At 46.6% G+C, this 143,749-nt stretch overlaps 4 protein-coding genes and 1 pseudogene across 9 annotated transcripts; 2 read left to right on the top strand and 3 right to left on the bottom strand.

The window, feature by feature from the left end:
- Positions 1 to 39,529: 39,529 nt before the first annotated feature.
- Positions 39,530 to 77,523, bottom strand: LOC121270522 (gastrula zinc finger protein XlCGF8.2DB-like). 4 transcript variants are annotated; one of them, XR_005941557.1, is made up of 3 exons: positions 77,400 to 77,523; positions 50,670 to 52,741; positions 39,530 to 40,539 (listed from the first exon to the last, which is right to left on the bottom strand). XR_005941557.1 is itself a non-coding variant. In XM_041175888.1 (2 exons), exon 2 carries the CDS (start codon positions 52,394 to 52,396, stop codon positions 51,638 to 51,640), a length of 759 nt encoding a protein of 252 aa, XP_041031822.1. In that variant the 5' UTR covers positions 52,397 to 52,741; positions 77,400 to 77,523; the 3' UTR covers positions 50,633 to 51,637. The 4 variants fall into 4 exon arrangements, 2 of the variants coding, with proteins under 2 accessions (XP_041031822.1, XP_041031823.1); XM_041175888.1 differs by lacking the exon at positions 39,530 to 40,539 and having other exon boundaries at positions 50,633 to 52,741; XM_041175889.1 differs by lacking the exon at positions 39,530 to 40,539 and having other exon boundaries at positions 50,633 to 52,741; positions 77,449 to 77,515.
- On the top strand, positions 58,334 to 58,505 carry LOC121270649 (annotated as a pseudogene).
- LOC121270538 (zinc finger protein 84-like) lies at positions 62,130 to 93,181 on the bottom strand. Its single transcript, XM_041175904.1, has 4 exons — positions 92,650 to 93,181; positions 89,718 to 90,524; positions 89,430 to 89,633; positions 62,130 to 64,230 (listed from the first exon to the last, which is right to left on the bottom strand). The coding sequence occupies exons 2-4, from the start codon at positions 90,437 to 90,439 to the stop codon at positions 63,561 to 63,563; spliced, it is 1,596 nt and encodes a 531-aa protein (XP_041031838.1). The 5' UTR covers positions 90,440 to 90,524; positions 92,650 to 93,181; the 3' UTR covers positions 62,130 to 63,560.
- Positions 93,182 to 93,563: 382 nt separating this feature from the next.
- LOC121270502 (zinc finger protein 3-like) lies at positions 93,564 to 102,225 on the top strand. 3 transcript variants are annotated; one of them, XM_041175836.1, is made up of 2 exons: positions 93,564 to 93,873; positions 99,843 to 102,225. In XM_041175836.1, the coding sequence occupies exon 2, from the start codon at positions 99,952 to 99,954 to the stop codon at positions 101,083 to 101,085; it is 1,134 nt and encodes a 377-aa protein (XP_041031770.1). In that variant the 5' UTR covers positions 93,564 to 93,873; positions 99,843 to 99,951; the 3' UTR covers positions 101,086 to 102,225. The 3 variants fall into 3 exon arrangements, with proteins under 3 accessions (XP_041031770.1, XP_041031769.1, XP_041031771.1); XM_041175835.1 differs by having other exon boundaries at positions 93,564 to 93,884; XM_041175837.1 differs by lacking the exon at positions 93,564 to 93,873 and adding an exon at positions 96,641 to 96,653.
- A 5,655-nt stretch (positions 102,226 to 107,880) lies between these two features.
- Positions 107,881 to 123,684, bottom strand: LOC121270537 (zinc finger protein 271-like). Its single transcript, XM_041175903.1, has 3 exons — positions 123,548 to 123,684; positions 115,416 to 116,422; positions 107,881 to 109,826 (listed from the first exon to the last, which is right to left on the bottom strand). Exons 2-3 carry the CDS (start codon positions 116,309 to 116,311, stop codon positions 109,229 to 109,231), a joined length of 1,494 nt encoding a protein of 497 aa, XP_041031837.1. The 5' UTR covers positions 116,312 to 116,422; positions 123,548 to 123,684; the 3' UTR covers positions 107,881 to 109,228.
- Positions 123,685 to 143,749: the final 20,065 nt, after the last annotated feature.

The following is a 143,749-nucleotide window of genomic DNA, read 5'->3' as shown; positions in this document are numbered from 1 at the left end:
ATCCCCACTTCTGACCCCACGATGGAAGGAAGGTCATTGATCAAGCAGCTGAAGATGGTTGGGTTGAGGACACTACACCGAAGAACTCCTGCAGTGATGTCCTGGAACTGAGATGACTGACCTCCAACTACCACAACCATCTTCCTTTGTCCTTTGAATGACTGCAATCAGCAGAGTTTTCCCTTGGATCCCCATAGACTCCATCTGCGGCAGGCAGTTTGGTGACGATGAGGGCAAGCATCTTTTTCTTTCTTGGATTCCTGGCTGCCTGTCGCATTCACAGTCTGGTTGGTATGTCCTTGAGGGCTCGGCCAGCTCATTCTGTGGTGGTGCTGATGAGCCACGCTTGGTGATGGGCATTGAAATCCACTAAGCCCACACTCTGCCCTCCGCCACCAAACCCGCCCCCTCCTACCACCCACACACACCCTTCTTCTCCCCCCATCCTTAACCACCGCCCATTCATAACAGTGTCGGTAGGAGGGACCATTAAATATATCGAAACTTTTTAAACTCCCTGGATTTTTTGCACCTTTATCTCATTCCCTTATTTGATTGCCCATAGCATGCACTCAGTGGTATATTAGCCCCATTGTCGTTCCTTAATAACAACCAAATAGATTCTGTCTTTGAACACTGAAAATTTTGGAATACTCGATGGTATAAGAATAAAGGCATATCTGGGTGTACAGCAGCTGAGGAGTTGAGAATATTTCAGCCTGGGCCAGGGGCTGCTGAGGTGGGACTGTGTAATTCAATGTGGGACATGGAGTCAGGTTTAGCAGGGAAGCCCTGTCTGGGACAGGGGCTGGTACGTATTTTTTATTCAATCATGGAATGTTGGCTTAGTTGGCTGGTCCAGCATTTATTACCAATCCCCAGTTGCCCATGTGAAGATGGTAGTGAGCTGCCTTCTTTAACCGCTGGGGTCCATGTGGTGTACGTACACTCACAGTGCTGTTAGGGATGGAGTTCCAACATTTTGACCCAGAAACAGTGAGCCGGTGGCCAATATATTCCCAAGTCAGGATGGTGAGTGACTTGGGGGGGGGGGGGGGGGGGGGGGGGGGGGGGGGGGAACGTCCAGGCGGTGGTGTCCCCATCTATCTGCTGCCCTTGACCTTCTAGATGGCAGTGGTCATGGGCTTGGAAGGTGCTGTTAAAAGAGCTTTGGTGAATTCGTGCATTGCAACTTATAGATGGTAAACACTGCTGCTACTGTGAGTCAGTGGTGGAGGGAGTGAATGTTTGTGCATGTGGTGCAAATAAAGAAAGCTGCTTTTTCATGGTTGGTGTCGAGCTTCTTGAGTGCTGTGGGAGCTGCACTCATCCAGACAAGTGGGAAGCGTTCCATCACACTCCTGACTTGTGCCTTGTAGATGGTGGACAGGCTTTGGTGAGTCAGGACGTGATTAACTCGTCGTACTATTCCTCGACCTGAACACAACCATTTTCCTTTGTGCTGGTTTGACTCCAACCAGAGTTTTCCCCCTAATTCCTATTGGCTCCAGTTCAGCTAGGACTCCTTGATGCCACACTCAAGACAAATGCTGCCTTGATGTTATGGACAGTCAATCTCACCTCTGTGTTGTGATGTCCAATCTAGGAGAGGGACCATGAGCTGGAGCAGTTTGATACAGTTAGGGACTGTGTCCAAATGTGTGGTCAGGGGATCTGGATTAACCCAGGATTGGGACCAGGTGGGGTCAGTCTGTTCCTTTTGAGTTTAGTTTAGTCCCTGAAATTCAGGTGCGAAGTGAACTTGATGCCAAAGAATTTCTGCATCTAGCCAGAGTCAGCATCTCTAGAGATGAAAGACATTGCGGGGAAATGTCAAACCATGTAGCTGACAGGAAATGTGGGATGCATCTGTCGAAATGGGGTGGGAGAGGAATCGCTTCCCGTGTGGGGAGACACATTGTCCACTTTTCCCATAATCTGTGGACTCCATGCTGGAAGAACGGTCGCTTCATATATCTGTAGACCATGCACTTCATATCCCAGGGATGTGGGCCTGATCTGTGAGGAGTGCAGCAGCTGGCAGATGCTGTGATATTCCATGCTCTGTTTGTCTTCCCAGCTTGTTGCCCATGTTGGGAGGATCACTATGAGCGGAAGTTTGTGACACCCCCCCCCCCCCCCCCATGACGTGTCGAAGATTTCCAAGTTTGACCGGGAAACTGAATCCTTTCCCATAGTCCACTCGTTAGCACTGTTTCTCCCCGGAGTGACTGCATTTGTGCACTGACAAGCCAACTGTTTGGCTGAAGCCTCGACGCCAACAACACTCGATTATGGTCACTCCTCTCTGTGCATCCTCCTTCCAAATTGAAAGGCCGATGATTTCTAGTTCCTGATATGTTGCGCACCTTCATTAGATCTTGAAATGGAATTTGTGTTGAGCATTTGAAACGGAGTTTACAAATGTCATCAGTTTGGAACCAACCTAACATTTCAGGGCGGACAATTCCTGTTCCTATGGAACATTTTTTTTTCTCTCTCTTATTCCTCCAAACGTACAAATCTCCAAACCCACACTCTCCCTCATTCCTGTGCTGAAATCAATCGCCATCACATCACATTAATCATGCTTTCCTCGCTCCCAAGCTGCATCACCCTACCCGGTGTCCAAACATTCTCTCCTCCCCATCCATCCTCAAAAAGGCCATCGAACGAGCTTCAGTTACAGACACAGGCAGACAATGAGCCTTCCTTAATCATAATTTGTTGATCTTGACTGGGTTCAGCTCCACCCTCTCTGGTTCTCTCTCTCTCTCTCTCTCTCTCTCGCTCTCTCTTGCTCCTGGAACTGGAGTCGTTAGCTCTGACTGGGTTCAGTTCTGCACTCAGTTGCTCCCCTCCCTCTCATCCCCTGAGGGTGCCGATCCTAGCTGGGTTAAGTTTGTGATGACTGGCGCTTTAAGATCAGTGCAACTGGGTATTGAACACGTGATCTATTCAACCAGTGTTGTGGCTGGCACGGATGAATCAATTCTTTGGAGGAGTCCCCGACGGAAAAATGGCTGTTTGAGAGGCTGTATACATGCGGCCATGGAATCTCTCATGGAAATAAAAATAGTTTTTGTTTTGACTAGGAAGCTTCCCAGAGCATGCTTCTACAAAGCTCTGCACTCTCTACTTTCTTTCTCCCTCCTCTCCTGAAGCTGCAGACTCGGGCATGATTCAGTTCTTCACTCCTTCATTCCGTTATCCTCCTCCTTTGAAGGTGCTCATTCTGGCTGTGTTCTGTTCTGCAGATACTTCATAAGAAAAGTAAAACGAGAAAAAGGTGTTGAAATGTTCCAACTGACCCTTTGAATCTTCTCGGCATTCCAGAAAATCATAGATTTGCGGCTACCCCAACTCCCCTTTCCACAGGAACCGAATATCCCTCACTCCCTTTGTACCCAAAAATTCTGTTGTCTCTGTTTTGAACATGACGGCTCCCAGCCATAGAGAATTCCAGGGTTTCACAATAGCGTTCGTGAAGGTAATTCTCCTCAAATTCGCCCTAAGTGGCCTAGCCGTTTTCCCGAGTCTGTTCTCGTAGTTCTAGATTTCCTAGCCTGGAGAAAAATCTACCTTCCTAACATCTACCCATGGTAGATGGTGGACAGACGTTGGAGTGAAATGTGATGAACTAATCGCCGCAGATTACCCGGCCTCTGATCTGATCTTGTAGCCAAGCTCTTTATATAGCTGCTCCAGTACACTTTCTGGTCACGGGTGAGCCAGGATGTTGATTGTGGGGGATTCAGCGATCGCAATGCAATTTAACATCCAGGACAGGATGGTCAGATTCTCTCTTTGTTGGAGATGGCCATTGCCAGACAATTGTGTAGTGTCAATGTTACTCGCCAAAAACCAGCTCAAATCTGAATGTTGCCCAGATCTTGCTGCATCTGGACCAACACTGCTTCAGTAGCTGATCGGTCGTGAGTGACACTGGAAATTGTGCAAACATCAAACGAATGTCCCCACTTCCGACCTTGTGATGCAGGGAAGGGCGTTGATGAAGCAGCTGAAGATGACTGAGCCGAGGACGCTACCCTGACGGACTCCTGCAGCAATGCTTTGGAACTGAGATGATTGGACACCAACTATTTCAACAGTCTTCCTTTGTGCTATGTGCCACAATGAAAGATTTGAGTAGAAGAAGAGAAGAAATAGGAGCATGATTAGGTCATTCGGACCCTCAAGCCATTCAATTCGACTTTTATTCTTTCAATCAGACTTCATTTCAGAGCGTTAACCTGGCGTCTGGATTACTGGATCCGTGACACCGCTGCAGCAGTGGGTTTATTACGGTAGGCTCAGTTTAGGATGGTTACAGTGTTGTTTGACTGTGTTGTGTGCTGTCTAAAAAAAAAAGGGTCCAGCCTGAAAATAAACTGGTCTCATAATTCCTATCTGATGGAAAACACACAAAAAAACGTGTCTTTGGAACTCTCCCTGAAAAGGCGATGGAAGCAGAGACGTTGAACATGTTTAAGGCAGAGGTGGATGGATCCCTGGTGAGCAAGCGGGTAATAGGTTATCGTCGGTATGTGGGATGCAGATTTCAGATTACTGTCAGGTTAGCAGTGATCTCATTGAATGACAGAGCAGGCTCGATGTTCTGAATGTCCTATTCCTGCTCCTTGTTCACGTGCTCATTAGAATGAGAAGCTCAATTCTGCTCAGACAGACCAGTACCTAGTAGAATAAAATGTTAGGGACAGGCAGTACCACTGAGTAAGTACATGCATTTCTTGTATTAACTCCAGTGGTAACAAGCAGTGAGCACCCCTCCCTTTTCCGTAGCATGCAGCCTTGTCAACTCTCTGCACCCATACTTTGAATCTCGAGCCATATCAATGCTCGACTATTTCCCATAGGCCTCAGTTCAAAACGTTTGTAAGGCGCTCAGGCCACATACATACATTTGTCGCTCATTTACTCAAGGTATGTGCACAACTTCTGAGGTTGCGGTAGGGCAGCTGAGACCCTTCGCATCCTGTGCAGCATGAGAACTCCAGAATGTTTCACGGGCCCTGTCAAACACTCCTGCAGACAGTTTTCCCAGCCTCCCTGGTTGCAACTCAGCGTTTATAAAGCTGAGGAGCGGCTGGAGTCCTGGCTCGGCTTGCAAGGAGGCTGAACGAATTCAACAACGTCGACAAAGGCAGCCGCAGAGAGTTCAGATGAACAGAAAGCCGACGGGAGGAAGAAGAGACAAGAAGTGCAGGAATGCTCCGGGAAGACAGCATTCATAATCTGAATTTCCAGAGGGAGTGAGAGGACATCCACAGTGGAACAACTGACTGCATGGGTTGCGGGTGACTGGGAGGAACAGCAAACAGTAGAAAGGCAGTAGACATGGGAAGTTGAATATTCAGTGGGCAGTGGCAAGGTTTCGCCGCAACTGAAAACTGAATCCCACATGAATGATGGAATCATTGAATGACGCAGCATTGGAAGAGATCTTTCAGCATATCGAGCCTCGTTGGCCCAATTCAATATCTTTCCCATCGAGCAAACTTTTTCCGCACAGCCCTGCATTTTCCCCCTTTTCACCACACGTGACAATGAACTTATCAGAGTTATTACTTAATCTGCTTTCAGCACTTGATTAAGCAATGCCTTCCAATCACAGTGAAGAACGTGTTTTTAAGTCGCCACTGATTTCTTTCCATGTTAAATCACCTCCCATCTGTGTTCTCTGGTTAATGACCCTTGTGCCATTGGAGAAATAAATCTCCATATTCACACTAACCTTAACCTTCTTGATTAATCCTACCCTAAATTTTCTCCAAGGAGAGGAATTCTAGTTCCTTAAGTCTCTCCAGTGCTTGAAACCCCGCATCAGAGGGAACATCCTCGTAAATCTCCTCAGCAAGCTCTTGAAGGTCATGTCATCCTTCACAAACTGTAGTACCAGGAATTTCACAATATCGTCCCGTTGGGACCTAAGGAGTGTTTCTCAGCTTGTCTGAAAGCTCCAACAATTGCACACGCATATCCTTAAGGCCCTGTGTTTCTGCAGCTCATTTAAAATCACCCCATTTTTTTTCGTTTTTCCTCATCTCATCCTTCCTACTAAAATGCGTCTTCACATTTCTCTGTTCAGTTTCATGCGCCACATATCAAGTCATTTCCTTTCAATGTCCTCTCTGAAATCTTACCTCCTCCTCACTGCTTATTACATTCTCTGGGTTTCTAGTCATCTACAACTTCAAAACGAAACGTTTGAATACCCAAGTCCAGATTATTGATATTTTTTTTTAAAAATGATCTCCTAACACAGACTGCTGGGGGACACCGGTGTAGTTCTCTCCGGACCGAAGACCATCGATTCACCAGTACTCTCTGCTTTATGGTTTTTCGTATCCAAGATGCCACTGCCCATTTATTTTTCCTTACAAACTTGTGATGCTGTACTTCATCAAAAGCCTATTGAAATATTGTACACATGTGGGAACCGCTTTCTACCTCAGCATTCTCAATTAGTTCTTGAAAGAACTAAATCTTGTTACTCAAATACAACTTTAACAAATCATTGCTGACTGTCAATTATTTACTCATACCTCTTTTCCAAGTGCAACTAATTTTGCCTCTGATCATGATCTCTGAAAGTTTCCCAGGAAGGGACATATGCTGACTGCCCTGTAGTTGTTCTCTTCACCTCTCTCCATTTTCTTGAGCCATGGTGTAACCTTTGCAAAGCTCCAGTCCTCTTTCATGGCTCACACTTCAAATGACGATTCGAAGATTGTGCTCAGAGCTTCCATAAACTCGAATCTTACTTCCCTCAGTATACCATAAAATTCATCCAATTTAGACCAAGTGACTTATCCACCTTCGGCACCTCAACTGTTTTAGGGTGTCATTACAATTTCCTTGTACCAATTTCTCTACGACATCCTCCATTACCACAATATTGGCAGCTTCACCTTCATTATTGAAGACAATGGCAAATGGTGCTAGAATTATGAGGTTGATAACATTGTTGAGTTTTGGGTCTCAGTCTTCATATTTTAAGTGAAAAATGAAGGGGATCGTGTGACCTGTTCTCAAGTCTGCCTGAAAGTAATCACACGGGTGATTTGACTTTTTAGTGTTCCAAGGCAGCTTCAGATTATTTCACTGAGGCGAATGTGCAAGGTATTAAGGCTTGGAGGCAATGGAAGCAGTCAGTCTACTAACAGCTGGGACTTGGAATCTCCAAAGTCCCAAACGAAATGTTCAGAATTCCGGGTTGTAAACATCGGTGCTTTAACCTGTCCATTTAGTTCAGATCGTTGATATAGATTGTGAATTGCAGTGGCCCAAACACTGTTCCTTGCGATACCCCACTATGTTGCGTGCCAACATGAAAATGACACATTTATCCCGACTGTAAGATAAAAGCAAAATACCGCAGATGCTGAAAATCTGAAGCAAAAACAGTAAATGCTGGGGAAAACGCAGCAGGTCTAACATCATCTGTGCAAACGTTAACTCTGCCTTTCTCTCCACAGGTGCTGTTACTCATGCTGGGTTTTTCCAGCACTTCCTGTTTTTGTTTCATTTAGTCCTAATCTCTGTTCTCTATCCTATAGGCAGTTCACAGTCCGTGACAACAAATTCCCCCCAATACCTTATGCTCTAATTTGATTGTAACGGACCATGGAGCAGATCATCTGATTTCTCTCTCGCTGTGATTAATCGTGCATGATTCGCCGTGCTAGGCTTTCTGCTGTTACTCAGCCGATTCTTTCCAGGCAGGTACGAAAAGTAAACAATGGTCCCTGGAATACGTCAGAAATCAAAGCCATGCTTAAGATAGAAACTTGATGTCGGCCAAAAATGCCATCTCGGTAAGCTACAGCCCTAAGATGAGTGCAGCTCCCACAACACTCAAGAATCTTGACACCATCCAGGACATACAGCCTGCGTGATGGGCCCTCCAGTCAACCACAATAAACATTCATTCCCTCCACTACCGACTCACGGTGCCAGCAATGTGTACCACCTGCAAGATGTACCGCAGCAACTCATCAATGCTCCTTCGACAGCACCTTCCACACTCATGACCACTACCATCCAGAAGGACAAGGGTAGCAGATAGATGGGAACACCACCACCTGCAATCTGCCCTCCAAGTCACTCACCATCCTGAGTTGGAAAGATATCGCCGTTCCTTTACTGTCACTGGGTCAAAATCCTGGAACTCCCTTCCTGACAACACTGTGGGTGTACCTACACCACAGGGAATGCAGCGGTTCATGGAGGCAGCTCACCACCACCTTCTCAAGGGCAATTAGAGATTGGGCAATAAACGCTGGTCTGGCTAGGAACGCCCACGTCCCATGAATGAATACATAAAAATAAATCATGCTTGTGTGCCGTAACTATTTTATGCTTCTATTCTATTAAATGTATTTTTTTCAGGGGATAATCTGTAAGTAGAATAATGAATGTTAAACTTGAGCTCTAATTCGATTTAAGTCATGACTGGAGGTCTATGAGACAAAGGTACAAGCTGATTAAAGCTAACTTCAAAACTGATGTCAATCAGAATGCCGAATCATTAGAATGACTTTCCAGTAGGGATACGGAAGCGAAATCTTTAAATTTTACAGGAGAAAGTTGCGATTACGAAGGCAGGGTGAATGGGAAGGATATAATTCCTCGCTGTCTGAATTCTGCCTCATTGAAATCAGCCTTGCCATTGCTAAACCCGGAAGCAGTGCGATGGAATTATTTCCCAAGGTCGTGCTCCGTGACTACAAAACATGGTTCACTGGTGAGAAGCGTCATCGGGTGGTCAAATGAGCTATTCAAATAAAAGCTCGTTCTTTTACACAGAATGTAATTTATTGCTCCATTCACATATTATACTTTGATGATATAACATCATATAATAAGTGTATTTATAAACAGCAGTAGTTTCAATCCGGTTGGCCCTGTACAAGTAAATGCTGGCCTGAGCTCACCCATTCAATGTTGATGGTTTTCACCGCACCACACAGACCGGGTTCGCCCCGTTGTCACTTATAGCCCAGAGCTTCTGTATCTTAAGGGAACTGAAGAGAGGAACTGACTCATTGGGTGTGGTTGTGATTGTCTCTCCGCTTCCACATCAGCAACTGGTAATAATAAATTATTCCCCACAGCAGTCACAGTGCAGAGCAATCCTCTCAATGCAATAGGCTTGTGATTGACACAGAATGAGGTGAAGCTATTTAACTGAAGCTGTCCTACTTTCTGTCTTTGTCACTGGGTTTGAAGTAATTCACCTTCAAGCTGATGGGGGAATTAAACATTCAAAGTTATAGCTCAGGCGAAGAGATTGACGACCACATTCTGATGTTTCAGTTTCTTTTAGGGCTTCTCAGCCAGAAGTAGTTCCCAAAGCAAGCAGCTGTTAACGTTAAATAATCTGGGAAATAAACTGGAATAAACATTTGTTAAATATCACAGTGCTGCATTTTATTGCTTTAGAAAAGTGCATACCATATTTCGGAGCTAAACCAATGCTAACATTAATCAACAAGCACGGAGGAATAAATCAGTCAATTTTATTGATAGGAAACGCCTTGAACAATAGGGCAATGCCTTGACCAATCAGGGCCCAGCTGCCTGGTTTGAGTTTCAATCAATGCTTGGCTAATTGGTTAATTAACCGTCAGTTACCATCAGTAGTGCATTCTTCGTGGTAACACCACTTGCCAACCAATCTGCACTCTCTTCACATACAGTAAAAATTGGTGTCCTCCCCCCCCCTTATATTGGTATTCTCGCGAGTGTCTTAATAAATGCAATGTGAAAAGCTTCGACATGTCGCTTACTTCAGATATTTATTGAATTCTGCTGTGGTGGGTTTTGAACCCAGTCCCCAGGCCTTATACACCAGGTTACTGGATTAGCAGTCCAGTGACAATACCACTATGCCACTGCCTCATGTCACTTATTTCAGCAATACTCAAGTTCTGTGCTACCAAACGTCTATAAATCAAATCCTTGGGATTAAATCGTGCAGCCTAGCCACAGACCAACAATCCAAATGTTTTTCGGCTGGAGTACTTGAATTATCGTGCTGCAGGGTCACAATCTATTGAGACGCTACAGATGGCCGGTATGAGGCCGATGCTCATTTCCGGGCCAGTAACTTGCATTCTACGTGCTGAACCCTGCTTTGAAACAAACTAACACGTCTGTCCTGCTGAAAGTTAGATACTAAATTAGTGCTTCTCCACCGGCGCACAGGTCAAACCACAGAGTTAAGCTCTTGATGTTAGTTTATTGGCTAAATTATCTTCAGCTGAATTGATCAGCGTAAAAATCTACATCAGCGATTGGCATTTTTAGGTGAAGCAATACTTATGAGTAATTTCTTAGTTCTGATTTCTGCAGACATAAAAGCAGAAGCCATTATGTAAATTGGGGGCGAGCCCTCCCCATATTGAGCAGCTTGAACACCTGCAAATAAAATCGATATATCTGTTCGGCTTTGCAAATTGGAGCGGGCTGACGGAGATGAACAACAAACAGGAAACTGAAAGGTGCAATTTAATGATATGAAATACCTCCAATAAGGTCGATTTGGTTAACAAGGGCAAAATCGACGACATTTACAAAGACTGAGGAAGTGGCTTGAGGAATGTTGTGATACAAAACAGTGGATACGTTAGGGGACAAGGACAACACACTTGGGGATTCATACAGGCAAATCTTTAAAGTGACAGGACAAGCGGAGAAGACTGTTCGCAAAGCAAACCAGGTCTATAGTGTTATCGATAGAGCCAGCGAGTACAACACAGGAAAGTTGTGCTAAATCTTTCTACCTCAGTGAGTGTGCATCAGCTGGTGCATTGTGTTCAGTTACTGACAGCACGTTTTATAAAGGATGCCAAGGCCTTGAAGGTGATGTCAACGAGATGTGGCAGGGATGAGGGATTTCACTCCTGTACAGAGAACAGAGAAGTTGTGATTGTCTTTTCTTTGAAAAACGAAGTTAATGGTAGGTTTAATAGAGCTGTTAAAACGATTAGAGTTGTTGATGAGTTAGAAAGCAATGAACAGTTTCCAATGACAAGACGGACAGAAAAGAGAGGACACAGCTTTAAGATAAATGGCAAAGATACAGAGATGGAGAAGAGAATTTTTTTTGTATACGGTGAGTTGTTATGATTTAGCAAGAGCTACTTGAAAGTGAGGAGCGAGCAGATTCAACAGCAACGGTGAAAAGGGAATTGGATTAAAAAGAAATATCTACAGGCCTCCTAGGGAAACAGTAGGCAAGTGGGACCAATTGGATACCTCCTAGAGAGAGCTGGCAAGGGCGTGACGGGCAGATGGTATTTGCTATTCTTTGAGCCAATCAATGTGAAAAAGCTAGAAAACCGTGTGAATGGGGTTGATACTAATACATCCAGATTGCCTTCCTCGCATTTTACTGCATTGGCCTAAGGGATGAATTGGAGCAGCAGTCATTGCTTTTGAGAGTAGAGTGAATGTTATTAATTTGCAAATCAACGCTGAGGAATGTTGGAATACGGGCTGCTGAGCTGAGGCAGTGAAGTTCGGTCTGGGTGAGTGACCGGTGAGGAGGAGAGGCAGTACCCTAACTTGAGTTATAGGGGCCGGTGAGGTCGAGGAGTGTGTGGGGAGTCAGTGACAGGGGCAGGTGAGCTGGGGCAGTGTGTGTCAGACCGGGAACAGGGATCACTGAAGAGACATAGTCTTGTTCTGCCTGGGGCAATGGCCGAAGCTGGCTGAGGGGATCTGGTTCAATCTGAGATCGGGATCGGGTAACTGTGTACCTGCTTCAGTCTGAGACAGTGTCAAGTTAGCAAGGGAGGGTGGGCGGGGGTTTGGATCGGTGGGGGGTTGGGGGGGGGGGGGGAAGGAGAGGGATCCCGAAATTCTGGTGGGAACTGAAGATGCTCTTTAATTATTTCTGAAGCAAGCCGGAGTCAGTATAGTCAGAGATGAAAGCTATTGTGGGGAAAATGTAAATCCACACATCTGACGGTGTCAGTGGGGTGGATCTGTGGGACTGGCCCTTCCCCTGTGGACTGGCCTCTTGCCAAATTTTCCAGGGCTGTAGGTGGGAAGTGGGATGCTTCACATGTCGGAACACAGGGACGTCCAGGGGGTGGTGTTTTGGTATTGTCACCGTGACTGACAATCCGGAGACCCAGGGCAAGGCTCTGGGGGCCCAGGTTCTCCGATGGTGGGATTTGAAAAACTCCAGACCCACAATAATGTGAACAAGGGCAATTAGGGGTGGGCAATAAGTGCTGGGCCTGGCCAGCGATGCCCACACCCCATGAAATGAATAAATACAAATACGGCTCCAGATGTGGTGACTGTGTGTTTGATAAGAGTCAATGTCTGACTTTCCAGGTTCTCACACATAATGGGAGAATTCAGAATCAACCCCATTCAGAATCCTCGACTAGAATGGTCGGAACAGTTTGTGTTCCCGCTGCAGTCCCTCCACCAATTGGGCACAGTTTGTGATGTCCTTGTGGGGTGCAGTACATTGTGTCTGGTCCTGCACTGCCCCAGGGAGGGCAGATTTCCTGATGTGGTGCAGTGCAGTGCAATTTGCTCATTTCCTTATGTTGCTCTGTGCCAGGGAGGGAAAGCATGGTGTCCCTGCGGGGTGCAATATGTTTAGTGTCTGATCCTGAACTGTCCCAGGGTAGGGCAATTCATTTAAATAAAATAAAAGCAAAATATTGCGGATGCTGGAAATCTGAAACAAAAGAACAAAATGTTGGGAAAAACTCAGCAGGTCTAACAGCACCTGTGGAAAGAAAAACAGAGTTTAATGTTTCGAGTCCGGGTGACTCTTCTTCAGAACTAAAGAGAAGTGAAAATGTGCTGAAATCTACACTATAAGGGGTTGGAGCCGGAGAAGCTGGATAGAAGGCCAGCGATAGGTGGGGGCAAAGGAGTGATTGCAAAAGATGTCATGAACACCGGAGAAATGGGTTGTTAATGATAGTGGTACTGGCTAAAGGAGGTGCTGATGGTGGCATTAAGGTCAGAAAGCAGAATGTGATAATAGTCAGAGAAGGGTAAGCACTCTGGAAAGAACAACATGAACACGTGACAGATGGCCCTTGTGAGGGTGGGGTGGGGGGAAAAAAGATTGAAAATAGGATAAACGGTGAGGATTCATGACGTCCCTGTGTGTTAGAGGCAGGCTGGGGGGTGTAGGAGCCGGTGGGCATTGTGCTCAGTCCCTGACGCTGAGTTGCAACTGGTTGGAGGGATATATTGATATCCGTGATGGGGAGGAAGTTTGCTTGCTCGACCGTCAAAGTAGATACCGAGGATGCCACGAACACTGAGTTTAAAGGAGAAACACCGCTACCTGCTGGACACAGATGGTACTACACTGCTAGCTCACTAACACGGTATCCAAACAAATGCCTCATATAATATCCTATATTCATCTGCAATGCAAGTATAAGTCTCTTAATAGTATCAGAAATGAACTTCAACTGTTAGAGTGAACTTTGTTCAGTTCTGGATGGGACTTACAGCAGCAATAGCAGCAGAATCCAACCCCTGCAGTCACTTGGTGTCCCAGCAGGTGGGGTGACTGAGTGAATCCCATCCCACACTCAGGGCAGCTGAAGAGGGCGAACTCGCCCAGATAAGCATGAGAAATGAGGGAATTCCTGGTCGGGACATTGAATTGGTTCCTCTGCTGTTCCATCATGTTACTGGACTGACAGAATCCCTTCCCACACACGGAGCAGCTCCATACCATTTTCCCACTGCCAAGGCAATGGTGACTCAGGAGGATGGATGAACCCTTGGCCCCTTTCCGAGACCTGAGGAAATAAGGACATAGAAACAGGAGCAGGAGAAGGACAAACCTGTCCAGCCTGTTCCCACATTCAATGTGATCCCAACAATAGCAAAAAATGCTGGAAAAACTCAGGAGGCCTAACAACATCTGTGGAGAGAAAGACAGAGTTAATGCTTCGAGTCTGTATGACTTCTTCAGAGCCATGCAGCCTCGAAACATTAACCCTGTATTTCTCTCCACAGATGCTGTCAGGCCTGCTGAGTTTTCCCAGCATTTTTTTGTTTTTGTTTCAGATTTCCAGCATCTGCAGTATTTTGCCTTTATTTCAATGTGATCACGCCTGATATTGGGCTTTAGCTCCACTTTCCCGCCAGTTCCCCATAGCCGTTGACTCCTTGGGCGATCTAAAATCTGTATATCTCAGCTTAAAATGCATATTATTCTGGCGTATCCACAACCCACTGCGTCGAGAATTTCAAACATTCGCAACCCTTTGGGGGAAGAATTTTCTCCTCATCTCAGACCTGAATGATTAGCCCCTCATCCTGAAACTGCGTCCCCTTGTTCTGGATTCCCCAGCCTGTGGAAACAAAGCCTCAGTGTGAATCCACCACATAATCTTGAACATTTCAATGAGATTAAATCCCAATCCTCTAATCTCCAGAGAACATAGGCCCAATTCACTCAGAGCCCCATCATGGAGCAACTATCTGGTCACAGGGACCAATCTGGTGAACCTTCATTGTATGGCCCCCAATGCCAGTAAATATGGAGATGGAAACTGCACACATTATTCCTGATGCAATCTCACCAAAGCACCAAACAATTGTAGCAAGACTTTTTTTATTCCTGTACTCTAGTCTCCTCGCTATAAAGGGCAAGATTCGTTAATTTCCTAATTGCTTGCTGTATCTGCGCACTGACTTTTTGTGTTCCTTTACGAGTTCACACAACTCTGTCTAAACGTCGACTTTTACGAGTTTCACGTTTTTTAAAAATATTCTGTTTCTTTTTCCCTGGTTTTACGATCAAAGAGAATAACATCAGAATCCCCCTCATTGTATTTCAGCTGCCACCTTGTTGCCAATTCACTTACGCACTGGTTTTAGATTCCTGACTCATTTATGCTCATTCTAGTTTTCCATTTTATCATGTTTTTGGCGGCCTTTTGCTCGTTTCTTAAACAACCCCAATCCTCAGACTTGCATTGTAACCTCAAAAGCCCCTTCTTTTAATCGAATGCTATTTTAACCTCCTTACTAGGCCACAGATGGAACTTTCTTGCTGAGATTTTGTCTTTGTGTTGAACGCTTTGAATAGTTTCTTTAAATATTTCCCACTGTTTATTTACCAACATATCCTTGAGCTTATTTACTTAATTCAATCTTAGCCAGTTCTCTACTCATATTTATGTAATTGGCTCTATTTAAGTTTAAGAATCGTTCTTGTGATTGTCCAGTGTAGTTTCCACACTTGGTGGGTATTTCAGTTAAATTATGATCACTATTTTCCAATGAATCTTTTACTATCACATTACTAATTAAGCCTGTCGCATTGCACAAAGCTAGATCTAAAGTAACTTCATCCCTAGTTGTTTCCACAACATGTTGCTCGAGCAACCGGTCAGGAAAGCATTCTACAAACTGATCTGCCGCATCATCTTTACAATTTGGTTTCTCCAGCCGACTTGAAGATGGATAACCTCTCCAGTGCAACAGCAATGGTGATTCTTTTTTAATTCATTCATGGGATGTGGGCATCGCTGGGTAGGCCAGCATTTATTGCCAATCTCGAATCTCTCTTGCTCAGAGGGCATTTAAGAGCCAACCACATCGCTGTGGGTCTGGAATCACAATGTCGGCCAGGCTAAGTAAGAATGGCAGATTTCCTTCCCTAACGAACCATGCGGGTTTTTACAACAAATTGGCAATGGTTTCATGGCCATCATTAGATTTTCACTGAATTCAAATTTCAACATCCGCTGTGGTGGGATTGGAAACCGGGCTCCCAGACTATTACATTGAGTCTCTAGGATAATATACCATCGCCTCCCCTTAACACATTAACTGGAGTTCTGGCATTTCTGAATTTACAGACCCACTGTTCGTTTGAAGCGTCGTCAGAGGCAACACCCTGTTGCAATTTCTCCCCGCTGTGCTTTCGCCAGCCACATTCAAAGGCTGGTGATATCCACGTGCTGATGGACTGAATGCGTCTTTCGGACCTTGAAATGATTTTTGGTTTGAGATCCTCATCCATCAACAATCCCTTTCTAATAACCTTCAAATTGGGTTCGCCAAACTCACCACTGTAAGTACAGGATAGAAATTAAAAGAAAACATGTGGAATATTCCACCCTTCCTCGTTTCCCCAAGGCTGAAATACCCCGTCCCACATATTCCCCAACCTCCTCCTTGCAAACGAATCACATGCTACTAAACATTGTTCCTTCCCTCAAAATTTCCACATCTCACTTTTTGGCAACAGGCCACAGCGCATCGTGGAAGTACAATCTTGGGGCTTTTGGCTCTGTCCTCAAGGTATCCTACTTAGCTCAGTGGGAGTGTCATACAACCTGGTGAAACTTGCCCTTGCCACCCAGATCGTGCAGAGACCACCCGCATCAATGTTTTGAAATACAGGCGCACTTGGGAGAGGCAGATGCACGGTTGGGGGGGGTGGGGGGGTGGGGGGGCGAAGACCTGTCCCTCCTCATGTTCGCTTATCCGCCACCTGCCACAAGCACAATCTGAAGGATGGGTCCCTCAGTCGGGCAGCTCTGTTACTGGTGATACTAACCAGCCGCTCTTGGTGCTGGACGTTAATGTTCCTCAGCTCAGCATAGTCAAGGCTTTTACTCTCCTCAAGGCTTTCTCCGTGTGGTTTCGGCATGCAAAGTGTGTGTTCATCAGCTGAGGGAGAGCGAGCAGTTGGCGGGATGTTTCCTTGCCCATGTTCAGCCAGCGAAGCCCTGGCCAGTCATGGGATGCACCGCCAAAGGGTAAAAACTGTCAGGGGTCATTATCCGCTAACTGCAACCCATCCATCAGGTAGGCCTGTATTAATATAGGAACTGGAGCTGGCGGAACAGCGCCTCATCTTCCGATTAAGCACTTTACAGCCTGCCAGACCTAACACTGAACTTCAACAACTTCAGGCCATGAACTGTCTCCTCCATCCTCACACCCTTTAATCCCCTTTTTTCAATATTCATTTTCATTTTTTACATTTTTTAGCCGCTTATTTTTTTATTTGTTTTCATTTTTATTCATTGTTTTAACCCCAACTTTTATCCTATTTTCAATCCTTTTTTTCCACCACCGCCCCCCTCACCCCCACCCCACCGGCACAAGAGCCACCCGTCACTTGCTCATGTTGTTCTTTCCAGAGTGCTTACCCTTGTCTGGCTAATATCACATTCTACTCTCTGATCCTAATGCCACCATCAGCACCTCCTCTAACCAGTATCACTATTGTTAACACCCCTTTGTCCTTTAGTTCATGACATCTTTGGCAATCTCTCCTTTGCCCCCCTATCATTGGCCTTCTATCCAACTTCACCTGCTCCACCCCCTTAAACAGTATAAATTTCATCACATTTTTACTTCCCTTTAGCTCTGAAGAAGTCATACGGACTCGAAATGTTAATTTTTTTTTTCTCTGCAGATGCTGTTAGACCTGCTGAATTTTTCCAGCATTTTCTGTTTTTGTTTGAGGCCTGTATTGATGGTGAGCAAGTGTCTTCCCAGGGCATCGGTGGAAGATTTGGGGATCTTAGAAGATAGGTGCAATTCTGGGAGCATGACTACATTGCTGAGCAAGCCTGTGAAGCAACCTTCCCAACTCTGGTGCCACTCCCCGGTGGTTAGTGTGGATAGGTTTGCAGTATAAGCTGGGTGGGCTGTGCCTTTGTTGCCCCTGCATTCTGTTGCCTAGCTCGCAGGCCCATTGGTCCATCTGGCTTCAATCCTTTGTCCATTTCTGGCTGTTCGCTATAACTGGCTGGATTGTAGTTAAGGGTCATTGACATGGGATTGGAGTCAAACAAAAGCCAGATGGGGATGGGGGGGGGGGGTGGGGGGGGGGTGGGGGGGGGGGGGTGGGGGGGGGGGGGTGGGGGGGGTGGGGGGGGGGTGGGTGGGGGGGGGGGGTGGTAGGATAGCAGGTCCCTCCCTCAAAGAATTTAACTTTGTTTTGAACGTTTTGGCATCTATTTTTTTTTGAAGCGAAAGTAAAATTGACTGAACGCCCTTGTTTGTTCAGTGACTGTTGCTAACAGTAATGGTGATGTAACCCAATCTATCAGTTCAGCAACTGCATCTACTGTGAATGATGATGTCTCCCAACATGTTTGTTCAACGAGTGTAACAAACATTAATGATGATGCTTCTACTTGTGTCTCTCAGGGCCAGGCATCAGCTGTAATAAAAGATCCCTTGGACGTCAGACAGGGCAAATGTGGAATCCTAAACAGACGTCCCCACTTCCCACAGAACATGCATGCGCCACCCAGAGGTCTGGTTTATGCCATTTACTACACCTCCCTTGCAGCTGTTGCTGTCCCAGGTATAGTATTGCTGCAGCTTATTCATTAACTAATTGAATTGATGTAGCTTTTTATTTTTAAGGGGAGCTGGGACATTAGGTTCTGGTTAGATGGCTTCCCAAACATTGTGTTCTTAACTGAGATCCTCAGCCCAGGAAGTTTTTATTGGCCTTGGTCGGTCGGTGCAAGGGGTGAGCAGAACAGATTCACTTGGATGATTCCAAGCCTTCGAGGTTTAAGTTATAAGAACGTGCTTCATAAGTGTTTTTTCTTTTGTGTGTTCCTGGGGTACAGAAGATTTGAGAGATGTTTAAGTTGATTAAAGAGCTAAGGGTAGACAAGCAGACTATTATTCCTGTTTTCGTGGGCGAGTCCAGAAGAAAGGGGAAGCGCTTTGGCATTACAGTCGGCCATTCAGTGCTTCAGGTAAAAGATAGGGAAGATCTGGAATTGCCCCCACCCCTGGTCCCAAAAAAAAATGGATGAGGCTAAAGTAATGATAATTGTCAGAACACACACAGATACATTTTTTTAATATGGGTAAGCCCATTAAGGGAGGTAGAATTGAGGCGAGGTAATGAATGTTAAACACATATTAGTCACGTTGTATCAGAGGGACGGTGGTGTTGTGGTACTGTCACTAGATTAGTGTTCTAGTGACTGTGGTTCGAATCCCACAATGAGTTTAATAAAGTAAGTGGCCTGATAATAACTGATGCTGATTGTTATCAAAACCCTGTCAAGCTCACTTTGGGGAAGAAAATCTACTGGCCTACATATGACTACAGACTGTGGTTGCTTATCCGTTAATAAGCATGGCTTGGGTAGAATTGCCCTTTTGTTTTAAGCTGGTGTTATGTTTTGGATTTTTTTTTTGCCACTGGATTTAATAACGAATTCAATGAGTTGCTTTGGTTCCAAGATTATAGCACTCCTGAATGAATTTCTCAAATGCCTCAATCCCTGAAGGTTTTGATGAAATAATTCTTCAGTCCGCAATGGGTGAAGCAAATTAAGTGATGAAATTGCGATTGGTTTTAAGGAATGAGCTGCCTGAATGTAAGCTTTCACTCCATGATCATTCTTGCCAATGAAGTAAGCGACCAGATTCATTAATGGTCCATTTTCCAGATACACCTGATGCAACATCCCGATTCCAGCTGTTCATTTCATCTCTCACTGTTCCTCTCATCCAATTGGGTTATCTCTCGCCTCGTTTCCCATGCATGCCTGGCTTCTGAACTGCAAGCTTCCATCCCAAGTGCTCTTTCAGTTTCTGGCAATGGAGTCTGTCCTTAATGTATCCAATACTCATTCGTTCCTCCAATCTCGGTCAACATGCCTTTGGACTCTTCATGAAAATCCCAGGCCGTCCCTTTCCTTCCACATCACCCTGCTCACGTTGACTCAATCAGCCATTTGGGGATCCAAAGGAAGTCCAGAAGTTTACCTCCCCCAGTCTGTTCCATGCGTCCGTCCTTCGGTGATCCTGAATGCCCTTCGACTCGCCCTTCTATTTAATTCCATGTTTACATTTGGTGTTGTATGATCCCAGTTCAGTTAGTAGAAACCTAGCCTCTTGCACATATTAATTGTATGCTCCGTATCAAGAGCTCAGACCACAATACAGGTTGACTAGCAAGGTTTGATGGTGTAGTGCATTGCGAGACTTGTGGTTCCCTGTGAGGTGTGAAACCAATATCTCAGTCAGAATACAAGAATATAGAAATGGGAGCTGGAGTAGGCTTTTAGCCCTTTGAGCCTGTTCTTCCATTCAATAAGACCATAACTGATCTTCTACTTCAACTCAACCTTCTTGCATTATCCCCACAATCCCTTAACTGCCTTCATACACAGAAGTCTACCAACCTTTGTCTTGAATATACTCAACAACTGAGACTGAGGCATAGCACCTTGGGGCAGTGAACCCCAAATGTTCACAATGCTGCGATCGAATAAATGCTTCCTCGTTGTGGTCCTATATGGCTGATTCCTATTCCGAGACTGTGACCCTGTGCCCTCTTTTCTTCAACTAGTAGGGACATTTTCTCATCATCTGCTCTGTCAAGCACCTAAGTAGTTTAGTGTCCTTCAAAGAGATCACCTCCTGGGACCAATCTACTGAATCTTTGTGGCAGTCATTCCAGGGCAAATATGAAATTTCGTGGGTAAAGAGGGTAAAATTGCACACAATACTCGTGATGTGGCCTCATAAATGCCCTGAACAATGCTCCTTTACTTGTATATTCCAAATCCCTTTGGATCAAAAGCTAACAAACCATTAGCCTTCCTAATTGTTTGTTACACCTCTACGTTAAAATATTGTGATTCATGTACGAGGACACCGGGTCCTTCTGGCTGTAAACAATTTCCATTCTCTCGCTTTTCAAAAGTATTCTGGTTTATTTTTCCACCAAGTTGAATGACTCACACTTCTTACCTTGTGTTCCATCTGTCATGTTCCTGCACCTTCACTAACCTATCAGTCTCTTTCACCTCTTTGCGTCCTCTTCAGTGCATACTTTCCCATTTCACTTTGTATCATCAGCCAACTTGCATACATTGCAAGCAAGCCCCTCATCTTGGAGATTGACATAGATTGCAAGTAGCTTAAGTCCAAGTACTGATTATTGTGGTACATGATTAGTACAGCCTGCTCTCTGTTTTCTACTCATTAATTAATTCTCAGTTCATGCTAATATATTGCCCTTAATCCCATAAACCCTAATTTTACTGTAATAAAGCCACATATTGATTTTTTAAAATTCCAAATACGCCACATCCACTAGTTCCCCCTCATCTTTCATACTAGTTACAAATTCAAATCTCTTAACAGAATTGCCAGATGCAATTTCCCTTTTATAAATCTGTATTCATTCTGCTTAATCATAATATAATTTGCTAAGTGCCCTGTTACTAGGTCCCTAAGAATAGATTGTAGCATTTTGCCAACTGCTGATGTTAGGCTAACAGGCTTATGGTTCACCGTTCTCTATCTTCTTTCTTAAGTAATGGTTATGTTTGCTACCTTCCAGTGCTCGTTTTGGAAGCTATGGATTTCTGGAAGCTTCAAATAAATGCATCCACTATCTCAGTAGCTACCTTTTTTGAAGTACTAGGATGCAGATTGTTGGGGAACTTTTCACCATTTTGTTCCACTAATCTATAAAGTACTATTTATTTATTTATATCCACTGATCTATCAATTAGAACCATGGAAAAATTACAGCACAGAAGAAGGCCATTCGACCCATCTTGTCCATGTCAGCCCGAGGACACCCAGGTGCCCTTTCTAATCCCACCTTCCTGCACCTGACCCATAGCCCTGCAGCTCACAGCACTTAAGGTGCAGATCCAGGTACATTTTAAAAGAGTTTAAAGTTTCTGCCTCTACCACCAATTTGGACAGCGAATTCCAGACACCCACTACCCTCTGCGTAAAAATGTTCTTCCCCATGTCCCCCTACACCTTCTGCCACTTATCTTGAATCTATGTCCCCGCTTCTAGAATTCTCCATCAAGGGAAACAATTTTATCCTGTCCACTCTATCTATTCCCCTCATAATTTTGTACACCTCAATCAAGTCACCTCTCAGCCTTCTTTGCTCAAAGCAAAATAACCCCAACCTGTTCAAACTCTTCTCGTGGCTACACTTTTCTAACCCAGGCAACATCTTGTAAACCTCCTCTGTGCTCTCTCCAGTGCTATTACGTCCTTTCCTCAGCATCTCTAAACCTTGGATCATCTTTAACTTTAGGAATGATTTTCGTGCCTTGAAGATGGAAACAAAGTTAAGCCATTTGAATAACAAACAGTTCATCATTGAATTGGACTAATGAAGATCTGCTGCACAGGTCAATATTATTTTTCAACAGTTCCTGGACTGGTTAATGGTCTCATTGCTCTTTGTGCTGCTTGGCTTATTCAGACAGGCTTCTGGGTCTGTCAATGTGAAGCTGCTCTGATCTGTTGAGAAACATGTCTGGGTGGGGAGAGGTCACAGCAAAGCAAAACCTCACAATCTTTGTTTTATTGGTGCAATATTCGCTTTGTGTTTGTTTTGAGCATTATTTCATTTGTTACTTTGCTCTTTGAATGATTTTGTTTTATTGTGTTAGATTGGGATACATTTACCATTCATCTAATTTAGTCATCCTTGCACAATCAATATCTATTAACATATTTTAAACTTCAGCAATTATTCAATGGCTAGTGTTTCCCTCTGATTTAAAATTCTGCTTCACTTATCCCAGGGTTCCAGCCTGCCTCACATTCATCTTGAATGATTGTATCAGCTCCCATCACTTTAAGTATCAAAACTGTAAAATTTTCCCAGAATTCTGGTCAATATGCTACTGCTCTTTGGTATGTATTCTGTAACTATTCATCTTTCTTTCTCCTGCTCTCTTATAGTTAATTTAGTGACAATTGTGATCCTGACCCGAGGAAGATGCGGTCTCTCCAGGTGTATTACTCGGTACCTCGTGTTCATGGCAGTGACGGATCTCCTGGTCATTTTCACCGCCGTGATATTAAACCGAATTCCTGGTATTTATTTTCCAGGTAGTTTCCTGTCCATCACTCCAGTATGTAGCGTCAGTATTGCACTGACTTATGCAGCTAGAGTCAGCTCTGTCTGGTTAACAGTAACTTTCACCTTTGATAGATTTGTGGCCATTTGTTGCCAGAAGCTGAAAACAAGATACTGCACTGAGAAAACAGCGGCTGTTGTCATAGGTTTGGTCTGTGCACTGGGCTGTTTAACCAATGTCCCTTGGTACTTTATACACAAGCCCATCTACATGGTTGACAATGTGCCCTGGTATTGCAGGCTTAATTATATCCGTTATACTTCTCCTGTCTGGACAGCTTTTGATTGGTTCGATCATCTTTTAACCCCTTGCCTCCCATTCCTTCTGATTCTATTGCTTAATGCACTGACTGTGAGACACATTCTCATGGTCAGTGGAGCCCGCAGGAGACTGAGAGCCCACAGCAATGGAGAGAAGCAGAACGACCCAGAAATGGAAAGCCGGAGGAAGTCCATTGTCTTACTGTTCGCCATCTCGGGCAGTTTCATCCTTTTGTGGATGACGTATGTTATACAGTTCTTATATGAGCGAGTTACAGATGATTATGAAGTCAAAGGCTTCAGTGACCCCAAATTTATTTTCATAGAATGCTCAAATATGCTCCAGCTGCTGAGTTGCTGCACAAACACATTTATTTATGCAGTAACTCAGTGTAAATTCAGGGCTCAGTTAAAGGCATCGGTGCAATATCCCCTGCATGCAATATGTAAACTGGTTAAATAATGACAAGAATGAATTAAAGCCATAACTCTGTCTCACATGAATCACCCTACCGTCTTGTACATTCAGGAAACAATGTATTTAGCTCAGTTGTGCTTTGTATAATGTGAACTAGACCCATTTCTCCACTTTGTAACAGGATCACAGAATGGTTTACGGTGCAGAAGGAGGTCATTTGGCCCATCATGTCGGCGCCGGCTCTCCAATTGAGCGTTATGAGTCAGTGCCACTCTCCTGCCTATTCCCCGTAACAACAAAAAAATCTCCATGGGTATGATGGTAAAGGTAAGATCTCAATATTAGAAGGAGACACATACTGTTGTGAACCTGCCGATGCCAGTCAATCAAACATCCCAATTCACTGACTGTTGACCTTCCTGTACCAGTGACGTAGGCAATTGAATGCAATGAGAGGTGATCTTGCACCAGAGATACAAACATCCCAATTTACTGACAGCCGATCTTCTTGTACAGGGTGGAGGGTGGGGCCGAGGTGGGGGGTGTGGTGGGGGCAAAAACATCTCAACTTACTGACAAGTGACCTTCCTGTACCAGAAACCCAAGTTACTGAGACAAAAAGAGAAAATGCAGGAAAAACTCAGCAGGTTTGTGGAGAGAGAAAGAGAATTGACGCTTCGAGCCTGTGTATGACTTCTTCAGAGCTCTGAAGAAGAGTCCTACGGACTTGAAACACTCACTCTGTGTCTCTCCGAACAGATGCAGTTGGGCCTCCTGAGCTTTTCCAGCATTGTCTGTCTTCGTTTCAGATTTCCAGCATCCGTGGGATTTTGCTTTGATCCCAATTCACTGACTGTTCACCTTACAGTACAAACATCCCCATTTACCCTTCTTGTACCAGGGGAGAAAAAAAATCCCAATTGTCTGACAGCTAGCTTCCTTGCATCAGAGGCAAATATAACCCAATTTAGTGGCAGGTGATCTTCCATTTACAGAGTGACAAATATCCCAATTTCTTGGCTCCTTGTAGTTGTGATCTCGCCAGTGCCCTGTCAACTGTTCTGCCCAGAAGCTCGTCGTGTGGTGTCCCTGATGCCTTACCCCCAGGCCTCCAACATATCCCGGACACTTGATCCAACCTGGTGCCTGGTTGTATCGCCTGCTTGGTACTTTAAAAGCTATCTTTCCAGCCCTTTGTCACGTGATGCCTCCAGCACCTCATCATGTGTCCCCCCCACCCTCTTCAGTGCAAGGTCCTGTGGTCTCCCCATTTCCAATTCATGTGCTCCCTCGCTACTTTTAGATTTCCCCAGGAACTCCCTCTTGCCACCTCTTGCAGGCACTGCAACAGTGACCTCGGGATCTGCCAGTTACAGAGGAAGGGAAAGCCTCAGAGGGCATTGGAAAGTTATAAAGCAAAAGTCGACCCCCACCCCACCCCACCCCACCAAGTCACACAAAGCAATTGCAGATCAGGTGGCCAAAGCAGTTGGTTTTAAGGAGTGGCTTCAATCAGCAGAGGGATAGAGAGCTTCCAGAGCGTCAGGCCGAGGCAGCAGAAGGGCAGGGCCACCTGTGGAGGATCAATTAAAATCAGGGATGCTCAAGAGGCCAGAATGAGATGAGCCCGGCTGCCTCTGAGGGTTGGGCGACCGATTGCAGGGAAAGGGCGGCGCCGGGGCTTGGAAGGGTGTGAAAACGAAGGTGAGAAGTTTGAAAACATGGCATTTGCTTATCCAGGAGCCACTGCAGCTCAGCGAGCAGAGTAGGGATAAGGGAATGGGAATCCTGTGAGTTAAAACGTGGGTAGGAGATTTTTGTATGACTTAAAGTTTGCAGAGTGGGGGATGTGGGAGGTTGGCTGGCAGTGCATAAGGATAGTCAATTCTAGAGATGTAAGAGGAATGAGTGAGGCTTTCAGACGCAGATGCGCTGAAACAGGAGTGAAGTCCGGCGATGTGACTTGAGGTGGAAATGGGTAGTATTAGTGATGCCCTGGACATTTGGTTGGAAGTTCACCTGAGGGTCAAGCATAACACCACGATTGCATATAGTGTGATTCAACCTGAGACAGGAAGGGGATAGGGATGCAGTCAGTATTTAGGAAATGGAATTTGTAGTGGTGATGGAAGACGATGGCATTGGTCTTTCCAATCTTCAATTAGAGGAAATTTCTACTCATCCAGCTTTGGATGTAGAACAGGCAGATTGATGACTGAGCAACAGTGAAATCATCAAGGGAGGGTGGTTGTAATGGTCAGAGATACCAACATCAGAATTAGGAGCATGAGGGGGCCATTCAGCCCCTCAAATCTTCTCCACCATTCAATAAGATCATGGCTGATCTGATTGTAATCTCAACTCCACATTCCCACCTACTCACAATAACCTTTGACTCCTTTGCTGGTCAACAATCGATCTACCTCTACCCTTAAAAATACTCAATGACCCTGCCTGCTCCATTCTCCAGTGAAGAGAGTTCCAAAGACTCACAACCACCTGAGAGAGAGAGAAATTCTCCCCATCTCCATCCTAAACAAAACACTCCTTGTTGTTAAACTGTATCCTCTAGCTCTAACCTTCATCACACAGGGTTAAACAACCTTTCAGCATCCATCCTATCAGGTCCCCTTAGGATCTTATATGTTTTAATAAAAATCACCTCTCATTCTTTTACACTCTAAAGGATAAGGGCCCAACCTGTGCACATTTGCCGCAAAAGATAACCTACCATCGCCCCTTGGAGGCCCAGGCTGCATCCTTTGGGGACACAGGTAACTGTGGGAGTGGGAAGGGAAGACATTGCAAGCAAAAGTCTGGCTATGATTAGATAGAGAACATTGGGACCAAGGGAGAGCAGCCCCAACCAGCTAGACAACAGTGGAGAGGCGTTGGAGGAGTTACTCTGTCTAAGGCTGCAGACAGGATGAGATGGACAAGGAAGGAATGGTTAAAAGCAAAAAACTGTGGATGCTGGAAATCCGAAACAAAACAAAAATGTGTGGAAAAACTCAGCAGGTCTGACAGCATTTGCAGAGAGGAACACAGTTAACATTTTGAGTCTGTATGACGCTTCGCCAGAACAGTTCTGGGGAAGAGTCTACGGACTCAAAACATTAACTGTATTCCTCTCTGCAAATGCTGTCAGACCTGTTGAGTTTTTCCAAGGAGGGAATGGTTACCTTGGTCACAGTCACAATGGATGTCATTTGTGACTTCGCCAAGAACTATTTCAAGACTGCGGTGGGAGCAGAGACATGATTGGAGGGATCGAAACATGGGGTTCTAGGAAAGATGGGCATAGTTTTGGGAAACGACAAAGCATTCAAGGACTCTGGAGAGAAAAGGGGAGTTGGAGGTGAGGTAGCAGATTTCCCTCCCTTAATGAAAATGCTGAATCCAATGGGTTTTTGTTGGCAATCAATGCTATTTTTGTGGCCACCATTACTATGAAAAGCTTTCAATTAAACTTAAATTATGCTAATTGTTATGGTGGGATTTTAACCCACGTCCCCAGAGTACCAGCCTATTCCTCTGGTGTCAGTCTAGTGACATTGCCACTGTGCCACCATCTCCCCCCATCAACATTTTTGCATTCAACCATTGTTATTTCTTGCTTCTATTTTCCTTACAATTCAATATCCTTTTTCTTAATCTATTCCCCATTTGCATTCAGCTTTTGTTCCAAAAGTTAGTGAGGAAAAAGATGTGCCATGCATACAACCATATGAATTAGGAGCATGAGTAGGCCACTAGGCCCATCGAGTCTGCTCCCCTATTCAATACAATCATGGCTGATATGATTGTAACCTCAACCCCACATTCCTACCTACCCCCAATAACCTTTCACCCCCTTGTTAATCAAGAACCTCTCTAGCTCTGCCTTAAAAATATTCAAAGACTCTGCTTCCACCGCCTTTCAAGGAAGAGAGTTCCAAAGATTCACCACCCTCTGGGAGAAAAGATTTCTCCTCATCTCTGTCTTAAATGAGCAACCCTTTATTTTTAAACAGTGACCCCTAGTTCTAGATTCTCCCACAAGCGGAAACATCCTCTCCACATCCACCCTATCAAGACCCCTCAGGATCTTAAAGGTTTCAATATGCCGTCTCTTACTCTTCTAAACTCCAGCAGATACAAGCCTAACCTGTCCAAACTTTCCTCATAAGACAACATGCCCATTCCTGGTATTAGTCTAGTAAACCTTCTCTGAACTGTTTCTAATGCATGTAGTTATTTATTTAAATAAGGGGACCAGCAACAAACATAATACTTCAGGTGTGGTCTCACCAATGCCCTGTACAACTGAAACATAACCTCCCTACTTTTGTAATCAATTCTGCTCACAATAAATCATAACATTCTTTTAGCTTTCCCAATTGCCCGCCGTACCTGCATACTAACCTTCTGTTATTCATGCACTAGGACACCCAGAGCCCCCTACACCTCAGAGCTTTGCAGTCTCTCACCATTTAGATAATAAGCTTCCTTTTTATTCTTCCTACCAAAATGAACGATTTCATTTTCCCACATTATACTCCATTTGCCAGATCTTTGCCCACTCACTCAACCTATCTGTGTCACTTTGTAGCCTCCTTACATCCTCTTCATAATTTACTTTCCTGCCCATCTTTGTGTTGTCAGCAAATTTAGCAACCATTCCTTCGGTCCCTTCATGCAAGTCATTTATATCAATTGTAAAAAGTTAAGGCCCCAGCAGCATGACATACAATGTTGTTTCAGCTGGTGGGAGGAGGTTATCGAGCATAATTCAACATTCCCAACGTCAATTTAACATCAGAAAATTAGGCTTGGATTTCCTATGTTGCAGACGTCCTGAAGGAGTCTCACCTGAAACATGAAGCAATTAGTTAGGTTTATGTGGGGAACTGTTTTCTCCAAGGGAAGCCTAAACAATGTTCCAAAGTTCAGAACTAACCTATGCGCACGAGTTATCACACCCACATACATGATGCATTTCTCACTGCTCCTCACCACATCAGCATAGCTCCTGTCCTCTCCCTATCCTTTTGTGACCCACTCACCATTGCTGTTTCACACTTTTGAGTTAACCAATTAAACTAAATTAAATGAGGGGCAAAGTAAGAGGCCGCCTCTTAAAGAGATGCAGCAAAAACGAAAACTAATCTTAAAGTAAACTTAAAATTTCTCATGGGATGTAATATGCTTTTCTTTTTAATTCTTTCATGGGATCACAGGGTAATTTGATAAGGTGGATTCAAAATTGGCTTAGTTAGGAGTCTGTCTATGATGACAGAAGGATGCTTTAGTGACTGGAAGCCAGTGTCCTGTGGCATACTACAGGGATCTGTGCTGGATCCCCTATTGTTCATTTGTTCATAATTTATATAAATAACATAGATGACTATGTTGGGGGTGTGGTGGGGTAGGATTAGTAAGTTTGCGGATGACGGGTGGTTAAAAGTGTGGCTGAGTGTCTTTGGCTACAGGAAGGTATAGACGGGATGGTCAAATGGGCAGATAAGTGGCAGTTGGAATTTAACCCTGAAATGTGTGAGGCAATACAATTTGGAAGGAGTAATTTGACAAGGAAGTATTCAATGAATGGCATGACACTAGGAAGTTCTGAGGAACAAAGGGACCTTGGCGTATATGTCCATAGATCTCTGAAGGCAGAGGGGCATGTTTGTGGGGCAGTGATAAAGGTATATGGGACACTTGCCTTGATCAGTCGAGGCATAGATTACAAAAGTAGGGAGGTCATGTTGGAGTTGTATAGAACCTAGGTGAGGCCACAGCTGGAGTACTGTGTGCAGTTCTGGTCACCACATGGAAGGGTGTGATTGCACTGGAGAGGATGCAGAGGAGATTCACCAGGATGTTGCCTGGGATGACACATTTAAGTTATGGAGAGAGGCTGGATAGACTTTGGTTGCTTTCATTGGAGCAGAGGGGTGACCTGATCGAGGTGTACAAGATCATGAGGGGATGGACAGGGTGGATAGGGAACAGCTGTTCCCCTTAGTTGAAGGGTCAGTCATGAGAGGACACAAGTTCAAGGTGAGGGGCAGGAGGTTTGGGGAGGGGGGTGGTGAGGAAAAACCTTTTTAGCCAGAGGGTGGTGATGGTCTGGAGTGCGCTGCTTGGGAGGGTGGTGGAGGTGGGTTGCCTCAAATCCTTTAAAAAGTACCTGGATGAGTATTTGGCACGTCATAACATTCAAGGCAAACGGCCGTGCTGGTAAATGGGAATGGGTAGGTAGGTCATGTGTTTCTCACGTGTCGGTGCAGACTCGATGGCCTGAAGGGCCTCTTATGTACTGTGTCATTCTGTGATTCTGGATGGAAGCGTCACTGATAAGGTTAGTATTTGTTGGCCATCTCTAATTGCCCTTGAACTGAGTAGCTTTTTAGGCCAATTCAGAGGGCAGAACAAATCAACCACACACTTAGCTTTTATTCATTCATGGGCTGTGGGCATCGCTGGCTAGGCCAGCATTTATTGCTGCTCCCCAACTGCCCTTGCATTTAAGAGTCAACCACATTGTTATGGGTCTGGAGTCACTTGTTGGCCAGACCAAGTAAGGACATGATGAGGGCATGGATCACAAAAGGTTAGTATGCAGATACAGTAGGTAATCAGGAAAGCTAATAGAATTTTACCATTTATAATCTCCGGATTATTAACCGAGCCACGTGCAAATTGGCATAGGGATGCGAGAATAAGGGAAGAAAACACGTGGCTAAAGGAGTGGTGCGGGAAAGAGGGGTTCAATTTCGTGGGGCACTGGCATCAGTATTGCAACAGGAGGGATCTGTGCCGTTGGGATGGTCTCCAACCTGAACCAATCTGGGACCAATGTTCTAGCGAAAAGGGTAAATAGGGTGGTCAACAGGACTTTAAACTAGAAAGTGGGGGGGAAGGGAAGAGTAAAACTCCAAGAAGTATGACTAATGGGAAACAAAGCAGCAGGTTAGTGTGTGGGGGGTGGGTGGATTCAAATTCATTGAAAATTATGAAAAAACTGAAAAGAAAGGAGAGGCTATTAAAGTCTCCAGAACACAAAATAGGACAGAGTGTTTGGAAAGGGCTAGGAATCTAACTTCAAACACATTAGATAAAGGGACGACAATGAGAAAGGGGACGGGAAATACAGGACTGAAGGTGTTGTATCTGAATACACGCAGTATATGAAATAAGGTAAATGAGCTTGTGGCGCAGATTGAAATTGGCAATTATGATATGGTGGACATCGCGGAGACATAGCTGCAAGGGGATCAGGACTGGGAGCTAAATATGCAAGGATATACATCCTATCGAAAAGATAGGCAGGTTGGCAGAGGGGGTGGTGTTGCTTTGTTAGTAAGAAATGAAATTAAATCGATAGCAAGAAATGATGTAGAATCTGTGTGGGTAGAGTTGAGGAACCGCAAAGGTGAAAAAAACCATAATGGGAGTTATGTACAGGCCTCCAAACAGTAGTCAGGATGTGGGGCACAAGATACACCAGGTGATAAAAAAGGAGTGTAAGAAAGGCAAGGTTACAGTGATCATGGGGGATTTCAATATGCAAGTAGACTGGGAAAATCAGGTTGGTAGTGGATCCCAAGAAAAGGAATTTGTGGAATGTCTACGAGGTGGCTTTTTGGAGCAGCTTGTGGTGGAGCCCACTAGGGAACAGGCAATTCTAGATTTAGTGATGTGTAATGAGGCAGATTTGATAAAGGAGCTTAAGGTGAAGGAACCCTTAGGAGGAAGTGACCATAATATGATAGAATTTACCCTGCAATTTGAGAGGAAAAAGTTGGAATCAGATGTAACGGTATTACAGTTGAATAAAGGCAACTAGAGGCATGAGGGAGGAGCTGGCCAGAATTGACTGGGAGATGAACCTAGCAGGAAAGACATTGGAACAGCAATGGCAGGAGGTTCTGGGAGTAATTTGGGAGAAACAGCAAAAATGCATCCCTAGGAAGAAGAAGCATACTAAAGAGAGGACAAGGCAACCATGGCTGACAAGGGAAGTCAGGGACAGCATAAAAGCTAAAGAGAAAGCATACAATGCAGTGAAGAGCAGTGGGAAGCCTGGAGATTGGGAAGCCTACAAAGACCAACAGAGGACAACTGAAAAAGAAATAAGGAGGGAGAAGATTAAATATGAGGGTAAACTAGGCGGTAATATAAAAGAAGATTGCAAGAGTTTTTTTAGATATATAAAGGGTAAGAGAGAGGCAAAAGTGGACATTGGGCCGCTGGAAAATGACGCTGGAGAAGTAGTAGTGGGGAACAAAGAAATGGCAGAGGAACGGAATAGGTACTTTGCGTCAGTCTTCATGGTGGAAGACACGAGTAACATCCCCAAAGCTGAAGAGAGTCGGGGGGCAGAGGTGAGTATGGTGGCCATTACCAAGGAGAAGATGCTAGGAAAACTGAAAGGTCTGAAGGTGGATAAATCACCTGGACCTGATGGATTACACCCCAGAGTTCTGAAGGAGATAGCTGAAGAGATGGTGAAGGCGTTAGTGGTGATCTTTCAGGAATCAGGGAGGGTGCCAGGGGACTGGAAAATCACTAATGTTTAAGAAGAGGGTGAGGCAAAAGACAGGATATTACAGGCCGATTAGCCTGACCTCAGTCATTGGTAAGATTTTAGAGTCCATTGTTAAGGATGAGATTTCAGAATACTTGGAAGTGCATGGTAAAATAGGGCAAAGTCAGCATGGTTTCATCAAGGGGAGGTCATGCCTGACAAATCTGTTAGAATTCTTCCAGGAGGTAACAAGTAGGTTGGACAAAGGAGATCCAATGGATGTTACCTACTTGGACTTCCAGAAGGCCTTTGACAAGGTGCCGCACAGGAGGCTGCTCAGTAAGATAAGAGCCCATGGTGTTACATATTAGAAGATTGGCTGTCTGGCAGGAGGCAGAGAGTGGGGATAAGGGGGTCCTTCTCAGGATGGTGGCCGGTGACTAGTGGAGTTCCGCAGCGGTCAGTGTTGGGACTACAACTTTTCACTTTATACATTAATGATGTAGATGAAGGAACTGAGGGCATCCTGGCTAAGTTTGCAGATGATACAAAGATAGGTGGAGGGACAGGTAGTATTGAGGAGGCGGGGAGGCTGCAGAAGGATTTGGACAGGTTAGGAGAATGGGCAAAGAAGTGACAGATGGAATACAACATGGGGAAGTGTGAGGTCATGCACTTTGGTAGGAAGAATGGGGAGAGAATTCAGAAATCTGGAGTGCAAAGGGACTTGGGAGTCCTAGTCTAGGATTCTCTTAACTTGCAGGTTGAGTCGGTAGTTCGGAAGGCAAATGCAATGTTGGCATTTATTTAGAGAGGACTAAAATATAAATGCAGGGATGTGCTGCTGAGGCTTTATAAGCCTCTGGTCAGACCACATTTAGAATATTGTGAGCAATTTTGGGCCCCGTATCTCAGGAAGGATGTGCTGATCCTGGAGAGGGTCCAGAGGAGGTTCACAAGAATGATCCCAGGAATGAGAGGCTTAACATATGAGGAATGTTTGAGGACTCTGGGTCTATACTCGATGGAGTTTAGAAGGATATGGGGGGATCTGATTGAAACTTACAGAATACTGAAAGGCCTGGATAGAGTGGACATGGGGAAGATGTTTCCATTAATAGGAGAGACTAGGATCCGAGGGCACAACCTCAGAGTAAAGGGAAGACTTTTAGAACAGAGATGAGGAGAAACTTCTTTAGCCAGAGAGTGGTGAATCTATGGAATTCATTGCCACAGAAGGCTGTAGAGGCCAGGTCATTGAGTGTATTTAAGACCGAGATAGATAGATTCTTGATTGGTAAGGGGATCAAAGGTTACGGGGAGAAGGCAGGAGAATGGGATTGAGAAACTTATCAGCCATGATTGAATGGCGGAACAGACTCGATGGGCCGAATGGCCTAATTTCTGCCCCTATGTCTTATGGTCTTATGGTCTTATTACGAGGGGAACTGAATACAAAAGTAAGGAGGATATTCTTCAGTTGTAGAGGGCATTGGCAGGACCACATCTGAAGTACTGTCTACATGCTGAGGGCATAAGTAAATGCTAAACAGCACTTTTACAACAATCAATGACAGCTTCTGAGATTTACTTCTAGTTATTGAACTTAAATTCCACCAACTGCTGTGGTAGGATTTGAACCTATGTCCCCAGAGCATTAACCTGGGCCTCTAGAATACTAGTCAAATGATTTTACCACTTTGCCACCATCAAATGATTAAACATAGCTCTGCATTGTGTGCAAGAATCCCTTCTCACTATGTGCAGTGGGCTTCAGTCACTTAAAGCACATTAGCAAGGCAATAAGAAATGGTTAGTGGCGTTGAATGGGAAAGAGATAAAGCTGTGGTGAGCGCAGGAAAGTGTCTGTATTAAGTTGGAGGGGGGGAGGGGTAAGAAGTGTCAGTATGAAACTGGAGATGGGGGTGGGGGAAAGGGAAATGCCAGTGTTTGATCTCTGTCAGAGAATTTGCTCCTCCTCAAAAATAACTGCAAGTTTTTTGAAGCAACTAGCCATATAAGTATTGTGGCTACAAGAGCAGATCACTTGCCTGGATGAGTGCAGCTCCCACAACACTCAAGGAAATCGACACCGTCTAGGACAAAGCAGCCTGCTTGATTGGCACCACATCCACAAATATTCACTCCCTCCACCATTGACGCACAGTAGCAGCAGTGTGTACCATCTACAAGATGCACTGCAAGAACACACCAAGAAGGCTCCTTCAACAGCACCTTCCAAACCCACGACCACTGCCATCTAGAAGGAAAGGGGCAGCAGATAGATGGGAACACCACCACCTGGAAGTACCCCTCCAAGTCACTCACCATCCTGACTTGGAAACATATCAGCCACTCCTTCACAGTCACTGGGTCAAAATCCTGGAACTCCCTTCCTAAGAGCACATGTACCTACACCACATGGAGTGCAGCGGTTCAAGAAGGCAGCTCAATACCACCTTCTCAAGGGAAATTAGGGATAAGCAATAAATGCTGGCCCAGCCAGCGAAGCCCACATCCCATGAATGAATAATAAAAAAAAATATCCAGCGGAGTACACAAGCCCAAACCTGACTCTACCGAGTCCTGTATCTCAGCAATGCTGAGCAGAGAGAAATGGTGTGAGATGTGGATCTCTTTGCATGGAGAGAGAAAATGGGAAGGTGATCCCTGCCAAGCAGAGCTGGGTGCTCAGCTGGGACAAGCATAGTCAGTTTCTGGGAGCAGACAGCCTACTTGCTCTCTAAACAATAGGAGGCATGTTTTTGGAAGGATCACCATCAAAGGAAAATAAGGCAAAGCAAAGAGGATGTGTGTCCCCTCTGGAGAGAAATCAGACAAAGAGGATGTGTGTCCCCTCTGGAGAGAAATCAGACAAAGAGAGTGTGTGCGCCCCCCCCCCCCCCCCCCCCCCCCCCCCCCTCCCCCCCCCACACCCCCCCTCCGGGAGAGAAACCAGACAAAGAGGACATGTGTCCCTCCTGGAGAGAAACCAGGCAAAGAGGACGTGTGTCCCTCCTGGAGAGAAACCAGACAAAGAGGACGTGTGACCCTCCTGGAGAGAAACCAGACAAAGAGGACGTGTGTCCCTCACAGAAAGAAATCAGACAAAGAGGACATGTGTCCCCCCTTGGAGAGAAACCAGAAAAAGAGGACGTGTGTCCCCCCCTTGGAGAGAAACCAGACAAAGAGGACGTGTATCCCTCCTGGAGAGAAACCAGACAAAGAGGATGTGTGTTGCCCTCTGGACAGAAACCAGACAAAGAGGACATGTGTCCCCCTCTGGACAGAAACCAGACAAAGAGGACGTGTGTCCCCCCTCTGGACAGAAACCAGACAAAGAGGATGTGTGTCCCCCTCTGGAGAGAAACCAAAGAGGATGTATGTACCCCCCCCCACCCCCACACCGGGGAGAAACCAGACAAAGAGGACATGCTCCACTTGGAGAGGAAACCAGGTAAAAAGAACCTGACCACCCCCCCCCACCTTGGAAAGAAATCTAGCCACAAAAAAAGCCGTGAACTATTTTGGAATTTAAATGTGTGTTGATTTCATGGTCATATTGATGAGTGGTCATGAGCAGTTTCTTTGCTTCCAATTTTCAGTATAAATACAAAAGCTCCACTAAAAGGATTCAACTGCTAGTTACTTCAATCAATGCTGCAGCTGCTGAATGTGCTGAAGATTGTGGAAAGAGATTACAGATGTGTTGTGTTGAAATGCGAAGTCTCACCCCTGTAAAGTCTGTCTCAGGTATGGCGTCCAGGGAAGACAATGGCCTAGTGATAACGTTGCTAGTAATCCAGACGCCCAGGCTAATGTTCTGGGGGACATGGGCTCAAATCCCACCACGGCACTTGGTGAAGTTTGAATTCAGTTAATAAATCTGGAGTTATAAAGCTAGCCACAGTAACAGTGACCATGAAATTATCACCAATTGTTGCAAAAGTCCATCTAGTTCATCTACGTCCCTTTAGGGGGAGATTTAAGGAAATCTGCTGTCCTTACCCTGTCTGACCTACAGTGATACCAGACCCATACAATGATGTGGTTGACTCTTAAGCATCTTCTGAAGTGACCTAGCAAGGTCAGTTCAAGGGCAATTAGGAACAGGCAACAAATGCTGGCCTTGCCAGTGACACCCACATCCCATGAAAGAATTCCTTTCCCTGTTGCCTGGAGTAGAAATCAAAGGGAGGTGATGCCCCACTCTGTTCATTAACTGTTTGACACATTTTTACTCAGAGAGGAAATGAGTCTAAGGTCCCGACTCCATCAGTTAACAACAAATTGCCAACCTGTCAGTTTCTAGTCAGGCTTGAGTGGATTCACCATGAAGCTACACTTGCCCATCTCTCTGCATGTCACTGTGTTTAGACTCTGTTAGACAGTCCTGATATTGCACCAACATCCAGTACATTGAGCCAAGTGTTGGATTAGACTGTGATTGTGATTAGATTGTGATCTTCATAAAACGATATCTGGTGAAAGAAAATTAAAAGATGATCCTTCCACTTAACGCAGCGATATGGGACACTTGTCTTTATCAATCGAGGCAGAGATTACAAAAGTAGGGAGGTCATGTTGGAGTTGTATAGAACCTTGGTGAGGCCACAGCTGGAGTACTGTGTGCAGTTCTGGTCGCCACATTATTGGAAGGATGTGATTGCACTGGAGGGGGTGCAGAGGAGATTCACCAGGATGTTGCCTGGGATGAAACATTTAAGTTATGGAGAGAGGTTGGATAGACTTGGGCTGTTTTCTTTGGAGCAGAGAAGACTGAGGGGTGACCTGATCGAGGTGTACAAGATTATGAGGGGCATAGACAGGGTGGATAGGGAGCAGCTGTTCCCCTTAGTTGAAGGGTCAGTCACGAGGGGCCACAAGTTCAAGGTGAGGGGGCAGGAGGTTTAGGGGGAATGTGAGGAAAAACTTTTTTCACCCAGAAGGTGGTGACAGTCTGGAATGCACTGCCTGGGAGGGTGGTGGAGGCGGGTTGCCTCACATCCTTTAAAAAGTACCTGGATGAGCACTTGGCACGTCATAACATTCAAGGCTATGGGCCAAGTGCTGGTAAATGGGATTAGGTGGGTCGGTCAGGTATTTCTCACTTGTCAGTGCAGACTCGATGGGCCGAAGGGCCTCTTCTGCACTGTGTGATTCTGTGAGATTCTGTGATATAATTCGATAGGGATGCTGTCGCAGTCTCCATCAGTATAAACTACCCTCGCCAATCTGGTATCCCCTGCAAAGCTTGAAAGCCTATTTCTAATTGCTGACACCAAATTGTTCATGCAAATGGTGAACAACAGTGGCCCCAGCACCGATCCCGGTGGAACACCTCTTCCCACCTTCCACCAGTCTGAGTACATACCCTTAACCCCGAGTCTCCATTTTGTGGTTTGTCAGGAGCTTGCTATCCATTCTGCTACCTATTCACTGGCTCCGCATGCTCGGATCTTAGGCATGAGTTATCTTGTGGAATTTTATAAAAGATCTTGATCTAGGTGAAGGATCTGAGGGCATCCTGGCTAAGTTTGCAGATGATACAAAGATAGGTGGAGGGACAGGTAGTATTGAGGAGGTGGGGAGGCTGCAGAAGGATTTGGACAGGTTAGGAGAATGGGCAAAGAAGTGGCAGATGGAATTCAGCGTGGGGAAGTGTGAGGTCATGCATTTTGGTAGGAAGAATAAGGGGTATAGACTATTTTCTAAATGGGGGGAGAATTCAGAAATCTGGAGTGCAAAGGGACTTGGGAATCCTAGTCTAGGATTCTCATAAGGTTAACTTGCAGGCTGAGTCAGTAGTTAGGAAGGCAAATGCAATGTTGGCATTTATTTAGAGAGGACTAGAATATAAATGCAGGGATGTGCTGCTGAGGCTTTATAAGCCTCTGGTCAGACCACCTTTAGAATATTGTGAGCAATTTTGGGCCCCGTATCTCAGGATGGATGTGCTGGTGCTGGAGAGGGTCCAGAGGATGTTCACGAGAAAGATCCCAGGAATGAAAGGCTTAACATATGAGGAATGTTTGAGGACTCTGGGTCTATACTCGATGGAGTTTAGAAGGATGAGGGGGAATCTGATTCAAACTTACAGAATACTGAAAGGCCTGGATAGAGTGGATGTGGGGAAGATGTTTCCATTAGTAGGAGAGACTAGGATCTGAGGGCACAGCCTCAGAGTAAAGGGAAGACTTTTAGAACAGAGATGAGGAGAAACTTCTTTAGCCAGAGAGTGGTGAATCTATGGAATTCATTGCCACAGAAGGCTGTAGATGCCAGGTCATTGAGTGTATTTAAGACCGAGATAGATAGATTCTTGATTGGTAAGGGGATCAAAGGTTACGGGGAGAAGGCGGGAGAATAGGGTTGACAAACTTATCAGCCATGATTGAATGGCGGAGCAGACTTGATGGGCCAAATGGCCTAATTTCTGCTCCTATGTCTTATGGTCTTATGAAAATCCAGCAATGTTACGTCCACTGCATTACTCTTGCCCACGTTTTCTGTTACATCCTCAGACAATTCAATAAGGTTGATCAAGCATCACCTATCCTCTGTGCTGACTACTCCATATTTTTGGCTTCTATCACATGGTTGAGCACAGATATAATTAACTTTCACACCACAATCGTTTAATCACAATTGTGATTAACAAGGCTTGTTTCATCTCCCATTATATATGGACATCATCAGATATATGGATAAAATAGTTCATCTCCAACATCTCCCATCTGATATAAACCAACCCCACACCATTGACACCAATCTCCTCCTGTCTGATATAAACCAGCCCCACAGTCATTGACACCAATCTCCTCCAGTCTGATATAAACCAACCCCACAGTCACTGACACCAATCTCCTCCTGTCTGATATAAACTAACCCCACAGTCATTGACACCAATCTCCTCCAGTCTGATATAAACCAACCCCACAGTCACTGACACCAATCTCCTCTTGTCTGATATAAACCAACCCCACAGTCGCTGATACCAATCTCCTCCTGTCTGATAAAAACCAACCCCACAATCACCCCCACCAATTTCTTCCATTTTGGTACAGACCAACGCCATGGCACCAGGAAGATTATTCTCAGTACTTCACTTAGATTGAACTTGTCTCCATTTCCGTGCCAAGGGGATTTCTGTACCAGGCATGAGGGGTAACATTTGGGACCTCTCGATTCTCCACCAATTCCCATTCCCCTTCTCTCTGGTGGAGAATAGAGGTGTTATTGTGTGTAAATGTGCAAGTCAGTAAAAATTGTCAGCGAGGGTTAATCAGCACTTTCGAATCAGAGATGTTAATCAGTGGAACCTCTCAGACACTTCATACCAAGGATCAATTTATAATTGAGATAAATGTTCTAATATTGTCGCAGACAAATTGCCAATGAAGCTCCTGAATTATGGGGAAAGAGCAGAGACAGTGTCTCTTAAAGGGACACTGCAGCCCTGAGAACACAATCAGCTTTAGATCCAGAATATTAAACTCCAGCCCAGATACAGGGATTATTAACATCAGCAGAAGCAAACCCCAACTGTCAGAATGAACATGGTTCAAGTCCTCGGTGTGATAACAGCAGCAATAACAGCAGAATCCAACCCTTGCAGTCACTTGTGAACTCGCTGGTGTCTCACTAGGTGTTGCAACCGAGTGAATGCCTTCTCACACTCGGTGCAGGTGAAAGGCCTCTCCCCTGTGTGAGTCCTTCGGTGCATCAGCAGGTCGCTTGCCGTTCTAAAGCTCTTCTCACAAGCAGGACATTTAAAGGGTTTCTTATTGGTGTGAAGCTGCTGATGTTTGATCAGGTTCTCTGACCGATTGAATCCCTTCCCACACTCAGAGCAGGTGAACGGCCTCTCCCCGGTGTGAATTTGCTGGTGGGTCAGCAGATGGCGGGACTGAATGAATCCCTTCCCGCACACGGAGCAGGTGAAGGGTTTCACTCCCGTGTGAATGGCCTGGTGTTTCTGGAGGTTTGAGGACTGGGTGAACCCCTTCCCGCACACGGAGCAGGTGAATGGCCTCTCCCCAGTGTGGCTGCGCCGATGGGTTTCCAGTTGGGATGGGCAACTGAAAACCTTCCCACAGTCCCCGCATTTCCAAGGCTTTGCCATTTTGCCGGCTCCTTTGTGCCTCTCCGGGTGGGAGAATCGGCGGAAGCCTCGCCCACGTATGAGAAAGGTACAGTTCCTCCCTGTCGTGAATGCTGAAATGACTATCAGGCTGTGTAACTGGTGAAAGCTCTTTCCACAGTCAGTTCACTGGAACACTCTCACTCGGGCGTGTGTGTGTCTCGGTGCTTTCCCAGTCACAATGATGTTTGAAATCTTCTCCCCCGAACAGAACAGACAAGTATTTCTTCTGGTCTGAGTCTCCCTTATTTAAGACTCACTCTTCCAATACCCTGCAAGAGGAGTTCAAAAAAGTCATCAGTATCATTGCAAGGTTGAACAGACAATTCTTAGAACCATAGAAAAGTGACAGCACAGAAGAAGGCCATTCAGCCCATCCTGTCCATGCCAGCTCGAGGACACACAGGTGCCCTTTCTAATCCCACCTTCCTGCACCCGGCCCATAGCCCTGCAGCTTACAGCATTTAAGGTGCAGATCCAGGTACTTTTTAAAAAGAGTTTAGAGTTTCTGCCTCTACCACCAACTTGGGCAGCAAATTCCAGACACCCACTGGCCTCTGCGTAAAAAAGTTCTTCCTCATGTCCCCCCTACACCTTCTGCCACTTATCTTGAATCTATGTTCCAGAATTCTCCACCAAGAGAAACAATTTTATCCTGTCCACTCTATCTATTCCCCTCATAATTTTGTACACCAAATTTTCTTACATCAAATCTGCTGCACAGGCAGAAGTCATTCGTCCCAATTGGTCAATGGCGCCACTAATGCACCATTGGAGTCTGTCCTCACATGTCATCCCTGCCAGCATATCCACCTATTCCTTTCTGTCTCATGTGCTTTCCCTTAAATGCATCCTTTCCAGTCACCTCAACTGCTCCTGTGGTGGCATGTTCCACATGCTAATTAATCACTCTTTAGATAAACAGGTTTCTCCTGAAAGCTCTATGGGATTTATTAGTAACTATCTTATGTTTATGGACCTTGGTTCTGCTATTCCCCCTGCAATTGGAAACATTTTCTCTGCACCCAGCTGTCAAGTCCTCTCCTAATCTTAAAACTCCTGATCTGGTCAGGCTGGGCCTGTATCCACTGGAGTTCAGAAGAATGAGAGGTGATCTTATTGAAACATATAAGATCCTGAGGGGACTTGACAGGGTGGATGCTGAAAGGAGGTTTCCCCTTCTGGGAGACACTAGATCGCGGGGACACAATTGAGCTATAAGGTGTCTCCCATTTAAAACAGAGATGAGAAGATTTCATTTTTCTCTCGGGGGATAATTCTTCTACTGCTTCACGATTTAACGATAAAAGTGAAGACTTGCCAGCTACTCATTTCCCTTTTTTTGGTGCCACTTCATCACAGGGAGGCTAACTGAATGCTTTACTTAAAAGTTTTAACACTTTTCATCTCCCAGCTGCTTTGAGTCACAGAGGAAGGAAAGAACATCAGAGCAGGAGTAGGCCATTAAACCCGACGAGCCCACTCCACCATTCAATTATAACATCACAGTGTCTTTACAGTGCAGGCCATTCAGCCTATCAAGTCTGCACTGGCTCTCTGAAAGAGCATTCCACCTAGTCCCACTCTCCTGCCTTATCCCCATAACCTTGCACATTCCCTCTTTAGGTAGCGATCCAATTCCCTTTTGAACGCCTCAATCGAACCTGCCTCCACCACCCCTTCAGGAAGTTTGTTCCAGACTCCAAGCACTCTCTGGGTGAAAAAAAAATTTCCTCACATCACATTCAATCCTTTTGCCAATTATTTTGAATCTGCGCCCTCTGATTCTTGATGTTCTCTTGAGTGGGAACAGTTTCTCACTAGTTACCCTGTCCATACCTCTCTGGATGTTGAACACCTCTCTCAAGTCTATCATGGCTGATCATCGACCCCATCGCCACTTTCCCGCTCTCTCTCCATATCCCCCGATGTCATTAGTCTCCAGAAACCTATCGATTGCTGTCCTGCAAGTGCTCAACGATTGAGCTTCGCATCCTTCTGGGGTCGAGAATTTCCCAAAGACTCGCCACCCTCTTTAAGTGAAGAAATTCCTCACCTCAGAATAAGGGCTCAGCCGTCTCAGACTGAGATCACGTCCCCCTGGTCTGCCGGCTCACCAGCCGGGTGAAAAGCCTCATCTGCATCCGATCCCCACCCCCTCACATGCTACCCTGCAAGAATTTTGTCAGCTTCAATGAGATCACTTCTCACTCTTCGAAATTGGTGGAGAGCGTAGGCCCACTTTCCTCGATCCCTCTTTGCAAGTCAATCCCGCCAAACCCACCCCCACACCACCCCCCCCCCCCCCCCCCCCCCCGCCCCACGGGGGGGAGATGAGCCCTCCGCTTGCGCTCTCCCCTGTGTCAAGGCGCATCCCTCCTTAGATAAGGGGACCAAAAAAACTGTGCTCAGCTTTCCAGGCGAGGTCTCACCAAGGCTCTGCACCGACTTGAGAGTGAGGTGGTGGAGGGGAGGTGGGGGGCTGGGGTGAAACAGCAGCAACACTCACCTGCCAGATTAAATCACAGTTTTGCTTGCATGGAGTCAGAGAGTCATAGTCATGTAACCATTGGGGTTAATTTCTCTCTCTCTCTCTCTCTCTCTGTTTCAAACTCCGGTGCATCTCCTGAAATGCTGCTGCTCTGACTCTCTCCCCCTCTCCAGATCAGTCTGGGTGGAAATGGTAGAAGGAAGGGGGTTGGGGTTGGGATTGGGATTAGGATTGGGAGGAGTAGGAGCAGCAGCAGCAGCAGTGGGGATAAGGGGTTGCAGAAGAGAGACGCTCACTGCACCATCCCTGGAATGATCAGCCTGTGTCTGCCGCGCGCTCCCGGCCGCGGCCCCGCCCAACCCGGCCCTGGCCCCGCCTAACCCGGCCCTGGCCCCGCCTCTCATTCAGCCTCTCGAGAGCCGCATTCGCTCTCACTGCGCCTGCGTCCACCAACCCCCCACCCCCCCCACCCCCCGCCCCCGCTCAGCTTCCTGGAGCAACGCGCCGTCGTGCGCATCAGCTCCGCGCGGACCCAGGCGGGAGAAGTGGCGCCTCCTGCGGGCCCGCCTGATGGAGATAGGGCGCCTCCACCCGCGCGCGGCATTCTGGGTAGCGGTGTCTGCCATTCGCCGACTCGCAGTGAGGGAGAAGATTTTCGCGCTTCGCATTCAACTGGAAACAGAAATGGTGTGAAGCAGCGAACATTATCCCACTCCTACTCCCCCACCCGGGCTGGTAAGTAAATATATTGCTGGCGTATGATTAACAAAAAAGCAGAAGATGCTGGAAAAACCCAGCAGCGTCTGTGGAGAGAGAGGCACACACAGAGTGAAGGCTCTGAAGGAGCGGACTCGAAACGTTAACTCTTGTTTCTCTCTCTCCACGGATGCTATCAGACCTGCTAAGTTTTTCCCAGCATTTTCTGTTTTTGTTTCAGATTTCCAGCATCCGCAGTATTTTGCTTTTATCTTACTGGCAGTCATTAATTTGATTTCACTTGAATTCCGTTGGGAAATTGAATAAGATAGTGGCTTGGGAGTACAGAGTTTCAACCTCATACAGAGGGAGGCGATGGTGTATTGATAATATCACTGAACTAGTGATCCAGAACTCTAATGACCTAGGGACAGGGGTTCAAATCCTACCACGACAGTTGGTGGAATTTAAATGTAATTAATAAAACTGGGGTTGAAAGCCCTCATCTGAGGGGCATAATAAGTGCTGGCCTTGATGCCCACATCCCATGAAAGAAAAAAGAACATTATCCACCTCCACTGCTGCCAGGTAATACTGTCAAGGGTTGATCTTAGAATTGTTTTGTGAATGAATTGTTGCTTGGTAATACTTGGTATTGTGGAAAGAAAAAAGAGACAAGAAGCTGTCAAAGCACTCATCAAGGATACAAAATCTCAAAGGGAACAACCATTCCCTGCATGAGAAGAGGGTGCTGATTGGTTGGCAAGTGAACTCTGATTGATGGAGGTGTTGACTGATGTATTCTCCGTGGCAACACGATTAAGAACTTCTGAAGAACTCCCATCTGAAACAATGATCATTAATTTCTCTTTTAAAATGATGACCTGCTGTGCATTTCTCCATTTTCATGTTTCCAGTGTTCATGATTTCTCTTTTTCATCTCTGCTGAGACATATCCTTGTTGTAACAGTGAAATCCAGAGGATTTTCAGTCAGTTAAAGTCAATACTCGGTGAGCAGACAGGAGGAATAAACCGATCTTAACATTTCATGGTATCAATAAACAAAGATCTGAGAAGGGGTTTATATAGGAAATTGTTATTCCCTGAGACAAGGGATGTCAAACTATGTTCCGAAGTCCAGATTTGGGCCTTGAGCCTGGGCTATGGGGCCGCCATACATGGAGCACCATTACCGGGTGTCCTTCATCCCCGATTTTAATCACTCCACCATTGGTGGCCGTGCCTTCAGCTACCTGGGCCCTAAGGTCTGGAATTTACAGCCTAAATCTTTCCGTCTTTCTACTTCATTTTCTCCCTTTACGACATTCCTTGTAACCTACCTCTTTGGCCAAACCTTTGGTCATGTGACCTGATAGGCCCTTATGCTCCTGTGAACTCTTTGGGATATTTTATTGTGTTAAAAGATCTACATAAATATAAGTTCATGCAGCTGTTGTAGTCCAGTCAGACCTGATCACTTACTGAGTGAGTCTGTGTAAATGTAATCAGATAGACAAAGCTTGCGTCATGGTTCAGTGAGATCTGATCACTTACTGAGTGAGTGAGTCTGTATAAATGTAACTCATACATACAGCTACAACAGACCTGGGGAGAAGAAACTCTGAACCAAACACTGGACTTTCTGTTCCCCACAATTGTACGTTCAAAATCAAGAGTAAATTCATTAAAGATGAGATGTTGTTGTGGAACATTTTGGTAGCATTTGTGTCAAAGAGTTGGATTTCAGAGAGTAATGTATTGCGGTTTGTTGATGAAAAAAAAGCTAGGTATGTTGTAAGAGAGGCTGCAAAGAGATATAGCCAGGTTAAGTGAGTGGGCCACAAGATGGCAGGCAGAGTACAATGTAGGAGAGTGTTTATGTTCGTTCATGGGATGTGGGCAGTGCTGACTAAGCCAACGTTTGTTACTCATCCCTAATTGCCCATGAGATGATGATGGTGAGCTTCCTTCTTGAACAACCGCAGTCCATGTGCTGTACACTCACAGTGCTGTTAGGAAGAAAGTTCCAAGATTTTGACCTAGCAACTGTGAAGAAACAACTATATAGTTCCAAGTCAGGATGGCGAGTGGCTTTGATGGGGAACCTGCAGGTGGTGGTGTTCTCATGCATCTGCTGCCCGTGTCCTTCCAGGTTGTAGAGGTTGCAGGTTTTGAAGGTGCTGTTGAAAGAGCCTTGGTGAGTTGCTGCAGTGCATCTTGTAGATGGTATACACTGCTGCTGTGGTGGAGGGATTTAATGTTTAAGGTGGTGGATGGGGTGCCAATCAAGTGGGCTGCTTTGTCCTGCATGCTTTTTTCTATTCATTCACAAGATTTGGGCGTCGCTAGCTGGGATGGCATTTATTGCCCACCCCTAATTGCCCTTGAAAACTGAATGGCTTGTTATGTCATTTCAGAGGGAACTTAAAAGTCAAGCACATTATTGTGGGTCTGAATTCACATGGAGACCAGACCAGATGGCAGATTTCCTTTTCTAATGGATGTCAGTGAACCAGATGGGTTTTTACGACAATTGACAATGGTTTCACGGTAGTCATTAGACCTTTAACTCCATATTTTTTCATTGAATTCAAATTTCACCATCTGCCTTGGTGAAATTTGAACCCGCATCCCCAGAGGAGTACCCTGGCTATCTGGAGTACAAATCCATGGTATTGAGCTTCTTGTGTGTTGTTGGAGCTGCACTCATCCAGGCAAATGGAGAGTCTTCCATCACATTCCTAAATTGTACCTTGTAGATCGTGAGCAGGCTTTGGGGAATCAGGAGGTGAATTACTTTCCACAGACTTCCCAGCCTCTGACCTGCTCTTGCAGTCACAGTATTAATATGGCTAGTCCAGTTCAGTTTCTGATCAGTGGCAACCCCCAAGACGTGAGCTGATTCACTTTGGTCATATGAATAAGAAAATATTTATCCCAACTCTGTTTCCCATTAATAGTTGTTTGGCAGTACAAAACTTGAGTATTGCTGAAAAGAGTGGTGGATTCTCCATGGCAGCGCCTCTACCAATCACAGTTACTTGCCAATCAATTAGCACTCTCTTTTCATACAGTATAAATTGTTGTCCCTTTACATTTGGCATTCTTGCGAATTGTCCTGATGAGTGCAAGGTGAAAAGCTTTGACAAATTTTTTTTTTTTTCAGCAATGTTAGCCAGTCCTCTATCCATGCTAATATTTCAGCCCCAATACCATATGCTCCGAACTTGTGTAATATGTTATGTAGCACCTTATCTTTTGGAAACCCAAATATACTACATTTATTGGTTTTCCTTTATCCACCCTGCTTGTGAAAGCCTCAAAGAATTCTAATAAATCTTGTCAACACAATTTCCCTTTCACAAAGGCTTTGCCTGATTGAATTATGATTTTCTAAATGTCCTGCTATTACCTCTTTAATAATGAATTCTAGCATTTTCCCAATGGCAGACATTAGGCTAACAGACCTATACGTTCCTGTTTTCTGTTTCAAAAGTGTACAATACTGCAAAGATTAGTGGTAGGTCAGAAGATTGGCCAGATGTTTGAAATCTTCAAAGAATGACCAAAAAATAAAGGGAGAGAAACTAGAGTATTAGAGAAAGCTAGCTGAAAATGTTTTTAAAAAAGTAAAAGTGTCTGCAAGTATTTAAAAAGGAAAAGTATAACTAAAGCTAGTGTTGGTCCTATGGAGACTGAGCCTGAGAAATTAATAATGGAAAACACGAAATTGGGGGAAGCATTGAACAGATATTTTGTGTCTGTCTTCACTGCAGAAAAAACATCCCAAGAATACTTGAAACTCAAAAGGTAAAAGGGAGGAAGGAACTTAAAACACAATCACTCGGAAAGAGGTACTGGGAGAACTATGAGAACTAAAAGTTGACAAGTCCCCTGGACCTGTTGGCTTGCATGCTAGGATCTTCCAAGAAGTGGCTATAGAGATAGTCAGTGCATTGGTTGTGATCTTTCAAACTTCCCTAGATTCTGGAAAATCACTAATGTAATACCTCTGTTCAAGGGAAGAGGGAGAAAGCAGGAAACTGTAGCCTATCGTTATCAAAAAGAAGATGTTAGAATTCATGATTAAAGGGGTATTAGCAGGACATTTAGAAAATCATAATACAGTCAGGCAGAGTCAACTTGGTTTTGTGAAATGGAAATCATGTTTGACTAATTTATTCAAGCTCTTTTGAGGAAGTATCAAGCAAGGTAGATAAAGGGAAACATGTAGATGTGCTATACTTGGATTTCCCAAAGGCATTCGATAAGGTTACTGCACAAAATAGTCATGGTGTAGGGGGTAACGTCTTAGTATGGATAAATATGGCTCACTTAGTATGGCTCACTAACAGGAAGTAGAAAGTGGAGAAAGATAAGAGGGAGGGAGGAACTTAAAACAAACACAATCACAAGGAAAGAGATAAATGGGCTATTTTCGGCTTGAGAAGCTGTAACTAGTGGAATGCCGCTGGGTCCTCATCTATGATCTATACAATGATCTATATCAATGACTTGGACGAAAGAGCTGAATTTATGGTAGCTAAATTTGCTGATGGCGCAAAGATGGGTAGGAAGTTAAGTTGTCAAGAGGACATAAAGAGTCTGCAAGTGGATTCAGGCAGGCTAAGTGAGTGGGCAAAGATTTGGCAGATGGGATTGTAATGTGGATAAAAAGTGAATTTGTCCACTTTGGCAGGGAGAATAGAAAGGCAGGACATTATTTGAATGGAGAGAGATTTAGAACTCTGCGATACAAAAGGATCTGGATGTCCTGGTACATGTATCACCAAACGTTGGCAGGCAGGGGCAATCAAGTGATTGAAAGACGAATGGAATGTTGGTTTTTATTGCGAGGATGATGAAGTATAAAGGCAGGTTAGTGTTGCTGCAGCTGTCAAGGCCTTTGTTGGACGGCACCTGGAGTACTGTGTACAGTTTTGGTCTCCTTAAGGAAGGATATCGCTGCCTTAGCAGCAGTTCGAGAGAAGGTTCACTGAACTGATTCTTGGGATGAAGGAGTTACCTTATGAGGGAAAGTTGAGCAGGTTGGAGCTTAGAAGAATGAGAGGTGAAATTATTGAAACATATAAGATCCAGACGGGACTTGACAGGGTGGACACTGGGAGGATGTTTCCCCTTGTGAGAAACTAGAATTAGGGGATACAGTTTAAAAATTAGGGGTCTCCCACTTAGACGGAGATGAGGAAAATTCTTTTTCTCTCTCAGAGGAACATAAGTCTGTGGAATTCTCTTCCCCAGAGAGCAGTGGAGGCTGGGTCACTGAATATATTCAAGGTTAGACAAATTCTTCATGGCAAGGGAACCAAAGGATATAAAGGGTAGACAGGAAAGTAGAGTTAAGGCCACAATCAGATGAGCCATGATCTTATCGAATAGTGGAGCAGGCTTGAGGGGCCGAATGACCTACTCTTGCATTCTTAAGTCCCATTAGTGTTTCCATTACTTTTTTTCCAGTGATAGTGATTGTTCTAAGCTCCTTCCTCCCTTTTGCCTCTTGATTTTCATCTATTCTTCAGGTTTTTTTTTGTGTCTTCTACAATGAAGAGAGATGCAAAATACTTGTCCAAAGCCTCTGCCATTTCCTTGTTTCTCATTATTAATTCCCCAGTCTCACCACTTAAAGGACCAACGCTCACTTTAGCCACTCTTCTTTTTACATACTTGTAGAAATTGTTACTGTTTTTTATATTTCTTCCTAATTATCTCTCACACGCCAATTTCTTCCTCTTTGTTATGTTTTTAGTCATCCTTTGCAGATTTCGAAAACTTTCCCAATCTTCTGGCCTACCACTAATCTTCACAGCATTGCATGCCTTTTCTTTCAATTTGATGCCATCCTTAACTTCCTTAATTAGCCAAGGATGGTGCATCCTTCTGGTAGAGTCTTTCTTCCCCAATGGAATGTATCCTTGTTGAGATTTCATAACATGAAACATCTCCTTAAGTATAAGCCACCTTCCAGCACCTTCCCTTTTAACCTATTTTCTCAGTCCACTTTGGCCAAACCTATCTTCATACCCTTGTGCCTCCAACCATTTCTGTTTAAGACACTAGTTATGGACCCAAGTTTCTCACTCTCAAATTGAATGAGAGATTTTATCATGTTATGATCATTCTTGCCTAGAGAATCCTTCGCTATGAGCACTTTAATTAATCCTGCTTCATTACGCATTGCCAGGTCCAAAATAGCCTAGTCTTTGATAGGTTCCAGAAAGTATTGCTCTATGAAACTGTCTTGAATACCTTCTCCAGGCTCCTGTTGACAATTTGATTTGTCCAATCAATGTCAAGTTTAAAGTCACTCACAATTTCCTGCAAGCCTCGATTATTTCTTGATTTACACTCCATCTTACAATGTAGCTACTGTTTGGGTGCCTATAAACAACTTCCACCAGTGACTTCTTTCCTTTGTTATTTGTTATCTCCACCCAACTGATTCTACTTCTTGGTCTTCTGAACCAAGATCATTTCTCACCATCGTGCTGATCGCATCCTTTATTGGCAGATCTACTCCACATCCTTTTACTTTCCTCCCGTCTTTCTGAAATGTCAAATGCCCTTGAATATTCAGGTCCCAGGCTTGACCACATTGCAACCACATCTCTGTCATGCCTACTCTTGTATTTCCATTTGTGCTATCAATTCATCCAACTTATTATGAATGCTGCAAGCATTCGGATAAAAACTCTTTCATTCTTTCTGCTGTTTTTAATTTACTCTGACCTGATTTGCTGGAGCACATACCCCACTCCTAGTATCACTTGTAAGATTTAGGTTCTGGAGTCACAGATTACCCGGAAAGGTGGATGGTGAGGGGTTGGTGGAGTTGGGGTTGGGGGGGGGTCAAACTCATAAGTGATTTTAAAAAAGTTTATTCAGAAACAATGGTTTAAATGTGATGCACAAGCTAAATAGACCAGAAAAGCACACAACCTGTGACAAGTGAGGATGGTTATGGATCCCAGAGGAAGAACATACAGATGACGCAGACAGGGCAACCAACTATCCCAGATTTTCGGCCCAGGTCCTGCCTTCCCAGAATGCATCCCAGATTTCTGTATTTCACCAGTTTTTTTTTTGTACATGCGTTGACTAATCTCACAGATTCGCCAGCAACCACACCACCCCACCTCCCCAACCACCAACCCCCCACCAACACCCCCTGCTCTCAAGGCTTCACCAGCACCTACCGTGCCGAATTGTCCCTTATTTTCTTCGACCAGTTAGCCATCCTGGAAGCAGAGTGAGTACTGGTCTCTGTAGCTGGTGATGGCCGTCTCCCCTGGGTTAACTGGTGTGAGCCAGAGCATTGGAACTGGGCTAAAGCCAGTGTGGATCACTTCAAAATTTCCCTTCTTGTCCAAAGTGACTTATTTTTCCTCTCAAAAGCCCCATTGATCTTCACACAGAAAGTTGATTTACATATGGTTCAGGAGATCCAACTGTATCAGGGTTAGAAATGTCTTGTTTCAGGGCCTGTGCTAGAGACATGTCCTTGGCAGAGAAAACAGGCCTGTCCTGTGTTTGTCAGCCAGCAAGCTGCTATGGAAGCTTTCTTCATAATGCAGAGAAAGTGAGCTATTTCTATCATATTGCATAAGATTTTATAAGGCTTTTAGACAGCGATTTCTTACAGTCTGTTACTTGGATTGAACTTGTCTCCATTCCCGTGCCGAGGGGATTTCTGTATCAGGCGGGAGGGGTAACATTTGGGAACCTTTGATTCTCCATCAATTCCCATTCCCCTTCTTTCTGGTGGATAATGGAGGTGTCACTGTGAGTAATGTACAAGTCAGTAAGAATTGTCAGCAAGGATTAAATCAGCACTTTCTAATTGGAGATGTTAATCAGTAGAACGTCTCAGACACTGAACTGTGGAGTTCATACCAAAGATCAATTTGGGATTGAAGTCAAAGTTCAGAATCTTGTCGTAAACTAATTTCTGATGAGGGTTCTTGAATTATGGGGAAAGATCAGAGTCGGCGGTTCTTAAAGGGACACTGCAGTCCCGAGAACACAATCAGCTACAGATCCAAAATGTTAAACCCCAGCCCAGTTACAGGGATTATTAACATCAGCAGAAACAAAGCACAACTGTCATGGTTCAGTCCTGGATGTGATTAACCGCAGCAATAACAGCAGAATCCAAATCCTGTAATCATTTGTGAACTTGCTGATGTACCATCAGGTTGGCTGACTGAGTGAATCTCTTCCCACACAGGGAACAGGTGAACGGCCTCTCCCCGGTGTGAATGCGCTGGTGTGAAATTAAGGTGCCTGAATGCCTGAAGCTCTTTCCACATTGTATGCAGCTGAACGGCCTTTCCTCAGTGTGGATTCGCTGGTGTGAAATTAGGTTGCCTGAATGCCTGAAGCTCTTTCCGCATTGTGTGCAGCTGAACGGTCTCTCCTCAGTGTGGATTCGCTGGTGGGTCAGCAGGTGGGATGACCGAGTGAATCCCTTCCCACACTCGGAGCAGGTGAACGGCCTCTCCCCGGTGTGAAGTCGCTGGTGAGCAGTGAGCGTGGATGACTGTCTGAAGCTCTTGCCACAGGAGGCGCAGCTGAATGGCTTCTCCTCAGTGTGAACGAGCTGGTGTCCCTGTAGGCTGGCTAACACTGTGAATCCCTTCCCACACACAGAGCAGGTGAATGGCTTCTCCCCAGTGTGAACTCGCTGGTGTAGTGCTAAGTGGGATGACTGAGTGAATTCCTTCCCACACTCAGAGCAGGTGAATGGCCTCTCCCCGGTGTGAACTCGCTGGTGTAGTGCTAAGTGGGACGACTGAGTGAATCCCTTCCCACACTCAGAGCAGGTGAACGGCCTCTCTCCACTGTGAGTGCGTCGATGAGTTTCCAGCCGGGAAGGGCAAGTGAATCCTTTCCCACAGTCCCCACATTTCCATGGTTTCTCCATGGTGCGGGTGTCCTTGTGTCCCTCCAAGTTGGATGACCAATTGAAGCCTTGTCCACACAGAGAACACGTGTACAGTCTCTCCTCACTGTGAATGGTTTGTTTTTTTCAGCCTGTGTAATTGGTTAAAACTCTTTCCACAGTCAGTACACTAGAACACTCTCGCTCAAGTCTGTGTGTGTCTCAGTGCTTTTCCTGTCACACTGCTGCTTAAAATCTTTTCCCACTGGCAGAACAGACAAACATTTCTCATTCCACACTCAAAGGCCGATGATGTTCAGGTCCTGATGAATCGAGTGTGGTGTTTGGTTTGAGTTTCCTGTCTGTAAATCCTCTCTTTCTGATATCCTGTAAAAGAAGTTTCCAAAAGTCATCACCGTCAGTATAGGATAGAAATTCAGAACAGACAATTCTAGTTTGTATGGAATATTTTTTCCTCTCTTATTCCCCCAAAGCTGCAGATTTTCCTTGAACACACACTCCCTCATCCCTGTGCTGAAATCCTAATATATTGTGGGATAATTCTTTCCTTTTCCACAAATTTGTACAACTAGAGATGACAATATGTTTGATCATTCACTTCAGTCATTACTCATGACAAAACATTAATCTCAAACCCCGACTGACCATACAGAATAGCACACATTAACTTTGTGTCCAAAACTCACTGTGTGGAGATTTAATGAGCGATCATGAAGATGGTTTCTCCAAACCTCCCAGGGTTTCCTTCTTTCCTTCTCTCCCTCGCTAACTAAGTCATGCCCCATTGCGGTTCCTGCTTCTCTTCCTGCTGACTCATTAACTGCAAATAAATATTGAGAAGACTGAAGCCACTGTTTTCAGCCCCTGCTCCAATCTCCATGCCCTAGCTACTGACTCCATCCCTTGTCCTCATAACGGGCTGAAAATAAGCTAATCTGTTTGCAACTTTGGTGTCACAATTGATCCTGAAAATTATTTTTCAAACTGGGATTGACTGATTTTTGTTAGCCAGAGGTATTAAGGGATATGAGGCAATTTGGGGATAGGTACAGATCAGCCATGATATCACTGAATGGGGTTATGTTGGCCTCTTCCTTTTCCTCTGTGCTCTCATTGACCCTTTAGAATCATAGTTATTGCAAGCCGGAAGGAGGCTATTTGGCCCATTCTGTCCCTGCCAGCTCTCTGCAGCAGCAACTCAGCTAGTCCCACATCTTTGCCCTTTTCTCCAGCCCAATAATTTTGTTCTCTTCCAATTCCCCTTTGAAAGCTGTGATTGAATCTACCCCTACTATCTTCCAAGGTCGTTCATTCTAAATCCTAACAGTGCATAGAAAAGTTTGTCCTCATGTTGTCAATCGTTCTTGCGCCAATCTCTTTTTCAGGATGTGATAGGGGTCTTCAAAATCATGACCTTTCTGGACAGGGTAGAAAGGGAGAAACTGTTTCCATTTGCGGAAGGACCAAGAACAAGAGGACACTGATTCAAGGTGATTGGCATAAGTAGCGATGGCGACACAAGGGAAAACCTTTTCTACACATCAAGTAGTTAGTATTAGGAATGAACTGCCTAAGAGTGGGGCGGATACAGTTTCAATTGGAGCCTTTAGAAGGGAATTGGGATAAATGTTTGCATGGGAAAAAAAAGCTGCAGGGTTATGTGGAAAGAGCTGGGGAGTGGAAAGCTCTTCCAAAGTGCCAGCGGAGACTCGATCAGCCGAATGGCCTCCTTCAATGCTGTACTATTCCATTGCTCAATGTTACACATGTTACTTGCTCATCAGCATTTCCCCTTTTTAAATACTCTTTGCTCAGTCCCTATTCAGACGCTCCCTAACCCATCACTATTTCTCCTCCATTTACAGACATTCCCTAACCCATCACCCTTTCTCCTCCATTTACAGACACTCCCTAACCATCACCATTTCTCCACCATTTACAGACATTCCCTAACCCATCACCCTTTCTCCTCCATTTACAGACACTCCCTAACCATCACCATTTCTCCACCATTTACAGACGCTCCCTAACCCATCACCCTTTCTCCTCCATTTACAGACGCTCCCTAACCCATCACCCTTTCTCCTCCATTTACAGACGCTCCCTGACTTTCATCATTTGCACAGGAATAAAAATTCATGGTTTTAAAATATGGGCCTTGGGTGGGTAATTTTCGCTGTTTCATTTTCGGCTCTGGATCCGCACTCGCTCTTTTGCAAAAAAAATTAAATAAAAATCCGCATTTTAAAGCCGCTGGTTCAAGATACCGACAGCGGCATCGCCAACAGCAGACCTGGTCTGCGCATGCTCCAGCGCGCAATGCCCGGGAAGTGATTGGCGGAAGCTCCGGACCAATAGGATTGAGGGGGCGGGGCTGGGGTACCCATCAGGGACGGCGCTGGTCTTCCAACCATTCGGGGCGGATGAGGAGGCGCGCGACTGGAGGACCGAGCGGGAGCGGCTGGTCCTCCAACCAATCGGAGCGGATGAGGAGGCGCGCGACTGGAGGACCGAGCGGGAGCGGCTGGTCCTCCAGCCAATCGGAGTGAATGAGGAGGCGCGCGACTGGAGGACCGAGCGGGAGCGGCTGGTCCTCCAGCCAATGGGAGTGAAAGAGGGGCGGACGGACTTGTTGAGTTTCTGCAGGTTATTGTTTTGAATGAGGGAGCGGGACTGAGCCCGGATCTCCCTCTTAGTCTCAAACTCTGCATCATTCTGGAAGCTGCTTCCCCCTCACCCCCCAAGTCCAGGGGAAATCTGGACCTTTCTGTTTGTGGCTTTAAACACCCTTTGGGTGTGGAGCAGACATTTCAACATCTGTTCATGAAATGTGGCAACATGATTACACAAACAATTCAAGGGCTGACCTAAAAGAATAGCTGGGCAGACAGGGAATGTCACCATTGGAACAAAGGAGAGTCCCTGCTTTCAATTAATGAAACAACAGAAGGCTTAGGACAGGGTTAAAATTCTCAAAGGCACCCAGAGAGCTAGAAAGGAACAGAGGGAAACATCCCGACTCTAGAAAAACATGCAGAATCTGCTCCGGTTGCAATCGATGGGGGGGGTGGGGGGGGGTGGGGGGGGGTCGATGTCAAGGAGGAACTCCAAGAGGTGAAGAGCCAGCAAGCCTCGCTCTTTGCCTCGGAGGCCTCCAAGATCATCTTCCGTTCCAGAGTCCTCTCCGTGATGAGACGTGCTCATGTTTCTTCTTCCAAAAGGTACACAGAGAGAGCTCTGTGATCAGCAGCCTGAAGGAAGAAGACGGCTCAGTAAAGTCATCGCAGTCCGCACTGTCAAAGTCATTTGGCAGAATGCCTCATTGCCAGAACTTTCCAACATTTTGAGGATCAGCAAATCCTTTTACGCTGGATTGTATGACGTGAAGCCCACAGACAGCACGGCCTCCCAATCCTTCCTGTCCTCTATCACGGAGGTCTTAGACGACAGTACACGGGAGAGCCTGATGAACTGACTAAGGCCCTGGAGTCCTTTGAGAAGAGTAAAACTCCCGGAATCGACGGCTTGCCAGCGGAGTTGATTTCAGCTCTGTGGGACTGGATCGGCCCAGACCTGCTAGAAGTGTGCGAGAGTATGCTCCTGGCCAGCAGTATGTCAGAATCCATGAGGAAAAGGCATTATCACCCTCATCTACAAGCACAAGGGGGAAAGGGAGGAAATTAGAAATTGGCGGCCCATTTCACTGTTGAATGTGGACTATAAGATTCTGTCCAAGGTCATCGCCATTCGGGTCAAATCCACTCTGGAATTGGTGATCCACCCTGACCAGACCTGCACTGTGCCAGGCAGAAAGATTTCTGACAGCGCTGCTCAGGGATACGATTGCCTATGTACAGGACAGGGGTGTGGATACCTGCCTCATCAGCCTGGATCAGGAGAAGGCCTTTGACAATATCGCACACGTACATGGTGGATGTGCTCTCCAAAATGGGGTTTGTGGAGGGAATTCACAATTGGATCCAACTGCTCTACACTAACATCAGTAGTGCAGTCTCAATCAATGGGTGGGAATCAGATAGCTTTCTGATTAAATCTGGAGTCAGGCAGGGCTGTCCTCTCTCGCCTGTTCTTTTCATGTGTTGCATAGAACCCTTTGCTGAGTCCATCAGGAAGGATCCAGGCATAAGAGGACTGACGATCCCAGGTAGTGGAGGCACTCAGATCAAAGCCTCCCTGTACATGGATGATGTCGCCGTCTTCTGCTCGGATCCGCTGTCGGTGCACAGACTGATCCACATCTGCGACCAGTTCGAACTGGCCTCGGGAGCCAAAGTAAATCGTGGGAAGAGCGAGGCCATGTTCTTCGGGAACTGAGCTGACCGATCCTTTGTCCCCTTCACTGTCAGGGCTGACGGCCTGAAGGTGCTGGGGATATGGTTCGAAGGGACCAGGACATGCGTTAGAAACTGGAAGGAGCGAGTGTCTATGGTGAAAAGGAAACTGGGCATGTGGGAGCGACGCTCCCTCTCCATTGCAGGTCAGAACCTGGTCATCAGGTGTGAGGCACTCTCGCTGTTGCTGTACGTGGCGCAGGTCTGGCCCATTCCACTCTCCTGCATGGTGGCGATTACCCGAGCCATCTTCCACTTTATCTGGAGGTCGAAAATGGATCATGTCCGCAGGGATGCGATGTACAAGCCTCTAGATAAAGGGGAAAAAAACGTGCCCAACATCGCCCTCATACTGATGGCCACCTTTGTGTGCGGCTGCATCAAGCGGTGTGTAGACCCTCAGTACGCAAACACCAAGTGTCACTACGTGCTGAGGTTCTACCTGTCCCCGGTGTTGCAAAGGATGGGTCTGGCCACGCTGCCGCGGAACGCTCCAAGTAGTTGGACCGTGCTGTACCACCTGTCCCTCATGGAAAAATTTATGCAGAGAAACACCTTTGACCACAAGTCCATCAGGCAGTGGTCGGCACATTAGAGGCCCTGAGGGAAAAGGAGAGGGTGGATCCTGTGGGATGGTTCCCCGAGCAGACTGTCAAAGTCATTTGGCAGAATGCCTCATTGCCAGAACTTTCCAACAAGCACCAAGACATAGCTTGGCTGCTGGTGAGAAAGGCCCTCCCCGTCAGATCCTTCCTATACACCAGGAGTCTCACCCCCTCGGCACGTTGCCCTCGAGGTGGCTGTGGTGGGGAAAAGACCGTTTTTCACCTCCTTGTAGGTTGTGTCTTTGCAAAGAAGGTCTGGAGAGAGATGCAGTGGTTTCTGTCGAGGTTCATCCCGAGCAGTTCTGTGACACAGGACTCTGTGCTCTATGGGCGGTTCCCAGCGACACACACCGAGACAAACATCAACTCGGTGAAAGACGCTCTTTGGTCTGCCCGAAACTTGTTGGTCTTCCAGCGCAAAGACTTGTCCCCAATCGAGTGTTGCAGACTGGCACATTCCAAAGTCCAGGACTACGTGCTGAGGGACACACTAAAGCTTGGGGCAGCTGCCGCAAAGGCGCAATGGGGAAGGGTCGCTGCCTAAGACCTTTCTGCCACAGTGCACCGAGGGACTGAGAACTGTGTACGGCCCCCCTTGGGATGTACAGCTCAAAATGAATGTCTGAAAATGATTGTAACATTCATTGTTTGTACTGATGCACCTTGTGATACATGTTGTAAAAGTTGAAGCTGATTGTACTTTTGTAATGGTGATTTTGAAATGGTTTGGAATGTTGTTGAAGATGTTTTATGAATAAAGTATATTTTTGCAAAAAAAAGACAGGGTTAAAATGAATGTATGCATTGAATACTAATTGTATTATAATTGTATGTTGATAACTCCAATACCATTGTCTGCATTGACCATACTGAAATGATTGTAATATTCATTGATTGTATTGATACACCTCGTGATCCATGTGTAAAAATTGAACCTGACTTTTGTGATGGTGATTTTGAAATAGTTTGTAATGTTTCCCCAGATATTTTATGAATAAAGTATATTTTTCAAAAAAACTTTCTGTTCTTATCAGTTTAGTGTCTTATATGTCCCCTAACTGGGGGCAAAATATTAAATTGATTTTTGGGACAGAGAGATGGGATAGGGGCGTGCCCATTCTACTCCAAGCATCAACCTGATATTGCAGTGTCTTCAGGAATGGTGCAGTTTTGCCCTCCAAAGGGTGAAAGGGAAATTGAGAAAAAGAAAAATTAAATCAGAGATTAGGACAGGGTTAGGGAGAAGGTCAACATTGTCATCATTCAGAACTACAGGCTGTAAAGGAACAACTGACCTCAAAGACAATCTCATGTAGGATGTGTGGAGGGGACATGCTCTATAAGAATAGTAGCGAGGGGAAAAGAAGGGAAGCAGCAGACACTTCCTGGCGCTCCAGCAGAAGTGGGACTGTGGTTGTATAGATGTCGGGTTTACACAGCACGCAGCCAGCTGTGGTTTCACACCGGATGAAGAATTTTCTAACTGTACCATTCAAATCACTTGACTGGATTCACAGAGGATCAATTTTGTCTACTCAAAGAATGTCTGTGTTCCAGCTGAGGGGAAGCAGCGCGCACACAGAAACACACATCTGCACCCAATAAACACAAGCAAACAGGGACACATCCTGTCCCATTGGACGGGCAATCTCAATCAATCTAATACCGGGGTTTTTTTTTTTCCGTTCATGGAATATGGGCTGGCTAGGCCAGCATTTATTGCCCATCCCCAACTGTCCTTGTTCAGAGGGACAATCACATTGTCTGGAGTCACATGTAGGCCAGACAGGCAGATTTCCTTCCCTAAAGGACATTAGTGAACCAAGATGGGTTTCTGCAACAAACAACAATGGTTATCGTTAGACCTTTAATTTCAGATTTCTTATGGCATTCAAATTCCACCACCTGCCACTGCAGGATTTGAACCCAGGTCCCTGGAATACTATTAATCATCTCTGGATTACTAATCCAGCAACAATACCACTGCCATTGGTATTGCCTCCCCACTAAATCATTGGTGTCCATAAAGCCCACAAGGTTACAGAAATTCAGGGAGCCATGACCCTCCAGTGACTGCGAATAGCTTTGGTCATCACAACATCTGGGGCAGTGGCAGCAAAATAAAAACAACCACATTGAACAGCCTGTTGCCACCCTGGCTGATCAGTCTGGGTGGGCCAAGGGCTGGAGTTCTCCGGCCCTCCTGGCGCCAGGCATCATGGCAAGCAGGGAGGGGGGACAATATGGTGAGACGGCCAAAAATCGATTTCTCACCGTCGTGAAACCCAGTTTGCGACGTCCGCTCTGCCCGTCAACGGCAGGCCGTGTTTCCCACCGCTGCAGACCGGGAGCCTAATTTCAATACTTTAGCATCTCAGCACAAGCCCTGCTCGCTGGAATCATTCCCCCACCAACAACCCACCCCTCCCCCTGCCAACCCTACCCCCACCACGGGCGCTGGATCATCTGGGCACGCTAGCAGCAATTTCACAACTGTACACAAGCGACGTACATCTGACGAACTACACTTCGCTGGGGTCTTGGAGCTTTGTTTGCCTCCCTTGCTTCGGGCAACACTCATGGCCATCAGCACCAGGCTTGGCGGGCAGTGCCACAAGACTTTTTTGGGGCTCAAGGGCAGGTCTCTACCTAGCAGACCAAGGTGGGGGTGGCTTTCCAATGGCTGGAAAGGGCTAGGGCTTACTTGGGGGAAGGGGGAAGAAGTGGCCTCAGGCAAGGGAAGAGGCTGCAGGGTGAGGGCTGTACTGGAGAAGGGTGTGGGTGTGTGTGTGTGTGGGAGCGCATGTTGATCTGTGCAAGTGAGTGATGAGGGCTGAGGAGGCAGTCTCCAGAGCAGATGAGGCCAGGTGGAGATGTGAGTGTGTGTGTGTGTGAGAGAGAGTGAGTGAGCGGCGATGTCCCTTGAGCAGGCAGTGAGTGAGATGCCAGCGAATGTGTGGGGGCCTCGTTGAGTGTGTGAGCTTAGAGTGACAGAGTACCTTGGCGGCACGAACGAGATCGTTCATCCGCTTTCTGCACCGGGTGGCCAACCTCGTGTGCAACATTGACGCTGGCCACCCCTGTCACTGGCTTCCCAAGCCGGAGTGGTGAAGCCGATGGGCCTCCTGTGGCCACAGCCAAGGTAGGGGACATCGCAACGGCCCCCCGCGACATCCAGAAGGCGTCACTGAATCGTGGGGGGTGGGTGGGGCTGCACCCTTCTTGGCTTTTGGGGCCGTGACTTCACCACAGCAGTCTCCTGGGCTGGGAATCACTGAGAAGTGTGCGCGTGGCTGCACTCTGAACATGGTGCCCTGCGCGAGGAAGTGGTGAGGTAGCAATGTGGTGGGCAAATCGGAGGCCACCCGCAAGAGAGAGAGAGAGAGAGAGAGAGACGGTGTGTTTCCCGTGGCTGCAGCATTAACGACGTGGTGATAGGACGATGCGGCACGAACACCTGCTTTTGTGGCTGGCGGGTAAAACAGCTTTTGGCGCACCCGTTACTGCACATTGTGCAAATCTTGGATGATTCCAGCGATAGAATAAAATACAGAACAACATTCCCTGGACAATTACAGCTTTTCCTTTCCTTTGGGTATTACGGACGAGGATGGTTCACCTTATATCAACAGCCTGCTTGACGAAGGAAATTCGAAGACAGGTTAGGAGGAGGAGAAAGAATATGATGGAAATGTTTGCGTTGGCCAAAAAATAAGCTTTGAAGCGAGGTAAGGAAGAATCTTCCTGAGGTGGGGAACGTAGACAGAGGGAGGCCAGGTGGGACAGACCAGAATAATTGTAATAACTTTATGAAACATTTCTCAATGGTAAAGACAGTTAGACACATTAGAACTAAGAATTTGCAATAGAAGCAGGTCCTGGGAGGTCATATTGAGGATAAGATTAGAATCTATGAACAGAAACAGATTAATGATCTGAAAGGATGCATAATGCATGTTCTTTTTAAGTGTCACTACCACTCCGCCACCCTCACCCCACATCTCCTGAAGGATGGCAGTGAACCAGTTGAACACCTACAACTATCCCGTGATTTCATGCTCACCAATGCCAGCATTTAATTCCAGATTTATTTAATGAAGTGAATTCAACTTCTCCAACTTCTGTGGTAGAATATGAACCCAGGTCCACTGATTGTCAGTCCAGCCTCTCGCTTACTCATCCAGTAGCATAACCACTAGGCTACCGTCCTGTCCTTTAAGATCAAATGTTTGCTGCATGCTTATACCAGCAGTTAACAGGGTCCTCTGAACTCCTCCATCTCTTATTTTAATGCAGGCTTTACCCAATTTGTTTTTCAAAAGGTTTGTTTTAAAATTGTGGATTAGAACTACCAAACAAACACGTGAAAGCTTTGTAGAATATTTATAGCAGTCACTTTCAGGGTGAAAATTTAAACCTGCCATTTCACTTTCATCACAGTTTTACACCGAACTCTGATTTGACAGCACATTCACCAGTGCCCTTCCTGACTCTAAACATCGCTGTAAGGGACCTTTCTGTTCCATGTCTCAGAGTTCTGAACCATGGAAGAGGGTAGCTGGCACACCATTTCTTACAAACATCAGGGTTAATTCACACGGGGACTTTGCTGTCAGTGAAGAAAGATGAGAAAGGCCAAAGTGCCGTTTGTCCCTCCCAGCGTGACCCTGAAGGTCTGTGTCCAAGTTGAAATTCTGTTCCTGCCATAGGACTCTCCCCCCGCAATTGTCCTTTCTGAGCTCCAGCCAGGTGATATTAAACACTCAGGCGGGAAAGACAAAAATCTACAACAATGTGTTCAAAACATAGCTTATTTATTTCACATTTATCCAGATTATTAAACTCCAACCCAGTTGGGGGGGCAGTGATTAACATCAGATACAAACTCTGATCTTCAGAATACACATGGTTCAGTCTTACATGCAATTAAAACAGTGTAAGATTTGATAATACTACTAATTTTTAGAGTTTTTTCTTACTCGTCCATGGGATATAGGCGTCGCTTGCTGGACCAACCCAGCCCTAATTGCCCTTAAGAGGTGGTGAGCTGCTTTCTTGAATCGCTGCAGTCCATGTGGTGTAGGTACACCCACGATTGGGAAGGGAGTTCCAGTGAAGGAATGGTCGATATATTTCCAAGTCAGGATGGTGAGTAGCTTGGAAGGGAAGTTGCAGCTGGATGGTGTTACTCTGTGTCTGCTGCCCTTGTCCTTCTAGCTGGTAGAGGTTGCGGGTTTACATTTTAGGAGTTTGCCTTAGTTATCCTAAAGATGCCAAAAAGTCTGGGTTTAGTCCGTTTTAGTTACACTATGTGCAGTTCAAGGTTTCTTTGTCAGCTTTAAAGAAAGAAGCAAAAGGTTTCAACTCAGCAGCTTGAACTTTGTATGACAACTCATCTTTAAACAAGGACCATCAAGTCTTTGAATCAGACATAGGTCTGCTGATGCCTTAATCAATGAACCATATCTGTAGGACAGAACACCTACATTTTAAAAAGACATTCCTTTCCTGACATTATTGTAGGAATTATTGCTCTTAATTGTCCTGGTGCCAGTGAAAAATAAGGTAGCATGTTTATATGAATAACACAAACTATGATAAACAATTGATAACATTGTTTGTACAACTGCTCTGTCTCTCCAAGGATTCGTCATTTGTTCACAATGGAATGCAACTCTTGGGGTGGGGGGCCCAGGGAATAAGAGATGGATATTTGTCTCACGACTCTAGTTACAGAGATGGGGTGACACCAGATGACCTTCTCCCTAAGGCAATGAAAGAAGTCAACTTGGACTATTTTCTAACAAGGAAGGGAGACAGTCAGAATGAGGAATAAATGTTGGAAAATCAGAGCCTTTGTTGGCACAGTTTGTACCATTGCTTCTGTGGCATGATTCTTCTGAGACACAGTTCAATATTATTTCAGAGAGAGAAGAAGAAAGGATTCGCCTGTCCTGGCATCAATCAAGGAATCCTAGGGCTTTGAAGGACAAGAAACTTCCATGTTGTCTTCACTGCTTTTGTTGAATATATGTAACTTCTTGCTTAATAAATTCTATTTGATTTATAAATATTAGTTATTTATACCTGGTTAGGTCAGGCACAACTGGGGACTCCACTGTTATAAATTAAAAGTTCAGAACTTAGGTATTTTAAGTAAAAAGGTTTTATATCTCAAACCCCCCAAAACTAACAGCAGTAATAACAGCAGAATATGATCCTTTGCAGTCACTTGTGAACTCGCTGGTGCGTTAGCAAGTTGGATGACTGAGTGAATCCCTTCCCACACTCAGGGCAGGTGAATGGCTTCTCCCCAGTGTGAACTCGCTGATGTGTCTGTAGGTGGGATAGCCGGGTGAACCCCTTCCCACATATGGAACAGATAAACGGCCTGTCCCCCGTGTGAACCTGCTGGTGTGTCAGGAGGTTCGATGAATTACTAAATCCTTTCCCACATACAGAGCAGGTGAACGGCCTCTCCCCAGTGTGAACTCGCTGGTGTTTCACCAGGGTGGATGAACGTGTGAATCCCTTCCCACACACAGAACAAGTGAATGGTCGCTCGCCGGTGTGAGTATACTGGTGTGTTACCAAGTCCTTTTTGCTTTTGAAGCGCTTCTCACAGTCACAGCAGTTAAAAGGTTTGCTATCGGAGTGAACACGTTGGTGTGTCGCAACATGGGAGGAATGAGTGAACCCCTTCCCACAGACAGAGCAAGTAAACGGTCTTTCCCCAGTGTGAGTGCGCTGATGGATTTCCAGCTCAGAGGGGTAACTGAATCCCTTCCCACAGTCCGGACATTTCCACGGTTTCTCCACGGTGCGGGTGTCCTGGTGTCTCTCCAGGTTGGATGATCCGTTGAAGCCTCGTCCACAACACGCGTACAGTTTCTCCCGGCTGAGAATGGTGTTTTTTCAGGCTTTGAGACTGATTAAAGCTCTTCCTCACTCTGGCGTGTGCGTGACTCGGGTGCTTTTCCAGTCACACTGATGTTTGAAATCTTTTCCCACAGACAGAACAGACAAAAATTTCTCCCTCCACATTCAAAGACCGATAACATTCAGGTCCTGATGAATCGAGTGACTCTGTCAGATCTTGACATGATGTTCGGTTTGAGTTTTCTGTCCGCAAACCCTCCCCTTCTAATCCCCTGTAAAAGGAGTTTACAAAAGTCACCAGTGTCAGTGCAGGATAGAAATTCAGAGCAGACAAGTCATTCTTTCCTCTCTTGTTCCCCCAAACATATGGCTCGAAGTAAAAAGAGCCAAAATCAGCAACAAAGTCCCAACAAAAGCAAAGGGAACCTTCCTAACTAAACCAGAGCGTTGTTTCCAGTGTCTATGAGACTCTCTGTACCCTGAAGTGCTCACCGGTTGTGGAAGCTATCAAGCGTACCGATGGACACCGCATTCCCCCTCTCCAGGGCCACCCAGGCACGGGCAAGACCACGGAAGACAGGCCGGCAGCCAGTGTGACCACCCCCATGTGTGACCACCCATCCTGGGTCTACAAATTGCTGTTTTAACCAAGGGCAAGTCCAGGAGAAGATCCTCTGACTTAGCCCCATCCATTCCCCTCCACACTGTGCAGACAGTGGTTAGGAACGTGGGACTGAAGTGTCATCAAACTTTGATGAAGAGCCCCTTCAGGTAACTATACAGGGGCTGCATCCTCTCATCCTGAATATATACAAGGCCCAGGGGCTCCTCCAGGCTGCAAACATCACCTGCAGCCTGGGAGTGGGGGAAGCTGCTCAAAAACCTGTGGCCCAGAATATCCAAGGGGGAGGTGGGGAGGAGGTTTCAGGAAAGGGTAAAGTCAAAAGCAACAAAGGTAAACGTCAAGGCTCTAGAGCAAAGCAGCGCTTCAGGTAAAAAGTAAGCAGAGTGGGTTAGGAAGAGAGAGTGAGTCAGGAAGAGATAGTGAGTCCAGCAAGGGAATAGGGCATTAGTGACTAAGGTGATGCCAGGGATATTTAGAAAAAAGACAAAGCTAAAGGCACTACATCAGAATGTACTAAGCAGTAACAACAGATTGGATGAATTAATAGCACAGATAGAAATTAATCGATTTGATTGCATCTACATCTCCACCATGGTTATTCAAAGTGACTGGGAACTAAATACTCGAGGATGCTTACCTTTTAGAAGTCAAAATGGAACAGGATGGAAAATGGCCCTATTAATATAGGATGGGCTAAAGACAGCAGAGAGCAAGGATCTTAGTTCAGAAAACTGTGACTACAAGAGCAGGTCAGAGGCCAGGGATCCTATGGTGAGTAACTCACCTCCTGACTCCTCAAATCCTTGTCCACAATCTGCAAGGCACAAGTTAGGAGTGTGATGGAATACTCCCCACTTGCCTGGATGAGTGCAGCTCCAACAACACTCAAGAAGCTCGACACCACCCAAGACAAAGCAGTCCACTCGATTGGCACCACATCCACAAACACTCTCTCCCTCTACCGACGACGCACAATGGTGGTAGAGTGTACCATCTACAAGATGCACTGCAGGACTTCACCAAGGCTCCTCAGACAGCACCTTCCAAACCCATTATCTTTACCATCTAGAAGGACAAGGACAGCAGAGAAATGGGAACACCACCACCATCCAGACTTGGAAATATATCGGCCGTTCCTTCACTGTCACTGGGTCTAAATCCTGGTACTCCCTCCCTAACAGCACTGTGGGGACACCACATGGACTTCAGCGGTTCAGGAAGGCAGCTCACCACCACCTTCTCAGGGGGCAATTAGGAATGGGCATTAAATTCTGGCCTAGCCAATGACACCCACATTCCACGAATGAATAATAAAAAGGTGGTGTTCTCGATCAGTATGTCGAGGACCTAACTAGGGAAAACGGTCTTTTGGATCTGGTATTGAGAAGTGAGAAAGGATTAATTCATGATTAATGACCTTCTAGTGACAGGGCTCTTGGGAAGAGTGACCATATGATGGAATTTTATATTGAATTTGAGAGTGATATAGTTAAGTCCAAAACTAGGGTCTTAAATCTAAATAAAGCAAACTAAATGGGTGGTGAAGGGGAGTGGGAGGGGATCGAGTTGGCTAAATTGGATTTCAACTTCACTGAAAAGGAGGCAAGTACAAGCAAACATTAATGTATCCATACATAATTTGCAATGAATGTACAATTCATTTAAAGCACAAATATTGAACAGAACAATCCTGGCTAATAGGTAGAGTTAAAGATAATACTAAATCAAAGGAAGAGCCTTATAATGTTACCAAAAAAAGCAGTAAGCTTGCAGATTGGAAGGATCCCAGAATTTTGCAAAAGGAGGACCACGAGAACGATCAGGGAATAGAATAGAAAATATGAGAGTTGACCAGCAAGAGGTATAAAAATGAATTGCAAACATTCCTGTAGCTGTGAGTGCAGGGTAGTCAGGATTGTTACTATGGGATTAATTGGTTCTGAGTGTATAGTGGGTGAATTGGCATAGCATGGCATGGAGGGCATGAGGCACCATGGGTGGTTGGGAGACATGACTTGGCATGGGGGGGGTGGTGTGAGGGGCAATGGGGTGGGGGGGGGTGGTGGGGGAACGGGTGGAGAGGTATGAGGTGGCATGGAGGGGTACAGGGAGGCCGTGAGGGATCAAGGCTAGGGGGCTCTTCTTTGTTTTGCTGTCATGATTACAACTGGGGTGAAACCCCAAAGCGCTGAGGAGGGCCAGCCTGCCCTTGGGAGCGGCGGCACCCGAGGCTGCCTCTGAGCTCTTTCCAAGGACGGCGGGCCCGACTCCTGCTGGCGCCTGCCTCCCTGGAAAGAGTCCTGCGTTTGCCGCCACTTTCCTCCTTCACAGAGACTGGTGAAATTATAATGGAGAATAAAGAAATGGCAGAGACATCAAACAAATACTTTACATCTGTCATCGTGGTACAAGACACAAAAATCGTTCCGGAAATAATGGGGAACAGAGGCTCTATCGAGGCTGAGGAACATAAAAGTATAAATAAACATTGAGTAACATTCACGCCACACAAGTGTCAGGCAATGGCCATCTCCAGTAAGAGAGAGTCCAACCATCACCCCTTGATATTCAATGGCATTACCATTGCCCCCACTATCAACATCCTGAGGGTCACCGTTGACCAGAAACTGAACTGAACCGCCCATATAAATACTGCGGCTACAAGAGCAGGTCAGAGGCTGGGAATCCTGCAGCGAGTAGCTCGCCTCCTCACTCCCTAAAGCCTGTCCACCATCTACAAGGCACAAGATCAGGAGCGTGATGGAACATTCTCCACTTGCCTGGATGAGCGTAGCTCCCACAACGCTCAAGAAGCTCGACACCATCCAGGAGCAAAGCTTGATTGGCACCCCATCCACAAACGTTCACTCCCTCCACCACCGACGCACAGTGGCAGCCAGGGTGTACCATCTACAAGATGCACTGCAGGAACTCACCAAGGCAACTAACACAATACTTTCCTAACCCACGACCGCTACCACCTAGAAGGACAAGGGCAACTGGCACATGGGAACATCACCGCCCGGAAGTTCCCCTCCAAGCCACACACCATCCTGACTTGGAAATATATCGGCCATTCCTTCACTGTCGCTGGGTCAAAGTCCTGGAACTCCCTCCCTAATAGTAGGTATACCTACACCACATGGACTGCAACAGTTCAAGAAGGCAGCTCACCACCACCTTCTCAAGGGCAATTAGGGATGGGCAATAAGTGCTGGCCCAGCCAGCGACACCCACATCGCATAAAAATAATACTGCAGAAATCAATGGGACTGAGTGGCAACAAGTCCACTGAACCCGATGGCCTGCATCCTGGGGATTTTAAAAGAGGTAGCTGCAGAGATGGTGGCTGCATTGGTTTTGATCATCCAGAATTCTAGTTCCCAGGATTGGAAAGCAGCAAACATGACCTCAGCATTCCAGAAAGAAGGAACAGAGAAAATAAGGAACTACAGGCCAGTTGGCATAACATCAGGAGGAGGTCAAAAGTTAGAATCATTCAGGACATAGTAACGAGGCACTTAGAAAATCATGAACTGATTAAGCAGAGTCAAGGCAGAATTATGAAAGGGAAATTATGTTTTCCCAGGATGTAATCAGTAAGATGGATAAGGGGGACGCAGAGGAGCATTTGGATTTTCAAAAGGCATTTGATAAGGTGCCACACAAGAGGTCATGGTGCAAAATTAGGCCTCATGGGATTGGTGGGAAGATATTAGCATGGATCAAGGATTGGTTCAAGGCCCGAAAGCAGAGAGTCGGAATAAATGGGACGTTATCAGGTTGGCATGCTGTAACTAACAGGGAACCACAAGGAGTTAGCACTTGGGTTTCAGCAATTTACAATCTATATTAATAGCTTAATTGACGAGAGTGAGCGTAATGTATCCAGGTTTGCTGACGATACGAAGTCAAGTGAGAAAGTAAGCGGGGAGGACGACACCAAGAGGTTGCGGAGGGATATATTCAGGCCAGGTGAGTGGGTAAGAGCGAGGCAGGGAGAAAACAATGTCGTCAAGTGTAAAGTTATCCACTTTGGTAGGAAAAATCGAAAAGCAGAGTACTTTTCGACTGGGGAAGAGACTGGAAAACGCTTGCATGCAGAGGGACCTGGGGGTCCTCGTATGTGAATCACAGAAAGTTAACAACACAGGTTCAGCCAGCAAATGGCGCGGTACCTTTTATCAGAGAGGATTTGGAGTACAAGGGCAAGAGGGCTGTGGAGGTTCAGTCTTTGAGTATATTCAAAGCAGATGTCAAATAGATTTCTAGATACCCAATGACATCAAGGGATAGCGTGGGAGGATGACGTTGAGGTGGAAGATCAGCCATGATCCAGTTAAATGGTGGAGCAGGCTCAAGGGGCCGAATGGCCTACTTCTGCTCCCACGTTCCTAAGAAGTCTGACCACCATTATACAAGGCATTGGTGAGGCCTCACCCAGAGTACTATAAGTCTCTTTGCCTAAGCAAGGACATACATGGCCGAGAGAGAGTGCAACAGAGGTTTGCTAGACTAGTTTCTGGGATGAGTGGTTTGTTCCCAAGTGATCTGTGGGGAGAAGTTGTGGCGGGGGGGGGTCACTCTAACCGAAAAGGTGCTGGAACCTGATTTTATTAGGAATTTTAAAAGGGAGATGGACAGGGGTTTGAGATTGAGGAACTTACAGGGTTACAAACAAAATGTGGATGTGAGAGACTAAACACTACACTAAACACTCTTTCAAAGAGACAGCACAAGCACAAAGGGTTGAATGGCCTCCTTCAGTGCTGCAACACACAAACTGGGAGCAGGAGCAGGCCACTCTGCCACTCGAGCTTGCTTGGTGACTCAGTAAGATCGTGGTTGATCTGATTGTAGCCTCAGCTCCACATTCCCACCGACTCCCCCGATAACCTTTCACCCCCTTGCTTATCAAGAATCTAATTCCAAAATATTCAAAGACTCTGCTTCCATCGCCTTTTGAGGAAGAGAGTTCCAAAGACTCACGGCCCTCAGAGAAAAAATGCCTCCTCATCTCTGTCTTAAATGGGCCATCCATTATTTTTAAACAGTGACCCCCTCGTTCTAGATTCCCCCACAAGAGGAAACCTCCTCTCCACATCTACCCTGTCAAGACCCCTCAGGATCTTAAAGGCTTCAATCAAGTCGACGCTAACTCTTCTCAAACCAGCGGATACAAGCCTAGCCTGCCAACCTTTCCTCATAAGACAACCCACCTATTCCAGGTCTTAGTCTAGTAAACCTTCTCTGAACTGCTTCTAACGTATTTACACCCTTCCTTAAATAAGGAGACCAATACTGTATGCAGTACTCTTGATGTGGCCTCATCAAAGCCCTGTATAAATGGAGTATAATCCCCTTACTTTTGTACTGAGATAGAGGATCAGCCATCACCATGTTGAATGGTGGTGCAGACTTGAAGGACCGAATGGCTTAATCTTGCTCCTATTTTCTATGTATTCAATTCCCTTCGCAATATGGTTTCGGTGAGGTTCTATGATGATTCTGGGATTTGGCCATTTAGCTCCTCGAGCTCGTTCCACCATGCAATGAGGTCATGGTTGGTCTGTGACCTAACTCTATATACCCACCTTTGCCCCATATCCTTTCATACCTTTGGTTAACAAAGATCTGTCAATATCAGATTTAAAATTCACATTGACATAGCATGAACTGCTGTTTGTGGAAGAGAGTTCCAAACTTTTACTGCCCTTTGTGAGTAGGCATGTTTCTTAACTTCACTCCTGAAAGGTCTGGTTCTAATATTTAGACTATGCCACCTAATCCTAGAATTTCCCAACCAGTGCAAATAGTTCCTTCTCCACCTACCCTGTCAGTTCCAATATCTTGAAACCTTTGATCAAATCACCCGTCAACTTTCTAAATCCCAGGGTGGACAACCCTCATCGTGAGATGATGCGTTTTGTCAGAAGGGATGAGTGGCAATTGATAGTTAATGGCACATTTCTGAGGAGTGTGCAGGAACAAGAGGGTCCCAGGGTTCATGTGCATAAATAGAACCATAGAAAAATTACAGCACAGAAGGAGGCCATTCGGCCCGTCTTGTCCATGCCAGCCCAAGGACACCCAGGTGCCCTTTCTAATCCCACCTTCCTGCACCCGGCCCATAGCCCTGCAGCTTACAGCACTTAAGGTGCAGATCCAGGTACTTTTAAAAAGAGTTTAGAGTTTCTGCCTCTACCAACAACTTGGGCAGCGAATTCCAGACATCCACTACTCTCTGCGTAAAAAAGTTCTTCCTCATGTCCCCCCTACACCTTCTGCCATTTATCTTGAATCTATGTCTAGAATTCTCCATCAAGGGAAACAATTTTATCCTGTCCACTCTATCTATTCCCCTCATAATCTTCGAAGGTGTCAGACCATATTGAGAGAATAGTTAGCAAAGCATATGGAATCTCGGGCTACATAAATACAGGCATTGAGTACAAAAGCAGGGAAATTATGCTGAACCTTTATAAAGCTCTGGTTAGGACACAACTAGAGTACAGCTCTTGTCACCACACTTGAGAGGTCACACAGAAGAGATTTATCAGAATGGATCCAGGGCTGAGGGAATTTGCCTGCAAGGTTAGATCGGAACAGCTGGGGTTCTTCTCCTTGGAGCCAAGGAGATTGCAGGGATACTTGACGGAGATGTACGAGATTTTGATAGGTTTAGATAAGGTAGGCAAGGAAAGGCTGTCCCCATTAGCTGATGGCACAAGGATGAGGGGGATGCAGATTTAAGGCATTTGTGGAACGTGAAGAACATTTTTTATGCAGCGACTGGTAATGACCTGGAAGTCACCTGGCTACAAGATTGTTGGAAGCGCAGATGACCAATGATTTCAAAACAATACAATGAACCTGCAAGTTAGGAGCAGGGGTAGGCCACTCGAGCCTCTCCATCATTCAATAAGATCACGGCTGATCTGAATGTAACCTCTACCCCACATTCCTGCTGACCTCCCGATAACCTTTCACACCCTTGTTAATCAAGAATCTATCCAGCTCTGCCTTAAAAAAATATTCAAAGACTCTGCTTCCACTGCCTTTTCAGGAAGAGTTCCAAAGACTCACAACCCTCAGAGAAAAATGTTTTCCTCATCTCTGTCTTAAATGAGAGACCCCCTAGTTCTAGCTTATCCCACAAGAGGAAACATCCTCCGCACATCCACCCTGTCAAGGCTCCTCAGGATCTTAAATGTTTCAAGTAAGTCCCCTCTTATTCTTCTAAATTCCAGTGGTTACAAGCCCTACCTGTCATTTCCTCTCAAGACAACCTGCCCATTCCTGGTATTAGTCTAGTAAACCTTCTCTGAACTGCTTCTAACGCATTTACATCTTTCCTTTTATATGGAGACCAGCACTGTACACAGTACTCCAGATGTGGTCTCACCAATGCCCTGTACAACTGAAGCATAACCTTTCGTAATCAATTCCCCTCAGAATAAATGAGAACAAGCTATTAGCTTTCCTAATTACCTGCTGTACCTGTGTACAAGCCTTTTGTGATTTGTGCACTGGGACACGCAGCTCCCTCTAAGTCTCAGAGCTCTGCAATCTCTCACCATTTAGATAATAAGCCTCTTTTTCAGTCTTCCTGCCAAAATGAACAATTTCACATTTTCCCACATTATACTCCATTTGCCAGATCTTTGCCCACTCATTTAACCTATCTATGTCACACCCTCTTCACAATTTACTTTCCTACCTATCTTTGTGTCATCAGCAAATTTAGCAACCATTCCTTCAGTCCCTTCATGCAAGTCATTTATATAAATGGTAGGAAGTTGAGGCCCCAGCACTGATCTCTGCGGCACACGACTCGCCACACCCTGCCAACCAGAAAAAGACCCATTCATGCCAACTCTATTCCCTGTTAGCCAACCAATCTTGTATCCATGCTAATATGTTACCCCCTACACCATGAGCTTCTATTTTCTGCAATAACCTTAGATGTGGCACCTTATCAAACACCTTCTGGAAATCGAAGTACAGTACATCCACCGGTTCACCTTTATCCACATGACTCCTTCAAAAGACTCCAATAAATTGATTAAAGAAGATTTTCCTTTCACAAAACCATGTTGGCTCTACCTGATGCCTTGAATTTTTCTAAGTGCCCTCTTTACTAATAGCTTCTAACATTTGCCCTATGACAGATGTTAGGCTAACTGGCCCACAGTTTCCTGCTTTTTGTCTCCCACCCTTTTTGAATAAAGGAGTTAGATTTGTTATTTTCCAATCTAAAGGAACCTTCCCCGAATCTAGGGAATTTTGGAAAATTAAAGCCAGTGCATCAGCGATCTCACTAGCCACTACTTTCAAAGATGAAGTCCATCTGGACCTGGGGGTTTGACAGCCCAAAGGCCCAACAGTTTGCTCAATACCACTTCCCTTGCGATTGTAATGTTCCCAAGTTCCTCCCTCCCTTCGATTTCCTGATTAAACAGCTATTTCCAGGATGTTACTTGTGTCCTCTACAGTGAAGACCAAAGCAAAATATCTGTTTAATTCGTCTGCCATCTCCCTATTTTCCATTATCAATTCCCCTGACGCACGCCCTGTAGGACCAACACTCACTTTGTTAACTCTTTTCTTATTTAAACATCTATAGAAATTCTTGCTATCGGTCTTTATATTACTAGCTAGCTTTCTCTCATACTCCAATTTTTCCCTCCTTATAAACCTTTTTGTCATTCTTTGCTGTTCTTTATATTCTTTCCAATCTTCTGACCTGCAACCCGTCTTTGCGTAATGATAAGCTTTTCCTTTAAATTTGATACTGTCTTTAACTTCTTTGGTTAACCACGATGGTGGGTCCTCCCCTTGGAATTCTTCTTTCTCACTGGAATGTATATATTCTGTGTATTCTGAAATATCTCTTTAAATATCTGCCCCTGAACTTCTGTTGACATATTCCTTAACCTCATTTGCCAGTTCACTTTAGCTGGCTCTGCTTTCACGCCCTCAAAATTGCCATTATTTAACTTTAAAATACCAGTCTTGGATGCACTCGTTTCTCCCTCAAAATGAATGTAAAACGCAATCATATCATGAGGGCTGCTACCTAGGAGTGCTTCCAATGGGAGGTTATCAATTAATCCTATCTCGTTGCTCAAAACTGGGGCAGAATATCGTGCTCGTCAGGCGGGCGCGTGCCTGACCTGACCGTATGTAAAATGGCGCGTGATGACGTCAAGCGAGCATCCCGATGCCATCGCGCACTCGGATGATATTTCAGTCCGCGGGCGTGCACAGGAGTTGGCAGCGTACCTGCCGACAATTAAGGCCTTTAAAGTTCAAAGTAAATGAAACTTTTCAGTCCAAGAGGCCTTTGGATTTTTTGCAAAACTTCATCCACGGGTGATTTAAAAAAAAAGTAAAATTTCTCAAACCAATTTCTAACATGTGACAGAATCACATGAGGGGACATGTTATTAACATGTATTTTCAAAAATCTTCAGCAGCCCCCCCCCCCCCCCGCCACCCCCCCCCACCCCCCACCACCCCCCCCACCCCGGCAGTTCCGTACCTCAGGTAGTTTTTACTGGGCGCACTCCCGCGCATGCACATACTTCCATGCGTGTGCTCCTCCCGCCCCTACCCCGGCAGCGCTGCAGCAGCGTTTCATGCTGGCTAGCAGTCAATTGGCCGGCCAGCGTGAAATCCATATCAGGGCCCGATCGTGGGTAGAGAATCCCATGTGTTCACCGCCCTCTGAGTGAAGACGTTTCTCCTCACCTCAGTTCTAAATGGTCTAGCCCACATCCTGGGATTGTGAATCCTTGTTCTAGTCCACCACCTCCCCCCCTCCCCACTTCCCACAAGCCAGAGGAAATACCATCCCTGCATCATGTCTGTCTAGCCCTGTCAGAATTTTATAGGTTTCAATCAGATCCCCCTCTCATTCTTCTAAACCCCAGTGAATACAGGTCAAGTCTGCCCAATCGCTCCTCATACGACAATCCTGCCATCCCAGGAATCAGTCAGGTGAACCTTGGCTGCACTCCCCCCACAGCAAATATATACTTTCTTGGGTAAGGAGACCAAAACTGGACTCGATACTCCAGGTGTGGCCTCACCAAGGCCCTGTACAGCTGCACTAAGACTTTCCATTGGGGTAGAGGGTCCAGGCGTTAGGGTTGCGACCTTATTTAAGTGCTTATTCTGCATAGAAAGGATTAGTTGCTAGAACCATAGTTATTCATAATCTACGTTAATGATTTGGACTTGAGAACAAGTGCTTTTCAGGCTTGTCCTCGAATTGAGGCAACTGTCCCACGTGACGCCGGGTTGCTTGCATCTGGGACGCTGCTTTTCACATAATTTGGGCCTTCCAAATCTCACAGATGCACAGTAACTGCTCTCCTCCCATTTTCTTCCTCTTCTGGCAGCAACCCCACCAACCCCACCCCAAAATAGCTCTAACTGATCCCCCCCCGCCGCCACCCCTGCCACGGTGTCCCTTTTCTCCACGAGAGTTGGCCACCTTGGGGCCATACAGTCTTCTCCTGCCCCTATTTCTTACATTGTGCGTAGGTGGGGGTGGGATGGGGAGAATGGGGGTTGGAGGTCAGGGGTGAGGGGTGGGGGTTGGAGGTTAGGGGTGAGGGGTGGAGGTTGGGGGTGGAGATGAGATGGGGATGAAGGGTGAGGGCTGGGGGATGGGGGTGGAGGTGGGTGAGGGATTGGGGGATGGGGGTGAGGGACTGGGGGGTGGGGGTGAGGTTGGGGGTGATGTTGGGGGTGGGGGTGAGGGCTGGGGGCTGAGAGGTGGTGGGTGGGGGTGAGGGGTGGGTCTGGGGGTGGGGGTGGGGGATGGTGGTTGGGGGTTGGGGTGAGGGTGAGGTTGGGGCTGAGGGTGGGGGATGGTGGTTGGGGGTGAGGGGTGGGGGTGAGGGGTGGGGGTGAGGTTAGGGCTGAGGTTGGGGGTGGGGTTGGGGGTGAGGGGTGGGGGTGAGGTTCGGGCTGAGGTTGGGGGTAGGGCTGAGGTTAGGGGTGGGGGTGAGGATGGGGGATGCGGATGGGGTGGGGGTGAGGTTGGGGTTGGGGGTGAGGGGTTGGGTGTTGGGGGTGAGAGATGGGGGTGGGGTTGGGGCTGAGGGTGAAGTTGGGGGTGGGGGATGGGGGTGAGGTTGGGGTTGGGGGTGAGGTTGGAGTTGGGGGTGAGGGGTTGGGGGTGGGGTTGGGGCGGAGGGTGAGGTTGGGGGTGGGGGATGGGGGTGAGGTTGGGGTTGGGGGTGAGGTTGGGGTTGGGGGTGAGGGGTTGAGGCTGAGGGTGAGGTTGGGGGGTGGGGGTGAGTTTGGGGTTAGGGGAGGGGGTGAGGGGGTGAGGGTGGGGGTCGGGTTGAGGGTGGGGGATGGGGTTGAGGGGTTGGGGCGGGGGTGAGGTTGGGGTTGCGGGTGAGGATGAGGTTGAGGGGTGGGTTTGGGGGTGGGGGTTGGTGGTGGGTGGTGGGGGGTGGGGTTGGGGTGGGGTTGGTGGTGGGGTGGGGTTGAGGTTAGGGGTGGGGCTGAGGTTGGGGGTGGAGCTGAGGTTGGGGCTGGGGCTGAGGGTTGGGGGTGAGGTTGGGGCTGGGGGTGGGGGTGAGGGGTGGGGCTCAGATTGGGGGTGGGGGATGGTAGTTGGGGGTGGGGGTGAGGTTAGGGGTGGGGGTGAGGATGGGGGTGGGGGTGAGGGGTGGGGATGAGGTTGGGGGTGGGGAATGGGGGTGTGTTCGGGGCTGAGTGTGTGGTTGGGGGGTGAGGGTGGAGGGTGAGTTTGGGGTTGGGGTTGGGGTGAGGGTTTGGTGTTGGGTTTGGGGGTGGGGGGGTGAGGTTGAGGTTGGAGGTGAGGTGAGAGGGTGAGGGGTCGGGGTTGGGGTTGAGGGGTGGGGTTGGGGTTGAGGGGTGGGGCTGGGGCTGAGGGTGGGGGTGGGGGTGAGGGTGGGGCTGGGGGTGAGTGTGGGGCCGAGGTTGGGGGTGGGCTTGGGGGTGAGGGTGGGGGTGGGGCTGGGGGTGAGGGTGGGGCCGAGGTTGGGGTGGGGCTGGAGCTGCAGAAGCCCCGGGGCTGTTCTCGAGGGAGGGTTGCGGGAATGTCTGGTGGAGCTTTACCAACTGATCAGGGGTTTGACTCAGGCAGGCAAGGCAAAGCTGTTCCCATCAGCTGAGGGTACAAGAGCTAAAGGGGGCGCAGATTTAAGGCTTTGGACAAGGGATGCACGGGGGGGTGAAAACGTGAAAAACATTTTTTTTCTTCATCTATGCAGAGCCCAAAATGGCCGCCCTTCTTCCTCAACCAGCCGATCTCAAAATGGCGGCGAGACGCCGGTTGCCCGGGTAACCCGGCCCTGTCACCTGGGACGAAGCCCCGCCCCCTGACATCAGCTCCCAAGATGGCGGCCAGTGAGCCCTGTCCCCGCCACGCCCCTCCCCTCCCCTCCCCTCCCTGAGGCCTGTGCTCGCGGGGTAAACACGGCGCCCGGCTGTCCAGTCCTGCTGCGGTTTCCAGTCCCCCGCCCGTCTCCCCTCCCATTGTTGACCCGCGGTTTCCAGTCTCCACCCCACCTCACCTTAATCCTCGCGCTTCATCTTCACCCCCGGTTTCCAGTTCCCCCTCACCCTTTGTTCTCACTGACGGTTTCCAGGCCGCCTCCCGAACTATCCGCTCTTCCTCTGCCTGTCACCATCACTCACACTGAGCATGCTCGGGTATAACAGTCCCGCCTCCTGCGCCTGCGCACTGGGTCCCTATACATCTTGCTAGGGGAGTTTCTGCGGTGTGCAGCATTCTGGGTAAATAGGCCACCATTTACTGTTGTAGTCATTGAAAGAAAATTAAAGTCTCGGCACCTAAGTTGACATCAGGTCGGAACCGCAATACAGACTAAGCAACAAAAACAAAAAATGCTGGAAAAACTCAGCAGGTCTGACAGCATCTATGGAGAGAAAGACAGAGTTAATGTTTCAAGAACATAAGAACTAGGAGCAGGAGTATGCAATTCAGCCCCTCGAGCCTGCCCCGCCATTCAATACGATCATGGCTGATCTCATTTCGGCCTCAACTCCAATTTCCCGCCCTCTCCCCATAAACTTTCAACCCGTTACTAATTAAAAATCTGTCTATTTATTCAGCGTCCTGGCATCCACTGGCATTACTGACGTAATGAATTCCACAGCTTCACAACTCTTTGAGAAAAGTAATTCCTCCTCATCTCTGATTTAAATCTACCACCTCTTAGCCTAAAACTATGGCCTCTCGTTCTAGAATGCCCCACAAGGGGAAACATCTGCTCCACGTCTGCTTTGTCCAACCTCTTTAGCTTCTTATATACCTCGAGTTAATGACAGTTAACGTAACTCAAAACGTTAGCTCTGTCTTTCTCTCCACAGATGCTGTCAGACCTGAGTTTTTCCAGAATTTTTAGTTTTTGTTTCAGATTTCCAGCGTCCGCAGCATTTTGCCTTTATACAGAATAAGCACATAGGTGGAAACCTGAATGCCTGCTCCCTCCACTCTGTTGGGAAGTCTGTGCAATTCGCCCCCACCCCTTCCCCAATGTCAGGTTGGAAAAAGGTCAAAAGTGGTGATCCACAAGGATTAGTTGCTAGTACCACAGTTACTCGTAATTTATGTTAATGATTTGGACTTGAGAACAAGTACCTCAATGTCTAAATTTGCAGCTGATACCAAATCAAGTATATCTCACACTGAGGAAAGATGCAACATACTTCAAGACAACATTGGAAAACTTGCAGGGGCTTGGCACTTAAGTGACTAATAAACTTTAACAGATAATATGCGGTGATGTACTTTGGTAGGAAAGGTACTAACATCACCTGCACCATAGAGGGTATGAAAGTTATTGGGGTAGAATAGCAATAGAGCTGAGGTGAGAGTGACTGCTCTTGGCATCAAGACAGCATTTGATCAAGTGTGGCATCAAGTAACCCTAGCAGTTCTGGAGTCAATGGGAATGGGAATGGGAATGGGAATGGGAATGGGAATGGGAATGGGAAATGGCGGGGGGGGGGGGGGGGAGCTCTCTGCTGGTTGGAGTCATACCTAGCAGAAAGGAAGCTGGTTGTGGTTGTTGAAGTCAACCATCTCAGTTCCAGAACATCACTGCAAGAGTTCCTCAGGGTAGTGCCCTGGGCCCACCCATCTTCAACTGCTTCATCAATGACTGTCCTTCCATCATAAGGTCAGAAGTGGAGATGTTTGCTGATGATTGCACAATGTTCACCATTCATGACTTCTCATAGTGAAGCAGTCCATGTCCAAATGCAGCAAGACCTGGAGAATACCCAGGCTTGGGCTGACAAGTGGCAAGTAACGTTTATGTCACACAAATGCTAGGCAATGACCAATGACAAGAGAGAATCTAACCATCGCCCCTTGACATTCAATGATATTAACATTGCTGAATTCTCCACTATCAGCAACCTGGGTGCTACCATTGACCATAAAATTGAACCAGAATAGCTATATAAATACTGTGGCTACAAGAGCCACAGGTTAGGTAATTCAAATTGGTAAAGTCAGAGGCTAGAAATGAGTGAGTAACTCATCTCCTGACTCCCCAAAGCCTGTCCACCATCTACAAGGAACAAGTCAGGATTTTGATGGAATACTTTCCACTTGCCTGGATGAGTGCAGCTCCAACAACATTCATGAAGCTTGACATCATCCAGGACAAAGCAGCCTGCTTGATTGGCACCCCATCCACAAACATTCATTTCCTCCACCACCAACACACAGTGGCACCAGTGTGTACCATCTACAAGATGCACTGCAAAACTTCACCAAGGCTTCCTAGACAGCACCTTCCAAACCCACAATCACTACCACCTAGAAGGACAAGCGCAGCAGGTAGATGGGAGCACCACCACCTGGATGTTCCCCTCCAAGTCACTCACCATCCTGACTTGGAAATATATTGCCGTTCCTTCACTGTCACTGGGTTAAAGTCCTGGAATTCCCTTCCAAACAGCACTGTGGATGCACCTGCACCACATGCACTGCAGGAGTTCAAGAAGGCAGCTCACCACCACCTTCTCAAGGGCAACTAGGGATGGGCAATAAATGCTGCCCCAGCCAGCGAAGCCCATATCCTGTGAATGAATAAAAAAAACCTGCCAAGTTTTTGCCCATTCACTTAACCTGTCTACATCCCTCTGTAGACTCTGTGTCATCCTCACCACTTGCCTTCCCGCTTATCTTTGTGTCATCTGCAAACTTGGCGATACTACATTCACTTCCCTCTCCAAGTCTTTAATATATATTGTAAATAATTGTGGCCCCAAAACTGATTCCTTCGGTACTCCACTAGTTACAGGTTGCCATCCTGAAAATGACCCCCTGATCCCAACTCTGTTTTCTATCACAAAACAAAAACAGAAATGTTTCTTCTACTTAATTCTGTCGAAGGGTCATGAGGACTCAAAACGTCAACTCTTTTCTTCTCCGCTGATGCTGCCAGACCTGCTGAGTTTTTCCAGGTAATTCTGTTTTTGTTTTGGATTTCCAGCATCCACAGTTTTTTGTTTTTATCTCTGTTTTCTATCAGTTAGCCGATCCCCTATCCATGCTAATAAACTACCAACACCATGGGCTCTTATCTGATTAAGTAGCCTTATGTGCGGTACCTTATTGAACGCCTTTTGGAAATCCAAATGTATTACATCTACTGGTTCCCCTTAACCTATCCTGCTCGTTAGCTCCTCAAAGAATTGTAATAAATTTGTCAGGCATGATTTCCCCTTCATGAAGCCATGCTGACTCTGCTTGATTATATTATGCATTTCTAAATGCTCTGCTGTTACATGCTTTATAATAGGCTCTAACATCTTCCCAATGACAGATGTTTAGCTAACTGGTCTACAGTTACCTGTTTTTTGTCTTCCTCTCTTCTTGAATAAGGGCGTTTCATTGGCAGTTTTCCAATCCTCTGGGATTTTTCCTGAATCTAAGGATGCTTGGAAGATTGCTACCAGTGCATCTACTATCAATGTAGCTATTTCCTTCAATATCTTAGGGTGCAACCTATCACGTCCAGGGGTCTTATCAGCCTTTAGCCCCATTAGTTTCCCTAGTACTTCTCCTCTGGTGATAATTATTGTATTTATTTCCTCCCTCTCCCTTTTGCCCCTTGATTATTTAGTATTTTTGGAATGCTATTAGCGTCTTCTACCATGAAGACTGATTCAAAGTATTTATGCAACTCCTCTGCCATTTCCTGGTTCCCCATCATTATTTCCAATGCCTCATTCTCTAAGGGGCCTATGCTCACTTTGGCCTCTCTCTTCCTTTCCATATATAACTATATAATTATATAATAAAGCTCTTACTGTTATTTTTATATTACTTGCTAGTTTACCTTCAGTTTATTTTCTCCCTCTATTATTTTTTTGGTCACCTTTTGTTGGTTTTTAAAAATTTTCCAATCATCTGGCTTACAACTCTTTGCCACATTGTAAGTTTTTTCTTTCAATGTGATACTATCCTTAACTTCCTTGGTTAACCATGGTTGGCTTATCCCCTTCCTAGAATCCTTCTTCCTCACTGAGATATACCTTTGTTGTGAGTCATGAACTGTTTTCTTAAAAGTCTGCCATTGTTCATCAATTGTCTTTTCTGCTAAACTCCTTTTCCAGTCTACTCCAGCCAACTCTGCCCTCATTCCTTTGTAATTATCCTTATTTAAGTTTAGCACAGTTGTTTCCAACCCAGGTTTCTCACTCTCAAACTGAATGCTAAATTCCACCATGTCATCATCACTGTTTCCTAAGGGATCTTTTACTCTGAGATCATTTATTAAACCTGCCTCATTACCAGATCCAAAATAGCCTGATCCCTGGTTGAATCCACAACATATTGTTCGGGGAAACTGTCCTGAATACACTCTTGCTCATGCCTACCTCTGCCAATTTGTTTTTCCGAATCTACCTGGAGATTAAAGTCACCCATGATTAAGGTACTACCTTTTTTACATGCCCTCATTATCTCCTGATATATTCTCTATCCTACAGTATAGCTACTGCTAGGGACCTATAGACTCCTTTTGAAGTTCTGCTTTTTAATTTAGCTCCTAACTCTTCAAATTCTTTCAGCAGAACCTCCTTTCTTGTCCTATGAATGTTATTGGTATGAACGTGGATGATGACAACTGGATCCCTCCCCTCCCGCTCCAAGTTCCTCTCCAGCCGTGAGGAGATGTCCTTAACCCTGGCACTGGGTAGGCAACACAGCCTTCAAAGACTCATGCTCATGGCTGCAGAGAACAGCCTGAAATATACCGTCCCCTACCATTACTATGTTCCTATTTCCTCCCCCGATTTGAATGGTTCCCTGTACTTTGGTGCCATGGTCAGTTCACTCATCCTCCTTGCAATCCCCTCTCTCGTCCACACAGTTTGCAAGAACCTTGTAACTATTGGACAATTGCAGGGGCTGAGGATCCTTGAAGACTATCCCCTGGGTCCCCATACCCGCCTCACCTGCAGTCACAACATCCTGTCCCTGATCACAGACCAAATTTGAATAGTCTAACCTGAAGGCAACATCCTGGTAAATCTCCTCTGCACTTTCTCTAGTGCAATCACAGCCTTCCTATAACGTGGATTCCAGAAATGCACGCAATACTCTAGCTGTGGCCTAACCGGCATTTTATACTGTTCCAGCATAACCTCCTTGCTCTTATATTTTATGCCTCGGCTAATAAAGGCAAGTATCCCATATGCCTTCTTAACCATCTTATCTACCTGTCCCACTACCTTAAGGGACCAGTGAATATGCAGACCAAGGTCCCTCTGATCCTCAGTACTTCCCAGCGTCCTACCATTCATCGTGTATTCCTGTTCCTTATTTGTCCTGCCCAAGTGCATCACCTCACACTTATCCATATTAAATTCCATTTGCCACTGATCAGCCCATCTGACCAGCCTGTCTATATCCTCCTGTAATCTAAGGCTATCCTCCTATTTACCACCCCATCAATTTTCGTGTCATCTGCAAACTTACCGATCAACCCTCCTACATTCTAGTCTAAATCGCTTATATATACACCACAAACAGCAAGGGACCCAACACTGTTCCCTGTGGAACCCCACTGGACACAGGCATTCAGGCACAAAAACACCCCTCGACCATCAACCTCTGCTTCCTGCCACTCAGCCAATTCTGGATCGAATTTGCCAAATTGCCTTGGACCCCATTGGGTCTTACCTTTGCTATCAGTCTCCTATGCGGGACCTTATCAAAAGCCTTGCTGAAGTCCAAATGCATTGCCCTCATCTACACACCTGGTCACCTCTTCGAAAAATTCAATCAAATTGGTCAGACATGAACTCCCCTTAACAAAACCATGTTGACTGTCCTTGATTAGTCCTTGCCTCTCCAAGTGTAGATGAATTCTGTCCCTCAGAATTGCTTCCAATAGTTTCCTCACCACTGAGGTTAGACTGACTGGCCTGTAGTTCTCTGGTTTATCCTTTCCTCCCTTCTTGAATAACGGTACCACATTGGCTGTCCTCCAGTCCTCTGGCACCTCTCCTGTGGCCAGAGAGGTATTGAAAATTATTACCAGTGCCCCTGCTATCTCCTCCCTAGCCTCACGCAACAGCCTGGGATACATTTGATCCAGGCCTGGAGATTGATCTACTTTTAAGCCTACCAGACCACTTAGAACCTCCTCCCTTTCTATGCTAATTTCCTTCTGCCTGATTTCCATACCCACGTCACCCCTCTCACTTATGAACATCAACACAAAGTATTCATTTAGAACCCTACCTACGTCTTCGGGCTCCACACACAAATTACCACTATGGTCCTTAATGGGCCCTACTCTTTTCCTAGTTATCCTCTTACTCTTAATGTGCTTGTAAAATAACTTTGGATTTTCCTTTATCTTACCTGTCAATGTTTTTTCGTGCCCCTTTTTGCTCTCCTAATTTCCTTTTTAAATCCCACCTTACACATTCTATACTCCTCTAGGGCGTCCATTGTTTTGAGCCCTAAACCTCAGCCATAAACCTCCCTTTTTCTCTTTATCCAATCTTGCATATCCCTCGATATCTGGATTTGTTGGTCTCACCCTTTGTCTTTACTGGAATATGTTGGCCCTGTACTCTCCCCATTTCCGTTTGGAATGAGTCCCACTGCTCTGACGCAGGTTTACCTAAAGGTAGCTGCTCCCAGTCCATTCTGGCCAAATCATATCTGATCTTATTAAAATCGGCCTTCCCCCAATTTAGAACTCTGATTTCTGGTCCATACTTGTCCTTTTCCATAACAACCTTGAATCTAATGGAGTTATGATCACAATCTGCAAAATGCTCCCCCACTGATACCTCTGCCACTTGCCCGGCTTCGTTCCCTAAAATTAAGTCCAGGACCTCCCCCTCTCTTGTAGGACCTTCTATGTACTGGCTTAAAAAGCTCTCCTGGATGCATTTTAAGAATTCCGCTCCCTCCAAACCTATCACACTATGGCTAACCCAGTTAATGTTGGGGAAGTAGAAATCCCCCACTATTACTACCCTGTTACTTATATTTCTCTGAAATATGCCTATATATCTGCTCTCCTATTTCTCTCTGACTGTTTGGGGGCCTATAGTACACTTCCAGCAATGTGATTGCTCCTTTTTTGTTTTTCAGTTTTTCAGTTCTACCCATATGGCTTCATTTGAGGAATATCCTCCCTCCTTATTACTGTTATCGATTCCTTGATCAATATTGCAATACCCCCTCCTCTTTTACCTCCTTCCCTACGTTGCCTGAAGACCCTATCTCCTGGAACAAAAACAGAATTACCTGGAAAAACTCAGCAGGCCTGGCAGCATCGGCGGAGAAGAAAAGAGTTGACGTTTCGAGTCCTTATGACCCTTCAACAGAACTAAGGACTCGAAACGTCAACTCTTTTCTTCTCCGCCGATGCTGCCAGGCCTGCTGAGTTTTTCCAGGTAATTCTGCTTTTGTTTTGGATTTCCAGCGACGCAGTTTTTTGTTTCTCTCTCCTGGAATATTGAGCTACCAATCTTGCCCCTCTCTCAACCATGTCTCTGTGACAGCAATGACATCATACTTCCATGTGTTAATTTGTGCCCTCAACTCATCTGCCTTCTTCGTCAGACTCTTTGCATTAAAATAAATACCATCCAACCTTGCCAAGCACCCTTGAGCCTTAACTGGCCTATAATTTCTATGCCTTCCAGACTTACTTGCTCTCTCTTCTAATCTTGGCTGTGCATCTCCCCCTGCTGAACCTCCTCTTGGGATCCCATCCCCCTGCCAAGTTAGTTTAAACCCTCCCCAACAGCACTAGCAAACCTCCCCTCAAGGATGTTGGTCCCATTCCAGTTCAGGTGCAACCCGTCCACCTTGTACTGGTCCCACCGCCCCCAGAAACAGTCCCAATGTCCCAGAAATCTAAAGCCCTCCCTCCTGCACCATTTCTCCAGCCACACATTCATCTGGACTAATCTCGTATTTTTATACTCACTAGTGCGTGGCATGGAAGTAATCCAGATATTACTTCCTTTGAGGTCCTGTTTTTTTAATGTTTCCTAGCTCCATAAATTCTACTTGCAGGACCTCATCGCTCTTTCTACCTAAGTCTTGGTACCAATATGTACCACAATCTCTGTCTGTTTGCCCTCCCCCTTTAGAATGCCCTGCAGCCAGTGACATCCTTGACCCTGGCATCAGGCAGGCAACATACCATCCTGGAGTCACGTCAATGACCGCAAAAATGCCTGTCTATTCCCCTTACTGTCGAGTCTCTGACCACTATTGCTCTCCCCCTCTTTTTCCTCCCCCACCCCCCCCCATGTAGCATGACTCACAGTGCCATGAGCGTGGATACACTTCCCAGAGGAACCATCACTCTCACCGCTTTCCAACACAAAAACGATTCTTCAACGAGATGCACCCTGGGGATTTCCTGACTACCTGCCTGATACTTTCCTTCTAACTAATGGTCACCCATTCCCTCGCTGCACTTCCGTAAGCTGTGGGCTGACCGCATCTAAAAATGTGCTAAGAAACTCTCAGTCTCGCGGATGTGCCTCGGAACTCAAGTAGCTGCAGCTGGTGGCACTTCCTGCAGACATGGTTGGTCAGAGCAAAAGGAGCACCTAGGACTTCCCACATGTTGCAGGTGGTGCATAACACAGGACTGAACTACACTGCCATGCCTCTAGTTGAAAAAAATACCCCATACTTTAAGTTAAATACAGTAAAAGCTAAATTATTTATGCACTTTAAATAATCACTGGAACTCTTACCTTTCCTTAGCTTAATTTATTTTAAACTGGAGAAAAACTCTTACCCACTATTCACCAATCAGATCTCACCTTTGTGCTGACATTTTTTGAAGCTTCCCTGCAGTTACGCTGGTTCTGATCTCTCTGCTGCTCTCTCGCACTATCTTTTGACATCACTCTTGTTATTTTCAACAAGAACTGACTGCAGGACACTCTTCCCAGGCTCCTTCACCGCGATGCTGACTGCAGGACACTCTTCCCAGACTGCTTCACTGTGATGCTGACTGCAGGACACTCTTCCCAGACTGCTTCACCGCGATGCTGACTGCAGGACACTCTTCCCAGACTGCTTCACCGCAATGCTGACTGCAGGACACTCTTCCCAGACTGCTTCACCGCAATGCTGACTGCAGGACACTCTTCCCAGACTGCTTCACCGCGATGCTGACTGCAGGACGCTCTTCCCAGACTGCTTCACCGCGATGCTGACTGCAGGACACTCTTCCCAGACTGCTTCACCGTGATGCTGACTGCAGGACAATCTTCCCAGGGCAAATTCTTATTTGTCAGGGGGAGGTACATCGGCAGCAGCAGTCAGTGAAGAGGGCAAGGGTTATAACCAAGCAGACGGACTCACCAAGAAAGCTGCTCTAGAGGGGATTCCATGAGGTTCACCCAAAGCATAATTGTTGGCCCTGGTACGACAGACTCCAGTTATGTTGGATTTAAAAACTTGTCAGGACCCTGATGGTCAAAGACTCCATATGTCATGGGGAAAGACTTTCCCTCTTCTCTCACAGCAAGTAAGGACTCACACATCCAACATGATAAGGTTTTATATCACAAGGATGGGTCTAATATGACTTGGGTCACATCGCTATTCCTCAGAAAAAAAATTTAGTTTAAGCACCAAATTGGAGAAATGTTTCTGTTTCTAGAGTCCTTGATATGTTATCCGATTGCTATTGGAAAGGAAGGTGGTTGCAGCTGTTGGAGGTCAATCATCTCAGCTCCAAGACGTCACTGCAGGAGTTCCTCAGGGTGGTGTCCTGGGCACAGCCATCTTCAGCTGCTTCATCAATGACCTTCCTTCCATTATAAAGGTCAGAAGTGGGGATGTTCGCTGATGATTGCACAATGTTCAGTACCATTTGTGACTCCTCAGATACTGAAGCAGTCCATGTCCAAATGCAGCAAAACCAGGACAATATCCACGCTTGGGCTGACAAGTGGCAAGTATCATTCGCATCATGCAAGTATCAGGCAACGACCATCTCCAACAAGAGAGAATACAACCATCGCCCCTTGAGGATCAATGACATTACCATCACGGAATCCCCCACTATCAACATTCTGGATGTTACCATTGACCAGGGGCTGAACTAGACTAGCCATATAAATAGTGTGGCTATAAGAGCAGGTCAGAGGCTCGGAATCATGCGACAAGTAACTCACCTCCTGACTCCCCAAACCCTGTCCACCATCTACAAGGCACAAGTCAGGAGTGTGGTGGAATACTCCCCACTTGCCTGGACGAGTGCAGCTCCCACAACACTCAAGAAGCTCGACACCATCCAGGACAAAGCAGCCCACTTGATTGGCACCCCATCCAAAAACATTCACTCCCTCCCCCACTGAAGCACAATAGCAGCCAGTGTGCACCATCTACAAGATGCACTGCAGGAACTCTCAGACAGCACCTTCCTAACCCACTACCATCTAGAAAGACAAGGGCAGCAGATAGATGGGAACACCACCACCTAGAATTTCCCCTCTAAGTCACTCACCATCCTGACTTGGAAATATATCGGCCGTTCTTTCTTTATCACTGGGTCAAAATCTTGGAACTCCCTCCCTAACAGCACAATGGGTGTACCTACATCACATGGACTGCGGCGGTTCAAGGAGGGAGCTCACCACCACCTTCTCAAGGGCAAACAGGGACGGGCAATAAATGCTGGCCCAGCCAGCGAAGCCCACATCCTGTGAACGAATATATTAAAAAAATGTTGCCATCACCAGCTGAACCTTTGGCTCACCGGTGACCAAATTAAGCCAGCTGCTGCCCAATGAAAGGTCCCAACGGACACATCTCATCTTAATGATGTCCCCTGGGAAACATTGCAGATTGATTATACAGGCCCACCACTCACAGTAACAGGAGGGGACTGGTATATCCTGGTAGTTACAGGTATGTTTACCTGGTGGATTGAAGCTTTCCCAGCCTGTAAAAATGATGCAGTCACAACAGCTAAAATCTCCTGGGAACAAATATTTACCAGGTGGGGGGGTGGTTTCTGAAAAGGATGGAGCTTGATAATGGCTTTCATTTCACAGCAGGAGTAATGCAGCAGCTCTGTCGTGTTGTCGGTATGGAACATTTCCACATTCCCTAGCACCAGTGGGATGGTCGAATGCTTTAATCACCCCATAGGAAGGACACTGAAAGAAAGCTGCCATGAAGGGAGCTGATGACTTAGTCAAGGGCCAATGACTGCATCACTGTCTTGTCTAGTGTCTTAATGACCAATCACTCCACTCCACTCCTGTTCACTCTGCTTCCCCCCCCCCCACCCCCCACACAATGGTCACAGCCCATTTCAGCTCATGACAGGTCAATAAATGCTGATTGTGCATCCCCCTGGAGTCCCACTCCCCATCACTACTCCTCAGACCCACGACCAGTTTCTCTAGATCCTCGAGCAAACCTCAGCATCCTCCCTGCTACAGGCACCGAAGAACAAGGGTGCTGTCCCATTTCAACCTCACCAGTTACACTAGCTGCTCAATGGGAGATGTCATGTTAAGAACCTTGTTAAAAGGGATGGGATTGGGAGGCTAATTGGGAAGGTCCAGATGACGTTCTGGATAAATTGGGGGAAAAAACAAATCTTAAATCGACTGTTCGGAAGCAAGAGAGAGGCTCAATATCTGTGTTACCACGGAGATCAGTGCGAACTGGTCAAAACAAAAAAGGTCAGATAATGACATGGAGAATAAACACCGTGTTTGATTCTATCCAACAGGCACAAGATGTGGATGGTCATCGAGCTCCTGGACTGTGTCCAGGGTGAAGTTCTGTTCCTGCCGTATGATCCTCCCCCCGAGATCGTCCTTTCTGAGCTCCATCCAGGTGATGCTAAACACTCAGGTGGGAAAGACAAAAATCGGCAACAACGTGTTTAAAACAAAACTCATTTATTTGATATATGACCGGAATGCTAAACTTCAGTCCAGTTATCAACATCTGCAGAAACAAACCCCAACTCTCCGAGTGACCACGTTCAGTCCTGATGATCAACAGCAGCAAGAACAGCAAAACCCGATCCTGCAGTCACTTGTGAACTTGCTGGTGTCTCACCAGGTGGGATGACTGAGTGAACCCCTTCCCACACTCGGAGCAGATGAACAGCCTCTCCCCGGTGTGAACCCGCTGGTGCCTCAGGAGATTGTTTGAATGGACAAATCTCTTCCCACACTCGCAGCAGGTGAACGGCCTCTCGCCAGTGTGAATTCGCTGGTGGGTCAGCACCTCGCGCCTGCTTTTGAAGCTTTTCTCGCAGTCCGAACATTTAAAAGGTCTCCTATCAGTGTGAACCAGTTGGTGTGCAGTGAGACGGGACAACCTAGAGAATCCCTTCCCACACTCGGAGCAGATGAACGGCCTCTCCCCGGTGTGAATCCGCTGGTGCGTCAGCAGGTGGGATGACTGGGTGAAGCCCTTCCCACACTCTGAGCAGGTGAACGGCCTCTCCCCGGTGTGAACGCGCTGGTGCGTCAGCAGGTGGGGTGACTGGCTGAACCCCTTGCCACACTCGTAGCAGATGAACGGCCTCGCCCCGGTGTGAATTTGCTGGTGCTTCAGCAGGTTGGACGAATCACTGAATCCCCTCCCACACTCGGAGCAGATGAACGGCCTCTCCCCGGTGTGAATTCGCTGGTGCGTCAGAAGGTCGGATGACCGGGTGAATCCCTTCCCGCACATGGAGCAGATGAATGGCCTCTCCCCAGTGTGAGTGCGTCGATGAGTCTCCAGCAGGGATGGGTATTTGAAACTCTTCCCACAGTCCCCACATTTCCACGGCTTCTCCATGTGTCTGTCCAGGTTGATCAGTTGAAGCTTGTCCACACGAAACACGTGCGGTTTCTCCCTGCCAGGTATGGTTTGGTGATTTTTCCAGCTGTGTAACTGGTTAAAGCTCTTTCCACAGTCAGTGCACTGGAACACTCTCACTCGGGTGTATGCGTGTGTCTCAGTGCTTTTCCAGTCACACTGATGTTCGAACACTTTTCCCCACAGACAGAACAAAGAAACATTTCTTCTTCCACATTCAAAGGTTGGTGACATCCGGGTCCTGATGAACTGAGTGACTCTGGCAGGTCTTGAAAAGTGGTTTCAGGTTCCCGCCTGTAAATCCTCCTCTTCTAATACGCTGTAAAAAGAGTTTACATAGAATTACACAGAATATACAGAATAGAAACAGACCTTTTGGCCCAGCTAATATCTGGTGTTCATGCTCCACGTGCTTCTCCTCCCATTCCATCTACCTTGTCTCAGACCTTCAGTTTATCTTTTTATCCCCTTTTTATCTCATGTACTCATCTGGTGTCCGTTTGAAAGTATCTGAGCTTTCTGCCTCAACCACTTCCTGTAGTTCCACATTCTAACCACTCTCCGAATAAACACATTTCTCCTTATTTCCCCACTGGATTTATCTTGTATTTATGGCCACCTCCAGATTTGGATTCTCTCAAGCGGAAACATTCTCTCCACACCTACATGGTAGACTGATCAGGAAAATAAAGGTTCATGGGATCCAAGAGCAAATTACAAGTTGGATCCAAGATTGGCTCAATGGCAGGAAACAATGGTTCATGGTCAATGGGTGTTTATTTGTGGTGGTTTCAGGGGGCTCAGTACTGGGTCCTTCATTCCTGGTTTACATTATTGATTTAGACTTGATGTAGGGACATAAGTTTGCTGATGATACAAAAAATGTTGGCGTGCTTGATATTGAGAAAGAAAGCTGAAAGGAAAATAAGGCAAAGGATTCCATGATAAAAGGTAGGACACTGAGAATTGCAGAGGAACAGAGGGATCTTGGAATGTATGTCCACAGATCCCTGAAGGTAGCTGGGCAGGTAGATAAGGTGATTAGGAAGCCATAGGGGATCATTACCTCCATTAGCCAAGGCTCACCAGGATATCTGGGCAGGCAGGTTCTGCTAGAACTGAATAAAATCCGAGTTAGGCCAGAGCTAGAGTACAGGAAGGATATGATCGCACTAGAGGGGGATCAGAGGAGATTTAAAATGATGTGCCAGGAATGGAGAATTTTAGTTATGAAGATAGATTAGACTGGGACTGTTTTCTTTGGAACAGAGGAGGCTGAAGGGAGATGTAAATGAAACGTATAAAATTATGAGGGGATGGAAAGGCCCTATTCCCTTTGGTCAAGGGGTTATAGTGAGAGAGTAAAGATTTAGGGGAAATAGTAGGAGGTTTAGAGGGGATTCTAGGGGATTTCTATTTCACTCAAACAGTGGTGGGGATCTGTGACCCACTGCCTGAAAGGTTGCAGAAGAAACCTTCGGAACTGTATAAAAAGTATTTGGATATACACTTGAAGTGACTTAACATACAAGACTTCAGACCAAGATCTGGAAATTGGTATTAGGCTGGTTGGTTACTAGTTGGTCATCACAGAATATGTGAAATGCAATATGAGCAACAAATTTTAGCCAAAGCAGGGACAGTTGTTCTCGCTAATAATATAGGTCAATGGTCTACCTATTTCAGCTGCTATCACAGAATATTAACAGCAGAGGAAGCCATTCGGCCCATCATGTGTGCACTAGCTCTCCAAATAAGCATGACCTCATGCCATTGCCTTGCCTTTTCCCCTGTACCCTTGAACATTGTTTCTATTCAAATTATCTCATGTCCTCTTGAATGTCTCTATTGAACCAGCCTCCACCACACTTCCAGGCCGTGTGTTCCAGACCCGAACCACTCGTTGTGTGAAAAAGTTTTTTCTCGCATCACATTTGCTTCTTTTGCAAATCACTTTAAATCTGTGCCCTCTCATTCTTCATCCTTTTACCAGCGGGAACAGCTTCTCCCTATCTACTCTGTACAGCCCCCTCATGATTTTGAACATCTCTATCAAATCTCCTCTCAGCCTTCTTCTCTCCAAGGGGAGCAGTCCCAGCCTTTCCAATCTATCCTCATAGCTGAAGTTTCTCATCCTTGGAACCGTTATCGTAAACCTCTTCTGCACTCCTTCCAGTGTGCTCACATCCTTCCTGTAATACGGTGACCAGAACTGTACACAACACTCCGGCTGAGGTCTAATGAGTGCCTTATATAAATTCAGCATAATCTCCTTGCTCTTGGACTCGGGTAAGCCAATATCGTGTTCATGCACACGAGTTAATTTGCCTGCATACATTATAGTGCAGCAAGAAATTCTTTAACGTTCCTAATGAGAACTGTGTAATTAAACACAAATTGAACATGGAAAAATCAACAAAAGTGGCCCAGTCAGTCAGCCTTACCCTGCAAACAGGAAAAACATTTCTCCTTCCACATTCACAGGTGGATGATATTCAGGTCCTGGTGAATCGAGTGACTCTAGCAGATCTCGAAGGGATGTTTCATTTGGGATTCCTCTTTGGATATCCTCCCTTTCCTAAGGCCCCCCACTGAAAGGACTTTCCAAAGGGTTTTCACTGTCAGCCCAGAAGAGAAATATGCTGCACTTTCTCTTCCTGCTTCCGGTCCCAGCATTGCTGCGCATACGCCCTACTGCACATCACCCCTGTAAGATGGGGGCCGCGCATGCGCTCTGCTGCACATCACCCGCTAAGATGGCGGCCGCGCATGCGCTCTGCTACCGCATCGCCCCACAAAATGGCAGCACTTCCCCCTCGAATTAACAGAGCGGTGGTTAACCCGGGCTTGGCAACCAGAAAGACAAAGCCGCCCGGCTGGTTCCAAACACCGGACTGTTTCCAAATTCCAGGTCACGGCGCTCTTCATCTTTCCTGAGTGATGACAGACAGTTCCAACCCAGCAAAGCCCCGCGACTGTTCAGACGGGCCTATCTTTCGCAAAAAGGGCCGCGGTGCGCAGGCGCGGGGGAGGCTCCGCCCTGTCACCGCCCCCCCAGGCCTCGGCCCCGCCCCGCCTCGTCTCGCCTCCCGGCCCTGGGCTCCGCCCCCCTCCGGCCCTGGGCTCCGCCCCACTCCGGCCCCGGGCTCCGCCCCCACTCCGGCCCCGGGCTCCGCCCCCCTCCGGCCCTGGGCTCCGCCCCCTCCCGCCATTCCCACCCCCCCCCCTCCCCACTCCCTCCCAGGTCGCCAGCCTGCTGCCCGGAGCATGCGCATTCGGTGCGGCTACGGGAAGCTGAGCGCGGGGGACGAGGGCAGCCTCAGTGAGAGCAGCCGGGCGGGCGCCAGACACAGGGAGGTGGTGGGGGAGGCAGAGGCTGCAGGTCAGAGGTGGGGAGGGGGAGGATGCACAATACTGGGTGTGCATAAGGGCAAAGTCAGCAGAGTTCTGGATGACCTCCAGTATCTAGGGGGTTTGAACGCGGGAGGTTGGGAAGGGACATTTTAAAGTAGTCAAGTTTGGAGGGAATGAAGGAGTGGATGAGAGATTCAGAAGCAGAGGAGTTTTTGTTTTAAAATTCATTATTTCATGGACTGGGGTGGAGTGCAGCTTGCAAACAAGAGTGAGCTGGTAATATCTTCCTTCGGTGCAGCAGAAGGAGCTGGTTGGTGAGTAACTGGTAAGCTGTTCTATTTCTAACAAATAATCCGTCAAGTTAAGGTACGCAGGGCAGTTTGGCTGAGTGGAATGTGCATCCTGTGACATGTAGGAAGTCATGGATGCGCCATGTATCCTGGACCAACACATTTGTAGGAAATGCCACCGGCTCAAGCTTGAGCTCCCGGATTCAGACCTTGAGTGGTGCTGGAGCTGATGCATCCAAGAGGTAGAGAACTATGTGGATAGTGCGTTTAGGGTGGTGGCCTCACCATGGGTTAGGAACATGCAGACAGATAGGGAATGGGTGACTGCCAGGCAGTTTAATAGGACCAGGCAGTTGTTGCAGGAGTCCTCAGACAATCTCGCTTACTAACATTGGTGAAGGCGATAGATCCTCAGAGGAGTGCAGTCAGAGCCAAGTCTGTGGCACCATAGGTGGCTTAACTGCACAGGAGGGGAGTAGGTAGAATGGAAGAGCAATAGTGATTGGGGATTTGTTAGTTAGGAGAACAGGCAGGCACTTCTGCAGCCATAAATGTGGCTACAGGGTGATATGCTGCCTCCCTGGTGCCAGCGGCCACAGGACTATATCACATTCAACCTTGATGTGAAATTCTATCATGTTATGGTCACTATTTTCCAAAGACTCCTTCACAGTAAGGTTATTGGGGGGTGATGAGCAGCCAGATGTTGTGGTCTACTTTGGTATCATTGAAGGGGGAATGAGGTCTCCCGGACCTCAGAAGAAGTAATCTGAGTGCCACATGCTAGTGAGCATAGAAATAGGAGTGATTGAACACGTGGCTGGAGACCAGGTGTAGGAGGGAGGACATCAGATTTCTGAGATACTGCAACTGGTTCTGGGGCAGGTGGGACGTGTACAAGACAACGGGTTGCACCTTAGCAGGACCGGTGCTAATATCCCTAAGGGGAGATTTTCTACTGCTGTTGGGGAGGGTTTAAACTGGATTGGCCTGAGAAGGAGCTCAGATTGGAGGGAAGCAAAACTGGTAACGGGAGGTAGAAAAGTGGTAAGCGAAATTCGAAGACAGATGAAGCAGAGGGAAACATCAAATAGGATCAGAATACAGAGTAATGTTAAAAAGGCAGAATTAAAGGCACTCTCTGAGGGCATGCAGCATTCGCAACAAGGTGAATGATTTGAAGGCACAAATAGAGGGTAAATGGTAATGATTTAATTGTCATCACAGAGACATGGCTACAAGGTGACCAAGAGTGTAGATTGGATGTATCCAACAATATTTGTCGCTTCGGAAAAATAGGCAAAAAGATAAAGAAGGCGGAGTAGTGCTCGTAATAAGGGACAAGATTCGTACATTTGTGAAAGAGGATCTTGGATCGAAGGATCAAGATGTGGAATCAGTTTGAGTGGAGCTAAGAAACAGCAAGAGGCAGCAAACATTGGGGGCAGTTGTTTATAGGCCACCAAATATTAGTGGTAATGCTGGGCACGGTATAAATCAGGAAATTAGAGCTGCATGTGACATGGGTCATGCAGTAATAATGGGCGACTTCAGTTTACATTTCACAGAATCATAACGGCACAGGAAGAGTCCATTCGGCCCACCGTGTCTGCACCGGCTCTCCAAATGAGCATTATGACCTAGTGCCTTTTCCCTGTACCCTGATACAATGTTTCTATTCATATATTCATCTAATGCCCTCCTGAATCCCTCGATTGAACCTGTCTCCTCCACACCTGTGGAGTCAGTGCATTCCAGACCCGAACCACTTGTCATGTGAAGGATTTTTTTCTCACGTCATATCTGCTTCTTTTGCAAATCACTTTAAATCTGTGCCCTCTCATACCTGATCCTTTTACGAGCAGGAATAGCTCCTCCCTATCTACTCTGTCCAGCCCGCTCATGATTTTGAACATCTCTATCAAATCTCCTCTTAGCCTTCTTCACTCCAAAGAGAACAGTCCTAACCTCTCCAATCTATCTTCATAGCTGAGGCTTCTCACCCCTGGAACCATTATCGTAAACCTCTTCTGCACTCTTTCCAATGTGTTCATATCCTTCCTATTATGTGGTGCCCAAAATTGTACACAGTGTTCCAGCTGAGGTCTAACGAGTGCCTTGTATAATTTCAGCATAACCTCCCTGCTCTTGCACTCTATGCCCCTATTAATAAAGCCCAGGATACTGTATGCGTTGTTAACTAGACTAGGTCAACTTAACCAGTACTAATGATGTGGAGGATGACTTCCTGGAGTGTGTACAAGATGGGTTTCTGGAGCAGTACGTTGAAGAACCAACTAGGGATTGGGCTATTTTAGATTTAATGTTATGTAATGAGAAAGGGCTAATTAATAACCTTGCTATATAGGAGCCTTTGCAAAATAGTGACCATAACATGATCAAATTTCACATCAAGATTGAATGTGATATAGTTCACTAGGGTCTTAAATCTGAACAAGGGAAACTATGAAGGTATGAGGGACAAGTTGGCTATGGTGGATTGGGAGAATACACCAAAATATTTGATGGTAGACAGGCAATGGCTAGTATTTAAAGAAACACTGCATGGTCTGCAACAGATATACATTCCTCGAAGGCACAAACACTCAATGGGAAAGCTGAGTCAACCATGGTTAATAAAAGAAGATAAAGATTGCATTAGATCAAAGAAAATGGCTTATAAGGATGCCAGAAAAAAGCGATAAGCCTGAGGATTGGGAGCAACTTGGAACCCAGCAACGGAGGACTAAGAAACCGATAAAGGGAAAAGAGAATATGAATGCAAGCTTGCAAGAAACATGAAGGTAGACTGTAAAAGCTTCTTTCGGTATGTGAACAGGAAAAGATTATCTCCGACGAATGTGAGTCCACTACTGGTGGAGACAGGAGAATTTATAGTGGAGAACAGGAAAATGCAGAGAAACTTAACAGTTACTTTGTGTCTCTCTTCACGGAAGAAAATCTCCCAGAAATATCAGGCAGCCAAGGAGCTTGTGAAACTGAAGTGCTTAAAGAAATTAATACTAGTAAAGAGGTAGTACTTGGAAAGATTAGTTGGATCGAAGATCGATAAATCCCCTAGACCAGATGAGGTACATCCCAGAGTGTTGAAGGAGGTGCCTAGTAAGGTAGTGTGTGCATTGATGGGTATCTTTCAAAATTCTATAGATTCTGGAAAGGTTTCTGCAGATTTGAAAATAGTAAATGCAACCCCACAATATAGGAAGAGAGGGAGGATGGAGAATTACGGATCTGTTAGTTTGAGCTGTCGGGAAAATTGTAGAATCTATTAGAAAGGATGTGCCAACCTGATACTTGGAAAGTAATGGTAAAATTGGGCAGAGTCAACGTGGATTTATGAAAGGGAAATCATGTTTAGCAAATCTGTTTGAGTTTTTTGAGGATGTTACTTGTAACATAGATAAGGAGAACCAGTGGATCTGGTGTATTTGGAAATTCAGAGGGCATTTGATAAGGTACCACACAGGTTAGTAAACAAAACTTAGAGTGCATGGAATTAGGGGTAATATGCTGCTATGGATTGAGAATTAGTTAACAGACAGAAAGCAGATAGTAAGAATAAACGGGTCATTGTCATGATGGCAAGCTGTTACTAAACGGGTACTGCAAGAATGAGTGCTTGGTCCACAGCTCTGCACAAACTATATAGGAACATGAGCAAGGCCATTCAGCCCTTGGAGCCTGCTCCACCATTCAATATAATCATGGCGGATCGAATACTTCAATGCCTTTTACCCATACTATCCCCATAATCCTTCGCGTTATTGTCAGTTGGAAATCTATCAATCTCCACCTTAAACATGCTCAATTACTGAGCTGCCCTCTGGGAGAGAGAAGTCCAGAGATTCACAACACACTGAGCAAAGAAATTTCTCCTCAATTTGGCCTTAGGTGGCTTCCCCCTTATTTTGAAATTGTGTCCCCTGTTCTATACTCCCCAGCTGGGGGAAACATCTACCCTGTCTATTCCTTTAAGTATTTTGTAGGTTTCAATGAGATCACCTCTCATTCTTCGAAGCACTAAAGAATACAGGCCCCGTTTCCCCAATCTCTCTCCATAAGACAGTCCTGCCATCCCTGAAACAAGTCTGGTGAACCTTTGCTGCACTCCCTAAATGGCAATAACATCCTTTCTGAGGTAAGAGGACCACACAGCACTCCAGGTGCGGTCTAACCAAGCTTCTGTACAATTGAAGCAAGATTTCACTACTCCTGTACTCAAATCCTCTTGCGATAAAGACAAACGTTCCATTCGCCTTCCTAATTGCCGGCTGCACCTGCATGTTAGCTTTCGTGATTTGGATGTAGGGACCAATTCTAATATTGCCAAATTTGCTGATGACACCAAATGAGGTGAGATGTAAGTTGTGAGGAGGGTGCAAGGAGGCTTCAAGTGGACTCGAACAGGCTAAGTGAATGGGCAAGGACACGGCAAATGGAATATAATGTACCTAAGTGTAAGGTTATCCAATTTGGTAGAACAAACAGAAAGGCAGACTATTTCTTAAATGGTGAGAGGTCAGGAAGTGTTGGTGTCCAAGGGGACTTGGGTGCCCTTGTTCAGAAGTCACTGAAAGCGAGCAGGCAGATGCAACAATCAGTGAGGAAGGCAAATGGTATGCTGGCCTTCATCAAAAAGGGATTTGAGTACAGGAGTAAAGATATCTTGCTGCAGTTGTATAGAATCTTGGTGAGACCGCACCTGGAATACAGTGTACTGTTTTGGTCTCTTTATCTAGGGAAGAAAGGAAGAATAAACTTGCCATAGAGGGAGTGCGACGGAGATTCACCAGACTAATCCCTTGTGAAGACAGATTGAGGAAACTCAGCCTGTATTCTTGAGTTTTGAAGAATGAGAGGTGATCACATTGAAACTTGAGAAATTCTTACAGGGCGTGACGGGATGGATGTAGATAAGATGTTTCCCCTGGCGGTGAGTCTCGAACCAGGGGACATAATCTCAGAATAAGAGGCAGGCTGTTTAGGACTGAGATGAGGAGGAATTTCTTCACTCAGAGGCTGGTGAATCTTTGGGAATTCTCTACCCCGGAGGGGCTGTGGAAGCTCAATCATTGAGCATGTTCAAGATAGAAATCAATAGATTTCTGGAGACTAATGACATTAAGGGATATGGAGATAAACATGGAAAAGTAGTGTTGGAGTAGATGATCACCCATAATCTGTTTTAATGGTGGAGCAGGCTCGATGAACTGAATGGTCTACTCCTCATGTTCCAGTGCTGTCATGGCCAACATTTATTGCCCATCCCAAATTGCCCTTGAGAAGGTGGTGGTGAGCTGCTTTCTTGAACCGCTGCAGTCCATGTGGTGTAAGTACAACCACAGTGCTGTTAGGGAAGGAGCATTTTGATACAGGAACAGTGATATATTTTCAAGTCAGGATGGTGAGTGGCTTGGAGGGGAACTTCCAGGTGGTGGTGTTCCCATTTATCTGCTGCCCCTGTCCTTCCAGGTGGTCGTGGTCGCAGGTTTGGAAGATGCTGTCGAAGGAGCCTTGGTGCATGGCTGCAGTGCATCTTGCAGATGGTACTCACAGCTGCCACTGTGCGTTGGTGGTTGAGGGAGTGAATGTTTGTGGATGTGGTGCCAAACAAGCAGGCTGCTTTGTCCTGGACGGTGTCGAGCTTCTTGAGTGTTGAGGGAGCTGCACTCGTCCAGGCAAGTGGGGAGTATTCCATCACATTCCTGGCTTGTGCCTTGTAGATGGTATTTGGGCTTTCTCTCTCTCTATCTCTTTTCATAGAGGTAAGAATCTTGTGTAGGTCCAGACTGAGTGGCAGGTTCCCTTCCCTGTTTTTTTTTAACAACAATCCGGATATTTCATGGTTACCTTTTCCGAGTTCCACCCCCACAAATTAGCAGATTGATTCAGCTCTATTTCACAGTTAGTCTTTTTTAAAATCTGGGTTCTTTTTCATACTTCGTTGTTCCTGTTTTAAATTAACTTCACAGGGTTTTAGAAGGAAAGGATTTTCAAGCGGCAAGCTGAAACCCAGCATCGCATCAAGATCTGAAGGAGTCACTCGATTCATCGGTACCTGAATATCATTGGATTTTGAACATGGAAAGGAAAAGCACTGTTCACAGCGGAGAGAAACTGTACACGTGTCCTGTGTGCGGAAGAGGCTTCAACCAATCAGCTGGGCTGTCTCGGCACAAGCGCAGTCACACGGGGGAGAAACCGTGGAAATGTGGGGACTGTGGGAAGGGATTCAATTACCCGTCCGAACTCGAAACTCATCGGCGCAGTCACACCGGGGAGAGGCCATTCCCCTGCTCCAAGTGTGGGAAGGGATTCACTCAGCTATCCGGTCTGCTGACACACCAGCGAGTTCACACTGGGGAGAAGCCGTACGCCTGCTCTGAGTGTGGGAAGGGATTCACTCGGTCATCCCAACTACTGACACACCAGCGAGTTCACAGTGACAAGAGAGAGTTTAAATGCCCCGACTGTGAAAAGAGCTTTAAGAGCCCACATTCACTGACAAAACACCAGCGCATTCACATCGGTTCCACACCGCTCACCACACCATTCAGCTGCTCCGAGTGTGGGAAGAGATTCAGGGGATCCTCCAACCTGTTGAAACACCAACGCATTCACACTGGGGAGAGACCGTTCACCTGCTCCGAGTGTGGGAAGGGATTTACTAATTCATCCAACCTGTTGAGACACCAGCATGTTCACACAGATGAGAGACCTTTTAGATGCCCAGACTGTGGGAAGTGCTTCAAAAGTTCCGGGGAACTCATATCCCATCAACGTGTTCACACTGACGAGAGACCGTTCAAGTGCTCTCACTGCGGGACTGGGTTCAGGCGATCAGCGGAACTCAGTGTGCACCAGCGAGTTCACACCGGGGAGGGGCTGTTCACCTGCTCGGTGTGTGGGAAGGGATTCACTCGTCTATCCCATCTCACTTCACATCAGCTTGTTCACACAGACAAGAGACCATTTCAATGCTCTGACTGTGGGAAGCGTTTTAAAAGCAGCCATGTTCTGATGAGACACCAGCAAGTTCACACCGGGGAGAGGCCATTCACCTGCTCTGTGTGTGAGAGGAGATTCACCCAGTCGTCCATTCTGCTGAGACACCAGCGAGTTCACACCGGGGAGAGGCCATTCACCTGCTCAGTGTGTGAGAAGAGATTCACTCAGTCATCCAGCCTACAGAAACATCTGCGAGTTCACAAGTGATCACGGGGGTTGGATTCTGCTGTTATTGTTGCTGTTAACTGCATCCAGACTGAAGCATAATTCATTCTGACAGTTGGGTTTTATATCTTATGTCATTAACCCCTATTGCACTTGGCATGAGCCCACACCATCTCCCAGTTATGTGTGAATAGACCCATCTTGTCTACAGGCCTCATTTTAAATTGAAATCCACTCAGAAACTGTATTGAAGTGAAGATGAACAATAACCAGATCACAGTCCAAACCTGCAGCTCCATATTGACAGGGGAAAGTCTGTTCTATAACACAAGGATGAGGCTGTTTGTGAGCTCAATGTTTGTAATCACAAAGTAGGCTTGAGATATTTGATAGATGAGCTGTTTGAAGCTGTTAACTTGTCAGATATTGAAGGAATTCCTCTTAAACTCACCAATTTATATCTCAGACTCTGGTCCCTGATGTAATTAATACTCGGTATCCGTTAGTGCTGATTTACAGTGAATCAATGAGTGCCTGTGGAATATGTGTTCCTTGTTTTGTGAAATGGATTTCATGCTGAACTGCTGGATGACTAGTTTAGCAGCACATAATTTGAGTATTACTGAAAAAAGAGACTTTTTTGTTGAAGCTTTGAGTCTTGTACTCATCAGGACAGTTTGCAAGAATACCAATGTCAGGGGAAACAATTTTATACTGTACAAGAGAGTACTGATTAGAAGTGGACTCTGGTAGAGACTTTGCCATGGAGAATGCACCAGTTAATGTGCAGCCAAACATTGGTTGAAATTTAAATCAGGAAGCTTGACTGACTGGTCAAGACATTGCCCCGAGGAGTGAACCAGCAAATGGCTGTCACTTATTTTGTTTAGCTGAAACAGGCGCAATGACTTGTTCTTTCTGTCTGCGAAGAACAGGGTACTGTGTATTAATATTTGTAGCTTCCAGTACACACAAATGCACCTCTACCGATCAGAGTCCACTTGCCAACCAATCGGCATTCTCTTCTCATAGAGTATAAACTTATTTCCCCTGACGTTGGTATTCTTGTGAACAGTCCTGATGAGCACAAGATGAAAAGCTTCAACAAAAAAGTCTCTCTTTTCAGCAATGCTGGTTAATTCAGATGGATTGATTGATTTTGGACATGTCCAAAAACAATCAATGTGCTTAGATTTAACTTTAAGTTGTGATTTGTAACCAATAAACAATATTTATAACATGACTTGTAGTATGGTATCTTGGTGATTTGTGAAGAAGGAATTAATTCACTCACGCAGTAGCTTCAGGGAACCAGACTGAGGTTTGTTAATGGAGGCCTTGTATTTGTATAGCGCCTTTCACAATTTCAGGATGTCCCAAAGTGCTTTACAGCCAATGAAGTTCTTTTGAAGTGTAGTCACTGTTGTAATGTATAACATTTTAGTCTGGGAGTCATATGTTACCCAAAAAGGGGGTCAGTCATCGGTGATCTGAAACCATTTTATTAAAGAGCAACAAATTAGATATGATACATAAGCTAAATAGACAGAAAAGACATACAACCCATAACAGGTGAGAACGGTTTACTGGTCCCAGAGTAGGGGGATGCGGATGCGTTTGGCTGGAGGTGTCAGTCTCCTCTGGGTTACTGGTCCCGAACTAGGGGGATGCTGATCTCCGTGGCTGAAGGTTGACCGTCTTCTTGGAATGGGGTTACTTTTTTTATTCATTTATGGGATGTGAGCATTGCTGGCTAGTCCAGCATTTATTGCCCGTGAGAACATAGTGGTGAGCTACCTTCTTGAAGTACTGCAGACCCTGTGGTGCTGTTAGAGAGGGAGTTGCAGTATTTTGACCCAGCGACAGTGAAGGAATGGCAATGTATTTGCAAGTCAGGATGGTGAGTGACTTGGAGGGGAACTTCCAGGTGGTGATGCTCCCATGGATCTGCTGCCCTTGCCCTTCTAGATGGTAGTGGTCATGGGTTTGGAAGATGTTGCCTAAGGAGACATGGTGAGTTGCTGCAGTGCATCTTGTAGATGGTACACACTGCTGCTACTGTGTGTCTTTGGCGGAGGGAGTGAATGTGGTGCCAATCATGTGGGCTGCTTTGTCCTGGACAATGTCAAGCTTCTTGTGTTGTTAGAGCTGCAACTTATCCAGGAAAGTGGGGAGTATTCCATCATACTCCTGACTTGTGTCTTGTAGATGGTGGACAGGCTTTGAGGAGTCAGGGGGTGAGTTACTCACTGCATGATTCCTAACCTCTGACCTGCTCTTGTAGCTATGTTATCTATATGGCTGATCCAGTTCAGTTTCTGGTCAATGGTGACTCCCCAGGATGTTGACAGTAGGAGGATTCAGCCATGATAATGCCATTGAATGTCAAGGGGTGAAGCTTTGATGGTCATTGCCCGGTCCCAGGATCGGGGAGGATGCTGATCTCCGTAGTTGGAGCTGGCAATCTACTCCGGGAATGGTTTACCAGTCCCCAATTGGACAAACAGATAATTGAAGCTAAAATAAAAATAGCTGGAAAAACACAGCAGGTCTGACAGCATCTACGGAGAGGAATACAGTTAACGTTTCGAGTCCGTATGACTCTTCATCTGTTTCTCTTTGTTCCTTGTCTTTAGAGCTGACAGGTGAGTTGGGAAGCTCTTTCATGATCGCTGTCTGCTGACTGCTGAGGACTGCTCTTTTGTCGTTTCCCCCCACCCCCTCACCCCCAAGCACCCATTCATATACTTTATTTCCAAGACCTGGTGGTTTACCCCATGTCAATCACTTGTTCAATTCTGGCTGGCCAATGATTGCAGGGACAGTTACCCAAGGTAGCTGCCGATCAAAAACAGAAAATGCTGGAAAAACTCAGCAGGTCTGACCACGTCAGTGGAGAGAGAGAAAAACAAAGTTAACGTTTCGAGTCCGTGTAACCCCTCTTCAGAGTTGGAGAAGTGGAAATGTGATGAAATTTATACTGTTAAAGGGGGTTGGGGGGAGGGGGGGGCGGCAGGTGGAGCTAATAAGAAGGCCAGGGATAGGTGGGGGCAAAGGAGAGATTGACAAAGATGTCATGAATTAAAGGACAAAGGGATTGTGAATGGTGGTGGTTAGTGCTAAAAAATAGTGGCACAAAGGTAAGAAAGCAGAATGTGATTATAGCAGAACAAGGGTAGCATTGTGTGAAAGAACAACATGGAACAAGTGACAGATGACCCTTTTTGGGGTGGGGTGAGGGAGGAGGTAGTGTTAGGGAAAAAAGGATAGAAAATGGATACAAATGGAGGGGGGGGATAAAACTACAGATAAATGAATAAAAAATGTGGATAAAACTGTCAATCACTTTGGTTCGAGGTTGTCTCTGAGCTTATCTCCTGCTGGGTGCCATTTGTTACATCCTGCCAGACAATAAGAGGGACATAAGACTCCCTCCTAGCAGCTTAGTGATGTCTGGTGACTTTGCACAGCCCCCCACGAGGAACAGCATTCTCTTGGACCCTTGCCTTGTTTATCTCAGTTCCTTGACTGATAAGAGCTGTCTCCGCCCTTTCCCAAGAGACAGAGAGAAAAAGAACAAATCTTCTGCTGGTCAGGCGCTCACAGTCTTGAACCCGCTGATTCTAGGAATCTCCAAACTCGCACGTCGAACAGCTTCCTTGAACAAACCAAGGCGTTGGGCTGAAATCAGCATTCGTCCACCTAGAGACGCTCTTTTATATCTGAAGTAATTTTTCTCCCCCACCGCCGCCGCCTCCCCCCCCCCCCCACCCCGAAAGCCCGTTTATAAATCTTATTTCTGGAGGTCATGTGTCAATTCAATCGTTCATTCGCAAGGGACTGATATTTAAGATAAAATCCCTCCTGTTTCCAATCCCAAGGCCATGAAGTTATTTTGTGGCTCATTGTTTCGAAGAACATCCCCTTCAACCTTCACTCAGGCAGTTGGTTTACACTTGGGTCATGAGGACCCATCACCATCACCACCCCTTCCCCTCTTAGGATTAGGGATGCCTTGTTTCAGGGTCGGTGCCAGAGACATGCAGAGAATAACATGCCTGTCTGGTGTTTCTCAACCCAGGAAGCTTTCTTCATGAGAGAAGAGAGAGGGGAAAGAGAGAGAGAGGAAAGAGAGAGAGAGAGAGAATGAGATGACAGAGAGGTAGACAGAGCTATTCCCTGTAGTATTCAATACATTTCTGAAGTTTTTAATTCAGTCATGGGATGTGGGCTTCACTGGCTGGGCTAGCATTTATTGCCCATCCCTAGTTGCCCTTGAGAAGGTGGTAGTAAGCTGCCTTCTTGGACCGCTGTAGTCCATGTGGTGTAGGTACACCCACAGGCAAAAAGTTGCAGGATTTTGATCTAGTGACAGTGAAGGAACAGCCGATATATTTCCAAGTCAGGATGGTGAGTGACTTGGAGGGGAACTTCCAGGTGGTGGTGGTTCCCACCTATCTGCTGCCCTTGTCCTTCTAGATGGTAGTGGTCGTGGGTTTGGAAAGTGCTAAGGAGCCTTGGTGAATTCCTGCAGTGCATCCCCTGCAGATGGTGCACACTGCTGTTACTGTGCATCGGTGGTGGAGGGAATGAATGTTTGTGGATGTTGTGCCAATCAAGTGGGCTGCTTTGTCCTGGGCGATGTCAAGCTTCTTGAGTGTTGTGGGAACTGCACTCATCCAAGCCAGTGGGGAGAATTTCATCACACTCCTGACTTGTCTTGGACAGGATTTGAGGAGTCAGGAGGTGAGTTACTCATTGCACGATTTCTAGCCTCTGACCTGCTCTTGGAGCCACAGTATTTACATGGCTAGTCCAGTTCAGTTTCTGGTCAATTGTAACCCCCAAGACGTTGATAGTGGGGGATTCAGTGATGGTAATGCCATTGATCATCAAGGGTGATGGTCAGATTCTCTCTTGTTGGAGATGGTCATTGCCTGGCATTTGTGTGCAGGAGTCCTCTGAGACAATCTCACTTGCTAACACTGGTGAAGGCAATGGATCCTCAGAGGAGTGCAGTCAGAGCCAAGTCTATGGCACCAGGAGGGGAAGAGGTAGAGTGGAAGAGCAAAAGTGACAGGGGATTTGTTAGGGGAACAGGCAGGCATTTCTGCAGCCATAAATGTGACTGCAAGATGGTACGTTGCCTCCCTGGTGCCAGGGTCAAAGGTGTTACTAAGCAGCTACAGGACATTCTTCTGGGGGATGGTGAACAGCCAGAGGTTGTGGTCTACTTTGGTATCATTGACAAAGGTAGGAAGATTGTGTGGCGTGAATGTTACTTGCCATTTGTCAGCCCAAGCCTGGATATTGTCCAGGTCTTGCTACATTAGGACATGGACTGCTACAGTATCTGAGGAGTCGTGAATGGTGCTGAACATTGTGCAATCATCAGCGAACATCCCTTCTAATCTTATGTTGGAAGGAAGATCATTGATGAAGCTGAAGATGGTTGGGCCTAGGACACTGCCCTGAGGAACTCTTGCAGTGAGGCCCTGGAGCTGGGATGACTGGCCTCTAACAACCATAACCATCTTCCTTTCTGCTAGGTATGACTCCAACCAGTGGAGAGTTTTCCCACTGATTCCCATTGACTCTAGTTTTGTTAGGGCTCCTTGATGCCACACTCGGTCAAATGCTGCCTTGATGTCAAGACCAGTCACTCTCACCTCAGCTCGGGAGTTCAGCTTTTTTGTCCATGTTTTAACCAAAGCTGGAAAGAGGTCAGGAGCTGAGTAGCCCTGGCAGAACCCAAACTGGGTGTCAGTGAGCAGATTATTGTTAAGCAAGTGCCACTTGATAGCACTGTTGATGCCCCCTTCCATTACTTTACTGATAATGGAGAGTAGACTGATGGGGCGGTAATTGTCCAGGTTGGATTTGTCCTGCTTTTTGTGTACATGACATATTTGGGCAAATTTCCACATTGCTGGGTAGATACAAGTGTTACAGCTGTACTAGAACAGATTGGCTAGGGGTGCAGAAAGTTCTAGAGCATAAGTCTTCAGTACTATTGCCGGAATAATGTCAGGGCCGAAAGCCTTTGCGGTATCCAGTGCCTTCAGCCATTTCTTGATATCACGTGGAGTGAATCAAATTGGTTGAAGACTGGCATCTGTGATACTGGGGACCTCCGGAGGAGGCACTTCTGGCTGAAGGTTGTTGCAAATGCTTCAGCCTTATCTTCTGCATTGTGCTGGGCTCCCCCATTATTGAGGCTGGGGATATTGGTGGAGCCTCCTCCTCCAGTGAGTTGTTTAATTGTCCACCACCATTCACGGCTGGATGTGGCAGGACTGCAGAGCTTAGATCTGATCCGTTAGTTGTGGGATCGCTTAGCTCTTTCACTCACTGCTTATGTTGCTTGGCATGCAGGTAGTCCTGTATTATAGCTTCACCAGATTGACATCTCATTTTTAGGTGTGCCTGCTGCTGCTCCTGGCATGCCCTCCTGCAATCTTCATTCTTCTAAGGTTATTAGACAGTGATTTCTGACAGATCTCCCCACCTTGAGAAGGGAATATCTTTATTGACTTCTCACAACTGATTTCTGACTAACCTCACTATCTCCAAGCTAAGAGCTTGTTTTCCTAAGTTCTTCATGACAAACCGTAGATAACATACTAAAACTACTAAAACGATCAGAATCAGCAACACAAACCCTTGAGCTGCCACTAAGCATAAATGTAAAAACCTTTCCACCAAAATGTGTTAAACATTGACTTAGATCGTCCTCCCCACCTGCCGATCATCTCATGCAATTCTAAATGATTGGCACGTCATAAATGCATCTTTAAAGATTAAAGACTCTATACACTTGCATCCGCCTTGTGGATATTTTCTAACTGATTCTGGACCTTCCTCAACTTAATTTGTTCTTTCTGACCCTCTTTAGAAATCCTATTGAGGATATACTAGTAATCCTGGTCACATTCTTCTCCAATCCCCAGGACATCTCTCACACCCAGCCCGCCTGTTTTCTTTGTCAGACTATCTATCAGTCGCTCCCTGAAATGTGTCAATGCCATTGTATACTCCTGGCTTCACTTAGGAACTTCTCCATTCACGTTTAACTAAATCTGTTGCTTCTCATGCCTATGATCTTGATGACTGTGATTCCATTCTCAACACCACTTGTAAGGTTTAGGGCTCACAGATACTCGAAAAGGAGGTTGAGCTCAGAAGTGATTTTAAAGTAGTTTATTGAGAAGCAACAGTTTAAATATGACGTGTAAGCTAAATAGACATGAAAAACACACAACCCATGACAGGCAAGAACGGTTTACCGGTCCCAGAGGACAAATGGACGGATGATGCAGAGTGAGTGCTGGTCTCTGTAGCTGGTGGTGTCTAACTCCTCTGAACGATTACCTGGTGTGAGCCAGAGTGTGAGTATTGGGCTGAAGCCAGTATGGATCACCTCATAATCTCTGTGCTCTCAAGAGCCTGTTTTAACCTTTACAACAGATGGGTCATGAGATCCAATCGTGTCAGGGTTAGAAATGTCTTGTTTCAGGGCCTGTGCTGGAGACATGTCCTTGGCAGAGATAACAGGCCTGTCCTGTGTTTGTCAGCCAGCAAGCTGCAATGGAATATTTACTCATAAGACAGAGAGCGAGAGAGAGAGCAAGAGAATTAAATAGTGATTTCTTACGTCCGTTGCTTGGATTGAACTTGTCTCTATTCCTGTGCTGAGAGGATTTCTGTACCAGGCGGAAGGGGTAACATTTGGGAACTCTCAATTCTCCACCAATTCCCATTCCCCTTCTTTCTGGTGGATAATGGAGGTGTCACTGTGAGTAATGTACAAGTCAGTAAGAATTGTCAGCAAGGATTAATCAGCACTTTCTAATTGGAGATGTTAATCAGTGGAACCACTCAGACACTGAATTGTACAGTTCGTATCAAAGATCAATTTAGGATTGAGGTAAAAGTTCAGAACCTTGTTGTAAACTAATTTCTGATGAAAGTTCCTGAATTATGGGGAAAGATCAGAGACAGCGGTTCTTAAAGGGACACTGCAGCCCCGAGAACACAATCAGCTTTGGATTCCAGAATATTAAACTACAGCCCAGTTACAGGGATTATTAACATCAGCAGAAACAAACCCCAACTGTCAGAATGAACATGGTCCAGTCCTGGATGTGATGAAGAGCAACAAAGCAGCAGAATCCAAACCCTGTAATCACTTGTGAACTTGCTGGTGTCTCAGCAGTTGGGATGACTGAGTGAATCCCTTCCCACACACGATGCAGATGATTGGCCTCTCCCCAGTGTGAACTCGCTGGTGTATCACTAGATTGGATGAATGAGCAAATCCCTTCCCACATTCACTGCAGGTGAACGGTCTCTCCCCAGTATGAATTCGCTGGTGTGTCAGTAGGCCGGAGGAATCAGTGAATCCTTTCCCACACTTGGAGCATGTGAATGGTCTCTCCCCAGTGTGAATTCGCTGGTGTACAATGAGGTGGCCTGAATGCCTGAACCTCTTTCCACAGTCACTGCAACTGAACGGCCTCTCTTCAGTATGAACTCGTTGGTGTGTCAGCAGGGTAGCTGACTGAATAAATCCCTTCCCACACACAGAACAGGTGAATGGCTTCTCCCCAGTGTGAACTCGTTGGTGAGCAGTGAGGTTGGAAGACTGTCTGAACCTCTTTCCACAGTTAGTGCAGATGAACGGCCTCTCCTCAGTGTGAATAAGCTGGTGTGTCAGCAGGTTGGATGACTGACTGAATCCCTTCCCACACACGGAGCAGGTGAATGGCCTCTTTCCAGTGTGACTGCATCGATGAGTTTCCAGCCGGGATGGGTAATTGAATCCCTTCCCACAGTCTCCACATTTCCAGGGTTTCTCACCAGTGTGAGTGCGTCGATGAGTTTCCAGCTGGGAAGGGAATTTGAATCCCTTTCCACAATCTGAACATTTCCACGGTTTCTCCATGGTGCAGGTGTCCCTGTGTCTCTCTAGGTTGGATGATCAGTTCAATCTCATCCACACACAGGACACGTGCAGTTTCTCCCCGCTGTGATGTTTTTTCAGGCTGTGTAACTGGTTAAAGCTCTTTCCTCAGTCAGTTCACTGGAACACCCTCACTTAGGTGTACGTGTGTCTCGGTACTTTTCCAGTCACCCTGATGTTTGAAATCCTTTCCCACAGATAGAACAGGCAAACATTTCTCCCAGATTCAAAGACGATGATATTCAGGTCCTGATGAATCGCGTGACTCTGTTAGATCTTGATGTGATGTTTAGTTTGAGTTTCCCATCTGCAAATCCTCACCTTCTCGTACCTTATAAAAGGAATTTACAAAAGTCATCACTGTCAGTACAGGTTAGAAATCCAGAACAGCCAATTCTAGTTTCTATAGAACATTTTTTTTCCTCGGTTGTTCCCCCAAAGTTGCAAAATCCCATCCCCACACACTCTCCCTCCTCCTTGTGCTGAAATCCAAATAAAGTTTTGGATAATGCTTTCTGTATCTTTTTAACAAATTCATAAACTAGAGATAACAATATGTTATCTCCCACATTCTACCTTCCATAAACTTGAAGCCATCCTAAAGTATCTTGTCAATGCCTTAATTCGCAGCAAGTCCCGAACCCCTATCACCCTATGCTTCCTGAAGTGTATTGGCTCCTGGTCAAGCAACATCTTGGTTATAAAATCTTCATCCTTGTTTACTAATCCCTCCTACGGCCTCACCCCTCACTACCTCTGCAATCTCCGCCAGCCACAAAACCCTCCGAGATGTCTGCGCTGCACTAATTCTGGCCTCCCAATTATAAATGCTTCATGACTGCTGGTCGTGCCTTTCGTTTCCTCAGCCCCAAGCTTTGTAATTCCCTCCCTACACCCCTGTGTTCCTCACTTTCCTCCTTTAAGCTACTCCTTAAAACCTATCTCTTTGTCCAAACATTTGGTCACCTGCTCTAATATTTTCTTACCTGTCTGGGTGTTACACTGTTTTATAATTCTCCTGTGACGTTCACTGGGATGATTTATGATGTTAAAGGGTGCTATGTAAATAGAAGCTGACTATAATCCTGACTTCCTGGTTATTAATCCGGGTTTGCAGCCTTATGATGAAACCCTGCAATGATCAATCAATTTCTCTCTTGGTCACTGGGACCCTGAAGACCCGCCCACTCTGCTGCTTCAACAAGAAAGCCCCAGAGCTGTAAGCGCGGGAGCTGCAGCTTCTTATTGAGGATTTACGGCCTCCAGCGGATGTCTCTGAATCCTACCCGCCACCTGCCGCCCAGGGTTTCCCTCCTTCCCTCCCAGATATCAGAGTCCTCATTGATTTGAGTCCAAAGTGTCACCTCTTATTATTGTCCTCCCTTCCCCCACCCGCCTTAATCGGACGAGGGGGCGGGACTGGAGGTCTGAAACAGGCGGCTGCTCCTCCAACCAATCAGAGTGAATGAGGGGCGGAGCCAATTCCTCCCTCTCCCCGATTGGTTCCTCGGCCCAGGATGGCTGCGCATGCGCCGTGCTGCATACTGCCGCCTCTAAAGATGGCGGCCGTTAAGCTGGGTCGCCGATGAGGACAAGACCCACAACTAGGGCCTCGGGCGGGCGGTAAAAACGGGGGGGGGGGGGGTAAAAACCGGAGGCTCGATATTCGGGGTTTAGGGCCTACGCTGGGTGCTTACGAAGCCTTCTCACCTTCCCATTGCATCCGTCGCTCCGTTTCCGCCACCCAAGAAACTTACCGGGTTGCAGAGAGCAAGAAACGAGGGTCTCTGCTTCGCTATCACTCGCATTGCGCATGCTACATATCTTGCACAGCCCAAACACCTCTTAGCACTGCGCATGTTCCAAACACTACTCGGAGATGCGCGTGCGCACTGGTCCTCTGCGATGTGGTTAGGAGACGCCCTCCATAGGAATGCTGGGAACAAGACCTCCAGGTTCTGTAGATGTTGTTCATCTTCATCATTTACAACATTCAGGACAGACAGCAGGGATTATTAGAGGGAATTAACACTGTGGTGGGAAAGGAAATTCAGTGACTGGTTTGGGGAGCTGGGACTTGTAACTGAAGGTTTGAGAACTGAAATAATCTGGAGTAAGGAAGGCGAATATGACAACAAACTGAATAATCAGTAACAGGACATCAATTTCCTCGTATCAAACAGAAATCAGACACTCATCACAGCGTGTGTGATTTATGACATTATATTCCAGAATATAAAGTCCAGCCTTTTTAATATCAGCAGCAATAAGAATCTAAGAAATAGGAACAGGAGTAGGCCATTCAGCACTGCGAGCCACTCTGCCATTCAGTGACATCATGGACGATCTTCTCTTTCAACACCATTTTCCTGCACTATCCTCGTATCCCTTGGTGTTTCAATATATAGAAATCGATTGATCTCAATCTTGAATATACTCAATGACTGAGCATTCACAGACCTCTGGGGCAGGGAATTCCAAAGATTCACCACCCTCTAAGTGAAGAAATTCCCCCTCAAATCAGTCCTAAATGGCCTGCCCCTTATTCTGAGACGCTGCTGCCTGGCTCAAGACACCCCCCTCCCCGCCCCAGCCTGTCGAGCCCTGTAAGAATTTTGTATGTTTGATTAGGATCACCCCTCATTCTTTTAAACTTCAGAGAATAAAGACCCAGTCTATTTAGTCATTCCTCATAGGACATTACCACCCACCCATCCCAGGAATTAATTTAGTGAACATTCATTACATTCCCTCTATGGTAAGTATATCATTCGTTAGGGAAGGAGACCAAAACTGCACACAAAACTCTCAAGTGTGGTCTCACCAAGGTTCTATATAATTGCATTAAAACATCTTTACTCCTATACTCAAAACCGGCTGCAATGAAGGCCAACACACCATTTGCCTTCTTAATTGCCTGCTTGCTGTACCTGTAATAAACTCCAATTATCAGAATGAACATGGTTCAGCCCTGAATGCGATTAACAGAAGAAGCAATAACAACTTCTATTTATATAGCACCTTTAACATAGTCAAACATCCCAAGTTGCTTCACAGGAGCATTAGCAAACAAGTCTCAACACCAAGACCCAAAAGGAGATATTAGGACAGGTGACCAAACATTGGGTCAAAGAGGCAGGTTTTAAGGAGCCTCTTAAAGGAGAGGAGAGAAAGTTAGAGAGGCGGAGATGGTTAGGGAGGGAACCCTGAGCTTAGCACCCAGGAAGCTTCATGCATGTCCGGCACTGGTGGAGTGATGGAAATCGGGGATCTGTAAGAGTCTGGAATTGGAGGAGCAGAAAGATCTCGGAAGGATGTCAGGCTGGAGGTGGTTACAGAGGTAGGGAGGGACGAGACCACGGAGAGATTTGATAAGCAATCTGAGAATTGTATAATCAGTGCATTACCAGACCAGAAACCAATACAAATCAGTGAGTGCAGGGGTAATGGGTGAATGGGACTCACGTGGGTTAGGATAAAGGCAGCAGTGTTCTAGATTTACAGTCGGTTGAATCTGAGAGTTGGGCTAGGAGACCTTTGGAATAGAAAGAAAAACGGAAACAGCTCTGAAGAAGGGCCATGCGGACTCAAAACGTCAACTCTGTTTTTCTCTTCACAGATGCTGTCAGGCCTGCTGAGTTTTTTCAGTTTTTCTTTCAGATTTCCAGCATCTGCAATATTTTGCTTTTATCTTAGAGCTTTGGAATAGTTGGGTCTAGAGGGAGAAAAAGCAGGAATGAGGGTTTCAGCAGCAAATAAGCTGAAACAGGAGAAGAAACGGGAGATGTCACAGAGGTGGAAGTAGGCGGCTTTGCTGATGGAGCGGACATGGGTCAGAAAATCAGCTCGGGGTGAAATTGACAGGTGATGAACTGTTTGGTTCAGGCTCAGACAGTGGCCAGGATAACAACAGAATCCAACCTATCCAGTCAGATATGAACTCACTGGGGTATCAGAAGATTGATTGACTGAATGAATCCCTTCCCACACTCAGTGCAGGTGATGGTTTCTCTCCAGTGTGAGTAAGTTGGGTATTTCATCAGATCTTTAATGCTTTTAAAACTTCTCACAGTGAGAACAACTAAAAGGTCTCTTATCAGAGTGAACAACTTGATGGGCAGTGAGGCTGGATGAACAAGTGAACCCTTTCTCACACATGGAGCAGATGAATGACATCTACCTGGTGCAATCACGTGGGTTGTAGTGATCGAATCCTTACTTACAAGAGGATGTGACAATAAAGTTCAATTAAGGGACAACTGGACTAAGAGAAAGGCAGGACAAACTTAGAGACTGAAGGTAAAGTTCAGACAGTGATTGACAGAACAATGTGAGCTACATACTTCCCATGTCATATTCGGACAGCAGAGCACACTTCTTAACTCAAAGCTTCCAGTTTTCTTGTGGAGTTTCCAGCTTTCTTGTTTTTTCCTTACTTCCTTGTCTTCTTGTCTTTGTTCTTTTTTCCAAAGCACCAAACCCCTTTTGAGGACTATTCTTATGCTGGAAACTCCCCAGCTGGCTCCACTGAGGCTTCCAATTAGAACTGTCCATGGACGTTTCACTCCACCATCATGTTACTCTTGTCCAATCAGAGTTGTGTTCACATGAACAGCATTCACTTGTTCCTGAGAGCAAGATAGGAGGAGTTTCTTCTCTCAGAGGGTCTTTATTTTGGAATTCTCATCCACAGAGAGCAGTGGCGGCTAGTGTACTGAATTGGACCGATTTTTGATTTACAAAGGAGACAAGGGTTATGGGAGCCAGCGGGAAAGTGGAATTCAGGTCACAATCAGTTCACCCTTCGCCTCATTAAATGGCACAGCAGACCCGAGGGGCTGAATGGCCTCCTCCTACTCCTATTTCTGAAGCTCTTTTGTCCCAATATTCGAGGTGAGGGAACCGTGAACAGTATCTGTGAACATGGGCAAGCTGGGTGGTCGGCAGTTTAGTGGGAATAGGTTCGAGGTTGCAAGTGGGTTTCATGGACAAGGTGAGGACTGAGAGGGCATGAGAAGACAGAGAAAATAGGAAAAGATGAGGGGCAACTTTAAAGGCAGTTTGTCCCGGTGGGCCAGTGGAAGGGAGGGAAGCAGCAGAGGCAGCTGATCGGATTGTCTCAATCTCAGTGACAAAGATGCTCCATGAGCTCCTCACACTTGTTGCTGGAGGTGAGGATGGAGGAGACGGGAGAGGGAGAGCCCTTCAAAAGGAACTAACTTGTCTCAGAGATATTAAAAAATATTTGAGACATGGTATTTGACACAAAGCTGATTTTTATTTTTTACTTCATCCAGAATATTAACCCCTATAACTGAGCTGGAGTTTGTTAACATCAGCAGAAATGGACCCAATGAACACAGTTCAATCCTAGATGGAATTAACAGCAAAATCCAGTCACTGTAGTTACTTGTGAACTCGCTGGTGTCTCATCAGGGTGAATGACTGAGTGAATCCCTTCCCACACTCGGAGCAGGTGAATGGTCTCTCCCCAGTGTGAACTCGCTGGTGTACAGTGAGTTGAGATGATCTCCTGAACTCTGTCCCACAGTGAGAGCACCTGAATGGCCTCTTGTCAGTGTGAATATGTCGATGGCGCATCACATCCCTGTAACTTTTAAAGTACTTCCAGCAGTCTGGGCATTTAAAGGGTCTCTCGTCAGTGTGAATTAACTGGTGTGTCAGCAGGTCAGATGAATTAATGAATCCCTTCCCACATTCAGAGCAGGTGTACGGTTTTTCCCCAGTGTGAACTCGCTGGTGTGTCAGCAGGTGGGATGACTGAGTGAATCCCTTCCCACACTCGGAGCAGGTGAACGGCCTCTCCCCGGTGTGAACTCGCTGGTGTCTCAGCAGTATGGATGAAAGAGTGAATCCCTTCCCACACTTTGAACAGGTGAACGGCCTCTCCCCGGTGTGACTGCGCCGATGAGTTTCGAGCTGAGCTGGATAATTGAATCCCTTCCCACAATCCCCGCATTTCCACGGCTTCTCCCCAGTGTGGCTGCATTTATGTTTTGACAGGCCAGATGATTGGCTGAAGCCTCGTCCACACACAGAGCACGTGTATGGTTTCTCCCCAGTGTGACTTCTCTGGTGTCTATGGAAGCCAGACAACCGTGTAAATCCCTTCCCGCACCTGGGACATGTAAATGGCCTCTCTCCCGTGTGACTGCGCCGATGAGTTTCCAGTTCAGACGGGAAACTGAATCTCTTCCCACAGTCTCCACATTTCCATGGTTTCTCTTCATTGTGACAGTACGTGTGCGGTTTCTCCCCACTGTGAATGGTGCTTTTTCCTTCCATGTTCAAAATCCAATGATAAGGCCACGATAAATTTGGCGACTGTGTCAGATCCTGATGTGATGTGTGGTTTCAGTTTCCAGACTGCAAATCTTGTCCCCCTCTTCTGATAGCCTGCAAAATTGATTTGAAACAGAAAAAAGGAAGTGAGAGAGAACCCACAAAAACACAAAGGCAGGTTGTGAAATTGAACAGGAGTTCTTCACATCAGCAGAAGCAAATGCCACTGTCAGAGTGAACGTTATTCAATCCAACTGTCAGACTGAACATGGTTGAGTCCAGGATGTGATTAACAGCAGGAATAACACTAAAATCCAGCCCCTGAACTCTCTTGTAAGCTTGCTGATGTTTCAGCAGCTGAGATGAATAAATAAATCCCCTTCCACACACGGAGCTGGTGAACATCCTCTCCCAAGTGTGAATATTGGATGACGGATCGAACCCCTTCCCACCAATGGAGCAGCCGAATGGCCTCTCCCCAATGTGAACTTGTGGATGTGCCAGCAGTTGGGGTGATCAGCTAAATCCCTTCCCAGAAACAGAGCAGGTGAACAGCCTCTTCCCTCTGTGAAGTTGCTGGCATCTCAATAGATTGGATGAATGAATGAACCCCTTCTGTCATGTAAGGCAGGCGAATGGCCTCCACCCTATTACTGCGATGATGAATTTCCAAATGGGATGCACAACTGAATCCATTCCCACAGACCCCAAATTTCCACGGTTTCTCTGTGCTCTTGATGTGCTCGTGTCCCTCCACGTTGGTTGATCAGATGAACATACAAACATACGAATTAGCAGCGGGAGTAGGCCCCTCGAGCCTGGTCTGCCACTAAATAAATCATGGCTGATCTGACTGTAACCTCAAATCCACATTCACACCTACACCTTTCATCCCCTTGCTTGTCAAGAATCCATCTAGTTCTGCCTTTAAAATATTCAAAGACTCTGCTTCCACTGCCTTTTGAGGAAGAGAGTTCCAAAGACTCACGACCCTCGAAGAGAAAAAAATGTTTCCTCGTCTCTGTCTTAAATGGGCGACCTCTGATTTTTAAAAGTGACCCCCTAGTTCTAGATTCTCCCATAGGAAGAAACATCCTCTCCATCCTGTCAAGACCCCTCAGGATCTTTGATGTTTCATTCAAGTCACCTCTTACTCTTCTAAGTTCCAGCTGATACAAACATAGTTTGTCCAACCTTTTCTCATAAGACAACCTTCCCATTCCAGGTATTAGTCTAGTAAACCATCTCTGAACTTGCTTCCCGCACATTTATACCCTTCCTTAAATGAGACTGATGCTGCACACAATACTCCAGATGTGGTCTCATCAGTGTCTTGCACAACTGAAGCATAACCCCTCTACTTTTGTATTCAATTCCCCTTGCAATAAATGACAACCTTCTATTAGCTTTCCCAATTACTTGCTCTAACTGCATTCCTACATTTTGCAATTCATGCACTTGGATACCCAGACCCCTCTGCATCTGAGCTCAGCAATCTCTCACCATCTGGATAATAAGCTTCCTTTTTATTCCTCCTACCAAAATGGACAACATATTTTCCCACATTATACTCCATTTGCCAGAACATTACCCATTCACTTAACCTATCTATATCCCTATGTATCCTCTTTATGTCCTCTTCACAACTTACTTTCCTACCTATCTTTGTATCATCAGCAAATTTAACAGCCGTACCTTCAGTCCCTTCATCCAACTCATTTATATAAGTTGAAAACAATTGAGTCCCCAGCACTGATTTCTATGGCACACTACTCATTATATCTTGCCAGCCAGAAAATGATCCATTTATACCTACTGTCTGTTTCCTTTTTAATTTTTTTTTGTTACATCCTTTTCCTTTTCCTTTCTCGAAGCCCCATCCACATTCATAACTTGTCTACGGTTTCGTCCCTCTGTGAGTGGTGCAATGTTTTTCCAGGCTGTGTAACATTTTTTTTTATTTGTTCATGGGATGCGGGCTTCGCTGGCTGAGCCAGCATTTATTGCTCATCCATAATTGCCGTTGAGAAGGTGGTGATGAGCTGCCTTCTTGAACCGCTGCAGTCCAGGAGGTGTAGGTACACCCACGGTGCTGTTAGGGAGGGAGTTCCAGGATTTTGACCCAGCGACAGAGAAGGAACGGCCGACATATTTCCAAGTCAGGATGGAAAGCGGTTTGGAGGGGAGCTTCCAGATGGTGGTGTTCCCATGTGTCTGCTGCCCTTGACCTTTTCCATGGTAGTGCTCGTGGATTTGGAAGGTGCTGTCTATGGAGGCTTTGTGAGTTGCTGCAGTGCATCTTGTACATGGTACATGCCACTATGCATCAGTGGTAGAGGGAGTGAATGTTTGTGGATGTGGTGCCAATCAAGCGGGCTGCTTTGCCTGGATGGTGTCAAGCTTTTTGAGTGTTGTGGGAGCTACACTCACCCAGGCAAGTGGAGAGTACTCCATTGCACTCCTGACTTGTGTCTTGTAAAGTGTGGACAGGGTTTGGGGTGTCACACAGTTCCTAGCCTCTGACTCTTGTAGCCACAGTATTTATATGGCTGGTCCAGTTCAGTTTCTGGTCAATGGTAACCCCCAGGATGTTGATAGTGGGGAGTTCAGTGATGGTAATGCCATTGAATGTTAAGGGGCATTATCCCTTGTTAGAGATGATCATCGCCTGGCAGTTGTGTGGCATGAATGTTACTCACCACTTATCAGCCCAAGCCTGGATATTGTCCGGGTCTTGCTGCATGTGGACACAGGCTGCTTCAGTTTCTGAAGTGTCGTGAATGGTGCTGAACATTGTGCAATCATCAATGAACATCCCCACTTCTGACCTTATGATGGAAGGAAGGTCATTGATGTAGCAGCTGAAGATGATTGGGCCGAGGACACTACCCTGAGGAACTCCTGAAGTGATGTCCTGTTAAAGCTCTTTCCACAGTCAGTGCACTGGAACACGCTGATTTGTGTGTGCATGTGTATGTGTGTGTAAGTCAGTGTTTTATCAGTCACACTGATGTTTGAAATCTTTTTCCACAGATGGAACAGACAAACATTTCTCCCTCCACATTCAAGGGTCGATGATATTCAACTCCTGTTGAATACAGTGACCCTGTCAGATCTTGATGTGATGATTGGTTTGAGTGTCCCGTCTGTAAGTCCTGTAAAGCAAGGCAATGGCCTCTTCTGAGCGATGGGATGAATGAGTGGATCCTTTCCTACACACGGAGCCAATAATCAGTAGGTGTCCAGTTTGAATTCACTGTGGGCAATGAGATGGGAAGAACACCTGAATCTCTTCCGTCATATACAGAGGGTGAATGGCCCCTCCTCAGTGTGAACACGACAGGCAGCTGGGAGAATCTATACAACGTGTTGTGTGCGTGCATGAGGATTCAACTGATCATCCAACTTGGAGAGACACAAGGACACCCGCACCATGGAGAAACTGTGGAAATGTGCAGCCCACGGGAATGGATTCAATTCTCCATCCTGGCTGGAATCTCATCGATGCAGTCACTCCGGGAAGAGACCATTCACCTGCTCCAGGTGTGGGAAGTGACTCACTGTCTGAGCTACCCTCCAGATAAAGCAGCATGTTCACACTGACTAGAGGTCATTCACCTGCTGTGTGTGTAGGAAGAGCCAGGCTATCTGACCCATCCTCCAGTTAGACCAGCGCGTTCACACTGACCAGAGATCATTCACCTGCTCCATGTGTTGGAAAGGACTGGCTATCTGATCCATTCTCCAGTTAGGCCAGTCTGTTCACACTGACTATATCAATGCAAATTTTCTTTCTTTCAAGACGACAGAGACAGGCTAGTGGAATGGTGTGAGGTGACATATTTCACTAGGAAGAAAGAGGTGAGGCAAAACAAGACAAGTGGTACAGTTTATTTAGAATTTGCCATGCCCAATCTAAAAGGGGGTGGATAAAGATTCATTTATAGACTGGAACATTGAAGCAGAGACAAATTGCAGGGATATGGAGAGAGAGCTGGCATGTGGGACGAACTAGATTGTTCTTGAAATCAGCCGCCTTACACTTGATGGGCCGAATGGCCTCCTTCTGTGCTGTACAAGAGAAAGCTAGCTGAAGATATAAAGATAGACAGTAAGAGCTTCTATAGGTATTTAAAAAAGAAAAGAATTAACAAGGGGAGCCTTGGTCCTATAGAAAGTGAGTCTGGGGAATTAATAATGGTAAGTAAGGAGATGTCAGGTGAATTAAACAGGTATTTTTGCATTGGTTTTCACTATACAGGATACAAGTAACATCCCAGAAATATCTGTAAATCAGGAAACGTAAGGGAGGGAGGAACTCTAGAAAATTACAATCACCAGGAATGTGGTACTGAGCAAATTGTTGGGGCTATGGGCTGACGTATCCCCAGGCCCTGATAGACATCATCCTAGGGTCCCTAAAGAAATGGCTAGTGAAATAGTTGATGCGTTGGTTTTAATCTTGCAAAATTCCCTAGCTTTGGGAAAAGTTCTATTAGTTTGGAAAATAGCAAATGTTATTGAAAAAGGGAGGGAGACAGAAAGCAGGAAACTACAGGTCAGATACCTGAATATCTGTCATAGAAAATTGTTAGGTATTATTATTAAAGACGTTGTAGCAGGTTTAAGGCAATCAGGCAGAGTCAGCATGGTTTTCTGAAAGGGAAATCATGTTTAACCGATTTATTGGGGTTCTTTGAAGGAGTCACGTGCTGCGGATAAAGGTGAACCGGTGTATGTACTGTACATAGATTTCCAGAAGACGTTTGATAAGGTGCCACATCTAAGGTTATTGCAGAAAATAAAAGCTCATAGTTTAGGGGGTAACATTTTGCCCGGGATAGAAGATTGGTTAGCTAACAGGAAACAAACGGTAGCCATAAATGGGTCTTTTTGCTGATTGCAGGATGTAACGAGTTCTATGCCACAGGTTTTGGTGCTGGGGCCTCAGCTTTTTACAAGTTATATAAATGAAATGAATAAAGGGGCAGATGGTATGGTTGTTAAATTTTCTGAAGACACAAAGGTAGGAAAATAAGTTGTGAAGAGGATGTAAGGAGGCTACCAAGTCACAAAGCTAGGTTAAGTGAGTGGACAAAGATCTGGCAAATGGAGTATGTGGGCAAATGTGAAATCGTCCACTTTGGCAGGATGAATAAAAAAAAGAGGATAATTATATCCAAGGTGAGAGATTCAGAGGGATCTGGGTGTCCGAGTGCATGAATCACGAAAGGTTAGTAAGCAGGTACAGCAAGGAATTAGGAAAGTGAATGTAATGTTATCATTTATTGTGAGGGAAATTTAGTACGAAAGTAGGGAGGTTATGCTTCAGTTGTACAGGGCACTGGTAAGACCACATCTGGAGTACTGTGTAGTGTACTGGTCTCCTCATTTAAGGAAATATGTAAATGCGTTAGAAGCCATTCAGAGAAGGTTACCTAGGCTAATGCCAGGAGTGGGTGGTTGCCTTATAAGAAAAGGCTGGACAGCTTAGGCTTGTGTCCACTGAAATTTAGAAGATTAAGAGGTGACTTGATTAAAACCTTTAAGATCCTGAGGGGTCTTGACAGGGTGGATGTGAAGAGAATGCTTCCTCTTGTGGGAGAATCTAGAACTAGAGGTCGTTGTTTAAAAATAAGGAGTCGCCCATTTAGGACAGAGATGAGGAGAATTTTTTCTCTCAGGAAGGTCGTGCATCTTTGGTACTCTCTTCCTCATAAGGCAGTGGAAGCAGAGTCTTTGAATATTTTTAAGGCAGAGCTAGATAGATTCCTGATAAACAAAGGGGGTGAAAGGTTATCGGAGGTAGACTGGAGGATACAATCAGATCAGCCATGATCTTATTGAATGGCAGAGCAGGCTCGAGGGGCCGAGTGGCCTATTCCTGCTCCTAGTTAGTATATTCATATATGCTATTCTCTGATATGATTCTAGAGTATCGGACCATCCTCAATCTCCTATTTTTATGGTCCTTGCTGGTTGGAGCAATGTTGTGGGGTTAGTTTCATTTCAATCAGTCAATTGTCTGGGAAGCTGGTCTGTGTATCACTGAATTTCCTGAGATTGTGTTAAACTAGCTTCAGTCCCTCAGCCCACTTCCTCTTGCCTGATCAGACATGTCCTGTTTTATACCAAGGGTAAACACACTGTTCTATTTTAATCTGTCTGACTCATTTCCTGAGGGGTTTATTTAGATCCTTATCCTGCTTTCTTATCCTCTCTCTCTCCCCTGAAGGTGCTGACTCTGCCTGGGTTCAGATCTACGCTGACTGGTTCCTCTTTTGTGCTCTCTCTCTCCTAAAGATGCTCATTCTGACTGGCTTCAGTTATACACTCACTGATTCCCCTCTCTCTCTCTCAGGTACTGACTCTGAAAGGGTTCAGTTTGACACTCACTGGGTCCTCCCACTCTCCCCTGAAGGTGCTGATTCTGACTGGGTTCAGTTCTACACTCATTAGTTCCTCTCTCTCTCTCCACTGGGTGCTGACTCTAACTGGGTTCAGTTCTACACTCACTGGTACCTCTCTCTCTCTCCCCTGAAGGTGCTGACTCTGGCTGGGTTCAGTTCTACACTCACTAGTTCCTCTCTCTCTCCACTGAAGGTGCTGACTCTGACTGGGCTCAGTTCTACATTCATTAGTTCCTCTCTCTCTCTCTCTCTCTCTCTCCACTGGGTGCTAACTCTGACTGGGTTCAGTTCTACACTCACTAGTTCCTCTCTCTCCATTGAAGGTGCTGACTCTGACTGGGTTCAGTTCTACACTCACTAGTTCCTCTCGCTCCATTGAAGGTGCTGACTCTGACTGGATTCAGTTCTACACTCATTAGTTCCTCTCTTTCGCTCTCTCTCTCTCTCTCCCCTGAAGGTGCTGACTCTGGGTACAGTTCTACACCCACTGCTTCCTCGCTCTCTCTCCTGAAGGTGCTGACTCTGACTGGGTTCAGTTCTACACCCACTGCTTCCTCTCTCTCTTCCCTGAAGGTGCTGACTTTGACTGGGTTAAGTTCTACACTCACTGATCTTTCCCCCTTTCTCTCCTCCCCGCTACCAGTCACCAGGGCATTTGACCCTCGGGTGCCTGACATCGAAACCCGATGTTTACCTGGCTTGACGCCACACCACAGGTAATGGGATTCCTCTAACTGTCGCGCCGGTATAAACCGTGTCTGTCACCCTTTTAAGAGCCGCCCCACCCATTCCCACATTTCCTTAAATATCTGAAATCCAAAACACTCACAAAGGTTGAAATGTGTCTCCAACTCTATTCCACCAAGTTGATTCTTTGGAACAATTTGAACAACCGAGCGTGGGATGTTGAAATATTTCTGGGTTGAGTTGCAGACACGATCAGTGTTTCACACGGAAAAGATCCTGGGATCTGGTTCACTCGATTCTCGGGGCAGAGATCCCGCCCTCACCACTGCCATTGGCTTGAGCGCCACCGCAAGCAGCCAATCCCAGGCGGCCGTGCACAGCCATGTGACTGGACATGGCCTTATTGAGGGTAACAATGGCGGGCTGGCCTACCCACAATGCCCAGCGCTCCAGAATACGCCCCGGAACTGAGAGGCTTCACCTGCACCCAGCCACAATCCATCTTCCTTTGTGACAAGAACAAAAATTGCGGGAAAAACTCAGCAGGTCTGACAGCATCTGTGCGGAGGAAGACAGAGTTAACGTTTCGAGTCCGTATGGTTCTTTATCAGAACTCATAGAAACCTATAAAATTCTAACAGGACTAGACAGGGTAGATGCAGGAAGGATGTTCCCGATGGTGAGGGAGTCCAGAACCAGGAGTCACAGTCTGAGGATATGAGGTAGACCATTTAGGACTGAGACGAGGAGAAATTTCTTCACCCAGGGAGTGGTGAGCCTGTGGAATTTGCTACCACAGAAAGTAGTTGAGACCAAAACATTGTATGTTTTCAAGAAGGAGTTGGATTGAGCTCTTGGAGCGAAAGGGATCAAAGGGTATGGGGAGAAAGCAGGAGCAGGCTATTGAGATGGATGATCAGCCATGATCATAATGAATGGCCTACTCCCGCTCCTAGTTTCTATGTAACTAAAGAGGAATAGAAATGTGGTGAAAGCTGTTTAAGGGGGGTTGGACAGGTTGAGCTGGATAGAGGACCAGTGATAGGTGGAGGCAAAGGAGAGAACATCTTCCTTTGTGCTGTGTCTGAATCCAGTCAGTGCAGAGTTCCCCCACCACCACCCTACCACCCCCCCCCCCCCCCCCACCCCCCAACCCCAATACCCATTGGCTTCAATGTTACTAGGATTTCTTTATAATAAACAGAGTCAAAACGATAAGATAAAGCAAAATACTGCAGATGCTGGAAACCTGAAACAAAAGCAGAAGATGCTGGAAAAACTGAGCAGGTCTGACAGCATCCGTGAAGAGAGAAGGACAGAGTTAACGTTTCTGAGTCAGTTTGACTCTTCTTCAGAGCTCCAAAGTGTTGAAATATTATCAACTTGCCCTCCCAATTTGAAAGGTTTCAGAGATATTAACGTAACGTGGCTGAAATACATTGAGGTGACGTTTCGAGTCTATATGACTCTTCTTCACTCTGAAGAAGAGTCATACAGACTCAAAACATTAATTTAACTTTGTCTTTCTCTCCACAGATGCTGTTAGACCTGCTGAGTTTTTCCAGCATTTTCTGCTTTTGTTTCAGAGTCAAAATGCTACTTCGATGTCAAGGGCAGTCACTCTCACCCTCAAAATACGACAGATGCTGGACATCTAAAATACGAACAGACAATTCTGGGTATTTCATCACTGGATCTCAGTGGTTTGGTGAAGGTTTGAATTAGATGCCTTCCAGTTACTAACTTGCTGAGAAGTGGAAATGAGGACTCGAAACGTCAACTCTTTTCTTCTCCGCCGATGCTGCCAGACCTGCTGAGTTTTTCCAGGTAATTCTGTTTTTGTTTTGGATTTCCAGCATCCGCAGTTTTTTGTTTTTATGGCTTTTCCTCATTTACCTGATGAGATTTTGAACCCATCTCTCAGATCTCCAACGACCCTTTGTTCTAATGAAAAGAGGCCCAGTTTCTCCAATCTGCCTTGATCACTAAAGCCTCCCTTCCCTGGGATCATCTCAGTGAATCTCCTCTGCACCCTCTCCATGGCCTCGACATCCTTCCTGGTCTAAGATCCCCAAAACCTGACCTAATATTCTAATTGCAGCCTAACCAATGATTTGTGCGGGTTTACCTGACCTCTATCCTTTTATACGCTGCACCCCAAATTATAAAACTGAGGATCCCATGTGCTTCTTGGACACTTTATCAACTTGCCCTCCCACTTTGGAAGGTTTTGGAGATATTAACATAACATGGCTGAAATACATTGAGGTAAAATGTCTGATATAATGTGTACTGTGGGATAGAGGAGTTTAGCCTGAGTTAGAAATTCAGACAGGCTCTTCACTGCAGACAGGTCACCATGACAAGACCGATAATACAGTGCGCATGTGTGTCTGTCATCTCTACAGGGGGCAATGTGCAGCAATACACATGAACATACAAATTCGAAGCAGGAGTAGGCCTCTTGGCTCCTCAAGCCTGCTCCGCCATTCAATAAGATCATGGCTGATCTGACTGTAACTTCAAACCCACATTCCTGTCAACACGCGATAGATAACCTTTCACCCCCTTGTTAGTCAAGAATCTATCCAGCTGTGCCTTAAAAAATATTCAAAGACTCTGCTTCCACTGCCTTTTGAGGAAGGGAGTTCCAAAGATTCACCACCCTCCGAGAGAAAAAATTTCTCCTCATCTCTGTCTTAAATGAGTGACCCTTATTTTTAAACAGCGGCCCCCTAGTTCTAGATTCTCCCACAAGAGGGAACATCCACCCTGGCAGGATCTTAAAGGTTTCAGTCAAGTCACCTCTTACTTTTCTGAACTCCAGCAGATACAAGCCCAAACAAAAACAGAATTACCTGGAAAAACTCAGCAGGTCTGGCAGCATCAGCGGAGAAAAAAAGAGTTGACATTTCGAGTCCTCATGACCCTTCGACAGAACTTGAGTGAGTCCAGGAAAGGGGTGAAATATAAGCTGGTTTAAGGTGTGTGTGGGGTGGGGGGGGGGGGGGGGGGGGGGGGGTGCGGGTTTGGGTAGGGGGGAGAGAGAGAGAAGTGGAGGGGGTTGGTGTGGTTGTAGGGAAAAACAAGCAGTGATAGAAGCAGATCATCAAAAGATGTCACAGACAGCAGAACAAAAGAACACATAGGTGTTGAAGTTGGTGATATTATCTAAACGAATGTGCTAATTTAGAATGGATGGGAGAGCACTCAAGGTATAGCTCTAGTGGGGGTGGGGGAAGCATAAAAGATTTAAAAATATTTAAAAATAATGGAAATAGGCGGGAAAAGAAAACTCTATATAATTTATTGGAAAAAACAAAAGGAAGGGGGAAACAGAAAGGGGATGGGGATGTAAGATGTAAAAATCCATTTGCATTTTTAAATAAACCAGGCTAGATTGTTTTCAAAGGAGGGGTGAAATGTGTCAGCCAGCCAGGTGATGTTTGAAGCATGAGTGTTTATTTTCCCAAAGATTACTGGTAACCACAGTGACTGGATTTTGCTGTTAATCATATCCAGGACTGAACAGTGTTCATTGGAGTCTTTTTCTGTTGATCTTAATAAACTCCAGCTCAGTTTTGGGGTTAATTTGTGTTATTAAAGTGCCTTGTGTTTTACAGTGTGTTGATTCTTTTTAATATCTCTCACACATGTTAGTTCCTTGTGAAGGGCTCTCCCTCTCCCCTGTCTCTTCCATCCTCACCTCCAACAACAAGTGTGAGGAGCTCATGGAGCTTCTTTGTCACTGAGATTGACACAATCCGATCAGCTGCCTCTGCTGCTTCCCTCCCTTCCACTAGCCCACCGGGACAAACTGCCTCTAAAGATCTGTCCTCTTGCCTTGAACTCGCTCCTTGCTTTAGGAGATCTGTCCTCTTATCTCACCTCATGTCCTCTCAGATCTCATCTTGACCATGAGACCCAGCTCCTGCTCTATTGACCCGATTCCCACTAAATTGCTGAGCACTGAGAAAAGTGTTGGATGAACGTTTATGGAGAGTGAAAGATGGGGGACCAGCCGGAAGAGCATCGGAATAGTTGACTCTGGAGGTAAGAGAGGCATGGATGAGGATTTCAGGCAGGAAATGCAGTGAAGGGTTTTGGGGAGAACTGATACTCCAGAGGTGGATGGAGGTGATCTCCCTGATGGAGAGAATATGCACAGTAACTCAGCCCTCAGCTTTGGGTGAAATAGGAAACTAAGTTTGCAATTGGTCTGGATTAGCCACAGACCGTGGCCAGGGAGAGGGGCGAAGTCAGTGATGAAAGAAACAGAGTTTATGATGGGGAGTTTTGTCAGCCAGAGTATTAATCCATCTCCTTGACTGTAGTTGTATGGGCCTGAGCATTAACTCACCTCTGCTGTATAAGAAACAGCCATTTAATTCAATCTCAATGGGCAGAATTTTCTGCCTGTCAGGTGGGCGGGCCCAGCCCAATCTCCAGCAGGTGGGGAGCCGATCCCCGCCGGAGAATCGAGCCACACCGCCATTTTACGTGGGCGGGCCGATTAAGGCTGGTGGGAAGCGACATGCGCTCCCTGTGCGGGGAGGGGAGATTCCCCAAAAGCGAGAGTGTGCTATTCGCACATGCACACAAAAGAGTGCGCTCACCTCCCTGAGGCAAAGTGTCCCCTCGTGGAGATCACTGACACTTTGATAAAGATTAAAAATAGAAAAATAAAATTCCTTGACATGTCCCCTTCATGTGACACGTTCATAATTTACACCATAACTTTATTAAACTTTTTAAAACCCTGCATGAAACCTCATCCCACCGCTGGATGAGGTTGCATGTTTTCTCTCTTTGCCGCTGGGTCTCCTGGCCTACCCACCAACCTTAAGGCTGGACGGGCGGGTCCTTTAATTGTTTCAATGATCCCATCAATGGCTTCAATTGGCCATTGGCAGGTCGGCTGGCCCACAGCTGATTTTGCTGCGCCCCCGCCTTCCTGAAAATTTAAATGGGGGGAGAGACGTCTGGGGTTCCGCCTGACGTTATCCCGCATCATTTTACACGTCGGCGAGTGGGCCCCGCCCCTTGCTCGCCGACGGCAAAATTCAGCCCAATGTGTTCGTGAAAATTTCTGTTCACCAGTTGGAATTTCGATGATGATTTCAGAAACCATCAGGCAGAATATTGCTGCTGGCGTGCGGGGGTACAAAATGATGCTGGATAGCGTCGGGCATGCGTCCTGACATCATCGCGCATCATTTCGATATTTCGTTCAGCCAGAGGCAGCTGCGCACCCCCCCAAAACTGTCAACGGCCTATTAAGGCCATTAAAAAAGCCATGAAAGTTGTTAACAGCTCTGCCCGTCCAACCTTAAGGTCAGTGGGCAGGCGCAGAGCCCAAGCAGCCTTCGCATTTTTCAGGAAACCTCATCCATGGGCGGGACGAGGCTTCCTGAAGCTTTTATAAAATAATTAATTAAATTTTGCAAAATTCACAAACGTCCCAGATCACGTGAGACTGTCACACGAGGGGACGTGTTTAAATAATTTTTCACTTCCTTTATTAAAAGGTTTTATTATCAACTTAATCTCCCCGAGGCAGCCCTGACTCTCCCTCCTCACCCCTGCCCACACAGGTAGCGCTGAGCGCTACCGGTCATGCGTTACGCTGGACTGGTCTTAATTGACCCTCCGCGTAAAATGGTGGCGTGCAGCCGATCGCGGGCAGTGATCAGCTCCGCGCCCACCCCCTGCCCGCTCCCGCTCGGCCCGCCCGAATGTGCCCCCATCAATGACCACGGGAGCCCAGTGAGCATGTGCAGCACCAAGTTGTCCTCTAAGCATGCACAATGGGGGTGAGGAGCTGTATTGCAGAGAGGGAAATGGAGAAGAGGGTTGATGCGATGGCTCAGCCTTGTTTGACCCCACTCTTCACTGAGATAGGGGGAGTGGTTCATTTAGCAAATTCAGCAGGCAGGGTGTTCAGCAGTCGAGTAGGAATAGGGTGGATGGAGCAGGAGCTGGGTCTCCTGGACAAGATGAGCCCTGAGAGGGCAGAAGGGAGATCAGAGAGAAACTAAAGAAAGATGCGGGTTCAGGTGGATGTGGAACATGATGATCAGGAACCAGAAGAAGATTATATTGAATTGCAGAGAATATGGAGTCCATTTGGTTCCATGAGGCTGTGCTGGTGTTTATATTTCACACACGCACTTCCTTCCATTCCATCTGCCTTCTCCCAGCCTTTCAGCTTCTCTTCCTCATCCCTTTTTGTCTCATTCACTCATTACATTTCCTTTTGAAAACATTTAAGCTATTTCACCTCACCCTCTTCCTGTGGCAGTGAATTTCACATTTACTCTGAGATTCCCTGCTGGATTTATTAGCAATCGGAAGGATGTGATTGCACTGGAGGGGGTGCAGAGGAGATTCACCAGGATTTGGTTATGAAGAGAGATTAGATAGACTTGGGTTGTCTTCATTGGAGCAGAGAAGACTGAGGGGTGACCTGATCGAGGTGTACAAGATTATGAGGGGCATGGACAGGGTGGATAGGGAGCAGCTGTTCCCCTTAGTTGAAGGGTCAGTCATGAGGGGACACAAGTTCAAGGTGAGGGGGCAGGAGGTTTGTGGGGGGGATGTGAGGAAAAACCTTTTTATCCAGAGGGTGGTGACAGTCTGGAATGCGCTGCCTGGGAGGGTGGTGGAGGCGGGTTGCCTCACATCCTTTAAAAAGTACCTGGATGAGCACTTGGCACATCATAACATTCAAGGCTATGGGCCAAGTGCTGGTAAATGGTAGGTAGTCAGGTGTTTATCATGTGTCGATGCAGACTCGATCAGCCGAAGGGCCTCTTCTGCACTGTGAGATTCTGTGATTCTGTGAACCATCTTGTACTTAGGGCCCTCGTGTGGAAACATTGGCTCCACATCTACCATTTCCATTCCATTTATCATTTAAAAGGCCTCTATCATGTCACCTCTAAGTCTTCCCTTTTCAAAAGAGAAAAGCCCCAACCAGTTCAATCTTTCCCAATTACTATCATCTCTCATTGCTGATATCATCCTTGTCTATCGTGTATCCTGGCATAATGTACATCATTTTTGCAAAGTTTATTGCACTTTCACCAGTGATTATTTGTCCTTTTTATACGGAGACCAGAACTGTGCACCGAATCCTATACAGGTTGAACATAACTTCACTCTTTCTGAATACTGCACTCGTAATAAATCCCAGTCCTTTGTGAGTATTTGTAGTTGAATTGTTGACTTGCCATAATTTTAAAAATTATTTGTTTACTGTATCCTGAGACTGCATTGCTTTTCTTCCCTTTTCACTTTGTTTTTTTCTAAAGTGTAGGTGATGTTTGTACTTTTCATACCAATGTACATCATCACATGTTATCCATGTTAAAGTTTATTTACCACTTGACTGCCCAGTCTGCAGGTTTTCTAATGTTGTCTTGTTTTATGTTCATCCTTCCTCAGTGTTAGATAAACAGCCTCCAGTTTGTTATCAGCTGCAAATTTCACACTGAGTAACTTGTTCCCAAGTCCCAGTCATGAATGTACATCATGAATAACAGTGGACCCAGCACTGATCCTTGTGGGTCACCACTTTCAACCTGTTTCCAATCTGAAACTGGGGAGAACATGCGAATGAATTGCATAGAAGTCGCATCAGGAAGTGAATAAAATAGCTGCATTTCTCGGGGGAAAATGGACAAGCATATGAAGAAGAAGGGAGTAGATGGTTACATTGGTAGGTTTAGATGAGATAAGATGGGAGGAGTCTCGAGTGGAGCATAAACACCAATATGGACTGGCTGGATATCCCATGAAATCCTACTTAATCTAGCTCTAAATCTGCTATATTATTTCTGTCTGGGAGAAACAAGATATTAAACTGAAAACTAAAATTAAACTTTACCAGGCCATTGTCCTGAGCACCCTGCTGTATGGAGCAGAATTCTGGGTCTGCTCTTGGAGCCACATTAAAGCTCTGGAACACTTCCACCAAAGACACCCGAGGTCCATCCTGAGAATTAGATGGCAAGACAAAAATTACAAACAACGAGATTCTCCATCATGGTGGGTTCAACAGCTTGGAGACCACCCTCCAGACAATTCAGCTAAGATAGCCAGGCCATGTTTCCCACATGGACAATCACAGAATTCCCAAGCTGATCTTCAATGGAGAACTGTCTCGGAGAAAACAACACCAAGGTGGTCAGTGCAAACGATACAAAGACACCCCTGACAAAGAGCCATGCAAACTTCTGCATTGCACACCACCTCTCTTGGGGAAAACACTGCAGCCGACCAGCCCATGTGGAAGAAAGCACTGAAATCTGCTTCAGCACGTTTCGAGGACCATCTACATCAAACTCACAACATCCAACTTCCCCAGGGGAGTGTCAGAGGTGGAGCAGCTGCAGAAGTCCCCTCAAGCACAATATAGATGGTCAGTTCCGTGGACGTCCATGCTGATCCCACACCAAACTCTTCAAGTCATGAGGGGACCCGGAGAAAATGATGAAATCGTTTATGGTTTGGACATACTTGAACAGCGAGGAGTCTACCCCTAGCATTAATCCTGTTCTCTGGATCAGGTAACTATGCTCCGTCTGTATTATTGCAGAGCTGTTGATAAAGTCAGGAAAAGGCAATCTGTTGTTGTGAGCTTGATTATCTGGCGTCTGAAACCACAAGATTCACCATTTAGAGTCAACATGATGAAGAAGGAAACCCATCACGGCTCAATACTTCAGCTTGATATTCACAGGGGAAAGTCTATTATCTAACACCTCAAGTGGACAGAACAGAGAAAGATCCCAACTGTAAGAAACCCTCAAAACATTTGTAAATATCTTTCAAATGCTGACAGGTTCCATTGAAGTTGATGGAAGGTGAGAGCGTGGTTACCCTAGAACCATAAAGAGCGCAGCTAGAGTACTGAGTAGGTGGAAATGTGAGGAAGAGATTCAAAAATCTGGGACAGGAGGTTTAGTGGGGGGGATGTGAGGAAAAGCTTTTTTACCCAGAGGGTGGTGACAGTCTGGAATGCGCTGCCTGGGAGAGTGGTGGAGGCACATCCTTTAAAAGTACCTGGATGAGCACTTGGCACGTCATAACATTCAAGGCTATGGGCCAAGTGCTGGTAAATGAAATTAGGTAGGTAGGTCAGATGTTTCTCACGTGTCGGTGCAGACTCAATGGGCCAAAGGACCTCTTCTGCACTGTGTGATTCTGTGAAAAATCCACCCCTGCTGGAAACCCTTTGACGCAGTCACACCAGGAGAAGCTGTTCACGTGTTTGAAGGAATTCACTCAGACAGCCAGCCTTTTTTTTTGAAGTTCATTCATGGTATGTGGGCTTTGCTGGCTGGGCCAACAGTTATTACCCATCCCTAATTGCCCTTTGAGAAGGTGGTGGTGAGCTGCCTTCTTGAACTGCTGCAGTTCATGTAGTGTAGGTGCACCCACAGTCAAGGCCTTCTGTGCTTGTTGGGTACCAGGGTGTTTTATCCAAACCTTTAATCACATTTTGATTCAATGTTGGTGAGTTTTCTTTGCATTTTCCTTTTAAGGGGCTACCCTTACTTTGTTAATTTAGTTTATTTGTTTTGTGTTCCAATCCTTTTTTGAGATTTTTCAGCAGTTAGATACAACTGAGTTGCTTCCTAGGCCATTTTAGAGCCAATTACATTGGAATCACATGGAGGCCAAACCAGGTAAGGGCAGCAGATTTCCCTTCCCTAAGGCAACATTAGTGAACCAGATGTGTTTGCACAACAATCATTTCATGGTTCTCATTAAGAGTTTTTACTGGATTTTGATATTTAACCACCTGCTGTGGTGGGATTTGAACCCAGACCCCCAGAAAAGTACTCTGGTTTACTAATCCAACAACAATACCACTACACCATCCCCTCACGTTACAGCAACAAATTCACCTTGAGGAGAGGCCCTTCAGCTTACTTGTGGAAAGAGGTTCAAGCAGTCATCTGACCTCACAGCACACCAGCCAGATCACACTCGGAGGTTGTTCACCTGCTCCGTTTGTGGGAAGGGATTCATTCATTCACCTGGCTTTGGTCGCAACAGTGAATTCACACTGAGGAGAAACCATTTAAGCTGCACTTAACGGAAAGAGATTCAGACGTTCTTCCACCCTCACTGCACACCAGTGCACACACAATGGGGAGAGGCTGTTCACCTGCTCCGTGTGTTGGAAGGAATTCATTCAGCCATCCCACCTGCAGTCACATCAGCAGATTCACAAGTCACTACAGGGGTTGGATTCTGCTGTTATTGCTTCTTTTAAAACACATCCAGGACTGACAGTCTGGTAATATTTCATTTGTTTCTGCTGATGTTTACGACCTCTATACCTGGAGTTCATTATTCTGGGCTGCAGTGTCCCTTTTTAAAAGCACCATCTGTGATCTTTCCCTTAATTCAAGGACCCTCAACAGGCACTCAATTACGATAAAATTATGAACTTTTACTTCAATCCTAAATTAATATTTGGTATGAACACTACAATTCAGCGTCTGAGAAGTGCTGATTAATCCTTGCTGACAATCCTTATTGACTTGCACATTACACGCAGTGGCTCCACCATTATGGAATTATATTATCAAGGAACATGAAACAAAACAGTAAAATATTTTACGGGCACATCAATAAAAGAGGAAGTCTGTGATGTGAATTGGACCTTTAAGGGATACAAAGGACAATACCACAGGTAATGATAGAGAGATGGCAGAAATCATTGTTTTGCCTTATTGTTTCCCAGGGAGAAAGAACAGAGAAACATAACATTAAATGATGAGGTGAGTAATGAGGTAAGTGCATTTAAAGTCAGGAAAGGATATGTTGAATAAACTAATTAAACTCAAGGGGATGAAGTGGTCTGGATGGATTGCATGCAAATATTTTAAAATAATATAGGGAAGAGACAGCACAGGCAGTACTGCTCATAATTCATTCACAGAAGGTGTAGTGCCAGAGGACTGGTTGGTAGTCAATGTAATTCCTATATTTAAAAAGGGACACAGAATATGCCCAGGGAAATATGGACCAGCCAGCTTAACATCAATAGTAGGAAAAATATTAGAATCCCTACTAAAGGAGAGAATAGAAGAACCTTTAAAAATGAGAAATATAACAAAGAATAGTCAGAATGGATTTCAAAAGGGAAAATGTTGCTTGACCAACCTTTTTGAATGTTTTGAGGAGGTAACAGTGAGACTAGACAACAGTCACACAGTTGACGTTGTCACGAAAGTATAATAATTCTCATAATATTATTGTGATTTGTTGTAAAAGTAGGTTAATAGTAGGGGTTGGATAGTTTCTCTGTGCGTGTGTGTGGGGAGGGGGGATTTAATTGAACTGGAGACAGCTGTTTGGAGATTTTGACTCATCAAAAGAAGCTAGGTTTGAAATGCTAAGTACATAAATTTGGCTGAAGTTTTAGAATATGAGGTGAGGGGAATTTGCATTTTTTGATAAATCAAGGTAGTTTGAATTTCAAAGAGATGGTAGGATGTTACACCTAGCCAGAGAAGCTAGGCCAAACAGTGTGTTTATTTTTCCCAAAGGTTACTGATAATATTAGCACCATGAAAATATTTATATTATGGGAAAGGTAAAGTTCCAAAGACACATGGGAATGATAGGATTTACATTCGAAGGGAGAAACATGCATAAAGGAGAATGAGGTTATGTGCCAGGAAGATATAATAATGTTATTGGAATTTATTGTAAAATAGCGATATCTGTGTCTATGGGCAGAATTTTCCTGTTGGCGTGCGGGATCGGGTCCCGCACGCAATGCATAAAATGACGCACGGTGATATCGGGCAAGCGTCCCGATGTTACCGCGCGCCATCGCAATATTTCAGTGGACGGGCGCGCGATGATCTCCGATGCGTGCCTGCCATTAATTAAAGGGTCACGTAAGGCCCTTGAGGCACCAATTGATGGTGATTTTTCAGTGCTCGTGCGATCTTTGGGTCATCGCACGGGCACAACGGGCAGGGGGGTAGGACGCATTTGTATAAACCTCACCCATGGGTGGGAGAAGAGGGGTCAGTGGGGTCGCAAATGTGCTCAGTCAGATATTTATTTTTGGAAGTTGCTGATGCTTGCCTGTGTGAGCTGGAATACGTCAAAACTCGTACCAGCTGCTTGGACAGGACTCACAACCTTCAGGTCAGCACACTGCAGTGAAGATCCTTTTTGGGGCCTGCAGGTTTCAGGAAGCCTTCCCTTAGCCTGGGAATGGGAGCTGAACTCTCCACTGGAGGCACCTCCTCTGAGGACGAAGGGAGGGCTAGAAGTGGGAGGAGGCCAGCAGTGCACATCCAGCCTCCAGGGGAGCCACCTTTGCGGGGACAGGTGCAGGCACAAGGGGTGTAGGGCCAAGAGGTAGTCCAAGGCGGAAGGGGCTGCAGAAGCTGCCACTATCCTGCTGCCAGGGTTTACAGGTGGCGAAGCAGCTACCTCAATATGACTGAGGTGCAGTGCCGAAGGAGGCTCAGTCTCTCAAGGGAGACAGTCAACTCTATCTCCACAAACTGTGTAGGTGGGCACCCCATGCCATGGCTCTAAGGGTCACAGCTGCCTTCAACTTCTATGCATCTGGATCCTTCCAGGGCTCGGTGGGTGATCTTTGCGGAGTCTCCCAATCAGCTGTCCACACTTGTGTCAAGCAGGTTACAGGCACTCTATTCAGGCGTGCATTGATGTTCATCCACTACCACTGGGACCAGGCAAGCCAGAGGCATTGCGGCCATTGCTGGCTTCCCCCACATCCAGGGTGCTATAGACTGCACTCATGTGGCCATCAAGGCGCCAGCAGCTGAGCTCGGTGCCTTCATCAACAGGAAGGGCTTCCACTCCATGAACGTGCAGTTAGTGTGTGATCACAGGATGCAGATTCTGTAAGTCTGTGCAAGGTACCCAGGCAGCTCCTATGATGCCTACATCCTCAGACACTCCCAGGTGCCGGGACTCTTCAGTGCTCTGGCTCGGCTGGATGGATGGCTGCTGGGTGACAAGGGCTATCCCCTCAGAAGGTGGCTCATGATGCCTCTCCACCATCCAAGAACAGAAGCTGAGCAGCGGTACAATAGGAGCCATGCCTCCAGAAGGGCTGTGGTGGAGTGAACTATTGGTCTTCTCAATATGTGCTTCCAATGCCTGGACCGTTCAGGGGGCACACTCCAGTACTCCCCCCCAGATCGTGTGTCACTGATAGTGGTTGCATTCTGTGCTCTGCACAATCTTGCGCTGGAAAGGGGCGATACTCTGGATGAAGAAGAAGTAGATGCAGTGTCTGGGGCTGCATCCGAGTGAGTGAGTCCGAGGATGAGCACTCACAGGGAAATGCTGAAGGGGTAGACACTGACCAGGGCATACTGCCGGGAGGAAGGGACACCCGGAAGGCTTTAATCCAACAAACCTTCAGCGAGAACACCACAGATGGACCTCCAACAAAAGCCTGTGCTGCAGGCTCCATACTCGATACCTGAGCGCTACATCTGCCTGGATAGGAACACTAACTAAGGGCCAAGTCAATAAAGCTCAATGTGACACAACCCACTCATAACATCATGGGTAAACATCCACCTGCAGGGGAAAAGAGGCACCCTCAGCCATGGTCACATGTCAAAATTTAATGATATAACGAAATGATCTTAAGGAAACAAAATGACAAAGGTGTTAAACACCACATCAACTAATCATGACCTCATTGTGGGGCAACAGAAAAGCACCAGTGAGAAACCCGTGGCGTGTCTAAGGTGCCTTAAATTTATGCTTTCGGGTGCTATGTCTGGGTGCTGCCCCCCTCACTGGCACTGGCATCTGAGCCAGCCTGCTGACTCTGCTGTCCTGTTGGCCTCGATGACATTGGCAGATGTTCTCTGGCCCGTGGAGCCTGTGCTGGGCCCGCCTGGGAGGGAGTAGCCAGTTCCACAGCTGGCATCTCCCCAGTCGCCGCAGCCTAATTGGATGCCACAGTCACGGGCAGAGGGGCAGAGGAGCTGTTGCCCACATCCACAGCGCCCTGAGAGAAACCCACAGAGACGACAGGCAGCTGCTGTGCCGACATGAGATCCCTTCGGACCCCTGCCCGGTTCACCGTAGATGGATGGGCACCGAGCCGGGAAACTTGGTGCTCAGACCATCTCCCACACTGGCACTGACCAGCTGAGGTCAATGCCGATGTGAGGGCTTGCTGGTCTGCTCGCACCCTAGGGAGCCCTGATTGGTCCCCTGGAGGAGCCTCTCCATGAGGGTCGCCACTCTGTCCATGGAGGAAGCATGGCACTCGGCCATGAGGCTCATTGCATCAGCGATGGTCCGCATAGACTCCTCCACCACGGAGCCCAAGCCAAGCTTAGCCTCATGTATCTCCGCCAGATCTTCCCTCACATCCTGCCAGACTTCCAGCATTTGCTGCCTCATGGACAACTCCAAAGGCACCAACTGAGCATGTGCCTGGTTCCCAGCAGTCCTCTGACTGCTGGCGCCATGGGCACTTCCTGTGTCTGCCAGCTCCTCCAGGGCCCTCACCGCTGTGCCCCGGGACACTAGCCAATGATCTAATTCCCACTGAGGTGCTAGTATCTGCGCTGGAGCCTGCCTGGCAGAGATGGTGTGACGCTGGTGGGTCAGAGACTTCAGGACCCTCAGGTGTGAGAGGGAGCCCCTGTGCCTCCTCCTCCTGGCCCTGCTCTGCTTTTGCTGAAAGGAAGAACAAGGACATTTGATTAGTTAATGGGGAGACAATGTCAATGTGCATCCCTGTATCCTGGATCATCATGCGCTCATCCTTCCATAAGCAATGGTCAGGCCATGTTGCAAACTTCAATCACTGAACATTCAGCACTGTCATGGCTGCTGGGACACTAATGGTGACCTCAGTGCTGGGCTAACATACCTGCCCATGGCACCCCTGCTTTACTGACACCGGTGGATCTGGGCGCATAGTGCCTCTCCAGATCGAGGGCCTCCTGCTTGAACCTGGAAATGATGGCCAACTGGGCTGGCCCTCTGCCAGTCCTCTGCTGCTCAGCCGCATTATGAGCATTCTTCTCCTGAAAAGGAGAAAAGAGCCATTGATTAGTGCAACTTGCACCTGGAATCTCTTCGCTGCCATCCCACCCCAACCAGAGTGGGGCATTGCAGGGCTCCAATGCCTCCTCAGCCCACAGCTGCTGCACACTCACACAAAGGTGCCAAACCCCCACCTTGGCCAAATGCGTCACATTTGGTACCACCCTTTGGGGGGACTGGAGGTGAGTGAACAGCAAGGTTCTGTAGAGCTCGCCAGGATCACCTTTTGCTTTGCAGGCTTCAGGGGCGCCGAGGGGCCGGGGTGAGGTGCTGTCCTGCCACGGAGGCAGCTGTGTTTGGTGGGAGGAGGGGGTCAGGGGGCACTGCTGCCCAGCCTCGGACACGACTGTCGTTAGGGTGGTGTCCGGGGGCAACTGCTGCCCAGCCTCGGACACGACTGTTGTCAGGGTGGTGTCCGGGGGCAACCGCTGCCCTTGCGTTGGACCATGCACATGAAATCAAGGTGGGGGGCAGGGTAGCTGAGGGAAGTGGCCATGTATAAACTGACCATTCCTCTGTAATTGACACAGTTGAGGTGCAGTCACAGTGATATAACTGGGGTTGGGCTCCTAGACTACCCGTCCATGCAAGCAACGTGGGGGCAAAAAATTGCCACCAAGCGCTCCTGCCCTCTCTCCCTCCCCTGGGACAGACTGCGAGTCTGCGACCACTTTACTGGACCACAGAGCAGTTGGACTGCACAAGTTGTACAATCTCCTCGCCAAAGCTGCCCATGTAACAGTCACTGCTGGAGGCGCTCACAGCCCCTTGCAAGATCCCGGCTAAGATCTGTCTCCCCCCCATGTCACAGGCTGACAGGGCAGCCATGCAACACTCTCATCTGTGGCCATCTGAGGGGTGGCCAGCATTCTCCAGGAAGCATTGAGGGGCGGTCACATAGGGACAAGAAAGCTGCTTAGTACAATCATGCTAACCACCTCTCCCTCTTTCATGCTGCAGGAGGACCACATCAGGAGCATGGAGCCTGGTGACCTTGCTGTATGCCTGATGGCCTACAGACAGCGGAGAAGATGGAGGAGAGAGTGACTGAGGTGCCGGGCCTTGCAGCAACCTCAGGAAGAAGGGGCAGCTGGGGCTCCCGCACATGGTGCCCAGGAGCGACAGCGAGCCGTGGGTGGTCAGCGCCTAGTGACACCCAGGGCCTATAGATGCCACCTGTCATTCCTGAAGATGATCGAGAACCAATGTCGCTGACGACTGCGCATGTCTATGGACCCGGTCGCTCACATCTGCCCCTTACTGCAGGACTTGGCGCCAAAGGGACGTGGAGGGCATCCACTGCCAGTGGCTGTGAAAGTGACTGTGGTGCTCAATTTCTATGCCAGTGGCTCCCTCCAGGGCTCCACAGGTGACCTCTATGGGACACCACAAGCAGCCACCCACAAATATCCATGAAGTCACCGATGCCATTTTTTTCAAGGGCACACAACTTTTTGCATTTTGCCTCGGACTGTGACAGCCAAGATGCAAGAGCCACTGGATTCTTCCAGATCTTGGGATTCCTACAGGTACAGGGTGTGATTGACTTCACCCATGTGGTGCTCAGGTCTCCATTGCTGAGTGCACACAGTCGACTTCATCAACTGCAAGGGATTCCACTCACTGAATGTGCAGCTGGAATGCGAGAACCAGAAACACGACCTGCAGGTGTGCGCATGGTTTCCAGGGAGTGTGCACAACGCTTATATCCTCGGTCAGTCATAGATCCCTGGAGTCTTCCAGGGCCCACAGGAGCTGCAGGGTTGGCTCCTTGGGGAAAAGGGCTATCTGCAGAGGCCGTGGCTGATGACCCCCAAGCGGCGGCCTCAGACTGCAGCAAAGTGGCGCTATAATGAGGCTGATGCTGCAGCTCGCAACTTGGTGGAGCAGACCACCGGGATGCTGAAGATGAGGTTCTGGTGTCTGGGCCGGTCTGATGGAGCCCTGCAATACAGTCCGCAGAGGGTGTCACGCATCGTTGTCATCTGCTGCGCCTTTTCCAACCTGGCGCTGCAACGGGGAGCGGAGCTGACCGAGGAGGAGATGGAGGAGCTGCATGTCTCCTCTGATGAGGACATCAGTGGGGATGAGGCTGAGGCGGTCCTTGGAGGTGACGTTGACGGGGATGAGACCCTCACACTGGCTAGATGAGGCAGGCGCACTCGGGAATCTCTCTTAGCTGCTAGATTTGTGGAGGGTGATGACGGCATGCAGTGAGGTGACCCCATAGATCCTCACATCGCAGTTGTGAATGTTTGACTCCATTCTGGCTTATGGTAGCGCCAATACACTCTGTGAGAATGCTACTGTCATGGAGATGCAGTGGAGGCCCTAACAGTTGCTCTGATCACAGGAGGATGATGATGACATGCAGTGAGGACACTCCATAGATCTTCACAAAGCCTCTGAGAATGTCTGACTCCTGTCTGGCCGAGGGCAGCTCACTTGCGCTCCGAGATCAGGGTGATACCACAGAGACGCAGCCATGATACCTTCGAAGTTCTGATGCTTTGCCCACCTTCAGTACCTGGGCCTTTCAGGAGCTGGAGCACAGCATCAGTGGTCACAGATGCTGAAGAGATACAGGATAGCCCCTCCTTAAAAGTGCTGAGGGGCTATTCTTCAGAGAGAATGAGAGAACCCTGTGGCGCCTGCCCACTACATTCTGGCAGCAATGGCCGGCAATGCTGAGGTGCAGGCATCAGTAATGTGTCCAGGGAGTGTGAGGCTGGACCATCACTTTGGTTTGAAGGCTGCACAGAGCACAGGGAAGAGGCCCTGGACTGGGACACCTGCCTGTTATCTTGTGCAGAAAGGTTTCACATCTGAGTGACAAGAACACTGCTCATCAGAACAAGGAGCCATAGGTGGGGAGATGTTCTTGGGAGTTTATTGACAATAGTGAACAGTATGTACAAGGCTGTGCAACTAATTCTCCTTAACTTTCCTAACCCTGCTGCTGCATCTTGTTGCTCCACAGACATCCACAACAGAGGTGGAGGCGGCCTGCTGACTGTGACTCCCTGTATGGGATGACTTTGGTGGGTGTCCTCTGGAGGGCTGAGACTTGGAGGGCCGGCCTGCTTTCGGGGTCCTGCTGTGTGGCAGTGGCACCCTCCTTGGCTTGTGCAGTTGGAGCCGCTGAAGTCACAGGAAGAGGGGGTTTGGATTGGCCGGACGCCCCCGGAGTCACCTGGATGGATGGAGTGTGTACCTTCTGACCCTCCTCCCGATGGGTGGATGGGGCCCCAGGCTGACTCCTTGAGGAGCAGGGGTAGCTGGAGTGAGATTGAGCTGCCTGGCACCCCTCTCGCATACACACTGTTGGAGGCTAACTATGGCATCAGTGATGGAGTTGAGCCTGGACCAAGGTCTCCATGACAGCTGCCACCCTACCAGTGTTGACCTCGGCGCGTCGGCATGCTGGCACTATCACCTCAGCCTGAAGGTGGACGGACTCCTCCATTCTGCCTTGCAATCTGAGGAGTGCAGCGGACATCCCTTCCTGATATCCCCGAGCTTGCCTTTGCAGCTCCAGCAACAGTGACATGACTGAGTCCAGAGGCTCGTCATCTGACTCAGACTCAGCAAATTTCTGGCCTCCAGCAGTCCTCCGAGTGCCAGGGACCTGGGAAGCCCCTGCCACTGCCTGCTGTGGATCAGACAGTGCAATGCGCTCACCAGATTGTGCTCCCGAGGCTACTCTAAAGCTGGGTCCCACCGAGGTGTGTGTGTCTGCGCTGGTAGAGGGTGTGGGTGAGCGCTGTGACGGAATCTCAGGGAGGGTGCCTCCAAATTCCTCTTCAGAGGTTTCTTTGGGATTTGATTGGAGGCCCTGAGTCTTGGATTCTGTCGGCTGTTTGGCAGATGTGCCTGCAAAAATAAGGAGAGATAATTGGTGCATGGCAGTGGCCTGTGAAACAGGAGACAGCACTCAGGGCATGGCTGTCTGATGGATGTTGCACTGCTGGATCCTCACTTGATAGAGCAGCGCCGACCTTACCGTCAGCACAGGACCGGTTCAGATTGTGGCCAGCCAGCTGGATGGCTCTGTTTTCAAAATCCACAAGGACCTTGATCTCAGGTATTCTGTCACCGGTCTGCGACCTCTCCCTCTCTTGTGTGCCAGCTTGTCCTGCATGGATAGAGATGGAGAAAGAATAAGCAAGATGCCTGCCAGGCCAGATGATAAGTAAAAAACAAAAAACTGCGGATACTGGAAATCCAAAACAAAAACAGAATTACCTGGAAAAACTCAGCAGGTCTGGCAGCATCGGCGGAAAAGAAAAGAGTTGACGTTTCGAGTCCTCATGACCCTTCGACAGAACTACGCGAATCCCAGGAAGGGGTGAAATATAAGCTGGTTTAAGGTGGTGGGGGGGGGTGGGGTTGGGTGGGGAGAGAGAAGTGGAGGGGGGTGGTGTGGTTGTAGGCACAAGCAGTGATAGAAGCAGATCATCAAAAGATGTCACAGACAGCAGAACAAAAGAACACATGTGTGTCGAAGTTGGTGATATTATCTAAACGAATGTGCTAATTAAGAATGGATGGTAGGGCACTCAAGGTATAGCTCTAGTGGGGGTGGGGAGAGCATAAAAGATTTAAAAAGAATTTTAAAATAATGGAAATAGGTGGGAAAAAGAAAAATCTATATAATTTATTGGAAAAAAAACAAAAGGAAGGGGGAAGAAACAGAAAGGGGGTGGAGATGGAGGAGGGAGGTCAAGACCTAAAGTTGTTGAATTCAATATTCAGTCCAGAAGGCTGTAAAGTGCCTAGTCGGAAGATGAAGTGTTGTTCCTCCAGTTTGCGTTGGGCTTCACTGGAAAAATGCAGCAAGCCAAGGACAGACATGTGGGCAAGAGAGCAGGGTGGAGTGTTAAAATGGCAAGCAACAGGGAGGTCTGGGTCATTCTTGCGGATAAGTAAGCCTGGCATGTGTGGGTGGTGACTGGCCCCATGAACCGGATGAGGACAATGACGGTGGGTGTGAGAGAGTGACTGGTGATGTCCTTTGCACTGGCATCGAGTGAGGGCCATGCGGGTGTGTGCTGGATTTGTGATTGTGTGAGTTGAGAGCGACGAGAAGAGTGACTTTCCCTGGTGGAACAGAGGAGATCATTCATCCTCTTGCGGCACCTGATGGCTGTATTCTTCTGAAGGGCATTGGCGGCTCCCAAGCTGGATTGGTCAAGTTGATGCCCATCCTGCAGCCAGAGCCGGGGTACAGGACATCCTGGTGGGCCTCCATGGC

The sequence above is a fragment of the Carcharodon carcharias genome, chromosome 27 (genome assembly GCF_017639515.1).
Source record: "Carcharodon carcharias isolate sCarCar2 chromosome 27, sCarCar2.pri, whole genome shotgun sequence".
Lineage (NCBI taxonomy): Eukaryota > Metazoa > Chordata > Chondrichthyes > Lamniformes > Lamnidae > Carcharodon > Carcharodon carcharias.
The sequence above is the reverse complement of the archived record's forward strand: the minus strand, read 5'-3'. Positions and strand labels throughout refer to the sequence as shown.

Excerpts from the sequence above, each read along its gene's own strand:
- LOC121270522 (XM_041175888.1), bottom strand. The coding sequence starts at position 52,396 with ATGGAGAAACCATGGAAATGTGGGGACTGTGGGAAAGGATTCACTTGC.
- LOC121270538 (XM_041175904.1), bottom strand. The coding sequence starts at position 90,439 with ATGTCACCAACCTTTGAATGTGGAAGAAGAAATGTTTCTTTGTTCTGT. Across the intron at positions 89,634-89,717 it reads TGTGGGAAGGGATTCTCTAG|CAGGCGCGAGGTGCTGACCC; the intron begins GTTGTCCCGTCT and ends AAGCTTCAAAAG. Across the intron at positions 64,231-89,429 it reads AGACACCAGCAAGTTCACAA|CCGGGAGAAACTGTACGCGT; the intron begins GTGACTGCAGGA and ends CACCATTCTCAG.
- LOC121270502 (XM_041175836.1), top strand. The coding sequence starts at position 99,952 with ATGGAAAGGAAAAGCACTGTTCACAGCGGAGAGAAACTGTACACGTGT.
- LOC121270537 (XM_041175903.1), bottom strand. The coding sequence starts at position 116,311 with ATGGAAGGAAAAAGCACCATTCACAGTGGGGAGAAACCGCACACGTAC. Across the intron at positions 109,827-115,415 it reads AGACACCAGCGAGTTCACAA|TCACACTGGAAAGAGGCCAT; the intron begins GTAACTACAGTG and ends TCATCGATGCAG.